This window comes from Rhinolophus hipposideros, assembly GCF_964194185.1.
Source record: "Rhinolophus hipposideros genome assembly, chromosome: 7".
Taxonomy (NCBI): domain Eukaryota; kingdom Metazoa; phylum Chordata; class Mammalia; order Chiroptera; family Rhinolophidae; genus Rhinolophus; species Rhinolophus hipposideros.
Genome location: NC_138053.1, coordinates 21863970 through 21984583, shown reverse-complemented (window position 1 = coordinate 21984583; position 120614 = coordinate 21863970). Strand labels below are relative to the sequence as shown.

The 120614-nt window shown below is 39.4% G+C and overlaps 1 protein-coding gene across 4 annotated transcripts; it reads right to left on the bottom strand.

Annotated features, from left to right (window-relative positions):
- Positions 1 to 5348: 5348 nt before the first annotated feature.
- Positions 5349 to 111990, bottom strand: TMED7 (transmembrane p24 trafficking protein 7). Of its 4 annotated transcripts, XM_081054400.1 has the most exons (6): positions 111886 to 111990; positions 109203 to 109287; positions 99157 to 99255; positions 96709 to 96802; positions 10240 to 10485; positions 5349 to 6799 (listed from the first exon to the last, which is right to left on the bottom strand). In XM_081054400.1, exons 3-6 carry the CDS (start codon positions 99225 to 99227, stop codon positions 6563 to 6565), a joined length of 648 nt encoding a protein of 215 aa, XP_080910526.1. In that variant the 5' UTR covers positions 99228 to 99255; positions 109203 to 109287; positions 111886 to 111990; the 3' UTR covers positions 5349 to 6562. The 4 variants fall into 4 exon arrangements, with proteins under 4 accessions (XP_080910526.1, XP_080910525.1, XP_080910524.1 ...); XM_081054399.1 differs by lacking the exon at positions 109203 to 109287; XM_081054398.1 differs by lacking the exons at positions 109203 to 109287; positions 111886 to 111990 and adding an exon at positions 99653 to 103219.
- Between the last annotated feature and the right edge of the window lie 8624 nt (positions 111991 to 120614).

The window sequence follows — 120614 nt, the reverse complement described above, 5'->3', positions numbered from 1 at the left end:
TTATAGATAAGCCAAGGAGGGGGCAGAACAAAGGAAGGAGAAGTTGGCCAGCCAACTTCAGGAAAAGGCGCTTCCCAGAAGAGAGTCTGCTCCATGGTCGAGTGAATCCCATACATTTCAAAACACCCCTCCCCAGTTACCAAGCCAGGTGTGCACACTGGTCCCGAGTAAACAGAACCCCTGGAACTGGTATGCATAGTAAATGCACAGTAAACGGAGTCATCAAGGCTTGGGGAGAGAAGAGGGACGCAAAGGGAAAAAAACTTTCCAAGTCCCCAGCTAAACCACAAATCAATTACATCAGAGGTCCAAATTTCAAAAATAGAAGATATAGGGTCACCGTTACACTGCCTTTACAACACTACAAACCCAAGAGATTTTCAAGTTTTAAAGTCTGACAATACCAAAACAAACGTGGAACCTTCGAACACTGCTCACTGCTTGTAAAAACACTAATTGATACAATTGCTTTAGAAGTTAGCTATTACCTAGTAAAGATGAAGATACACATGTCCTGTGAGCAAGCAATTCCACGCCTGGATGTATTCTCAAGAGATCATACACATGTGCAATAGGACACATTTACAAGAATATTCATGGTGGATCTGTTCATAACATGCAACCCAAATGTCCTCACAGTAAGAGACATATAATTATGGTACACCCTTATGATGGACTAGTCCACAGGAACAGAAACAAACTATAGCGATAGATAGGCAACATGGATGACGTCGCAAAACAAAGTCACAAAAGAACCCATGTAATTCTATGAAATAGAATACTCCATTAAATTTTACTTATTAAAGTTAATTTTCTCATTTTTTTTTTTAGAATGTTTTTTCAGGAATGTACACATCAGTACTATTCAGTGTGGTCCACAGACCGTACCGAACTGTTACTGACTAATGAGGTAAGCATATCAAATGAGAATAAGCCTGCATAGAAGCAAGCAAGCATTTAGAAAGGCTGACAGTGTTTGTCATTGCCAGAACATTCAAGCACGAGATTTGTATTTACAGAAGTATTGGTTTGTGATGTTTGGAAATTATTTTAAAAAGGAGTTTGAGAACTATTATACACAGCTAGTAAAAATAAAGACAAATATTAAAATTATTTTCATTACAAACAACACAGGTTATCTCTAGTGGGACAATTCGGGGATGTGATCAGAAAGATGCATGGCAACCTCCTGTGGTGTGGGCAAAGCTGTATTTCTTAAAGTGAGCACTGGTTGGACTAGTGTGTGCTTTATAATTTTACTTCTCTTTAAACTGTATGCTTACTACCTTCTTCTGTATTAGGACAGATTTCACAATTTTTAACAATTTAAGAATTATAGACAATACCAATTTTTAATAAACATATACCTATAAAAATAACTGAAATACATCAAAAATGGTGGGATTATGGGCAGATTTTACTCTTTGAATTATTTCTCAAATTCTTTTGCTTCCTTTCCAAGGTAGAAGTGATCACTCGCAATTACCAGTATTAAAAACAGATGATGCCAGACCAGTGTTACTTCTGGTGTATCTCAATTTCTGCAAGGAATGTGATCATTCCTAATGATTATATCTTGTGGGGAAAATGGAGAAATGCAAACTGAAAAACAGCACATTGGATGGCTTAGGGAATACCATCCCTGTATTTTCCTCTAGAAGTTGGAAACCATTGAGCTGGAGAAGTTAGGAGATCACCACCTTTATCAACGTTAACGTGTTTTCCAACCTGTAGCAATGGGGACCAGCTAATAGTACATATCCCTGAAGCAGAGATTACTTCACTCAATTGCTGGCCTAGACAACCATGGACCTCCCCTACGTGTAGACAAAGTTAAACTTTCTGGAATATGTCTTTTGACATATTTTCTTCCTTCTATAGCACCCTATAAATGTGCTTCTGGTCCATTCTGCTTCATTATTTACGTAACATTAGTTGCTCATATAGCTATCCTGTCTTAGCCAACTAAGTTATGTTCCTGGAGGTCAGACTACCTTATTCATTTTTGAAACTTCTTAGCAGACTATCATGTACATTATTATAGACGTTCAAACACTTTCATATTTTTTTGTTTTTTTACACTTTCATATTTGTGTTACGTATTATTTAAGAACCATCTGAGTAGAGGCCAAAGTAAGAACTTTAGAAACTGAAGATCAAGAGACTAGAATTGGACCAATGATTAGAATATAGCTATTTAAGGCACCCATTAGCTCAGTTGGTTAGAGCCCCGTGCTCCTAGCAACAAGGTTACCGGTTTGATCCCCACGTGGGCCACTGTGAACTGCACCCTCCACAACTAGATTGAAACAACTACTTGACTTGGAGCTGATGGGTCCTGGAAAAACATATTTAAAATAAATAAAAATTAAAAAATATATATATATATAAATATATGTGTATCTATTTATGTATATACATATATATGGCTATTTACTAAATGCTTGTGTATGACAGGCAGTGATCCTAAGTGTTTTATGAATATCTCATTATATTCTCATTATAGTAGATACTACCTTAGTTAACAGATGAAGAAACAGACACACAAGTTAGTAAAATCATTTGAGTGAAATCACACAACCATGATTTGAACTTGACACTAAAGCACTGAGCTGCTATTGAGCTACACGGAAATCGAGATGGCTAAGCCTTCAGAGATCTTTCACTGGTGTTTGTAAGGCAACACTGCCTGATGGCTGAGAAACAGGGCTCTGGGGCCTGACTGCCATGGTTCATATTAGACTCTGCTAATTACTACCATGTTTCCCCGAAAATGAGACCTAGCCGGACCATCAGCTCTAAAGCCTCTTTTGGAGAAAAATTAATATATGACTTAATTTTTCTCCAAAAGAGGCTTTAGAGCTGATCGGGTCTTATATATTAATTTTTGCGGGAAAACATGGTATGATATGGACAGGTTTCCAAACCTGTCTAGCCTCTGTTTCCTCATCTGTAAAACGAGAGTATCCTTAGTTCATAGGATTATTGCAAAGATTAACTGTATCGATACAAGTAAAATATTCAGCACAGCACCTGGCACAGGTTAAACATTCACTGAAGTTAACCTGTACTTACTGTTATTTTTCTATTTTGTAGAATTGTTCCAGGAATCAGAATGTCCCCTATGACATTATAAAGGGAAAGAAAAAAATTGAGGCAACTTTGGCATTATACACCTAAGGTTAATGTACTTAAAAATTAAGAGCTTTTTAGAGAACTGAAGGCTTAACTGCCTTTTACCCAAACTTTCAGTAAGAAATGCAAAAAGGTTAAAAATGAGGCAGTTTAGAGATGGATACAGGTTTCCCCTATCTGAAAGTACAGCATTCCTTTTATAAGTCAAAATAGGGTAAAGCATAGAAGCTATTACCACTAATTTATATGGAAATTTTTAAAGTGTTCCCAGATCCAACAAATAACCTACCAAATAATACATAAAAACTGAAACAACACTAACATTTAGTAAAAGCAGTGCCACCCGCCCTGTGCAGGCTTCTTCTAATGGCTCCCTGCAAAACAAATGCTGAATGTTATTTTCGTTTTTCACCTTTTCTCCTAAAGGAAAATTGTCTTCAGATTTCTTTCAGTTAGTGAAAACAGGTACATTTAATGTAGAACTTTTGTGAAAGTAAATTGGCATAAAGTGAACTTTCAAAAAGTGGGGGATACCTGTATTTCTCTAATTTCCTTTCCTGGCCAATCCCTAACATGTTTCAATGAAATACCAAATAAATAATCACTCTCTCGCTACAAAAATGTACTCCAAGCTGCAAGCTGATGATAAGCCTTAAAAATATTGAAATCCTAATAGAAAACAAGTCAGTTTGTGGAAAGTTATTTTTATTCTACAAGATTGGTGCAATCCTACACAACCAACATCTGTTTAGAGAATTTTATTTTTCTTTTCAAAAGTAAATGAAAAACCCCTTTGAGTTATTTATATATTATTTAATTTTTGAAAACAATAGTCATAGGGTCTCCTCTGTCCTATTTAATTATCAACATTACACATTTACAAACTGAAGCAAAAATAGATAGTACAGATTTAAATGAAATCTTTCAAAGAATAAAATTGCTTTTCAGTTCACTGTATTTTCAAAGTTGATTATCACCAAGCCAGAATGAAAGTTATGAACCACAAACCACGTTTAATTTAAAAAAGAATGTTAGATTATCTTATAATGTATCTTCACACAGTTGAAATTTTAGTATAAACCTGTATATTAAGTCCCTTTCCATTATTTATTCTACTTTAAAAATATATACAGCTAATGATGTTTAACTATGTATTCTGAGCCATATGTCCAAACATAAATATTTGGGAAATTCAAACTGTCACGACAACTTAGGGGAGGATTAAAGAAAAAAGATGAGCTACAAATTATATAGTAGGAGGAAGGGAAAAAAGTTTCCTTAAACATTTATATCTGGATAGATATGTGTTTTCTAATTTATATATACATACCCAGTTGAGTATTGACAGCCATCAAATGTTAACCAGTTACATACAGAGTAGACTAAGCCTGTACTATTTTCTACAAGAGGTAATAGTGGTGATTTCAAACATTTTAATGTATCTCAATAGTTTCATCAAAAGTTATTTGTAGTAATAGTCTAATATTATGATATTTTGATAGGCACAGATAAAATAAGTGCATTATCTATTCCAAACTCGGCACACTGATGATACCTGGCTCTGCTTAATGGTCTAAGTATCTGAACATAACAGAGCAGATAGGTATCCAGAAAGGACATGTAACATACCCATGCTTATGAATCACGTTAACATTAGTGTTGAAAATTTTCAAATCTAAATATAGAGGGACACTTATAAAGCTGCAGGACAATTCCAACATAAGAATCCAACGAGATAAACATGCAAAATCTTAAACTTCAATTCTTAATCCTTGTTTAGGATTATCTATTTGTTCTTCCAAAATTTTAGAATTAAAGGGTTGAAAACATGTTTTACCCCTTGCTACACTGTAGCATTTGAAACTAGCCAGCATGACAACTTGAATTCCTTTTGCTCTTACATGCAGTAGCATATGTATGCATTTTAAGACAGCTTTGAATTAACTTCTAGTCAGTAGAATTGCTATCCAATCAGTAGTCCATGGTACCACATTTCAAAGTTTTTATGAGTCTTGTTCAGCACTTACCACTTCTGGATGGGGGAGGAATGGCAAAGCAGTTGCAAAATTTTTTTTAAAACAGCGGAAAAGCTTCAAACACCCATACAATTTTGTATCATCTTGTATTCTATTCTAGAATACTTGGAACAAAATCTTACTTCAATCAGCTCAATCTATGCAAGTTATAAAATACAAACACAGTCTAAAACCCTATAGTGTACAGAATATGCACTATTTAATATTCATTAAACGCAGTACAATCAATGAAGATTATCAAATAAAAAAACACAGCACTCTAAATTTTTAAATCATCGTAAGGGATGTCAACCAGAGATTGTACAAATTACATATGCAAGAGAAAAAAAACAAGAAAGGAAAAAACAAAGAAACTAACTTCTCAGTGCATCACACCCATCACTATAAAATGTATGGCACTTTTATGACACTAATATTACAACTGTCAATTTAAGTTGGGAATGACTGAAAGACATAAAAGCCACATAAAAGCAAGAACCAGCCAATTAAAATGTTAAAATGAAACAGATAACCTTTTTTCTTTGTAAAAGCGCTGAAAATGGTAACACACTAAAAATTTTCCTATTTGCCTTCCTCTATAAGACATTCTAGTGTCTTAAATTATATTTTAATTATTCTATCTGTTATGATAATCTGACTTTTAAGGCTTTTATGTTATTGAAACATACTATTTTCTGTGTGGTTAAGAAAATGGTTTTTTTGTTTGTTTTTTGTTTTTGGTTAAGAATGTCTTTATGAAAAACAACAACATATCTGGTTGTAAATCATAGAATAACCCCCCAAAACAAAAATCTGACATTTTTCAAGCTAGTGAAAAATAAATTATACCATGATGTATCAACTTAAAACTATATCAACATTAACAAACATTTTTATTGTAGATTTTTTTTCCCCCCATAAAAATTAAACAGTGCAGAATAGGGCTTGGGCTATAGTTAATCACATTTGCTTTTCTGAAAAACAAAACCTTATTTACTACAAATAATTCAAAGGCAATTTTCTTCCTCCACAACACATGTAGACATTAAATCAAAGGTTTGAAAAATATCCACTACCTCTAAGAAAAGTACTTTTAAATGACTAAAAGGAATCAAAATACCAAAGTCTAGTGTGCGAAGAGTAGATATAAACAACCAAGAAAAGAGTGGATCATTGGTGTTGAATATTTAACATGAATAGCCCAAAATAAGTTCCAAAGTTTTTATACCTTTACAAATAGAAAAAGGTGTCCTTTCCACAGTTTGGGGATATGCCTTGTACACCCCCCCACCCCAACAAGTATATGAGTAAGGGTTTTTAAATGTTGCCAATATTCAGTTCTTCAGTACCTAAAATTAATTAGAGGACAGCAATATTACAGTGGCAACGATGCATCAATTCTCAAAACGTAGTTATGATCCAACACGAGTTGTGGTGGTTCTTTTATCTGAGAAAAAGCTTTTTAGAAGAAACACTTGCCCTATGCTAACCACCAGAAGAATGAGGGCTTCTCCTACTGACCAATAGGCCACTCTTGTATTTAGATCTTCTGCTCGGCTTCGGCCTTGAGCTTCTCTCAAACGGAAATGAGTCTGATAGTCGATGACAGACTTCAGAGCTTCATGAATTGAAACACAGGCAGATTCCATCTAAAGAGAAATATTTCCAGTTAGTATGTTTAATTCTTTCTGTACAATTCATCTAGCATATTCATCTTTTCTTTCAATTTGATCTTAACGCCTCATTTGGTAAATATTCTGTTCAACCGGCTCGCATTCATTCACTCATTTATGCCAGTGGTCGTGGCAATGCAACCCTTCTACTCATTCCTGATAGAACAACTGGTTAAGGCTCGAGATCCCGTGAAGCAGTTGCTTGCCCCAAAACGGAATGTCACAGCTGTGGTATCTGTAAGGTGAGATAGATGGAACACTAAGCTAACAGTAACAAATACTTATCAGTTAAGGTCGGTGGCTATAGAATTTCAAACCCAGACTTCTCAAAGAGGAAGGATTAGAGGAAGAGAATGGCAGATTAGGAAATGTGACCAATAAGAATAAAAATCAAAGTCCAAATATATATAAAAATAAACCAAATATGGCATAAAAATAGGTTGAATTAGTCAAAAGTATGTTAACTATTTAAAAAAGTGTTGAATCTGAAAATGATAGGTCAGAATAGGAATGTTTCTTTCTTTCTTTCTTTTTTTTTTAGTTATCAATTTTCTAAGTAAGTCTTTACCTCATGCCAGTCAACTAAACCAATATATATATATATTCTCTATGGAACATAAGTTTCAGTTCACTGTGTAATCATTTTATAAGCCTTCATTTGATGATATATATTACACACATATTTTTATATATTAATTATATCATCTGACTTGGGAAAGTTTAAATGTCTATATATTTTTTTTTTGTATACCAGAGCTTAATATTTTTCTACTGCTGAAAACTTAATCCTGGTGATGAAATACATGCTTTATTATTATGCTTACTTAGCATCACATACTACATATTAAGAATTTTAAAAACAATCTGAATTTGTCTTAATCTTAATTAAAGAATACAGACATTAGGAAATAATTCAAACATTTAATGGACCAAAGTAAATATAAAAGGAAACATTCTAAAAATATTCCATTAAAGGTGCTTTTAAAAAGAATGAGCAATTATAAGATCTTCAAATTGAATTTACCTTTAAAATACTCAAATGTTTTTGATGTTCTTTTATTTAGGCCCCAAGTAATGAATGATTAGCAAAACTGTGCTAAAATAAATGACTTCTAATTTGTGATAAGAGGCTAGAGAGGTGCTTCTAGCATTTCTTTGCTTTCTATGTGTTCCCAAAATGACATATGGTCTAAGGAGTCTTCTGGAAAGTATGCGTAACAGCAAGGATTGGACACAAATTCAGAATGTTTAAGGATTCCTTGAAGTCTCACCACAGAGTATGAATTAACTGCTGGATTAGAGGAAATCACAGAAATTAAGGTACTACTTGCATGAATTCAATACAATTTTTGAGATGGTGTTTCCTTTTTCTTTTTTTGTATTTTTAAAGTAGAAATGTTCATATATATTCAAAGTATATAGAATAGTACAGTGAAACTCCATGTCAATAATTGACACATGGCTATTCTTGTTCCAGCTATATTCTCCACCTATTTTCCTTCCCACCCCTCAATTATTTTAAAGCAAATCCCAGGTATTTTATCATTTCAACTATACTTTTATATTTATTTCTGAAAGATAAACACTTTAAAAAAGCCCCAATAGCATTACAACACATTAAATAATTAAAAATAGTTTCTTAAAGATCTCAAATATTAAGTTAGTGTTCAAATTTCTCTAAACGTCTCAGAAGTTGTTTACAAATCAGAATCCAAACAAGGTCAACATAATCATTTGGCTGATAGGTCTTTTATAAGTCTTCTTTTTATCTTTAGGTTCTTTTCCTTTTTTCCCTTCCCATCTATTTGTTGAAGAAATTGGGGCCTCTAGCCTATGGCATTTCCCACTTCCTGGATTTTGCTGATTATTATTCCCATGGTGTTCCTCTATCTTATGTATTTCTTATAAACTGATAGTTGGAGCTAGAGATTTGATGGGATTCAAATCTAATGTTCTGAGTGGGAAGACCTGATAGGCAATGCCATGTACTTCATTCATACATTCATACCTATTATCAGAAGACACATGATGTCTCATTCTCTATTTGTGACGGATTAGACTTAGAGTGACAGATACCAGTCTGATCTATCCATTATAAAGCTTCCCATCAGCCTTTCACCTAACAGTTTCAGCAGTGATCACTGGTGATCACTGCCTACTTTAGATCCATTATTTTATTAGTGGTTAAAAAATTTAGTAAAACTCTTATCATTTATTTTGCCTTTATCAGCTGGTAACTTTTTCAACTTCAAAGTATGAACAGCTGCTTTATAGGTATCCCTGTTGAATGAGAGACTTACTAGCTTTTTGATAGTAGAAAAATAAAAGATAAAAAATGAAGTATGAGTAAAGGAGGTTAATTAGTAATAAATACTTCATAGCCACTCATTCTTACTTGGCCACTCATCTCTCTACTTAGGTTTTAAGAGCAAGTTACCTTCATGTACAAATTAAAATTCATGAAGGTTAAATTATAAACAATGGACCCAAAGAGAAATATTTTTACAAAGCAAAATGCCATTCACACAGGATGCTAAAATAAAGAGAACATTTCTAGAAATAAGAGCATTTGAATACATCTTGTTAAAGCCCACAATAAGTTTATGAATTAAGGCTCTTACACGTTTTTAAAACTACCTCTATCATCACATGACTGGCTAAAAGACTAACTGGAACCTAGGAACAATGAAATACCAGTTTAAGGTTTTAAATAATTCCTTTGAATACCTAATTGAGTATATTTTAGATATAATATAAGCTCATATTGTATTTGAACTGGAACTAAAACAGCCCTTCTCATCATCTGAGCAGTATCTGTTTATTGACCTTAAATTTCTTTCATTATCTTTCTCCCATTAAGTTCTTCTTCAAAATAAAACTCAATTTATCTTCTATTTTTGTTAGATGACTTACCATTAATCTTTTAATATTTTATCTTAAGTTACAACAAAAGTTATTGTACCAGCACCTTGAGTAACATAAATACTGGCATAAAATCATCTTGTGATATATTTACATATAATTTAAAGCATCAGTTTACTTCCAGTTACACTAATCTGCAAAGTTATGGTAGCAACATTCCTCTATGAAATCACATAAATGTTTCAGAATGCTGGAGCACTGTTTAGCCTTCCTAAATTTCCTTTGCCACCGATGTTTCGAATTAAGTGATCCTATTTTAATGCTTCTTTATTATCTCTACACTTAAAAGTTTATAAAATCCTTTAACACCGGTCTTCACTAAGAAGTCTGAGGTTCTCTGTAAAATATCCCATCTACTGAAAGAATTAAGATAGGTCTTAAAGATTGTGTTAAAGTCTCAAAATTCTGTGTTCATCAATGAGTTCATGAATATTAAATTATGCTTTTTTCCCTCTTCACACACACCAACATTGTATTACTGACTTTTTATTTACCTGGGTAAGAGCACTGACGCGGTTCTCACTAGGAAACAAAGGTGGGTCTTCTCCAACTTGAAAATCAAAATATACAGTTTTATGTGTGAAAGTAGAAAATTCATTGCTGAAGCAAAATTTGTAGGTCCCATTTTTGGAAGCTGTGAACGTAAAACTATCATACTGCTTCTTCATCTCTTTGTATAACACGTTACCATCAGGATCTTCTAATCGACAATCTACATCATAGTGACCGCCAGTAATCACCTAGAAAGAGAAAAAAAAATGAAGAGATCACCGTGACTAACAAATTTAGAAATTTACCAGATTCTCTGTTAAAATGGCAATAAAATGATAGGCTAAGGACTTTTACTATTACATACAATTTTACATTTTTTGATTTCCACCAGTGGGTGAAACTTGGGAGGCAGATTTTAGTTCAACTAAAGCGTTGTAAAAAACGAACAAATTTCCTCATGACATGGGAAAGGGAACTACCATAGCAAACTAGCCAGACAAGTATTCTAGTTAATGTAGGTCTCTTACATCACTTAATTCTCCCAACACTATAAGACGGGTTTCCTCATCCTCTATCTGACAAACTTAGAAACTGAGTTAAGATAAGCAACCCACCCAACATTACTTGTCTGTAAGAGGCACAGGCAGAATTTGAACTCCAAAGTCATACTCTTTTCCCTCAGTGTTCCATAGTATTTCCCTTCCCCAATTTTCTCCCCTCGTTTCCTGTATCATCCAAGCACACTCATGGATAGTTCAGAGAATTTGGTAAAGTAGGTCAGTCCTTAGCATAACACCCAGCACACTTCTACCATAGAACTAAATTCATTTTACTGCCAAATTACAAATGGGTTGTGCTTCAATTCTTTATAGGTCAGTTATATGTAATTTGATACACATTTTGTTTCGAACTACACTATGATATCAATTGACTAGAATTGTGGTCTGTTCTACGAGTATTATCATCACTTACAACTTGTTTCCCAGAGAAACATAAATGATTAAACTATATGTTTATACATTAGTGATTAAAGCCAAAAGAAACCCAGAAAAACAAAACCCAGAACACAAAAACAAACAAAAAAATCTTTTATCTGGAAAGCTTGTATTTATGGGCAAGCATATTGAAAGGAAAGCCACGGGTAGATGAAATGTTTCTGAAGAGGATTTTGGAGATATTTACAAGGGCTGATGCTTAATTAGTCACAATTTGGGCCACACGGGTTGTACAAATGAAGAGAGGACGGAGACATTTTTTCCTGAAGTAGCTGGACAAGCCTAAGAGAAAAAAGGGAAAAAGGATTAAAGAGGAGAAAGACCTCCTTATATAAGAAAACAGAGTGGGAAGAAAGAGGGAGAGGAGCCTGGAGAAGAAACACAGGCTGTGTGTATCCACCTGAGAAAAAAGCAAGGAGGAAGAGACACTGGGTTTGAGGGTTCCCAACGATGATGAAATGGAGTGGTACCAGCCTGTATTTTCAAGCGTGAACACTCTGGGTTAGCATAACGTTGGCATTCTAGATCTGGAGAACAGAGAGATCCAAACTTTGGACATCAAAGAAGGATGGGTTGCTAATGTGACCTTTTGTTACTTAAGAGACATAATGAATAACTGAACTATGATACAAGATCATTTTGATAGTTACATGAAATATAATTATGCATTTAGTAAATTATAAAATATGTAAATATTAATATACAGATAAAATGTTTTGACATAAAAAGTGTCTTATCAAGTGAACTTTTACCCTTCCTTACAAAAGCCAACAACCTTTCTTCCAGGTGAAAATAATGACTTCATTTTTATATACCCAATTATTCGTATTGACCGTTGTACTCTGAACAATTAAATACGTTAGGTTGGTGCAAAAGTTATTGCGGTTTTTGCAATTATTTTTAACCTTTTAAACCGCCATGAGTTTTGCACCAACCTAATACATACAAACTGAATAGCATCACAAATGATCATCCCGCCACTTTCCTTCTGTCAAACTTCAAAACAAGTAATCTCATTTCAAATAATAGTTCCCCCTTTACAACCTAAGTCATGTAAGATAGAAACTGGAAATCATCGCAAATTAAGTGTCCCTACCTGTCCAGTTAATCACAGAAATTTCTTGATGTTATTGCCTTTCTCAAATTCATCCCATCTCCTCCATTCCTAATCCACAATCCAGGCAAGACTATTGCCACAACTTTCTAAAAGGTCTTCCCCCAACTCAATCTCTCCTCCCTCTAACCAAGATTTTCTCAACCTGGTTAAATAATCTTGGGTTGGTTAATTCTTTCTTGGAGGGGACTGTGTTGCCCTGTGCATTCTAACACATTTAGCAGCATCTCTGGTCTCTATCCACTAGAAGCCAGTAGTACCCCCAACCCCCACATCTCCAGGACTGGGATGGGGGCAACCTCCCTATCCTTCCCCGTTCCCCTTAAAACCTTTTTAAAATCTTTTGCTTAAAACCTTTTTTAAAAAGGTTTTTATTTAAAAAATATAGCTAATATACAACTTTATATTAGTTTCAGGTGTACACCATAGTTGTTAAACATTTATAGACCTAAAGAAGTGATTACCATAAGTCCAGCAACCATCTGACACCGCACCGAGCTGTCATATTATTGACTCCATTCCCCATGCTGTACATTACATCCCCATGACTGATTTGTTTTATACCCAGAAATTTTGACCACTTATTACCCTTCACCTTAATTTTGCAATTACAGTTTACCCTCAATATTATTTCATATTAATTTCACGTGTATAGCACAGTGGTTAGACATTTGTATAATTTAAGAAGTGATCCCCTTCTCTAGTCTAGTACCCACCTGTCATTATACAGTTATTACCATATTATTGACTACATTCCCTATGCTTTACATTCCCATGACTATTTTGTAACTACTAATTTGTACTTCGTAATCCCTACACCTTTTTCACCCTGCCCCCCAACTCCTCTCCCATCAATTACCCCATTAAATTTAGTACCCATCTGACACCATACATAGTTATTACATTACTGACTATACTCCATATGCTTTATATCTGCACTAACAGTGGCAAGTTAAACAGAGTTTGTTTGCTAAAGAATCACAGGGCCCAAAATGTCAATGCTTACAAATCTAGTTTATTACAGAAAAAAGAGTACAATATAAATGTCACAGCCAAAAGCTGCCTCACAGCAAGAGGTCAGGAGAGGTTAGGTGTTGGTTCCTTTGTCCTCCCTCTGGAGGGCTGTGGCCAGAGATATACTCTCTCAGATCAGGAATTGCCAAGTGTACTAAAGGAATACCTTGGAACCACTGAACCCAAAAGAGTCTTGGCTGAGTTTTTTATATTTTGCTGGTCACATAAGCATATTCCTGTTATGTAACAAGTCTTCATACCAAGACTCGGGGGGTGGAGGTGAGGAGGGTCTCACAGAGACCAGGTGCAAATCATCAATCTCACTGTTATCAATAAACAATGCCAGACAAACTTGTCCAAACCGCCTCTAAAGCCCTGGGACCCAGTTACAGAGTAACACTATTACTCAGTGCCAGCTCAGGCTAATTTCAGGCCTGCTGGAATTGAAATTATTCTTACAAACATAACATATCTGCCTAGGATGATCTCCTCCCCCCCCCACCTTGTAGAAAAGTAACTGTTGTTTATCCTTCTAGACTCAAATCAAACATCAGCCCCTCAGCTAAAATTCCACTAATGATTCTTCTCCCTGAGCCAGCACTATACAGAGAAAGACCAAAGTTATGCCACTTCAAAAATGTGCCTTTTAGGACATTGATTTTAAGCTGGTTATTAAGAAACAAGACTCAGAAAGAGTCTGCTACCTTCCCCTTTCCCGCCTAAAGAGATTCAGATAGAAAATCCTGCTTCAGGAAGGGAACCTTAGCATAATCATCCTGGCATATTTACTTTAGCACATGAAAGAGAAAGAAAGCTAGGAAAGCTTATTTGCTGGCCTCTTTCCCATTGTTTCTGGATTGCTTAGCAGGAATTTGCCGTGCAAGTCCTGTAAATTGTGTGTGTCCTGTAAATTGCCTGGCTACTGCCACGTGTCTTCTGTAAATTGCCTGGCTACCTGAGAATTTCCTATTTCCCCTTCAAAATCCCAGTCCCTACCTTCTCCTTTACCCAGCACGGCATATAAGCCTCAATTGCCCAATGTGAGTCTCGTATCCATGACACCCTGGCATTTACATCCGTAATAGACTTTGTACATTTTCTCCTGTTAGTTTGTCTCTGTTAATTTGATTATTCGCCTATCTGAAAGAACTTAGAAAGTGGGGGGAAAGTTATTTTTTCATGCCCCCACAATATATAGCGTGTGCTTACCTAACATTATGTCTATGTAAGCTTCTGAGGTTGAAGTCAGTCTTATCTTTGGGAAACAGAATAACAAAACAGTTAAGCCTTTAACCTGGATCTGCATACTGATTCTGCTGCTTGCGTCTTGTGTTTTATGACCTTGTGTCATAACCTATGGAAGCATCAGTTTCTTCCTTAGTAAAAAAGCAATAAGAACTATACCTATTCCATATCGAGGTGTCCTGAGAATACACCTGAAATGCTTGGCATACTGTCTGCCATATAACACGTGTTAATTTTTTAGCCCCTAAGAGTAGTAATGGTAGTATTCTCAACACCAGGCAACAGTGTCTGCACATGTAAGAATTCAAGAAATGGTTATTAAATTCAAACAAAATTTTCACTGACATTTGATACTACAATTCCTATCTTCTTTTTGTCAGCTGGTCTTAATCCATGAAGTTAAGCAAGCCTAAGGGTCAGCCTTAACCTTCCCTCCCTCCCTCGCTATAGTCAAATCATGACCAAGTCCTGTTGATTTTGCCTACTAAATTCTCTCCAATCCTTTCACTTTTCTCCTTCCCCACAGCTAACACCCTAGTCTAGGCTTGGACCACTACAAGAGCCGCCTAAGCAGTCCGTAACACCGTCTCTATCTGCACAAGTTAATATCCATGTAGCTACCAGTAATATTTGGATCATTTCAGCGCACTGCGTACAACTCTCTGTTGGCTTCCCATACTATTAGGAAAAACTACAATCCTTAACACGGCCAGCAAAGCACTACAGGGTCTGCCCTGGCCCCCCCGTCCGGATCCTTATTCCCAAACACAAAGGACCTCTCTGTGGTCTTCAAATTCCCCGTCACTCTTACCACAGGGACCTTGCAAAAGCTATTTTCTCTTCTCCCTTACCAAAGTATCTACAACTCATAAAGGAAGCCTTCACCGATTCCGGACTAGATCGTATATCCCCTATTTTCTGCTCGTAAAGCACAATTCGGATGAAGGGGCAGGTGCTACTGAAGAAGGGAACCAAGCATGATGGCAGTGATCCTACCTGTTTTGATCCCTTTCTTCATTACCAGTACCTATCAACAACTGCTCAAATGACAAGTGGATCTACCAAAAAGAGAAACGGAGTAAAGATTTTTCTAACCAACTTAACCTTCTGTCCAACAAAGTTTCTTTCTTTTTTTTTTTTAGAATACAGAATCCCAAGGAGGAGAAGGGGCCTCTCATTTGTCGCAGCAGCTCTTTCTGCAACACCTTCGGCAGAGGGTCACCCGGCCTCCAATGATGCTCTTCCAATGACAAAGGACCACTTGAACCAACAGTCCTAGTATCCACGGGAAAACTGACAAGCCAGGGAGTTAGACACTGGCAGGACTTCCAACTTAATTAAAGTGGAGGTGTGGGTTAGGGAGGGAGGGGCTGAGCCCGGGCACCATAAAACAGGACGCATACGCAAGTTGCGACTTTTAGCTAAGACAGTTCCACGGCCTCCAAATGCAGAGCATCCGAGAACGCACAGGAGGAGGAGGGCGGCTACAGGAAGCATCTCTGGCAGTCAGGCATCTTGACATTTGGTCTTAAAGGCCTTTTGCCCCAGGCTGAGAAGATGAAAGCCAAACGACGTGGCTCCGCTACCTAACGTGATTCCCGCATCGGCGCACACACGGAGAAACAAGGCCGGCAGGTGAGGCGCCGGCAGGTCGGAGCCCGTGGAGTACCTGGAACTCCAGCGTGCACTTGGTTCCTTGCGTGATGTCCTCGTAGAAACACTGCTTGGCATTGTCGGGCAGCTCGAAGGTGATCTCAGAGGCTCCCGCAGGCGCCGGCACCAGCAGCAGCAGTGCGAGCAGCCTGCAGCCCCAACGGCCCGCGGCGACCGCCCAGCGCTGCGCGGACCCCGGCCGCGGCATCCCCAGGCGGCGGCGGCGGCGGCCTCCACGGAGCTGAGGGGAGACGCGGGGTCAGGTCTGCGCGGCTCGCCGTGCGCGGCAGGCCTCAGCCCCGGCCGCTCCGCGAAGACGCACGGCACAGGCGCTCCGAACCTCGGAGAGACTCCGGGTGAGGAGCGAAGCGCTGGGGGCGGCTGAGGGGCGCTGAGGGACCAGGACCCACGGCCGGGGACGACCTGGCAAGCAGAGATTAAGACCGGCAGAGAGCAAGCGGAAAAGGCCTGAGGTGGCCGGAAGTGAAGGCGAGTGCGTGGGGAAAGGGGCGGGGCCTGCGGGACTAGCTCCAGCGACCCGGATGTGCTCTGCCTCGGCGGAGGGGAGAGGCGCTTGCAGTGTGTACGTGGAAGCTCGCGAGGAGGCGGATCAGCCTACGCCGCAGCCTGGGACGAGGGGCGGGGCGGAGCCACAAGAAGGGGTGTGGCCGGCGGGTGCCCTCGCAGGGCGTCTGGTGTCACGAGGTACCAGCTCTGAGAATAAGATGCACAGATTTGTGGTTTTTTGAGAGCGGTGTGCTGGGGAGTGTTGAAGAGCTGATTTTGCCCACCGATGGTAGAGTGCTTTGCTATTTGCAGAGAGTTTTATCATAAGTAATATCAAATTTGGGGCAAAGCAGCTTAGCCAGGAGCTCAAATTCTTAAACCACCAGACTGCAGGAGTTCTAACTCCCACTCTGCTACTTACTGGCTGTGTGACATCGGGCCAGTTGCTTAACCTCTCTGTTCAGGCTTTGCATCAGTAAAATGAGGACAATAGTACCTAACACAGAGGATTATTACAAGGCTTCAATATTTGGAAAAAGTACCCGGAAGAGTGGTTATCACTAGATAGGCTTTTGTTAAATAAAAATAAACATGCACTGTGCTAAGCACATTAAATTTATTGTGTTTTGGATCCTTCAAACAACCCTATAAAGTTGGTCTTATGCCTGTTTTACTGATAAGGAAATAGAGAATCGAAAAAATTGAATAACTTGCCTATGGTCCCACCACTGGTTTATGTTGGCGTGCTTAAAAAAATAATAGTGGGTAATTATACGTTTTCTCGTGCATATAAACACGATTGCGGTATCATACCGCTTTTTACAAGTGACCATGGTGAGGCTCATGAACTTTAAGATGGTCAGCAGAGAGGGTAGGTAGGGATTTTTATGAGAAGGAAATAGAGGCAGGTGGGTAGGAACCAGGCAGGGAAGTGAGGGAGGCAATGTGAGGAGGATGGTAGGGAGAAGGGATGCGGGGATGAGGAAGTGGAGTGTGGGGGTGGGGTAGCGGGGTGGAGGGGTGTTGATGAGCAGGGAACTTCTTTTGGCCTACACTGCCTAAAGCCTCTGCAGGGGGAAAGGAGCCCCAAGGAGGTGAAATTTGGGGAAGATTGTACCTTCCTGAGAGCTGGGCCAAAAAAGAAGCATTATTTCTTCTATGAATGGAAAGAAGGCTGAATTTCAAAGTACAAAATGTGGGTTTAATTTTCTAACTGTTGTGAGAGATATAAATGATAAATGTCTAACTATTATATTGTTTTGTGCACCTGAAACTAATTAAAAAAATTTTTTCTAACTGTTGAATTTGGGCAAGTAACATTGCTCTTCTAAACTTCAGTTTCTTTATACATAAAATAGTAATACAAACAAACAACGAATGAATGAATGAGATTAAAACCACAGTGCAATACATTGCATACCACCCGATCGGCAACAATTTTAAAGTGCAACAATACCAGATATTGGTGAGCACATAGAACAACAGGATCCCTTATATGCTGGTGGTAGAAATGCAAGTTGGTACAATAGCTTTGGAAAACAACGAAGCATAATCTAATAAAGTAGAATAGATAAATTCCACTTTGCATATACTGTATGCACTTTAGAGATGTGGTTCTCAAAATGTGCTCCAAAGACCGCTGGGAGCCTCTGACTCCCTTTCAGAGGGCCTGAGATTATCTATGTGAGGTTGAATTTTCATCATATATCTCAACCGAAACAACATATAATGTAAAAACATCTGAGTGTAAAAACATCTGAGCACCCAGCTTCTTGTATGAGCCTAAATATTAAAGAGACTCCCACAAATATAGAACAATGTTACTCTTGTCACTAAATGTTTATTTGGAAAGTATAGCCACTTAAAAAAAAGTGTTATGTTCACATGTATAGTGGGTTGAATTATGTCCCCCCAAAAACATGCGCAAGTCATAACTCCCAGTGCCTGTCAATGTGACCTTCCGTGGAAATAGGATTTTTGCAGATATAATTAAGAATCACAAGATGACATCATCCTGGATTTAGGTTGGGCCCTAAATCCAATCACTGCTGTTCTTATAAGAGAAAGGCGAGAGAGATTTGAGGCACACAAACAGATACACAGGGAGAATGCTGTGTGAAGACAAAGATTGCACTATTCATCCACAGGCCGAGGAATGCCAGGATTGCCCAGAGCCACCAGCAGCTAGGAGAATGTCGTGGAACAGATTCTTCCTCAGAGCCTCCAGAAGGAATCAACCTTGGCAACACTTTGATTTCAGACTTCTGGCCTCCGCAACTATGACAGAATAAACTTCTGTTGTTTTCAGCCACCACGTTTGTGGTAATTGGTTATGGTAGCCTCAGGAAATGAATACATGTAATGGGTTTATTATTGTTATTGTAAATGAATTATTCAATAAATATTTTAAGTGTCTATAAATTTTTAATCAAAATTATTTGGTAATTTATCTGATTTTAAAGATTCTAGGATCAAAAATTTGAGAACCATTGCTTTAGAGAAACTCATGCACAAGTACACCAGGATACGTATGCAAGAATATTTAAAGCCAAATCATAATAGTCCCAAATTGGAAATACCTGAAATATCCATAAATTTTGGTATATACAGAATAGAAAGGCTGACAACAGACAAAACCAAATGATACTGTTTTCCCTAATACATGGTGAAGCAATCCAAAGCAGGAAGGAAATAATTTTCTCAAAAGTCAGGATAGTGGAGAAGGATGGGATAATAGGTGAGAAGCGACACAGGGCTGTGGGCTGGTGGGGAGGGATGGTTTCTTCGGGCTGGCATTGCTCTTTTTCTTGACCTAGGGCTCGTTACATTTATTTCCACTTTATAATTACTTGTTAAACGTACGTATATTTGATGTACTTTTCTGTGTGTATGTTATATTTCACAATAAAAGAAGGAAAAATTAATATGCTAGGTGCATCAGCTAGCCATCATTGTGGGGAAAAAACAGCTCAACACTTGTGGCTGACGTAATATGTATTTATTACTGCTTGGGAGACTATAGGTTAGCTGGGTCTGCTCTTATGCAGGCTCACTCATTTGTGGTCACTTGGGGTTTGGGGGGCAGCTTTGCTGATCTCAGCTGGGCTTGCTCATATTTTGGTGGCGTAGCTGATTATGGGCTGCTCTAGAATGGCCTTGGCTAGGATAACTGGACTCTCCTCCATGTAGTAGTATCTCACCCTCCAACAGGTTAGCCTGGGCTAATACACACAGTGGTAACGGAGTTCCAAGGGAGAGAACGTGCAAGGCTTCTTGAGGCCCAGACTCAAAACTGGGCCCTGTCACTTCTGCCTCATTCTATTAACCAAAGCAAATTACAAGGCCAACCCAGATTCAAGGGACAGAGTGGAATTGCAAAGACAGTGTCAGTCAAGGCTCCATTAGAGAAGCAGAACCACTAGAAGGAAAAACAACAAGAACTATATATATGTATATATATTTATATCTGTGTGTATATAAATACATATCTCTATGTAAAATATTGAATATAAACATTTTTATATTTATATAAATGTAATCATATATGTGTATATACATTTATGCATATATATGTAAATAAAGAGTCGACTATAGGAATTTGACATTACTAATTGTGGTAGCTTGTTAAACAGACTATGGAAGGCTGTTGTTTTTTCCTCTGGTGCCGGAGCCTGAAGTTTGCAAATAAAGCAATCAAAAAGAAAAAGTGGATGTGAAGTTGAAGAAGGGGAAGAAACCAGATCTGCGAGGATGGGCCACAGCCCACGCCACTTGCTCACTGCCTGCAAGCCTCCAACTTCAATGATGGGTGGTCTGCAAGAAAAGCAAGTGTTCTTCAGGGATTTAAATATGCACCTGGCCCAGAAATAGAGAAGCTTCAGGTGTAGGAAGGAATATTGTTGCTGCTTCACCACTTTTGTCTCTAGTGGACCACTAACCCCCAACTATGAGGATTCTAGGAAAGACTAATTACAGCTGAACTAAGTTAAAACAGTGCAAATCTCCCATACACACTTTGTAAGTTGGATAGCAATGTAAGCAGTAGAATTAAAGGGTGACTTCAATTCTAGTATTTTTAGAGGTAGTCTATATTCTAGTATTTTAAATAGGAAAAATACTCAATCCATTCCATATGCATACAAAAATCCAACCAATTTTCCTAAATATCAGTAACAAACTCTTCAACTTCTGTAATAATCCTTACATGTGTCTGCATGATATAAGCATTCAAAATACTAATCATCCAGTTGTTTAACACTTAATGGGCTCATCTATAGTATGTTTGTATGCAGCTCTCAAGGATATTATATAGTATCAGATATGAATCATGTTTTCCTTCTACACTGCAATGAACATGCACGGTAATTAAAATAAACAAGGACATATTATGTTAAAGATGTATAATAACACTCAGGAAACTAAAATTTTATAAAAATGAGACATTAAAAAGTAGTTACTTTCTAATTGCCCCAGTGAGGTTTGGTGGTGTGAGGGAAGGGGGATGTGGTCTTTGTAGAGGTTTGATGATGAGTAAAATTTGAGAAAGCATGAGCTACCGTGTTTCCCAAAAAATAAGAGCTAGCCGGACAATCAGCTCTAATGCATCTTTTGGAACAAAAATTAATATAAGACCCAGTATTATATTATATTATATTATATTATATTATATTATATTACATTATATTATATTATATTACATTACATTACATTACATTATATTATATACCCAGTCTTGTAGTAAAATAAGACTGAGTCTTATATTAATTTTTGCTCCAAAAGACGCGTTAGAGCTGATTATCTGGGTAGGTCTTACTTTCGGGGAAACACGAGTGAAGGAGTTAAGTGACACAGTACATGTCAGAGATGTGTCCAGGTGTAAATTCAAGGAATAGCTAGACAGTCTTCTCAACTTGGCAATGGAGACACAGTCAATGACTGAGAAGCCGCACCTGAAGCAATAGGACAAAAACCAAAACAGCCAATAAAACAGTTCCTCAAAATGGATAGCACTCCCTTATCTTGCAGTTTATAAAGCTCCCAATAATAATGTACATGGAAATGCATTTTTGAAGGTGATACTTTCTCTCATGTCATAATCATAGTCATTTACAATACCAATCATTTCCTATGGATGATCTAAAATATCTTTTAAGCATTTGGCATTGAGTGTTCAGAAGTGCTCTTTTTCCTCTTTCTCTTCTTCTGACCAACAATGAGCATTAAGTTGAACAAGTTTCTCTCCAAGTTCTTCAAAATTTTCCCTATGTAAATAGGGAATACATATATGTATATATGTATTTATATACCTCTAACTTTAGCAACATCTGCAATTTTTTGCTTTGAGGTGATCACTTCCCCCAAACATTGTCAGTCAACAACTAATTGGCAGCATCAATTTTCTAGAAAACATTTGTATTTAATGTTTTAGTCTACTTGGGCTGCTATAACAAAATACCACAGACTGGGTAGTTTATAAACAATAGAAATTTATTTCTCACCGTTCTGGAGGTTGGGAAGACCAAGATGAAGGCTCCAGCATGGTTGCCTTCTGGGGAAGGCCCTTTTCCTGGTTCACAGCCAGTGCCTTCTCACTGTCTTCACATGGTGGAAGGGGTTAGGGAGCTCTGTGAGGTCTCTTATAAGAGCATTAATCCCGTTCATGAGGGCTATACCCACTTCCCACAATACCTTCACTTATGGAGGTTAGGCTTTCAACATATGAATTTTCGTTGTGGTGGTGATGGTGGTACGGTGATACAAACACTCATAGCACTTAATAATGTGAAGGCGATATCTTTAATGTAAAACCCGTGTAAACAAGGACAGCAAAGACCCATCCTATCTGGGAAAGGTCTGAGCTAGGTCTGCAGTGCTCTGCATCTTCTCTTCCAGATGTGTAAACTAACCTACATATTTTTGGCTGGTATGTAGATTCCTTACAGCAGGTTTTTGACTTAGAGAGAATTTGGAGTAAAATTGTTTGTAATCTTCAGATGGTGAGAATTTAGAAAGTAAGGGACACCTGTATTTTTGCCTGGCTCCCACAATTGCTCCTTAGTAAAGATTTATCTGATATCTCTGATATTTGAGAGAAAGGCAAATGGGCATATTAATTCCTTATTCTTCACAGTTCCTTAATTTGAAGAGACAGACACAGAGATATGCACAACGGATACATATTCAGAGTTTTGTGAATACCCAAATCTGTGAGTACTTCTACACCATATAATTTTTTCACAGTAGGCAATAAATTTGAAATTTAACAACTGATGTGACATCTTCAGAATCTTGCTGAGAGTGACTGCCTACTTGACAGTGAAAAAGAAACCCTCATGTTGGCCAATCATGCAAATTCCATTTGTGTCTCAAGGAAAGACAGATTGTCAGATGTCCCTAGTCTTCACAAGGCTCTCACCAATGGCTGAAATGGAAAACATGGAGTCTGTTGAAGCCAGGAATCCACTCCACTGTATTGTCAGCTCATCAGAAAGTGCTGTAGTCAGATCCTGTTGTCCCCCTCTCCAAAGAAATTTCTCAATTTCTCAATGTTCGAGCATAACATTAAGGGCAATATTTTACATATACGTTTGAAAAATGTTTTTGTGGTTTACAAAATGGAAGACGAAGACAATAATAAAAACATCACCTTCCTTCAGAACGTCAATTTTGCATTCTCCAAAATTCAGGAAGCAATGGAGAAAGAAGCTTCACCAGTAAATGAGCAGGTGGCCCTGTAAACACACTGCAGGCTTTCAGATTCCCGGTCACTCATCGACCCCACCTACACCATTGCTGACCACTAGGTGGCGATGCTCCCCTTCTAATATTTCTGCTTAGGCACAAGCATCCAAGTATTCCTTTTTCATCCGGCATTTACAGCAACACAGCTGAAATATTTAACCAAAACTTTGCTAAAGGCACTAGAATAACAAAAGTGAGGTGAGAGTTAAAAGTGGTTAGTGAACGGATCACAAAGCTTCTGGAAAGTCATGTTTATATATTCGGACTTCTTCCCAGGATAGTGCAGAACCATTGAGAAATATTAAACATGGGAAATCCTAATTAGAGTTGTATTGTAAAAAGAGCATTCTGGCTACTATGTAAAGACTATATTAGAGAGGTGAGAATATTGAAACAAGGAGACCAATTGAAAGACTGTTACAGTAATCCAGATAAAAGATGCTGGTAACCAGAAATGAAAATAGTGTGTCTGGTGATGGCTGACTGGCACCTATTGGGATCACTGTCAGATGGGAGAAGATATGAATCAGTCCAGTAGGAGTTCACAAGACACTGGCCAGGAGTGAATGAATAGAATATAGGTGATGCTGTGGGAGAAAAATGACGAATGGGAGAGAGAAAGAGACAGGGGGGTGAAAAAGTTGTGAAAATGTTTCCCTAATGGGAGCCAAGTTACTTAGGCACTCAGAGACATCTTAGTGATACAAAAGAAACTGAAGTAGCCTGGCAGCAGAGAGCAGACAGAGTCATTTCTTGGGTAACTGTAGGGTGGCATTCTATGAATGAGCACCTCTGTTTTCTGGGCTAGGTGTTTAAAATACCAAGAAGTCAAGCATCTTTATTTTCTTATAATTTCCTCCTTTAAAAAAATCACATCACAAGACAGAGAACTGTCTTCTCTTTACTCTATTATTTTGCACAAAATAGGTGGTAAATAAATATTGGTTAAAGGGATGGATGGATGAAGAATAAGAATGATAAATGTTTGAATATAGAGCACTGTTCAGAACTCAGCTCTTTCCTTTTATGTTGTTACATATATCAATCTTATTTTAACCATTTGAAAATATTAGAATTATATAGCATGCCACTTTCAAACAATTATATTTATTAGGTTACCTTTAATCAGCTACGATTATCATTATTATTTATAGGGATATCTCTGTTGGAAACAAAATTTCACTGACAAATGCAAACAGTTCTAGATGGGTGATCAGGGTAAGAAGCATTTGGAAGCAAACAATTCCAGATGGGTGGTCAGGGTAGGAAGCAATTTGGTATTAATTCATTTGCATTGAACTTAATTGGCAAATACACAATGTCCTATATATCATATTATATAATCAGGTAGCAAAAACTAATAACAAAAAAAATGTCTTTTAGCTTAACATTGACATTTGGAAAATAACCAATGGTCTTGCTGAATGAGGCAGACCCTGCAGTATCATTAAGAAGAGCCTAGATAGAATATCCTTTGAAAAGATCACCCTCTATGATCCTAAAAACTATAAATTATTCTGAATTATACTATTATGTAAAACACATTAAACAAAAAGGAATGCTGATCTGTCTCTGAGCAATAGTCTCATTTGATTTTTGTCACATCTATTCCGCTAGAAACCTGGGAATCATCCTTGATTTCTCTGTTCTCCTCAGTATTGTTTTGATTTAGTATTTTGATAGTGAGAAGGAACTCTGAAAACTTCAATCTGGTGCTTCTTCCCATAATTTTCCTTACTCCAGGGGTCAGGAGACAGCCTGAAAATATTATCAGTTGTTGTTGCTACTCCAACCTATAGTCAGGAGCTGAGAAAATAACTATGGAAAGGATCTTGAGCCCACCTGGGCTTAGGGTGAGGAAGACTTGGATCAAAATCCCATTTATTACTTGGCCCCTGCTCTGATTGATGAATCCTAGTGATATCTGGAGTCCCCAAGAATTATGTCAGCTCACTAGTATCCAACAATCCTGAAAGAATTATTTTTCCAAGTGCATAATTTCTAAGATAAATGGCCAAGGTCCACAGGAAGAAGGCTAGCAGTATGATCACGGAAAAGGTCTTTCTCAAGGATAGCCACCATCTTATTCAAAGCATTCTAGGGTTGGGAACTGACTCAGGTCTGGAAGTACAAGACTGTGACGCTCTAGCGTGGAGGTTCAGGTGAGATTTCTCCCCGCCTTCACCTACTTGGAGTCTGTGACTTGTGTAAATGAAGTAGGACCGTACTTAGTACATTGTTTATCAATTTTATTCCTGTGGACTCCATGAATTAATCATAACCAGAAATCTCTGCATATTGCACCCGACTCTAGGTCTGATTAACAAACCCCTTTGCCACCTATTAAAATGATCAGAATCATTCTTTAGGGCACAGTTTTTAGGGACCCTCCTGACCCCACTGAGCTCAGAAAGCCCATTTTATTCAGCTTTTCCTATCAGCCTTCCTAATTTACTAAGGACTGCTTGTAAAGCATGTTTTCGTGGTGATGGAGCTCTCCTTACCAATCTAGTTATCACGGCAAGAGTGAGAGTCTTTAGGGAGACAGTGGTGGTGAGAGAGTGGGGAGGGATTCTTATAATATTGAATCCAGCATGAATGTCTTCTGAAGTCTTTGAATTCATTACTCAACCTCGTGCAAAGGAATTTGTCCCTTTTTAAATATCATTTAACCAGTCAGTCAATCTTTGCAGGCTTGTATTTGCTGGTCCAGCCAACACACACTTTTACAATCACAGTTGATTTCCTGAGCCTGCCCAAAGAATGACACCACCTGCATCTAAATATGAGCTATCTTAAAATATTCCCTCTTCAACCACGCACCTTCAAAATCCATTTCCATTAATAGTCTCTAATTTTTTTACAACACAAATTAGTAAATTCCTGCAATTCCATATGATGTGATTCTCATTTTCCCTACTCTGGTTCTGTACTTCACTCTATTTGAGGTTGGAATTCTGGTTACCGGCCAAGCCACAAAACTTAGGGTGTGATTGTTAGCTTTCTTCTCCAAGGGAGGCGAGCTTCACCAGCAAAGGTGAGCAGTGGCAAGTATTTCCGAAGATTTGGTGGTGGAGGTTCTGGAATCTCCAGTTCCTAACCCTGTTCTGACAGCTACTCCTCTAATTGCCAGGCTCCTAGTTTTTCATGATCCTTGTGCTAGAAGACATTGTGAAGTCGTAAGTCAACTACCATTACAATACAGCAGCCCAGGAATTAACCTCTAGGTGTGGTTTGCAGTGACTTCAGGCTCCGCCAATCACTGGAAAGGTTTAGAGTTTTGTATGTGTTTTGAGGGGAAAAAAAATTAAGATTTGAATGTGACTTTCTTTCATGTTATCATCTGTTGGCTTCAAGAATAATTCTCCTGTTTGGTACCCCAAAGATTTGCCCCAGGTGAACACAGACTGGAGATTAGCTGTCTTACCACTGCATACCAAGAGCTGCTAAGATCACAACTTGGAATCTGAAATTTTGTCACTACCAAATTTTGTTTGATTTTTTAGAGAATATGTATGAAATACACTGTAATAATCATTTGCATTGGCAGGGGGCTTGTGATTAAAAACAAATGAATAAAATGCTATGTTATTGTGCATTGTGATATTTATGCTGATTATATGTGAGCTTTTGGACTTGTCTCCAAAGGTCCTGACAGAATGATGACAGGCCACTTGTTCTGGGAATATATAGCACATCAGATATCGTGATAACATGTGCTCAGAAATTCATCTGATAATTGCCTTTAGTTAAAAAAAAAAAAACCTCTGATAACCAGTGACTCAGCTTGTTAAATTTCTGTGACTTGTGTGGTATAGAATCTGATTCCCATCAAGAAAAGGCACAGAAAGGTTATGTATGTTATATAATTATCTTCAGAAGACAAATATGATTAGACAATTGCGCACTACCTTTCCTGAAGCGATAAAAGAAAATTCTGTTTGTTGGTCATGCTCAGATGGCAATCATTAGCTATCTACCCAATATATAAATTTTTCACCATGCTGCTGACTAAGAAGAAAAATATTCATCGGTAATTTGACAAATGTTATATACAATATTGAGTGTTCATATTTCATGTTTTATGTATTTATTTAATTCAATTGGAGAACAAGGTAAACTTTTATCTTGAGGTTATATTATTTGTGATTATTATTAATATAATGGGTTACACTATTAACCCATACCTGATTCCTCACTTACTGGATACATGTGAAGGAGTAATCTTGTGAGTGGGTGAATTCACTGAGCTTTCCTAATGCTAAACCAAAATAAGTTTTTAAATGGCTCTTAAAATATGGCAGAAATACAGTTTCTGAATTAGGCTCTACCCTACATATGTATATATTTGGTTTGAAAATTCACTTCAGAAATAGAACATGGGGGGAAAAAGGAAAAAGACAAGACAGCGTGTCAAAGGTACAGATGATAGTGAAAAGTCTAAGGTTCAGATCCTTATCTTCCATGAGCTTTCTTACTATACAGGAATAAAAGATAATGTGTTATTTTTTGTATAACTCTGGTCTAGTTAATGGTAGTGTTGTCTATATATGGTGCTATATAATACTGTGTTTTCCCTAAGCCCACACATAATGATACTTTATACTTACTTATAAGGAAACCATGCAGCTTAGCTCAGGAGACAGAAATCAATTCAACCAGAAAGCTCTTTTTGAGGAACTGTGGCCAGGCTGCAAAAGATTTTTTTGGGTTTCTCCTTTGCTATTGTTATTGCCCACAGCATATTCTTTTGAATAATCTGACATGGAGAAATTTTAGATTTAAGGAGGGAAATGATTTTAAGAAATAACCAAATAGCTTTGGAATGTGAATAATTTAGCTAGGTATTGCTTTTTTTTTTTTTTTTTTTTTTTTTGAGGAAGCAAGGGAAAATTAAAGGCAATTATAAAATAATGAAGCATATTTTCTTGCACATCTATGGTAAATTTATTTAAAAATAATTACACTAGACAGCATATATCTGTATGCTCCTGTGTGTCAGAAGAATTGCATCAGATAGGACATATATGTACGTTCCCATGCACATCCACTAAAAATTCATATTTATATAACATAACCAAGTTGTTCCTAAAACAGGACATGTAACTAATTTCAATTAGACTACAGGTTTTACATGATTGATTTATATAAAATATGTTCATTGTGTCCATATCAACTCTGGGGATTGATAAAAATCAAAGCGAAACAAAATACCGGGAGAAAGCACAAATGATGTAAACGTCCATAATTGGTATGGCTGTACCATAATGGTAACTTTAATTGCATCAAGGTAGTAAAGATGTGAAAGGAGCTGGCACCAATCAGCTCTCAATACACAATACATGAGCTCCATCAGTGGATACAGCTGACTTACAGCACCTACTGTGTACTAGACACTATCTGTTGCTTTACACACATTATATTGCTTCTTTCCCAGGACAGTCCTTGTAGTACGTGGTAATTGCTATTACTTGTTTACTTTTAACAAAGGGAGGTTTTAAGAGGTTAAATAAGTTAACTAAGATCACACAGCTTATTAGTGGCAAGGCCAGTTTTTAAAAATGTGTTTGTCCGACACCGGGTTCTACATTCTTAATCCTTGAAGTCTTTTTAAAATGTTTTCATAAAAAGTAAACAAAAAGGTGAAACGGATGTGCTCTGCTTACATTGAAACCATTACACCGAAAGTCTTTCCCCTACCTGGTCCTTACTAACTTATACACACACATACCTACCTAATCCTGCTGAATGAATCCCTTCTCTATTTCCTTTTATATACAATGGCTTATATATATATATATATAATATATATATATAATATATATATATACACACACACACACACACACACACACACACTACCGTTTGTGTTCCTTTATGTCCCTTCTTCACTATTGCCCTTCCATCAGATTCTGTCTCAGACCAGCTATTCCCACCCCTTTCAGCTGAATCCCACCCTTACTTCTTTATCAAAGGCAAAGATTTTGGTGGGAGGGGGGGAAGAGGAAGAGAACCCCCACACCCTAGTCCCCTCCTTCTCCCCAGCTCCAGGCCACACATTCATTTAGCTATGTCTGAGGCTCTGGTTTTCCCAGCAGCCTTCTTGCCTTATTCTAAAAGCCCTTCTCCAGCCCATAGGCAGAGATGCCCAGAGTAATTTCAGTCTAGTTTTTCTCTGAATTGTACCTCACCCTGTTCCTTTGGTCCTCTGAGGCCATCTCTTTTCTTTTCTTGATAAGTTTAGGAGGAGGAAACACAAAGACAGGGGTGCAGGAGGAAAACTTTGCTGCATTTATATGGTTTCCAGATTATTCCCAGATAGAAATGAGCTTTGGTAAAAGGTTATTCAGGAAGTGGGACTGCTCATCAGATATGATCCACTCTGGATGCCCAAGTCTTGGCCATATTAGGCAGGTGAGGTCCATGACTAGGCCATATTCCACTGTGCGCTGGAGAGAGGGTGTAAGGGCGAGGTTCTTTAACTCCAAATTTCATTAAAATACCAACAGGATTTATGAGAAATGACGGAATCCACAGTACGACATAAAAACTAATTTAACCATAATTATATATAATAAACAGATACTATGTGATATTCCTGACATTAATTTCTAATTCCTTTATCCATAAAATATTCCTTTAAATATACCCCTGGCTAGGAATGGCTAAGAGAATAGTCTATGTTCTGCTCTAGTCTAAACATCTCTTCTCTAATACGTTGATCTAATTCTGCTTATCTATTTTTTTTTTTTTTTTTTTATGATACCTGGTTCTTCCTGTCCTATGCTGGGATGTCACGCCTCTGGGTCAGGAACCTTGTTACTAATCAGGAAACTGTCTATATCTGCAATTGCTTAAAGTTCATATTTTTAAAGAACAGAGTCATTATCACAGAAATACCAATGTTTGTCTTCAATACCCTCATGATGATGCCTGGAACTAAGTAATTTTTGCTCCAGGAACAGCGTCAGGCAACTAACAGTGGCCTAATGAAATGATTGGGCGTGTGGGGGTGGGGAGAGGCAATTTAGTAGAATGACACAGGGGTAGTTTATGGTCCCTAAGAGCAGGAAACATAAGTAGGCTTTTTCAGTAGGGACTGGAACCGGGAAGTAGAAAGTTATGAACGAAAGCTATTCTGTCCACATTCCCATGACCTCTTGTTTCTGCTTCTCTCTGAGCAAACGTTCTATTCTCTTTCTTCCAGACTGGCTCTTTCTGCTTCTCCCAGCACATGGGAGAATATGGCCACCCTACAAGCCCAAGTCATACATCCCTACCAAATCATGCATTCAGGGAAGATTTAGTGTCTCTGTATTCCAAATCCATATTTGCAGGAAAGTGAACAGATGGATCAGTGGGAATCAGGTTTACACTCTTGGTCCAATGAACCCAGGGCATGTGCCAACATGGGAGCCTGATTTCTGAGGAGAGAGGAAGGGTTCTTTAAAGAGGGGCCTTGAGATGGGGTGGGGGGCGAACAATGGCTTCTCTCTGGGACAAATGGCTTCTGATGGCATGGTGGTAATGAGAGTCCTCCTATCACTTCTTTCTGACTCTGTCCTTTGTGCTTCTGTACTCTTTGTCAGGACAAAGAAGTTTCTGACCAAAGCCTAAGCTGCAATTTGAGCAGCCATAGCTTAATAATGGATTCCAGGACACGTCCCTGGTGTCACTGCTAAAACTCACTGATAGTTTAACCATGGTCTCTCCTTTTTCTTTAGAGACAAAGACTAGAAGCAAAACGCAGATACTCAAACATCTTTCTTTGTGAGTCAGGAATGAAGCAAACAGCATGTTACATGTTACAGCTTGATGCTTGTTGCCAAATTGCCCTTCAGAAAACTCATCCCAAGTTTACATGCTCACCAAGACACCACAAGAGGGCCCATTTCTCTACATTCTTACTAATACTTGGTATTACCAACTTTTTACTCTGCTAGTTTTATAGGCAAAAGGCAAATTCTCATTTCATTTGTGCCTCTTTACTCAATAGTGAGGTGGAACATACTTACTATTTATGTATGTTCTGTTATGACCTGCATGTGTTTGTTTTTTCAAGACTAGTTGGCTTGGTCTGCTTGGACCGAGGAAGAATGCATCATAGACCATCAGTGTTAGCACTGAGGGTCTATTATAAGCAAGACTCTGGATCTGCCTCTGAGCTTCCCCAGAATAGTTGGGAAAGAAACCACTCTCCAATAAAAGGGGACTTACAATGCCAGCCTCTTGAATGCTAAGGGTCAAAAGTATAACACAGCCATTTTTCACTTAGCCATCACAGAACCCATTTCAGTGCCAAGTGTTTCTCTAGGCACTGGAGGTAGAAGGACCAATCCAACATAGCCACCATCCTGAAGGCACTCACAGTCTCATAGAAAACAGGCAAGTAGAATAGTGTGAGAAGAACTATGCTAGTAAAGGCATAGAGAGGGTGCTGTGACAGCAAATTCATAATTTTTAATAAAATAATAATTTTTATCTTTGCTAATTTATGTAACTTTTGTGTGTAATGATAATACATAAGAAAATATTATACAAACGGGCAACTAAAAATATATCTTATATAGTCTTGTCATATTAATTTTGTTTATATTTGGGTTTGGGTTTGAAGGTCCCTGGTAAGTGATTAGAGGGAGGGAGAAGAATACTCATAGATTTGAGATATTTATATCCCTCGCTGCTTCCCTTCAGGGTTGACATGGGCTGAGGGCAGCATCTGTTGCTCAACGGTCTTATTTTCTGTCAGGTGACTCTCTAAACTAGGTTCCAGCCACTGCTCCCTTTCTTTGCCTCTTCAAGTATGAAACTCTACTGTTTATAGCCCCAGAATATTGCAGTATTCTTTGTGATTTTTGTCCTACACTGCCTGCACTTTTAGAAATAGTCCTTTTGTAAAACTCTCTTCAAATTACCCAATTTGAGTATGCCATCTTTTTCCTGCTGAGACTCTGATAGGCACAGTAATAGGTGCTGTAACTAGCTCCAGAAAAACAAACCAGAATCGTTAAAACGGAATCAGATAGAACTGGGTTGTGCAGTATTTGAAGAGTATGGAGGAAATGTGGCTATGGATAATCCTTCACATACAGTAGTATCACGATTACTGAAACTCTCACTGATGATGACACGGAAGGGCAAGGTATTGGGAAAGCAATAGCTGTGGACCTTGATTGCCATGACAACAATAAGGATTTGAGGGATTATTATATCTTCTGGGTAATTCTGATGTCCCTAACAGGCAGAAGTAGAAAATGGGAGAAATGAAATAACCAGATGAGAACTCAGGTGGACAATCAGAAAACCTTGATAGCAGCTTTAAAAGAGTATCTTATTTCCTATAGTTGCAACGAAGATGTGGCTCAGAAAACTAAGCCTAGGGTTTGACTATAAAGATTGCAGAACCAATTAAATGCACAAGCCCATGAGGTCTGTTACATTAAAATAGGAACACTTATGGGACAATGAGTGGGACTTTGACCATTGAGTCATAGGATAGAGACACACTTTACAGCAAGGAAAGTATGACAGTGAGTTCATACCACTGTAATTCACTGGTCTTGCCATGTATTCAATTTCCAAGAAGCAAATGCATCACTAGCAGAGTAGAATAGAATAGCCTTCTGAAGACACAATTTTGGCATCAGCTCAAATAAAGCACTCTCAAGGTTAGGGCACTATTCTACAGGATAGGGTATATGCTTTAAACAAGCAGTCAATGTTTGGTGTATCTTTCTCCACAGTTAGAATGCATGGTCTGGGAACCAAGCAACATGTAAATTTGCAAAAATTTGTCATATACTAGGCCACAAAGCAGGACTTAATAAATTTCTAAGAATTGATTCATACAATTGTTCTCTAAAAAGAATGCAGCAAAATTAGAAACTAATAATAAAAAATAGCAGAAACGTACATATATTTTGGAATTTTTAAAAGCACATTATAAAAAAAATTCATGGGTGCCATAAGGCAAGAAGAAGAAATAAAAGGCATAGAGTTTGGAAAGGAATAGTAACATCATCATTATTTGCATAACATGAATGTATATGTAGAAAATCCAAACTATCTCTCTCACCTCCCTCCAAAAAGCTATTTAAATTCATAGGTCAGTTTAGTATGGTTACTAGATTTGAGATCAATAAGCAAAAATCGATTTTATTTCTATGTATTAGCAATGAATATCAGAATACAAAAATGTTTAAATACCATTTTTGATAACTAAAATAATCATATATCCAGAAATAAACTCTGCAAAAAATAAAACATCAATGCGAAATTTACAGCCAACCTAAATAAAGTGATCCAAGATTCCATGTAATCCCAATAAAAATCCCAGCAGGTATTTTGATTGTGGAAACTGACAAGCTGATTTAATAATTCATATGGTAATGCAAAGACTCTAGAATGACCAAATCAATTTTGCAGAAGAAAAAAGTTTGAGAACTTCGACTATCAGATGTTAAGACTTATCATAAAGCTATACTAAATAAAACAATGTGATACAGGAACAAAGATAATCAATTACACCAGTGGAACAAACTAGAGTCCTGAACAGGTAGATTCACAGAAAAATATCAACGCAATTCACTTGGGGGTGGGGGGAGGAGAATTATCTCTTCAATATTTTTTTCAATAAATGGTGCTAGATCACTTGGATATACATATGGGAAAGAAAATGAACTTTGACTCCTAAATAATGCCCTACACAGAAATTATTATTAAATGTAAAAGGTAAGACAATGAAGCTTTTAGAGGAAAATATAAGAGAACAGCTTCTTGACTTTGGGGTTGGCAAAGATGTCTTAAACAGGACCCAATAAGCACTACCATTAAAAGAAAAGATTAGAGTTCATCGGGCTATAAATTTTAATTCGTCAAAAGAGATCATTTAGAGAGTGAAAAGGCAAGTCTCAGAGAAGAAATTCACAATGTATGTATCTGATAAAGGACTCACATCCAGAGTATATAAAGAACTCTTACAATTCAATGATAAGAAGACAACCCAATTTAGAAATAGGCAAAATGTTTGAATGAACAGTTTATAAAAGAAGATACGTGAATAGCCAGCAAGCATATGAAAAAGATGTTAAACATACACAAGTCAGCAGGGAAATGCAGACTAAAATAACTTTATGGTACTACACACACAACCAGAATAACAAAAATTTTCTTAAAAAAAGAACAATACCAAATACTGATGGGATGTTGAATAACAAGAATTCACACATCACTGGTGGGAGTGTAATTTGGTACAAACCACAATGAAAAACTGGAAGTATCGAATAAAGCCAAATATGTGTCTACCCTATGGCCCATCAACTCATATATCCAGGGGAAATTAGGACATATGTCCATCAAAAGACATTTACAAGAACATCCATAGTAGTTTTATTTATAATAGCCCAAATATGCATCAAGAGTAGAATGGACAAATAAACGTATTCATTGACAGTAATGGAGAGAAAGAAGGAAAAAAACTGTTGCTACAACATGAATAAATTTCACAGTCATAAAATAGGATACATAATTCTATTAGGTAATGTTGCAAAGGGGGTAAAACTAACCTATGATATTAAAGTCAAAGCAGTTACCTCTAGAGAAGTATTTATTGGGACGGGGCAGAGGGCGCTGGAATGCTGGAAATATTTTACATCTTGATCTGGGTGGTAGCTATACACGAGTATATATATGTAAAATTCATTGGGTTGTTCAGTTAAATTTGTGTACTTTACTCTATGTATAATACAGCCCCATAACACTTTTTTAAAAAGTCATGGGATAAAGAAGAAATGATAATGAAATTAAAATACTTAGAGATGAAGGACACAGAAAGCACTACCCATCAAAATTTGTGGAATACTTCCAATGCAAAACTTAGAGGGTAACTTATAGCCTTAATTGCATATATTAGAAAACAAGAAAGATGAAAAAATAATGAGCTATTCAACTAAAAAATTGCCAGAAAAATAATCATAGAGAAATTCTAAAGAAAACTGAAGGAAGGAAGTTGAAGGCAGAAATTAATATAACAGAAAACAAAAATAGTAGCAGTGGGGAGAAGAAATTCATAGAGAGAAAGTAATAAACAGAAGCCATGAGACAGTAGAAGTCATTAGAGAGAAGAAAATGAATAGCAGAAATGAGTTAGTAGTTACAGAAATTATTGTGAAATGGATTATAAACTTAAACGCAAAAGGTAAAAAACAATGAAGCTTTTAGAGGAAAATATAAGAGAATATAAGGAGAATATAAGAGTACCAAAATGGACCAGCCCTACAAAAGGGAGCATACAATAACCTACTCTATGCCCTTATGATATGGCAATTTCTGGAGTGGCTTCTTTGTTCCAGAGTTGCAGTCAGACTACTGGACCTACAGCTCCAGTAGTATCCGGAACTGTGCTTCATTTCTCCATGAAGACTGTTTCCTGCTCTCCCTTACTTCCACATGAATCCTTGCAATAAAATCGTATCACTAGAGGTAAATTGAACTTGTCTCTAATTCAACCTGTTGTGTTTACCTGACCAATATCATTTTCCTCTTCTTTTGCTAACAGCATACCATTTAGCCTTTTGAAAACCATTCTTTACATATTCAGATTACATATGATTTTGTTGCCTGAGATGCTGATGCAATCCTGCAGTTCTATATTGGGTCCACGATCAAGCCATGGTTAAGTACAACCTTATATGCGGTTGGTAGAGAGATAGGACACCTGCCCAGCCAGGCCAATCAGTGTGATTTTTATGACTTTTCCTAAAATCTTTGGGAAGAAGGCAATCTCTTTCTTTGAGGTTACCAGCCTGGTTGAATTAAGCCTGAAGTTGCTGATGACCATCTTTCCAACTCAATGGGAAGAATGCCTTGCCTGAGAATGAAACCACCATTCAGGAAAGCAGAGTTTTTGTTTCTTTGTTTGTCTTGTTCCTTTGTTGCTTTCAGTTTTATATCCCACATATCAGTTTAGTGGTTATCAGAGGGTAAGGGGAGTGGGGGTTGGTAAACGAGGGTAAATGGGATCAAATATGTGGTGATAGAAGAACTGACTCTGGGTGGTGAACACAGAATGTGATATACAGATGATGTATTACAGAATTGAACCTATATATACTTGAAATCTATGAAACTTTACTAACCATTGTCACCCCAATAAACTTTAATTTAAAAAAAAGAAAGAAAGTAGAGCAGAGATGGAGAGTGAGAGACGGTGTAAGAGAGATGGCTAACGACATTGTTGGATGTCCTAAACCCAGCAGTGGCTGAACTCATCATAATCAATTATTTTTTTCCTCAAAATAATTTGTTATCGATTTCTGCACGTATAACCCAAATTTTCCTAATAGCAACAGTTGACCAAAACAAAAACCTATATCAAATACTTTTTCTTTCAATATTACTGCCTTCAGCAACCCCAGGATCTACACATAGATTTTCCCTTAATGTTACACTTATTTTTCCCTTTCAAATTATTGCTTAAAACATGGTTTCTATAGTACATGCATCAACACGTACAAAATTTTTGCTGATTGCATGAGTTTTTATTGGCAATTTTGGAAGATTCAGCCAATGGTTTAAGTTTAAATTTGGGAGACGAGTAAAATAATTGGGCAAAGCCCATGTACATTCAGTAATTGTAATACAAAAATAGCTTTCCTGAAAAATTGTTCTTCTCTCTTCCTTGGAGACTCGTAGGCACAGGCTGCTAAAATGAGATTCACAATTACTCGTACAATCAAAATGCTCAGAAGGATCAGGGCTCTTTGAAAATGTGTTGAGCACTTATGATTTTTTTAAATACTTGGAATTCAACCCTTGTGAGTGTTAGCCTCCATTTCCCACAGAATACATGAGTAAAGGAAACAGAAATCTAAGCAACACCAACAGAGCCAGCAAAATAAGTGCTGAGCTAATTTCCATGTGACCCCATGATCCGCTCCCAGGACGAGTCCTGGGCTAACACTGTCACTGTGTGTGCCCTCTCTTCATGAATGTGCTCTCTTCCAGAGAAAGGCCCACATTCCTCCACCATAACGCTGAAAGGATTCTCTGGTGATTTCAGAGGACATACCATGGCACTAAGAAAGCTTGCCATTTTCATTGCTATTCTTTTCAATTCCTGTTTTAATAGAATGAATTTCGACAGCCGATCTTTCTTCTTAATTAATGCTAATCCGTGGTTAATCGGACAGAACTTTAGAAATTGCAGATGACTGAATTATTTTTCCCTCAAAATTAGACTCTTAACTAATGAAATATATAGCTTCCTGAGGAGGTTATTCAAACAAAAATCCTGCAGTCCCCAGCACACAAATTCTCTCACAATGGCTTTGAGAGGTCTTGTGTACAGACATTCCCGCTCTGACTAGCCTAAGCAACATGCATTCTATTTTAAGAGATGCTGAAAAAAGACCACTTTTCAGCAAACAAGCAATAAGAGTATTTCTTTTGGCTTGTTGTCTTGCTCATTGTATTTCTAAACACTGATAGTATAACATTAATGTGAGGCAATACGCTGAATCAGATTTACAAATATTTAATTATTGGAATAAATTAATAAATTCAGATAAGACTACATCTAAAAGTTCTCCAAAGAAGTACAAAACAAGAAACATATCTGCTCCTACCAGGAATATCTAGGACTTAATACTTGCAAGTAACTTTTGCTAAAACTATGTTTTTTTCTTTTATTAATACTCATATATTTTTGGTGTCTAGCATAAATTTATCTTGAATAAGTGAATAAATGAATGGGTGACTTCTAGTTCATTATAGAAATTTTCTTTCTTTTTAAATCATACCTTGGCATTTAAAACAAACTTTTGGTCATTTGTACAATTTTAACAACTTGGGAGTCAAACAGTTTGCAGTTAAAGCTTTGCTACTTGAGGACAAAAGTAGAAACCTTTGTTTAATTACTTGTCCAAATGTTCTCCTTTTAAGAAATTGTTCCTTCTTTCCATTTTGTCCCACAAACCTAAAGACTGGTGACTGAAAAGAAAAATAACAAAATTCATCTTCTTTCTTAGGATTGGCCAGTAATTGCATGACCTGAAAGAACTTTCCCTGTTCACTGGTTGGTGGAATTTTTATGGATGAGTAAACAGTTCTTTGTACGATGCCAATCAGCAAAATCAAGTCACATGCAGAGTGTCAAATTAAGGAGCAAGACTCCATTTCCCCAAAAGGACAATTTGTATTGAAGAAACAGAGCCAAAGTTTTCAGAGCTTTTACATTGCTCTACACATAATGTCCAAGTAGTATCCTCTCCCCTGTAGTTGATCTCATTTATTCCACCGTAAATTTCTAATATAGAAAGAAAACTTTTTTCAAGCACTTTTAAGTTTGTTCAACCTTCTGTCTCTTTTGCATAATGATTGCCTTTTAGAGTGATGATAATGCCTGTGGGGTGTGTGTGGGTGTGAGTGTGTGTGTGTGTGTGCGCGCACATGGTTTTTCAATGAAGGTATTTGTTTGCTTGGTTTTAGAGCAGCATTCCTTGGTTTAATTCAGTAACTTCCAACATCTATCACTACAAGATTTTCCAAGAGCTCAACTTTTGCAAGCAGGCAGTTGACCCACTATCTTTTTTGCCTTTATTAAAAAACAAATAAACAAAACCCTGGACACACCATCCTGTCAGGTTTTACAGTTATGTCTTGATCTTTTTTGAGCATCAAACACTGATAGTGACCAACATTTCTTTCTCTTTGCTGCTGTGCCGCTAACGCCACATTTCCTTTTGCCCATCCTCAGTTGAGGATCAACTCTGATTCCTCTACAGAATGAGTGGTTTTGGGTATTTATGCCACGTAAATTACAACTTCATTCTAAGAGTTAAAATTCCTTTTATGAAATATTCAAGTGTTTTCTTCTCCACCACAACTTTGTTACTGCCATATTCTGGCCTCCTGGTCACTTTTGCATGACATCCGTGTACTTAGCTCAATCTTCCGCTTCATTTTTCGTTGGCCATATCCTGAAACATCTGACTGTTCATTGCCAATCAAGTATCCTATTTTCTGAGCTTCTTACCCTTCTCAATGCCAGTGGTTTTCATCCACAGTCCATAAAAACAATTCCCATGGGCCATACTCTGGACCATGTCATAATTTATAGCTAATCTTCGACTGATATCCTAAACATTAGTACTGTATGTACCCTTTGTCAGCAATCTCTTCTTCTTCAAGCTCACTCTTTTGTTTCCAGTACATCTAATCTTATCCATGTCCAGTTAATTGAGCCACTTAATTGTCTTCCAATTTTCCACCTCACCTTAGATGACATTTTTGGTCCATTACTGCATATGCTGACGTCATTTCCTTCTATTTTACTGCACTCATAATACCACAGCCCAGGATCCATGCCATACTTTTCTGAACCGCTACTACCCATTAGTGGCTGCATATGGTGGGCAGAATTGTTCAACATTATAGATTAAAAACACTGGGAACCAATGGTCTCCAAGCACAATGCTAAGCTCTCTCCTACTGCTGGCCTCAGTCAATAGATGACTCTGTTCCTGACTTTATTGAGAAAATCCCAAGTCATTGTAAAATCATGACCTCAGCTGACCACCCCTTTGCCACCTACAAATGCATCTTAACTGTACTCCCTGTTTCCTTTCATGCTATCTCAGTCAAAGAGGCATCCTGTCTCCTGAAAAGAGGTAATCTCTCCACAGTTTTCCATCTTGTCCCATCACCCATCTCTTTCCCTAACTTGCCTGCTCCACGAGGTCTCCACTAACTCTCCCTTAACAATTACTGAGTAAACACTTAGTTCTCGCTTTGCACTGCATTCCCATCACCTTCTCCTGGATACAGCACTGCTTTTCTTGAGAGAGGCTTCTGCCTGCCTCACCACCCCCAAACCCCCTTGCCAACCCAACCTCACCAGGTAGCTCAGCATCACATGTCGTGTTTCCCACATAATCCTATATGCCAGTCACAGCTGAGTCTCAACAGAAAGTTGTAAGTTCAGCATTGGGACTTGGTTGAAGGTGAGATCCCAGAGACCTGAGTATTCATTCAGAGGTGCCATGTCTTCAGAGAAGTACTAAAGCTCTTCTCTCTGAGAGGATGGTATGAATGAGCTTGTTGTTCTAAATGAGGAAGAGAAGAAAACCAAACAGAGAGAGAATAGGAAAACCAAGAGAAGCAAACAAGATGGAGACCAGCTGACACTAGGTGAGGATTTTTGGTGAAACTCTAAAGTGGAGGGAGAGGCGGCAGGCAGAAGAGGCGAGAAGGGGGTAAAGGGAGAGGGAGGTGAAGAATATTTTTAAAATGGGAAACCTATTTCTTTATTTCACCAGTGTTGCTCTCATTTCACTTCTCCATCTTCCCACACATCTTCATAAAGCATTTTTCTGAAGAGATTTTTTTGTTGAAGTTGGGATTTAAAGAGGAGACTGAGTTTCACGTCTGCATTGCTGTGATGCAGCACAAAGACTTGGTACATGGAAGAAAGAATCAAAAGAAGGAAATGATGAGATCATGGAATGTGCCCACCTGCATCCCAGCCCTGAAACTTATAGAAATTATGAGATGAGCTTTGGACTTCCATGTGAGTGGGCTTCAAGTCCACTTTACCGTTTTTGTTTTTTTTTTCTGAAAGGACAGGAAGAAGGCCCTGCTGACACTGGGTTATATGTTATAGGCCCAAGTATATAAATGGCATTCCATGCACAGTTGCAAAGCAGTGGTTCTTAAAATAAAATTTGTCAAACACTGATGGAATTTGAGACTTCTCTTTGTGCAAGTCCTTTTTTTTCATTGTTATGAGTGACTAATGTACAACATAAACTTATTTCACTCAATGAATACTAAATTTAGCCAGTTAATCAAGTTTACTGAATGAAGACTCTAATACAAGACATTTGGCTGCCACTGAGTGCTATAAAACGCCGATTGCATCTGATTCAGAGTACAATTTCCATAACTCTCAGACTGAACTGTATTATCTGCAACATCCGCCTGACATGAGTGGGCCACAGTTTCAATTGCTGCTGTTCTTGAAATAATAAACATAAATTAACGAGGTTTACTTTGGTGGATCATTTTGTTTTTATGTAATTGTAATTTTTTTCTGTAATTGCTGTGATGTTACCTTTTGTACTTTAATTTGGGCCCTCTCTAACATTTTTTTTTTTTTTGAAATGCAGTCAATGCTGGTTTGTCCCAAGCTTTTTCTTTTTTTTTCTTCTTAAAATGTTTATTAAAATATAGCTAACATACAATATTAGTTTCAGGTGTACACCATAGGTATTCAACATTTATATACTTAAAGAAGTCATACCATGGTAAGTCTAATAACCATCTGACACTGTACATTATCGCAATATTTTACTGACTATGATCCTCATGCTATAAATTACATATCTGTAACTTATTTATTCTATCGCTGGAAATTTGAACCTCTTATTTCCCTTCACTTTTCTCCCCCTTTAAAAAACTTTTTCAATTACATTTGGCAGTCAATATCATTTTATATCCGTTTCAGGAGTACAGCATAGTGGTGGGACATTTGTACAACTTACAGAGTGATCCCCCTAATTAGTCTAGTACCCACCTGGCACTATACATAGTTATTGCAATATTATTGACTATATTCTCTATGTTGTTCTTTACATTCCCATGACTATTTTATAACTACCAATTTGTATTTCCCAATCCCTTCATTTTTTTCACCCAGTCCCCAACGCTCCCCCCCACCATCTGGCAACCATCAGTTTGTTCTCTGTATCTATGAGTTTGTCTGTTTTATTCATTTTGTTCTTTAGCTTCTACATATAAGCAAAATCATATGGTATTTGCTTTTTGTGTTTTTGCTAGTTTGTTTGTTTGTTTTTTTACTTATTTCACTTAGCATAATACCCTCGATACCCATAATACCCAACCATCCATGTTGTCGCAAATAATAAGATTTTATTCTTTTTTATGGTAGAGTACTATTCCATTGTATAAATGTACCACCTCTTCTTCATCCAGTCATCTATTGATGGGCACTTAGATTGCTTCCTTATCTTGGCTATTGTAAATAATGCTGCAATGAACATAGGGGTGCATATATCTTTTCAAATTAGTGTTTTGGATTTCTTTGGTTAAATGCCCAGAAGTGGAATGGCTGAGCAATAGTTTTGTTTTGTTTTGAGGAAGCTCCATACTGTTTTGCATAGTAGCTCCACCAATTTGCAATCCCACCAACAGTACATAAGTGTTCCCTTATCTCCACATTATTGCCAACACTTGCTGTTTGTGATTTATTGATGATAGCCATTCTGACAGATGTAAGGTGAGATCTCATTTTTGTTTTACTTTGCATTTCTCTGATCATTAGTGACATCAAGCATCTCTTCATATGTCTATTGTTAGTTTTTTTTGGTGTTACGTTGCATAAGTTCTTTACAAATTTTGGATATTAACCCCTTATCAGATATATCATTGGTGAATATCTTCTCCCATTCAATAGGTTGTCTTTTCACTCTCTAAGTCTTCGTTACGACCAAGTTTCTTTTCCAGTGGGAGATTGGAACAGCTTGTCTAGGTAGGCCACAGTGCCTTCTGTTCTATGTTGGCAGAGGTTCGAGCAATTTTAAAACTACTAAGCTTAGGGTCTTTCGGTAATGACTTTGTAAGTAGTTTTTCATTCTGTGCTTCAAAGAGACTGGTGCTAGGGGATAGGAAAGTTGTGCTCACTTGCATTTTGGCAGCCCCATTCTGATGAATACTTTTACTTGTGTTTCTCTAGGGTCAGTAGTCATGTCTCCTCTTTTATTTCGAATTTTAGTAACTTGTGTCTTTTCTATTCTTTTCTTGATCAGTCTAGCTAAAGATTTACCAATTTTTGCTAAACTTTTCAAAGAACCAACTTTCACTTTGTTGATTTTCTCTATTGTTTTTCTATCCTTTATTTCATTAATTTTCTCTCCAATCTTCATTATTTCCTTCCTTCTGCTTGCTTTAGGTTTAGTTTTCTCTTAAGTATCTTAAAGTGGAAGGTTAGGCTATTGATGTTAAAATGTTACTTTTTCTTTAAATATAGGGATTCATACCTACAAAGTATTAAGTACTACTTTAGTGGCATCTTATAAGTTTTTGTATGTTGTGTCTTCATTTTCATTCATTTCAAAGTAGTTTTAAGTTTCCCTTGGCGACTTCTTTGACCCATTGGTTGTTTAGGTATATGTTGTTTAATTTCCATGTATTTGTGAATTTCCCCAATTTTTTTTCTGTTATTGATTTCTAATTTCATTCCACTGTAGCTAGAGAACATATTTTGTATGATCAATCCTTTTATATTTATTAAAGCCTGTTTTATGGCTTAGCATGGTTTATACTAAAGAATGTTCCATTTTACTTGAGGAGAATGTATAGTCTGCTACTGTTGGGTGGAGTATTTATCTAGTATTATTTTCTTACTCCAGTACAGCTTTACTTCCACCTGTGCTCCACTTTAAAAGTGCTTTTTAAAAAGACTTTTCTTTTAGAACAATTGTAAGTTCATAGCAAAATTAAGAGGAATGTACAAAGATTTCCCATATTACCCTCACACATGCATAGCCTCCCATTGTCAACATTCCCCCACCATAGTGGTACATTTGTTATAATTGGTGAACCTACACTGACACGTCATTATCACCCAAAGTCCATAGTTTACAATAAAGTTCACTCTTGGTGTTGTACACTATAAGGGTTTGGACAAATGTATAATGACATGTATCTGTCAGTATGGTATCATACAGCCTATTTTCACTGCCCTAAAAATTCTCTGTGCTCCACTTATGCATTGCTTCCTGCTCTCCACAACCCTTGACAACCATTGTTCTTTTTAGTGTCTCCATAGTTTGGAAAAGTTTGCCTTTTCCAAAACACCATGTAGTTTGAATCCGTGTGTTGCCTTTTAAAATTGGCTTCTTTCACTTAACTAATATGCATTTAAGCTTCTTCCATGTTTTTGTCATGGCATGAGCTTTTCAAGCTGATTGCTTTTTAGTGCTGAATAATATTTCATTGTATGGATACCAAAGTTTATTTATCTATTCACCAACTGAAGGATAACTTGGTTGTTTCCAAATTTTGGCAATTATTAATAAAAACTCCTATAAATATCCATGTGCAGGTTTCTGCAGGGACGTAAGTTTTCAGTTCCTTTGGGAAATACCAAGGACCATAATTGGAGGTATGGTAAGAGTATGTTTAGTTTTGTAAGAAACTGGCAAACTGTTTTCCAAAGTGGCTGTACCAATTTGCATTTGTACCAGCAACAAAAGAGAGTTCCTATTGCTCCACATCCTTGTCAGCACTTGGTGTTGACAGTGTTGTAAATATTGGTCATTCTAACAGGTATGTCGTGGAATCTCACTATCATTTTAATGTGCATTTCAATGATGATATATTATATGGAGAATCTATTTGTATGCTTTTTTACCATCTGTATATCTTCTTTGGTAAGATGTCTGTTGAGGTCTTTGGCCCATTTTTTGATCGAGTTCTTTGTTTTCTTATTGTTGAGTTTTTAGAGTTCTTGTATATTTTGGATAACAGTCCTTTATAAGGTGTGTCTTTTGCAAATATTTTCTCCCGGTATGTGGCTTATCTTCTCATACTCTTGACACTGTCTTTCATGAAGCATAAGTTTTAATTATAATGAAATTCAGCTTATCAATTATTTATTTTAAGGATCATGCCTTTTGTTCTTTCCATGCCCAAGGTCATCTCCAAGCCCATCTCTATGCCATCTAAGTTTTCTCCTATAGTTTCTTCTAGGAGTTTCATAGGTTTGTGTTTTAACATTTAGGTCTATGATCCATTTTGAGTTAATTTTTGTGAAGGGTATAGAACTGTGTCTAGATTTTTTTTTTTTGTATATGGATGTCCAGTTGCTCTAGCATCATTTGTTGAAAATACTATATTTCCTCCATTGTATTAACACCTCCAGAGTAAGACATAGAATATATAGTTCATCAGTTCTAATAGTACACTCAGAAATCTCATAATTTCTATTTGCCTTTATAAATAATTTAAGTTAAAGTTGTTTGGGCTTGAAATATCCAGACTGGGTTCCTATGGCAGGAATATCCCTCCATAAGTAGTTAAGAGTGTATGTTTTAGAGTCAAACCTGACTCTACAATTTTCCAGTTTTGTGACCTTGGGTAAATGATTAATGTTTTTGAATCTTAGTTTCCTCATCTTTAAATGGCATCAATATTTTTCTTGTAGGGCTGCTTTGAAGATGAATTAAGGTGCTTTTTGTAAAGTGCTTTTCACATTAGTAAATACTCAGTAAATGAGAACTATTGCTATCATTGATACTAGGAGAATGGTTCTTTATAAAAAGAATATCACAAAAACTGTTTAAATGTTTTCTTCCCCTAGAAACTATAATAATTGAGAATTCCAGAGTAATCTAATATTACATTTGAGCCTTAATCCGTGGAAACCACAAATGTTCCAGACAACTCTGGCTGGGGAACAACATTCTTTTGGAAGACATGAGACACTGTGTGGAAATCAAGGGTGGTGTACGTGCACAAAATATTTTGGTGACACTCTGGATACAAAATGAAGGTAGGAGATGGGTGTGACGCAAGGCAAGAGCCCAGGATTTCTGAAGTTTATTTCTGGTGTACATATCATTCTGTTATTTTGCCTCCAATCTCCCTACCTCAGTCCTCCCTTTTTCCACTGCTTTGTCACTCTGACGTTGTTACAGTATGGTTTCCTATGAAGAAGAGGTAACTGTAACTGCAGTAGAAGTACTCCACTTTCCACTCTCAATTAGGTTAAGAATATGGATCAACCATGAAATTTATTCATACACTAAGGAGTTGGAATCTATTTAAAAGAGTCTTTGTATTTAAGAAAAGTCATGTATACCAATTAATTAATTAAATGAGAACTGAATGGGGCAGGGTTGTTCTAGACACTGGAGATGAATTGGTGAAAAAGATGGACAAAGAAAGTTCATGAAGCTTCTATGAGTTAATGTTATGAAATCATTGAAGTTGTTACACATAGTTTTTTGAAAATTGTTATTATTGAAATTGTCAAACATACAAAAGCAGGGAGAAACTAATATTCTTATCACTCGGTTCAACAATTTATTAACACATGGCCAAACTTGTTTAATCTGTACTTCCCATACTTGAAGAGTTTTTGAAAGGCACTTTGATTTTAGCTTATCTGACCAACCACCTTTTCTGATTTAGGATTTAAAAAAATCAGAACACAGTTCTTAATTCTTCCAACTGTGGCATCTTGAGAATAGCTTTTCATTCTTCTCAGCAGTTCAGGGCTTAGTCATCCAATCCTGTACTGAGAGCCACGAGAAAATTGTATTGGCCTTATTCTCTGTTGCCTTGCCCCAGCTACGTGATGAATTTGGGGAATGACATTAAACTTGGTAACCCTACAATTTGATACCTTAGACCTCAGGTAATTCCCTTCTCCATGCAGTTCATTCTAAAACTCATCATATCAATTACGCACTCTACCCACCACAGTGAGCACGACCACAGCACAGATGTGAAGTATTTCACTCCCTCTGGACCTTGACTCTGCTTTCCTCTCTAGCAGTTTGGTATTTTACTATTTCATTTGCTCCCAGTCTTCCCTGAACACAGCGTGCCATCTCAATGGCTGTACTGGCTTCAGGTCTTGACATGGCCTCCTTTGTGCAAGACAGCTGCACCTGTGCCTCTCGGCACCTGTGACGTAGATGTCATCCTGGCTCTCTAACACCCAGCCCACACTCATTTCTTTTCTCTAGGTAAGAAGTATTTTAAGGTAAAAGAGGTTTAGTGTGAGAATGACAATTCTCTTAAGGGTAAAATTACCCTGTTGGATGAAATAGAATGAAGAGGAAAAAATTATGCAAAACAGACATATTTTGATGTCAGCGTTTTAAAGAATAAAAGAGTAAGAGAGAAGCCTACTAGGAAATATACCAGAACACTAACAAGATTGGTCCAACGATTTGGGATATTATTTCTAATCACTTCTTTACTAAGTTATGTAATTTCCCACGTTTTCTAAAAATTAACATATTATTTCAACAGTCAGAAAAAAAGTCAAAACACTAAAAAGCTCTCCAAAGCCATAGCATTAAAAATTGTAAACAAGATTAATATCATGTCATTTTATAAGGTGTATTGACCAGAGGCTTTTTCAAAAATCTGTCATAATAGACTTCTCACTGTGAAATGGCATGGTTCTAAAAAACTGGATATAAAACACTTTGGGAATATGATTGTGCATGTGTTTGTTTTTTCCCGATTTTAGAGATAATACATGTCTACCTTAGAAAATTTAGAAAACACAGAACAGCATCAGAAAAGACCCTCACCCCTAGTAAACATACTGTGGCAACCATGGAGCTGTGCCTCTCTCCACCTGATGCAAGAAGTGCAATGATCCGATAGACTCCAGGGGCCACCCTTGGGGATCTTAGCAGGATTCACCCGAGGCCACGCCCTCTCCCCTTTCAGCCAATGGTTGAGATGGGCGGGGGTGGGGGAGGTGCCAGACCCAGGCCATCTCTGCTTGAGGCAAGACTCCCCTACCGAGGAAATACTCATTTACAGTTTTGCCCCAGGGTTCTGTTAAGTTCTCTGCCTTCCCTCGTAACATAGTCTAAAGTGATCTGGACTTTCAGATCATCCCACAGAACATTACACTGATTGGTTACCTCCATGATATCATGCTGAATGGACAGGTCAAGCAAGAGACCACTAATATGTCTAGAGGCCTTGGTAAGACAACTGCCCTCCACAGAGTGGGAGACCAGCCCGAGGAGACTCAGAAACCCACCACTTGGGACCTTTTTCAGAGGTTCAGTGGTCGGAGCTTTGCCGAGACATCCTCTCCAAAGTAAAAGACCAATTTCTGAATCTTGCATTCCCTGCTTCAAAGATGGAAACATAACACTTGGTGGGCCATTTTGGATTCTGATGGCAACACATTGCACATCTAGGAATACTTCTCTTGCCCATATACCAAGCGATAGGGAAGGCTGACAATTCTTGAGTGGTGCCCAGAGCAGGAATGAGCTCTGTAGCAAATCTAGGCTGCAGTACAAGCAGCTCTGCTGATGTCAGAGATGGAAAAAGTTGCAGTGTGGTGAGCCTCAGTGAAAGAATCACGCTGAAAGCCCTTGGGGTTCTGGACCAAGGCCATGCCACTTGCAGTGGAGAATTACATACCTTTTGAGAAATAGCTCTTAGCATATTACCAGGCCCTGTAAGAGCTGGAATGCCTGACTATTGAGCACCAAGTGACCAATACAAAGTGGGTTTTGTTAGACCCACCAAGTCACAAAGTGGAATAGGCCTAGCAGCAGTCCACAGAAAGATGGAAATGGAATGTCTGGGATTAAAGCCAAGTAGGACCAGAGGGCATGAGTAACCTGAATATGCAAGTAGCCCAGAATCCTATGTCACCACCGTGGTTACATACCAGTGACACTCCTTCAGCTCACACTTGTGGCCACCTACGCAGGAATCTCATACAACCAGATGAAGGAGGAAAAAGCCAGGTTTTTGTATGAGTTGGCTTAGTATATGAACGAAGGCTGAAAGTGAACAGCAGCTGTATTACAGCCACATCCAGGGTTGGCCCTGAAAGACAGTGGGGAGAAAAATCTCAATGGGCAGAGCTGGGAACAGTACATCCGGTCATTGACTTTGTGTGGAAGAAAAAGTATCCCACGGTGAAAAAATATATGGATTCCTAGGCAGGTGCCAATGTCCAGTCAATTGGACAGGGGCCTGGAAGGAAAAAACAACAACAACAAAAAAACCCTGGAAGATTAGAGACAAGGAGATCTTGGGTAATAGCATTTGAATGGAGTGGGCATGAAGTATGAAGATTTTTAAAATCACATATTAATGTCCATCAGAAACCACCCATGGAAGACATACTCAACAACCAAGTAGACACAAGGACTTGGCCACTTGACATTAGCCAGCTTGCAGCACGGACCGTCCCAGAACTGGCACACTGTGTACACGAATGGAGATACCACAGTGGCAGAGCAGAGGCCATGCGTGAACTCAACAGCACATACGAGTATGTTCATTACCAAGGCTGATTTAGCTACTGCCACCTTTGAGGGTCCGACCTGCCAGCAACAGAGACCATGCTGAGTCCCCTAAATGGCACTATTCTTTGAGGAGACCAATCTATCATTTTAAGCAAGTAAACTGCGCTCGGCTCCTTCCATGCTGGAAGAGCCAGTGGTTCATCTTCACAGGGAACGACAACTATTTGGAGTATCAGTTTGTTTTCCTTGCCCGCAGAATCTCAGTCGACATCACTATCTGGGGACTTACACAATGCCTGATTCATGGCCATAAAATCCCACACAACACAGCATTCAACCAGAAGTCCATTTCACAGCAAAGGAGATGTGGGAGTGGGCCCATGACCATGAGATCCACTCATTATACCACATACAGCGCTTCAACAGCAGCGGCCTTCCACTGATGGCCTTCCAAAGGAGCAAGAACTGTCTTGGAGACAGTACAAAAATGGGGTGCCTTTCTTTGGGATGCAGCATAGACCCTAAATCAGAGAACTTTATATGGTGATGTGTCCCCTCCAGGAAACATACAAGTGTGTGAGACCCAAGGAGTGGAAGCAGGCGAGGCCTCACTCGCCATCATTCCCAGTGATGCACTGAGAATCGTTGTGCTTCCTGGGCAATTCCGGGCTCACAGAGCTCCAGGTCCTGGTAACCAAAGGGGCACACTGTCGCCAAGGAAAACAGCAAGGGTCTCACTGAACTACATGCTATGACTACTGCCAGGGCTCTTTGGACTCTTTGTACCCATGGACCAGCAGGTGAGGAGGAGACTCACCATCATGGCAAGGATAATTGACTCCGACCAGCTGGAGCATGAGATAGGACAGCTCATCTCAGGCTCAGACGTGAGATCAGGGCAGAATTCATATGCAACCCATACAATCTGCTTCCGTTCTTCTTGGTATCCTTTGCCCAGCTGAAATAGTGAATGGCCATGTGCAGCAATCGTAGCTTGAAATGAGTACAGTTACCAAGGGTTCAGACCCTGCAGGAATGAGAGTTTGTGTCACAGCACCAGGTAACTCATCAAGACTTTTCCCCAGGAAGAGAGGCCCATGGTTCCTCGAATATAGGGAGCAAAGGATCTACGCAGCGCAAGGGGTGGACTGGGGCAGTCATGAGGATGCATGCTCAGACCTCCTTCAAGAGAACCTGCTGCAATGAGTGTAGTTAACTGTCCAAGCTGGGGCCACAGTCTCCCCAGGCTATACCCGCCAGTGACAGAGCGTGGTGGGGGTACTAGAGATGGTTCATTTCTGCCTCATGTAGGACTCTTCTAATGGGTAAATTCTGCTGTAAGGTTGACTGACTTTCTTAGAGCTATACTGCAGTCTGAGACTCTTCTACCCAATCTTCCCTCTCTCCTTTCACAGGTGTCAGACCTGCACTGCCGTCTGAAGTCTCTCCCTGCATACTCCAACCTCCCCCGCACCCCAACTGTTATCCCTCATAGGCATTTCCCCCAATACAGCTCTTGAATTTATAAATCCATCTGGCATCTGCTTCCCAAAGGACCTGACCTGACTTATTAATGTACAACAATAAACATTATCAGCACCGTGAAGTACTTGTTTTGAATCATAAAGTATTTATTTATTTGGGACCACACTGTCTCTACTGAATTTATGCCCATGTATAAGCAGTTCTACAAGCTGTTCAGGCTTGGGCACAAAAAAGCACCCTAATTCCAGTGGTATCTCCTATGTCGCTGAGGTATCAGTTTCTACATTTGCTTTAGTTCTCTTGCCAGTGCCACGTATTTAATATTTCAAGGTAGATATTTTCATACTTCTAATATTTGGGTCTTTATTACCACAATATCTGAATTATTGGGCCAGAGTCTACATCTAATATGGTAAATTTCTGTAAAGTTGATCTTACATTAAGTAATGCAGAACTGGGAATAGTAAAGTAAGCAGCTATAATCACGAGCGTGTGACAGTTTACATTCAGACCTGGGTAATGATGCTAAAAAGACAAGATTCTTCTTTCACCTCTTAAAAGTGATCAAGTTATTAACTTGGGGCCCAAGGCTGGGAAGCATCTCAGGAACAAAGGTAGAATCTGGGAAGGAACAAGGGTGGACAAGAGTCAGAGATGTGTGTGGGGGCCAGGTGTGGAAGTGGGAATTGCCTGTAGGATGAAGATATCTATTGTGCACCTTATTTGGTCATTTAAAGTAACGCTGAATGTTTAACAGGTTGTTGTTGTTGTTGTTTTAATTGCAAAGCTTTGCACACATACACACAGAGGTGGGATTGCCACAATTTTTAGATGAAACACATTTAACTGTGCATGATCAAATGTCGGCTTGAATGGGCCAAGGGTTTCAATGAACATAAAAGGTTATATTAATAACAGATTTGTAGAATTACTGATAGATTTTACTTCTGTTGATCATTTCAAAATTTTTTTCAGTCAATGCAATAAGACCACAATTATAATTTTGGCCCTCTCCTAATTTTTTGTAATCCCCAAATTCTTTTCTCAGTGGGGGGGTTGATCTAGGTAGACAATGGGCTGTCTTAATCTGAGCAGGATTGAATGAGGTCAAAAATATTCGGGAATATTGATCCATAAAACTATCAAATACGCCTTTATAAGTATTTTATCACTGTCCCTTGAACAGACTTGTATTCCCCTCTTAGCCTACATGCTTTTGGCTCTAGGAACTTTAGTGTTCACTTATCAGAGGTCTGGGCTTAGCCCTGCACTTTCTTTGAGTTATTTATTCTCACAGCCATTTCCCCAGGGCACAGTCCCTACCACTTTTTCTGGATTGCAATGAGAACAGGTGGCCACCATCTGAAGCATCAAGAACCACAGTTCTTTAACCTCCATTTCCCTCCTCTAGACTCTGAGGACAGATGCTGTCTTCTACTCTTTGTCATTAGGGACATTTCTTTCAGGTGAAAATCCTATCCAGTTAGATGATACAGTTACTAATACATAACAACAAAACAAAGCCAATCTAAGTACAAAATTGCATTTACAATTTAATCTGAGCTAGGTTAAAAAAAAAGAAATGTAGAGAGAAAGTTCTGAGAGGAAACACACCAAAATATAAACAAATGTTCCTCTTAGGTGATAGGATTGTGGGTAATATTTTTACTGCCTCTTAGCAGCATTATGTACTTTCCAAATTTCCTACAATAGCCATGTACCTTTGATCAGAAGGGGAAAAAATGGTGTAGAATGCTAGGGAACAACACAAAATGTGTTATCAATTATTGTAAACCAGAGAAAGTTGCAGTGGCAGAGAATGTGCACAGTTTAGAATGAAGACCCTTGCAGCTAGGTGTGGTCCTGTGACTACAACGTGGGGAAGAATGGAAGGCAGAAGCTGATCAGCTTGGTTCATCTTCCCACTATTCCTGGGCAATCACCATCTTGGCTGTGTCAGGGTCTTCCTGCCCCACCATCTGCCACCTCTGGACTTGGAGCATTTCAAGAGCCCCACACCGTTTGCAGCAGTCCTCTTTTGCATAGATATGAGCTGTGGCTCCTTCTGCCTTTCGTCTTTCAGGAATTTTGTATTCTCTGGTCCACTAAGAATATTACTTTTGTTCTAGCTTGAGTGTAGTATTTTTAAAAAAATATCTGTTATGTTTCGGAATTTAGGGAATAAGACTTCTTTGCTTTACATAATTATGTGAATAGTTCCTTCTCTTGATCACCTAATATTTTAATTCGAATCCACCAATACTGTCTCTGGGTTGGCTTAGGAAGCTTAGTTGGACTGTGGACTCCCTGAAATTATAAAGCAAAATATTGTATTTTGTAAACACATGCATTTTCCTAGAGCATGGTCCAGTAATTCATACTTCCAAAGAAAGCCATGAACAAAAAAAAAAAAAAAGTTTAATGACTGCAGAAAAAAAAAGCAATAAGATAATAATTTCAGAATTTTAGATCTGGTCTGGAATTTTAGATTTCCTTTTAATTTTTAAAAAAATCTATTGAGGTGACAATTGTTAGTAAAATTACATAGGTTTCAGGTGTACAATTCTGTATTACATCATCTATAAATCCCACTGTGTGTTCACCACCCAGAGTCAGTTCTGATTTCCTTTTAATTTTCATTTTAAGATCTGAGCACCTTTAATCTAAAGAGGAAGAAAAAAAAAAGAATCTGCTATAGCCTCAACTGATTTTCACATAGGTTTGGAGCTGCTTTATGGGAAAAGCAATCTGTATCATCACTTGTGGTGAAAACTAGAGAGAGGAAAGGAAGTTAAGAACTGAGTCAGTGAAGGTCCAATGCAACAGCAGCACTCCTGGAATCCCACAGCATGCACTCAGCCCAGACAGTAGCAAGCAGCTGGGTACCAGCTGCTTTGTATTTTCAATCTGTTGTTTCCTTTAACAATGATTTCTTAAGAGAGGTCACTTTGCAGGAGTGATTGCAATTGCAAGTAAAGAAAACAGATGAGAGAAAAAGAATTTATTTTCTTCTCCAAATAAGGCATAGAGGTTAAACTTGTGAGAGGACAAAATAAAACAGTCTCAGCATGTAGATGAACAGTATCTATTTTTAAAATTGCACTTGGGATTTTGTAAACACAATTAATGTGAGGGCAAGTAGCATGTGGCTTTCTGGAATCCTAGGAACAGAATGTGAATGGCGATAAGTGAGGATGATGGGACACAGTTGGATGGTGGGAGAAATTCACTTTGCTAATCTCTAGAACAATTAAGAAAATGTCTGGAATTCATAAGTAACAGCGAAAGGAAAGCATGAATGGCCAGAAAGCTGTTGTTCCTGTGCCTGGCTTTTAGCAGAGTCTGAGGTATTTGCTTGGGTTATTTGAGAAATTCTTGTGGTGCTTGTAATTAGACAATGTCTCATGGAGCTCTGCTTGCCCTCCCTCTAGTGATTTCTTGATGCGAGCTGTAGAGAGGAGTTGTTAAATGAATTGTCCTTCACATCATCTCTGCGGTGTTTAGAAGTATGAGTACTCTGTCAAGAAGTGCGCTGCAGAAGACACCAAATCCCCAACCTCTCTTCTCCCCTGGAGGCACTGAGATTAATCACCAGGCCCTATGTACCTCCCTGACACCTCCCAGAGCCTTAGAGGTTCCAGTCTTCGGTGGCATGACTGCGGGCTCTTGGTTTGGGGCTGAGTAGGCCTAAAAGGGCTTTGTCACCCCAAGGACTTTGCCTCTCCACCCTTCCCATTCATCCAGGGTTCTGCCGACAAGTTGCTCGGCCTCTTAGCAGCCTCAGAAGCAGAATTCAGAGAAACGAACAGAGCTTCGGCCATGTGTGGAGAAAGTCAGCCCAGCACATAGCTGGAGAATACTAAGCATGCCTGTATGCATTCTAGAAGTCACCCACCTGGCCTGCCGCTGAGCGCTCCCTCTTCTTGTGGTTCTGCACTTGGCATCAGCTTTGAAGGCAGAGGCGAAGTGAGCCCCTGAAAACACATCCTTCCGACTCCAGAAGTATAGGCTGGGATAGTGAGAAAAGGGAGCCTGGGCTGGTGTTCTAAGGGCCATCCTTATGATGGCCTCACTGACCAGTGGGTCTCAATCCTGGCTGTACATTACTGTCACCTGGACAGCTTAAACATCCAACAAAAAGCTATGCCTAGATCCAACCCCGAGACTCAGATTTAATCATTCTGGGATAAGGTGATGATTCTAGTCTGCAGCCAGGCCTGACAGCCTCTGATTTGGACCTAGGATCACGATCAGATTGTATGGTTATAGAAACGAATTCATTGAGGTCATATCAGTCCCTGTTCTCCCATTGGTGCTTGGGGAAAACAACAAAGTAAAACTGTTTGGGGAGATAGCTGGGGAAGTGGAAAGGATGCCTCATCCTCTAGAAGCAGTAAGAGTCCAGGCAGGAATTGACTTGTATATTCAAATGTTTCAACATGTTACAGTTGCTTTTCTTTGTTAATTGAAAGTTTTACTGAGATAATTGTGGTTCAGACGCAGTTGAAAGAAATAATACAGACAGATGACACATATCCTTTGTCCAGTTTTTCTCCATGAGAACATCTTCCAAAACTACATAGTACAGTACCCCAAGCAGAATATGACATTGATCCAGTCCACAGCTCTTATTCCGATTTCCCTAGTTTCACTTGTACTGTGTATTCAGTTGTATTAAGTTTTCTCACGGGTAAATTCATGTGTCCACAACCATAGTAAGATACAAAACAGTTCCATCACCACCAGGACCCCTGTGGTGCCCCTTTATCACCACACCCAACCTTCCCCATCCCTCACCCCAGGTAACTACTAATCTATTCTCCATTTCTAAAATTTTGTCATTTCAAAAACGCTCCATAAACGGAGTCATACAGTATGTAATCTGTTGGGATTGGCTTTTTTCACTCTGCATAATTCCCTGGAGAGTCAAGTTGTGTGAATCAGTCGTAATCCACAGAATGTTTGCATCACAGTTTAACTATTCACCTATCGAAGAATCTCCGAACTCTTTCCAGTTTTTAGCTATTATGAATAAAGCCACGATGAAACTTCATTTTTGTGTGAACATAAGTTTTCATTTCTTTGGAATAAATACCCACAAGTATAATTGCTGGATCATAAGGGTAATTTTATAAGACATTGCCAAACTATTTTTCAGTGTGGTTATACCATTTTATATTTCCATCATCAATGGGGCCCAGTTTTTCCATGTCCTTGTCAGATTTTGGTGTTTTCACGATCCTTTATTTTAGCCATTCTGATTGGTGTGTAATTACACTTCATTGTGGTTTTAATTTTAAATTTTCTTGTATCTAATGACATTGAACATCTTTTCATGTGCTATTTGCCATCTGGATATCCTCCCCAGTGAAATGTCTGTTATATCTTTTTCTCATTTTCTAATTGGATTGGTTGTTCTTTTTACTGTTTTGTTTTGAGAGTTCTTTATGTATTCTAGATACTAGTGCTTTGTTGAATTCATGTCATTTTAACATGTTATTCATGAAATACATGATTACATTTTCACTGTAAAAATAATACAATAGAATCATATTTAGCATTAAAACATGGATGTCCCCCTGACATACCACTATCTAATCCCACTTGTGCCCCATAAAAAGGGGTAACCGTTTTTAACCATTTAGTTCAGTCTTGTTTTAAGCTGCACGTACACAACAAAATGGGTGTGATCTCTATACAGTTTTCTGCAACTTGCTTTTTTTTACTTAACATTTTGACATGACAGAAAATACATAATTTATGTTACTTTTTCTCTAATCATTCAGCTTTTCAAGTTTTCTGTAATCCAGAAGGAAACACAACAATAATAACAACACCTCATGTCTCCAGGAATCTAAAAGTTGAGGACATTGATTTCTTGAGTGAAATCTTAAGGGGGAAAAAATGGAGACCATGTGCATGAGGATGCTATTCCAGGTAATGTGAAGAAAAAGTCTTGCACCACCTGTGTAGGACCAAGAGACTCAATTTCCTCTCCTGGTGCTGCCATGATTAAGTGGGAAGTTCCTTGCCTATCAGGACTCCTGTTTTATCCTGAGTAAAATCACAAAACTGGACGCAAAGCTTTCTCAGTACCCCAACAGCTTTACCATCCTGTCAGTCAATTCTCCAGAGGAGTGAGGAACAGAATCTTGGTCTAACAGGATATTGATGCTTACGCAGGTAAGGGTGGAATCCATCAGCTCCTTCTCTTCTCTACTTGCCTACAGTAGAAGCCAACTACAGGACAGGCAAAAAAATCAGCCCTTTCTTCTCACTGCCTGGGAAACATATTTCCCAGTGAAAAGAGGAGAATCGTGTTATCTGTAAAATAAGTGAGACTTGGGGAAAGAAGATTTCTTGTTCTCTGAGCTGCTCTACTATTTTAAGATATAATGCAATGTAGCAATGGTGACTGGTTTACTGATTTGTTTTCCCAAAAGAGGGAAAAGAACTTTCATCATCATTACCCCCATTAGTGAGATGTAATAGAGTCTATGTGTGTGGGGGGGTAAATCTTATTATAAAAGCTGTCATCCTCAGTAGCCTAGATTAACTACACACACACACACCTTATGTGATATATTTATTCACTTAACAAATATTACTAAATATCTCTGATGTTAGGAACCCTGCCAGGCAGTGAGGTACAATAATGGCCATACATAGAGTATCCTAAAATCTTCAGCATCAGAAAATGGTCCAAACACTGAGCCCTCTTGCTCTTGTGGCTTATTAAAGCCTTCTAGAAACTTCTACCAAGGAAGATAATCTGAGGACAAAGTGGACTCATAATAAAAAAGCAGAGTACCTACCTAAGAGGGCACTAGCAAAAGTGTCCAGTGTTTCAAAGCTGCTTTCCTGGGCTTACAGGGTGTTTTAGTCACAGTGGTAAGTGTGGTAAACCCGTGTAACGGAGACAAAAACATCAAGCAGCCCAAGACTGAGAGCTGGACACTCTGGGTCTCATTCCAGTTCTTCCTCGTTTAGTCTAACATTTTGTCACATGGCAATTGAAGATCACAAATTCCTTAATGGCTTGATCCGACCTTGACTGAGAACATTTGGTGTCACTGATGTAATGAGAAGAGCCCACAAACATCTGCCACTTTCACAAACGATTTTAAAGACAGGGTGTGAGACAAGAGTTGCTGATATCCTATGAAAATGTAAAAAGTGCTCATTTTTTTAAATGTTGATTGGCTATTAACAAATTCTTCACTATTAGATGCCACGTTTGAACGGCGTTATAAAATGAAAATACATTGTGTTGAGATGGCTTGGTATCTCCTCCCTCTCTGAAGTGTGTCACATTAACCTCTCAGGGAAAGTTACCGTTAACCATTGCATCTGTTTTTAAGAAAAAGCAAACTGCTACAGAACGAAAGCCAGATGCTGAACTGCATACTGACTTGTTCGGATTGCTCAATATACAATTGCTTGTACTACTGAAGCCCTCAGTATTTACTTGTGCTCCCTGTCTGCCCTCTGGCTATAGGCCTGAATTTATCTGTGTTGGATGTTTTGTGTCTTAGATAATTCCCATTCTAAATCTTTAAGAAGTCAGAAGTTATTCAGTATCTGGCTATTCTGAGAAGCTGATAGAGAAGTGTTGCTCTGGAAAGCAATAGGACTTTTTTAGGGAAGCAATTAGGTCAGAGAATTTATTTGCTGAAGGGGGTTTGAGGTTATAGATATGTAAAAATGGTATGTCTTTAAAAGGGAGGGGGGAAAGATCTTTAAAACATCTGTTAACTTTTACTGAGATTCAAGCTCATTTGGAATGTTCTGGATACAGAAAAAGTATATTAATGCCACCACCATTTACATTTCCACAATGTGGAATAATTTCGTATTTTTAATTCAATGTCAGAAAAATGCTTGAACGTTTTTCCTTATTGGTTTCCAGGGCTTACTGATTTCAAATCCTCCTCTTATATTAGCTAGCTCTAATTCCAGAGCTTCTAACAGGTATTTGACATGAGAATTTCTATTTTTTAAAAAAACTTGCAGAATGTAAAGAAATCAAGGGGACAAGGATCCAGAATAATAGGGGCAATGATTATTAATGATCATCCCTAAGAATTAGTTGCAAAAAGAAACAGACGATTTGTTGCTCTTGTTTGCTAGAAAGTAATTCAACATCATTATTAACTATCCAATTTGTACTTCAAACACCCTTTCCTCATTTTCATTTGTTAAAATTTATTTGTTCTTCAAGGCCTGATTCAAACGCCACCTTCTTTCCTGAATTGTTTCTTCTTCTCCTGTGGCAAATAAATGATTTTGTGTTGTGTACGTAGAGTTAAAAATAAAAATTTCACCTGCTACAAAGTAAGTCCCATGAGACCTCAGTACTACAGACTCAGTGCTTAGAATAGTTGCTCAAAAATTATCACTTTATGAGGGGTTTAAATGTCTAACTATTATGTTGCTTTGTACACCTGAAACTAAAAAAAAATAAATTAAAAACATAAGTTGTGTCCCCATTTGCTGGTCTTTCTCATCAAACTAATACAGGTACACTTTCTCTGGAGTTGGCCCACATACTGCTGAGTCATTAATTCCTGCTCAGCCAATTCAGAAAAATTTCCAAACTGCAGTGGATGTACCCTAGCTATGCTCAGAATGGTCCACTGGAGCAGAGGTATGTGATGGTTAATTTTATGTGTCAGCATGGTTAGGCTATGTTGCCCAGATGTTTGGTCAAACACCAGTTTTATATGTTGCTGTGAGGCATTTTTTAGATGTGATTAATATTTAAATCAGTAGACTAATGATCACAAAAATCTTTAGTGCCACATAGTTTCACCTGGTGGCAGAAGCAAGTTTATTCAAAGAGTCATCACACTGAAAGATAAGATCAAAAGGCAAAGGCTTATAGATGATGTAATACAGAATTGTACACCGGAAATCTATGTAATTTTACTAACAATTGTCACCCCAATAAATTAAAAAAGAAAGGCAAAGTCTACAAATCTTTTGACCTCTTCTGTGAGGACAAATTAGCTGGCAGTAGCATGTTACCTAGAAATATTTTCAAAAAGATGGACACACAGTCTGTTGTTTCAAGGTAAAAGTGGTAGTTTAACATTGAGTGAGAAAGTGAAAGCTCAATCATGCTACAGAAAGAGCATCTTGGAAGCAAATGTTTAAAAATAATCTTTGTTACTGAAAGTAACTTAAAAGTTACCTTAAAGCCTACATATGTATACATTTAAAAAGTTGGAAATAAAATGTTAAAATGTAGTACCTTTCAATTACTTCCCAAGTACAACGGGCTGTTTAATAGCCCATTTCAATAGCAACAAAACATTGGCATAATTACAGTATGAAATTTAAAAAATGAGTTTTATGATTTTGAGAGCATTTCTTCCATTTAGGTCAAAGTACTTTAGAAAAATTTTTTCTCTGCTATGACAGGTATTAAAATTAAGTCTCCAAATAAACTGAACCTCGTATTGCTGCATCACAATATATTGAACAAAGATTCAAAAAAAGAAGCCTATTTAATTACATTACTCTTATTTAAAATGTGATTCATAATAATGATGATGAGTTTAGTGATAGCAAAGATGATAGAAATACAATAATATACATTTAAAAGTGATGGGCGTTAAGTTATAGACCTAGTTGTTTACACCCTTAAAATTTTATGAAGAGTGCTGAGAAAATAAAGACAACTAATTACAAAACTACAAATTACCTGTGAATCAGAGGTAATCAATGATAGTAGCTCCACATCCTCACAAGAACTATCCTATTGTGACTATTTATTTATTTACTTAGTCTACTTATTTGAAGGATTATGTAGGGTTATGAAAGAAAGCTATGAGGTGGCAGAGGAGAGCTGTTGGGAAAAATCAGTATTGCATTAAACAAAGAGCTCTTGCCATATCAAAACCACTTTGTGATCATGTGCAATTCTGAGCTATTTTATTTTATTTTTATTCAATTTACTTAAACTAAAAACAAGTTCACCCATTTTTCCTCCCCACCCCATTTCTTGCAATCAGAAATCTGTTCTCTGTATCTATCAGCTTGGAGTGAGCTTGGTTTGTGTGTGCGTGTGTGTGTTTGTGTGTGAGTGTGTGTTTCAGGACTCCACATATGAGAGACATCATCCAGTATTTGTCTTTCTCTGTCTGACTTATTTTGCTTAGCATAATGCCCTCAAGGTTTGTCCATGTTGTTGCAAATGGCAAGATTCCATTCTTTTTTATGACTGAATAATATTCCACACCACAATTTCTTTATCCATTCATCCATCAGTGGATACTTGGGTTGTTTCCATATGTTGGCTATTATAAATAACACTGCAATGAGCATAGGAGTGCATATATCTTTTCAAGTTAGTGTTTCCATTTTATTTGGGTATATACCCAGTGGTGGAATTGCTGGATCATATAACTCTACTTTTAATTTTTTGAGCAAACTCCATGTTGTTTTCCATAGTGGCTGCACCAATTTACATTCTCACCAACACTACACAAGTATTCCCTTTTCTCTACATCCTCACCAACACCGGTTATTTCTTGTCTTTTTAATAATAGCCATTTTAATAAGTGGGAGGTGAGATATCTTTGTGGTTTTGATTTGCATTTCTCTGATGTTTAATGATGTTGAGCATCTTTTCACATATCTGTTGGCAATATGTATGTCTTCTTTGGAAAAATATTCAGCTCTTTTGCCCATTTTTAAATCCTCCTCCCCTTTTTTTGCTATTGAGTTGTATGACATCTTTATTTACTTTTGGATGTTATCCTCTTATGAGATATATGATTTGTAATTCTTTTTTGCCATTTAGTAGGTTGGTTTTTAACTTTGTTGGTTTCCTTTTCTGTGCAGAAGCTTTTTAGTTTAATGTAGTCCTCCCACTTGTTTATTTTTGCTTTCGTTGCCTTTACTTTTGGTGGCAGATTTAAAAAATCTTAAGATTTAAAAAATATTAAGACCTATGTCAAGGAGCTTACTGCCTATCATTTTCCTCTATGGGTTTTATGGTTTCACCCATAAAGGTCTTACATTCAAGTTTTCAATCCATTTTGAGCTAATTTTTGTGTATGGTATAAGATAGTGGTCCAAATCCATTCTTTTGCATATGGCTGTGCAACTTTCCCAACACCATTTATTTAAGAGACTGTCCTTTCCCCACTGTATGTTTTTGGATCCTTTGTCATAAATTAATTGAACTTATATTAATGGACTTACTTCTGGGCTCTCTATTCTGTGCCATTGATCTATGTGTCTGTTTTTGTGTCAATACTACAATACTATACTGTTTTGATTACTATAGTTTTTTAATATAGTTTGAAATCAGGGAGTTCTTATGACTCCATTTATTATGCTGAACCAGTGGTTTAATTTTCCATAGTGAATGAATTCACAATGCTACGAGGGATTTCTTTGGAGAGAGGTATCAGTAATATGTATAGATGTTAAGCATCCGCTTAGCTAATTGTAAAGGAGGAGAATTTCCACACAAAATCCTAGAAAAAAGATTTCTTTCATCAGATTAACTCTAGCTTATATGGGAGAACTCAGAAAAAGTAGGGCAGGATTCCAAAGTATTAAACCTGGCTAGATGCTAATGTGTCATTAAAATGAGGAAGTTCTTTTTGAAAAAATTAGAAAGCTAACAATGTAGGAATTCTCCAGTTGTAATATCCAATGTTCTTCCCCCAAAGAGGCTCCCAGAGACAGCCGGATAGAATAGTTATTCTCTGCCACAAAGCATTTCTGACATATTCACACATAATAAATCGTCATGCAAAGTCTTTTTGAGTATGTTCATATTTCCTGTTGGGCCTAATTCTTGAGGCTAATGAGTTCCATATATTAACTATAGGTTTTGTGCTTATATTTTAAAGAATGAACTCTTACTTTGACAAAATGACCACTATGTATAGCGAAATAAAGTATGAACTTTGAAGTCAGATCAACTCAGATCGAAATTGCAGCTTCACCATTTACCTGCCATGTAATCAAGGACATGTTACCTAACCACTGTGAACCTAGGCACCCTCATTGTGATAAAACTCCTAACCTCATTGATTTGTATTTTTTTGGTTGAGTGAGATAATAGATGCATAATTCAGCTCACAAATAAAATGGCCTTCTCACTTTAACTAAAATTTTAACCCCAAACAAGGTCTATCCTTTTGTGCTTCTTTATGGTTTTTTTCTGTTACATTTATCATTTATTTATTTTATTGTCCATCTCTTTGACTAGATTGAGTGTAAAATGATGCAGCTACTTTCAAAACAGTTTAGCACTTCCACAAATAGTTAAGCATAGCTATCTTATGATGTAGTAGTTCCATTCATATACCCAAGAGAAATCAAACCATGTGTCCACACAAAAACTTGTACACAAATATTCATTGCCCATTATTCATAATAGACCCAAAGTGGAAACACCTAAATGTCCATCAATTGATGCAATGGAATATTATTCAGCAATAAAAAGGAATGAAATATAGATACATGCTAAACTCTGAAACACTGATAGCACCAAATGCTAGTGAGTATGTAGAGCAACAGGAACTCACATTCCTTGCTGGTGGGAATGCAGAATGGCATAGCAACTTTGGAAAAGAGTTTGGCAGTTTCTTATAAAACTAAACATACCCTTACTACACCATTCAGTAATCATGCTCCTTGGTATTTACCCAAAGGAGCTGAAAACTTATGTCCACACAAAAACCTGCACAGGGATGTTAATAATAGCTTTATTTACGACTGCCAGAACTTCAAAGCAACACAAATGTCCTCCAGGAGGTGATGGACAAATAAACTTTGGTACATTCAGACAACAGAATATTATTCAGCACCTAAAGGAAATGAGCTATCAAGCCACAAAAAAGAAATGGAGGAACCAGAAATACATACTATTAAGTGAAAGAAACCAATCTGAAAATGCTGCATACTATATGATTCCAATTATATGACGTTCTGGGAAAAGCAAAACTATGGAGACAGTAAAAAGATCAGTGGTTGCTAGGCTTGAGGTAGGGAAAGGGATGAATAGGCAGAGCATAGAGGATTTTTAGGGCAGTGAAAAATACTCTCTATGATACTATAATGATAGATACATGTCATTATACATTTATCCAACCGTATAGAATGTCTAACACCACAAGAAAACCCTAATGTAAACTATGGGCTTCGGGGAATAATGATGTGTCAGTGTAGGTTCATCAATTGTAACAAATGTACCACTTTGATGGGAGATGTTAAGAGGGGGGGCTGTGCATGTGTGGGTGTAGGGGATACACGGAAAATCTCTGCACCTTCCTTTCCATTTTGCTGTGAACCTAAAACTGCTCTAAAAAAATATAGTTGTTTATTTAATTATGCTAAGTGAAATAAGCCAACCACAAGAGACCACATATTATATGATTCCAGTTATATGAAATGTCCAGAACGGGCAAATCCCAGAGAGATAAAGCAGGTTAGTGGTTGCTTAGGTCCTGGGGGGGGGGGGTGGGGGGATGAACAGTGATGTGGGTACCTAAAGGGTTTGAGGTTTCTTTTTGAGATGAGGAACAGCAACATCGTCTCTGATGGATGCACACATCTGTGAAGATACTACAAACCACTGAATGATACACTTTCATTGCTGAACTGTATGGTGTGGGAACTCTACCTCAATAAAGCTGTTAAAGAAAGCTATAATGTCCTCTTGCTCATTTTATTACAATGAAATATAAAGTTAACGTGTACATTCTCTTTTCTATATGGGTGGGGGTTTGGTTACCACTGAAAAATTCTATTTAATTACACTCTCTAAATTTCTTGAAAGTTTAATGGGTCAGATACGTTGTTTTTTTCCAAAAATATTTCAGGTCACAAAACTATAAACATGTGTTTGACTAAATTAAATTGTAAGAATTACTGTCTCTTAAAGGGATGGTGCTTGTAAACATCAGACAATACTGAAAATCATTGATTTAACTATTTCATGTTCTAAAATATTTAAAATACAATTTTTCTAAATTTTAATGCCAACAGCAATTAGGTTACTCTATGGTGTTCCAAATTAAATATAATTTCCAAGATCCTTAGAGTTGGACTAATATTAATTTATAAATAAACTCTGGTTTCTGAAATCTTTGGTTATCTGAACACTTTCTAAGAGACTAAAAGTTGTAAAGCTAGAATAACAAAAGCAATGCAAAATAAATAATACATATTTGGTCTTTGTAAAGCTCCAATTATGATGATAAATTTGATGTAGTACATTCATAGTCTTATATAAATTAATGACACAGTTAATATAGCTGAAAGCTAAAATTTAAATTTTCATCTCATTTATATGTATTTATGTATGTTTAAACTTACATATAAAGTTATATTAAAATTGTGAAACTGAAAACTTTATGAATAATAAAGAGGAAGAACTAACAATTCAGAGGGAAATGGTCTTTGAATATTCAGTCTCCTCTTTAAAAAAGCAAAGAAAAAAACAAAACCCAAGTCTTATTTGGTGACTTTTTACAGAGAATAGAACTTTCTTATTTCATACAGAGAGAACTTCTAGAGAGGCTCTGGGTGGTGAACACACAATGCAACATATAGAGGATGTATTATAGAAATGTACACTTGAAACCTATATAATTTTACTAACCAATGTCACCCTAATAAATTTAATTTAAAAAAGATGTGGTATGGGGGTGGCAGCATGGCTCAATTGGTTAGGTCATGAACTCTGAACAATAGGGTTTCTGGTTCGATTCCCACATGGGCCAGTGGGGTGTACCCTCCACAACTAGATTGAAGACAACCAGCTGAGCTCCCAGAGGGGTCGCCGGATGGCTCAGTTGGTTAGAGCACGAGCTTTCAACAACAAGGTTGCCCGGTTCAATTCTCACATGGGATGGTGGGCTGCGCCCCCTGCAACTAGATTGAAGGACAATGCTTTGACTTGGAGCTGATGGGCCCTGGAGAAACACACTATACACCCCAATAACCCCAGAAAATACCCCAGAAAAGATGTGGTACATATATACAGTGGACTATTACTTGGCCATAAGAAAAGATGAGATACTGCGATTTGCGGTAAAATGGATGGATCTTGAGATTATCATGCTAAGCAAAATGTCACACAGAAAAAGGTGAGAACCATGACTTCACTTGTATGTGGGATATAAAACTGAAAGCAACAAACAAACAAGACAAACAAACAAAATATTATGGATACAGACAACAGTTAAGTGGTTACCAGAGGGTAATGGGGGGAGGAGGGCTGGTAGAAGAGGGTAAGGGGGGTGAAATATATGGTGTTGGAAGGAGAACTGACTCTGGATGGTGAACACAATGCAATATATAGATAATGTATTATAGAAATGTACACTAGAAACCTATATAATTTTACTAATAAATGTCGCTCCAATAAATTTAATAAAAAATTGAAAAAATGAATAAAAAAATCAGCACAAAACTGCAAAGATTTAGGAGCCTCTCTAGTCCATTGGTCTGTGTCTGTTTTTCTGCCAATACCATATTATTCTGATTATTGTCGTTTTGTAGTATAAGTTGAAGTCAGGGAGAGCGATACCTCCAGCATTGTTTTTTTTTTTCTTAGGGATGCTTTGATTATTTGGGGTCTTTTGTGATTCCATATAAATCTGATGATTTTTTTGTTCTATTTCTTTAAAAAAAAATGCCATTAGGATTTTGATGGGGATTGCATTAAATCTGTATATTGCTTTGGGTAACACAGTTTTTTGACAAAAATCTCTTATTTCTGAAAAAGTTAAAATTTCTATTAATTGTTACTGCTATGATTATTTTAAATATTATTTCTGATTATTTGTGTAACTAAGACTTTAATCAGTTTTGTTTTTAGACACCTATGATGTATGTTTATACAATAATACTATAAAATGTTTCTTCAGCAATTATTTTTGATATTGATTTCCCCAAATCTAGGCCCAAATATTGTATAATGAAAATGTTAAGATGTTACTTTTGCCTAAACTATATTTAGGGTCTCCTAGGAGGTTCTAGAACATGACAAAGATTTGTTTCAGGAGTTTATGAGAATACTACAAATGATTAAGGATATGTGTCATGTGTAAACATGTGAATTGCGTAGAGCTATAATATATTTTTAATAACTACACAATTGTGAGAGCTGTACTGTTATCAATCTCACAGTATGGGGGAAAAACCCTATCAAATCATAGACACTCAATCTTATCTAGATTAATTATATGCAGGTAAATGCTATGAATGTAAATATATTCGTATTTTCAGGATGCTTACAAATCACATATATTAATCACACATATTAATCACAGAGAATTCCACTTTTCTTCATTCTGTTAATTCTGGCTAATGTAATGTATTAACCACAGCCATTCAATTTTGTCATTGATAGGTGGTTTCTGCTTTCCCTTTACACTTCCATAAAGGCTCCTGCTACAAACCACAGATCTGAGATTCTGGACAAAACTTCAAAAGGTCTTCAGGAAAGAACTGTTGGCTATTCGATTCCACAAGAATATATACTCATGGATCTGAACTTGCCCCCAAAAGTTGCCATTCTTATTACAAAGAGACACCAGTCAGAGTTCACCAAGACTGACTTAGAACTTCCAAAACTTCCATCCAGAAGTGGTTCACCTCACAAAAGTGAACTCTTAAACTAAGATTAACCAAACAAGAATTAATTAATTACCTAGGGCTAAAAGAACTGATTTGATTATGATTAATGTTTTATTTATAATGAGCATATTAAAATTTAGTATTTTCTTCCTAATAGCATTATTAATGGTCTCAGGAACCATTTCCTAGAGATGCCATGGCTAATGATTGGTGAGATAACTTCCAAAGCGATTATTCTTTGAGCTAATGTGAAAAGTAAATCAGTGAACTTTAAGTGCTTCTCTGCAGGTGATATTTTGCTATCCAGGATGTAATTACATCACCAGAAATGTGATCTGTGCTTTTGATTGTTTATATTCTACTACATTAGTGATGTATGGATATAGGTGATATTTTAAACATTAACAATGTATTAATTTCATCTGTCTTCTAAAATATATCTAAAAATAGTAACCACTGTTATTAGGAATGTGTGCTGCTTTTTCCAACAGGGATGGCTATCTTAGCATTTATTAGTGTACTCTGTTCATCTTTGTTCTGCTTTTTTTAACAGGGAACTATGATAGTTAATTTCATGTGTTAATGTGGGTATGTTAAAGTACCCATTTAATCAAACAGCAAACTAGGTGTTGCTGTGAAAATATTTTGCACATGTGGTTAATATCTACAATCATTTGACTTTAAGTAGATTACTCTTGATAATATGGTGGGCCTCATTCAATTAGTTGCCTTAAGAGCAAAATCTGAGATTTCCCAGAAGGAAGAAATTCTGTCTCAAGATTGCAGCATCAGCTCCTGTCTGAGTTTCAAGCATGCCTGGCTGACTTACAAATTTGGACTTTCCAGCCCTCCAAATCATGTGAATCAATTTCTTGGAATAAATTTATATCTATCTATCTTTCTATCTGTCTACCTATCATCTATCTATCTATCTATCTATCTATCTATCTATCTATCTATCTATCTATCTATCTATCTATCATCTATCTACCTACTTACCTACCTACCTACCTACCTATATACCTATCTATCTTTCCTATAGATTTTATTTCTCTAGAGAACCCGGACTGATACAGGAATGTATTTGCCTAGAAGTTGGCTAAAGTTAGGAGTACTCTCTGTGCCTATAGAAAAGAAGCACTCTATGGAAAGCTGACCAAAGCCACTTAAAGATCAAATCCATTAACTTGAACGCATAGGACCACCATGTTTTACAGTAAGGACCCAAAGTGGCAAGCCCAGACCAAGGCTTTTTTTTTTTTTTAAGAAAGCATTTTATATATATAATTATACTATATATATATATATATATATATACATTATACATATATAATACAAACATATATAATTTCATTGAATTATATATATTTGTTTCAAGGTCAGAAGGTAAGAATTCAAAATGCCAAGCATTATCCCGGTGGAGCTCTCTTTGCCACAGTTGTTCAGTTTAATGGCTGACCAGATACTTTTTCCAGTGCCAAATCAAGCAGTCTGATGTGCCACCTGCTAAGGAGTGGACCTTATTGTCTATATCTGGCATCTTCATATTACTGAATGTTCCAGTGAAAGAAACATTCCAAAATCAGCAAGGCAGAATTGGAAAAAATGCATTTCTTTTAAAGTCATAACCACACATGACCACAATACAGTTTTGCTTTCTTTTGGAGACCACATCTATTTCTGCTCTAACCACCAACAGCAGTAAAATGCTATTTCCTCTGTTCTTAGTGAAAGAAGCGTTTTCAATTTTATATTCCTGTATATTTAAAGCCTTCATGTAAAAGTTTTATTTAGAAACTTTTCTCATAACACTGTTGTAAAATTAATTCCATAAAATATATAGGAAAGGGGGGCAACAGGACTTTGAATGACTTTTCCAGGAACAGTTTCAAAAACTAACAAAGGATTTCTATTTCTCAAATTATTTCTCCCTGTACCCAGTAGAACAAGACTGCATTTCTAGCCTGTTGTTATTTTGTTTCTGCTGTTATCTATATTTAAAATATTTAAGTTCACACAGTACAGAAAAGCTTCTGAGACAATTATTATCACCATTTGCTATGTGCCTTCCATCTATTCATTTCCCAAGTCTGTATGAAAAATTTGAAACAAAATCAGAAGAATGTGTTCCCTGCATTACTATCCCCTAGAATTTTGGTTCTGCTCTTTTGAACATCAATTACTACAGAAGATACTCTATGTAGTACATACTTTATCCTTCCCAGGGTATACAAATGCTAAATTAAACATTCTATATATTATCATAAAAGATCACCAAACGAAACTGTTACATGACTAAAAGCAAGTTGCCCAATAATATTTATAGTTGTATAATGTGTGTATTGCTATGTGTATCTATTTAAGCAGGCAAAAATATGGAAGGATACAGAATAGTTATCAAAGGAGAGTACTAAGATGTGGGGTTGAAGGTAAAAGGAGATTTCTTTTTAAATTCCATATCAAAAGCAACTGGGGAATAACAAATTAATACTCTTCAAAAGAGTCAAGGTCATGAAAGATACGGAAAGACCAAAGTACTGTTACACATTAAAAGAGACTAAGGAGAAATGACAACTAAACGTCACATAGTATCCTAGATTGGATCCGGGAACACAAAAAAGACATTAGTGGAGATAAGGTGAAATCTAAATAAAAAAAGAACCTTCCTGGGATTCTTTGCATGTGAGAGAAAATATAGGTAATCTTTCTTTGGAACCTGAACTATAGGGTACTAAACTTGATGAAATAAATCGAGTACTTTCTTTTTCCCCAGTTACTGCTAAGTACAATAATGCATCCATATTCCCAGTGGCATATGAAGATCAGAGAATTATAAAGTATACATCACATATAAATGCTTTGTCAACAGTGATTCCTTCTCGGCAAGAGAGTGGAAGTGGGAAGGTAAAATAAACTTTTTTTCCCCACATTTATATTTTATATACTTCAATGATGTTTGGAAAATTTTCAGAGACAATGGATCAGTATATTGCCTGAATAATTAAAACTCCATGAGGGTCAGAGACCTTGATCACTACAGTTTCTAGAATTCTATAGGAAGCCTAGAAATGTTTCCCACAAAAGAACAACAGCCTCCATTCATTAATGGAGGCTGGTTGATGCACAGAAATCTTTTCCTTGAATTTGTTAAAATTTAGAGTTCATGAAAACAAGCTCAGAGGGAAGGGAGACATTAAAGTCAGTTGTGCTTTAGACAGATTTTTTCAACCTGTGGTCAATTGACCTCCAAGCAATCCTATGGATAGAATTCAGGAAGTCCATGGACTTGGAAGGGAATAATTGTGTATTTATTTTTACTAACCTCTATCTGAAATCTAGAATTTCCTTCAATTAAGAACATAGACAGAAAACCACAGTAATAGACAATTGTGTATTTATCGCTAATGGAAATGACAGATCTATTCATACCCATTACAGTTGTAGATATCACAAAATCCTGCTTCTGCTCAGCACTGCTTCAGAATTATAGTAGGTAGTAGGCCTACCACTAGATCGTAGTTAATGTACTATTAAAAAAGCACATGTTACCATATCATAAATTTCACTTGTTGTTTAGGTAACCACATTTATAAAGTTGTTTTTATTTGTAGCCCTACACATGATGTTTTCAATGCATTTAAAACATTATCCTACGGGTTGTAAAGTACAGCATAGAGAATATAGTCAATAATATTGCAACAACTATGTATAGTGCCAGGTGGGTACTAGACTAATCGGGGGACCACTGCATAAATTATATAAATATCTAACCACTATGCTGCACATCTGAAACTAATATAAAATAATACTGAATACCAACTGTAACTAAAAAAATAAATAAGTAATTTAAAAACGAAACAAAACATTATTCTAAGAAACAGTCTGTAGGCATCACCAGATTTCCAGAGAGGTTCATGGCACAAAATAAGTTAAGAATCCCTGCTTTAGAGCAAAACAAAACTAAGTAATCATTTAAAAATAAAAGCAATAATGGTCTTTTACTCTGGTTAAAAGAAGAGAGATTTACAGATATGTAAAAGTCCATATGTCAAAATAGTCATTTTCATTTTGCAGAGACCTAGCACAAATGAAATAACATCACAGTTGTCTGGAGATAACCATCTTCCTGTAGCTGCAGCAAGACCTTTCCTTTAGAAAGAGGAGCTAAGCAAAAACCAGTTTCTACAACAAAGAAGATATTTTTCTTTTCAATCAAGCACACAGTATTTGATCAAGTCCTGATTTATGAACCTTAACAAGAGGAACCAGGATCCATACAGCCAATCAAAGCGATGTGACAGGTACAAGTACTCAATTTAGGAGTTCAAGATTATGGCCTGGAATCACTGTACTGAGGTTTATGGCCATTTCATTTCTCAACTCTAAGATCTTTAGAAGGACAACACCCGACGACTGAGAGAATTTGGTGAGGGGACATTAACAGAGGTTGGGAATGGGGAGAGGCTGCAATACCATGTGAGGCCGCAGTGTCCACAGAGCATATTGTATAACCCCCGTGCTTGTCCCTCAGTGTGACACATGTTCTGTCCTCATGCCCAGTTGTGAGTTGCGTAAGTAGAGATATCAGTGCTTCACTTTTTGGGGTTTTTTTCTTTCTTTCTTTTTCTTTTCTTTTTTCTTTTTTTTTACCTTACCTTTGCTTTGTGTTCGCTTTGTTTTCCCGTCATAAACAAGATGCTGTTTATAACAGCAAGGGCATCGGGCCCCTTTGTCTGACTTATGGACGAGGGAAACACCACTCACTCTCCCCTCGTCTCCTTAACTTCTCAGTGGTCTGAGTTTGTGGCAAGTTGCAGGATGTGCCAAGTTACCATAGGAGGGCAGGGAAGTCCCACTTGAGAACAAATATGGGAGGAACCAGGGTAGAACACGATCAGGGCTCAGATATTCAAAAGTATGGCACCAACTGGCAGACAGATATACTATATGTTTTTGAGGTTTGTCTGCTTCTGACCATCCTGGCTCCATGAGCCATATTTATCAATAAATAAGGAGTGATCCACCAAAGACACTCAAAGTGTGACCTGTGGACAGGAAACATCATCTGGGAGCCTGTTAGAAATTCAGATTCTTGGGCCCCAAACCAGAACCTACTGAATCAGAATCTCTGAAGGTGGGGGCCCAGAAATCTGTGTTTTCAGAAGCCTTCCAGATGATTTTTTAGGTACACCAAGGTTTGAGAAGCTCTAGTCTCAGCAAGCCTCTGCAGTCTGCTCTTCTGAGGAAGGAGGATGTCACTGTAGCACTGGGCAGCAGCAGTGTGACGTGCTGTTTATTAAGTGATCAAAGTGCCGCCATGAATTGCACCAACGCCATGATCTCATTGGACACAGATCAAGGGGGAAAAATCCATTCGGTCCTTGTTTTTAATTTGCCCATGCGACATCCACACCAATGATTGTACAAAACATGACACACCCCTACTGTGACTAATTGTTTTGAAATTGCAGGCAAGAAGTGAGGTTGAGTAATTCGGAGAATTAAGGCAGAACAATTTGTTTGGCAAGTCAGGAAACTTTTCCTGGTCTGTCCACTGACTTTGTATAAATATGTTGAGAACTGGAACTGCAACTCCCACTTTTATTACCAGCAACTAGCTTAGTGCCCGGTTCACTGTAGCTGCTCAATGAATGCTTGGAAAATGAATAAATGAGTGAATAATGAATGAATGAAATGAAATGAAGCTTTTGTCTTTACCTCCCTGTATTAGTTTTATATTGTTACTAAAACAAATTAGCACTAACTTAGGGGTTTAAACAATAAAAACTTATAGACTCTTAGAGTTCTCCATGTCAGAAGTCCAGCCTGGGTCTCACTGGGCTAAAGTCAAAATATCTTTTGACTTTATGCAGGGCTGCATTTCTTTCTAATGACTCTAGGGGACCATTTACTTCCTTAATCACACAGGTTGATGGAAGAATTCAGTTCTGTATGGTTGTAGAAGTCCCCATTTCTTTGCTGGCTGTCGGCTGAGGGCCTTACCAAGGTCCTAGAGGTTGCCTGCCTTCTTTGGACCATGGCCTCTTCCTCCATTTCCAAAGCCAGCAATAGGGGGTTGAGTACGTCTCAGGCACTGACTCTCTCCTATTTCTTATTCAGCCACTTCTCTCTGATGGACACTTCTGCCTTCCTCTTCTGCTTTTAAGGGCCTATGGCTAGATGGATCTTTCTCGGATAAAGCAGGATAATTTCCTTATCTCAAGGTTCATAAACTTCATTACATGTGCAAGTCCCTTTTGCCATATAAGGTAACCTACTTACAAATTAAAAACCAGGACATGTACAATTGTGGGGCCGTTATTCTGCCTTCTATACTCTGTTAGCCAAAGTGTATTAAAAGCATCTGAATCCCAGGAATTTGGGGAGGAACAGGCATATTGTCCTTGTAGAATGCATTAGCACAAGGCATCAACACCCCAAATTGGGCCTTTGCAAGGTGATAAGTTTAGAGAAATTTGTAGCTTTGTACCATGACCACTTTTAAAACGCTTCCTCCATCTGCCATACAATGCTAAATGGCACCCAAGCTCTCAACTTTTCCTCCTCTTTCCTTTTCCTGCCTCCTAATCAAAACATAATAGGAATAGTTAATAAGTATTCCTACTACATGTTTGTTGTTTACTACATGTTTGTTGAGTATTTTCACACAAACCATTACATTAAATTATCATATGATCTCTATTAAGTAATTATATTCTCATTTTAGAGGAATGGGAAGATTAGAAAGTTTAAATATCCATCAAATATATGGTGATGGAAGGAGAACTCACTCTGGGTGGTGAACACACAATGGGATTTATAGATGATGTAATACAGAATTGTACACCTGAAATCTATGTAATTTCACTAAGAATTGTCACCCCAATAAATTTTAAAAAAAAGAAAGTTTAAATTGCCTATTCAGGATAGTAGAGTTCAGATTCTCTCACAAGTCCCTCTTTTTAATCATTACAAACCTTACGTCCTATGACACCCCATTTTCACATTTCCCACACTCCAAGCAATGAACAATAAACCTAATATGTTCACTAGCTGATATGCCAAGAAGTGTGTATTAGTCAGTGTTCTTCAGAGAAACAGAATCAACAGGATATATAGATAGACAGATAGATAAGAGGAGATTTATTATAAGAGTTAGCTCATGCAATTAGGGAGGTGGGGAAGCCCCATGATTTGCAGTCTGCAAATTATAGAACCAGGAAAGCCAGTGGTGTAATTCAGTCTGAGTCCAAATGCCCGAGATTTGGGGCGGGGATGATATAAATGCCAGAAAGAGTCTGAAGGGCCACACTCTGGGAGAACCAGGAACAATGATATTTAAGGGCAGGAGAAGATGGATGTCCCAGCTCAAGCAAAAAGAAAAAAATGTTCCCTTCCTCCACCATTTTGTTCCACTGAGGCCTTCAGTGGATTGGATGATACCCACTTACATCAACAAGGGCACTCTTCTTTCCTCGGTGTATCAATTCCAATGCTTATCTCTTCCTGAGATGCCTTTACAGACACACCCAGAAATGTTTTGCCAGCTACCTGGGCATCACTTAGCCCAGTCAAACTGTCACATAAAATTAACCATCACCAGGTCTTTGATAACAAAGATGCTTTGATTTTCACAGATCTCAAGCTGTAAAGAACAACATCAATGGTGAAAATCAAAGCATCTTGTGATAGGCCAGAGGAAAAATTGAAACATCTGGTTTCATTTGGTATACAAAATGTATAAAGCCTGGCAGAGTAGGAGTTTAAGAGAAGAGCATTTGAGAATTCCTTTTTTTGTCCTTTCTATGCCAGAAAAACAAAGTCCTCGTTGTAGGGATTAATTAGGAAGAAGATCTAGGGGAGATCTCAGGAAACTGGTGATTGCTATAGACACAATATTTGAACAAAGTCCTTCATTTCTAGATAGAAATTCTGTTCCTACCAGAATTGTATCCAAACTGGTCAAAGTCTTCCCTCAATTCGCAGACGTGCAAATACGAAGAAGAACTATTGAGTAATGGAGTTATTTTGCCCCTCTTTTGAATTGTGTTGGTCTAGTTTTATTCATCAGCATTCAGTGACTCATTTTTTAAATACAGATGGGATATTCTCTTATTTGCAGACACCATGCTAGGTACAGAGGTAAAAAGAAAGAATACAAAGTTCAACCCCAGAGAGAGAAACACTCACCAGTAACCAATTATAATATGACAATTATTATATAATCACAAAGGTACAATCTCATTTTTATCCTTATCCTGGAGGATACCTGAATCAGGAAACCCCAAGGAAACATGGATTTGATTCTGGATGGCTTGTTGGTTTAGAGGTCAAGGCTTGTCCCTAAAAGATTCATTTTTAACAACTGTCCCATGCAGGGCAGGGTAGCCCACTCCCCCTTTGCTCTGTCCTGTTCCATACTCAAAAAGGAACTGTGTTCCTGGAAAACCAGACTGTAGCTCCAGCACTCTGTTTCTGCCTATCTCTGAAGATGGGTTTCACCTTAGATTTCCCACTAGCTTTCCTGAGAGAAGAGCAATTAAATGCAACTTACCTGCAACTTACATTTTTACTGAAGCTATGGTATAAATAAATATTTATTGTGCCCTGTATTTACCATGTTTACAATTTATCATGGATAATAATCCATGGCTAGGATGAGTGTATGTGGTTTTTGTTGTTATCGCTGTTATTGCTTGAGCAGGACTAACCCTGTGAAAATGATAATGTAGGTGAAGATTGTTTTAACCCATCTCCTCTCTTTCAGCACTGACTCCAAAGATACCAAGAAGGCATAAATGCTATTGGATCCATCTTACATAACTCCCACCTCCAGACTTCACCCACCTAGAATGCTTTTCCAGTATGCATTATGTGCTTCTGAAATTTTTATTGCTGATTTCAATTCCCCACTCCATAAAACTTCCTGTCCTGTTCATCTCTCGGTTCAAAATTTAGCTATCAGATAAATAAGGAAGCAGCTACGGGGCAGCGTCTCTGACTTACACACAGACCTGTATTCCCAAAATCTAGGGCACTTTGCCTGGCGATAATGATAAATAACAATACTACAAACCATATCAATAATAATAGCATAATAATAGCATACATTTATATAGCATTTACAATGTTGCTAAGCAATTATTTATACTTGTATATATTAACTTATTTCCTCTTACAACAACTGTAGGAGACATGTACTATTATTATATTCATTTTACAGATGAGGAAATTAAATCTGTTTGTTGAGCTAAGGCATGAAAAAATGGAAAGTTATCACATATAATTAAATGGACTACCTTGAGACAATTCCTCCAACAGTGGGAATCGGGGGTCTGGAAAAGTACTTGGAAGTGGGGAGGACTGGAGTGGGAGATGACAAGTCTTTCACATCTCTTCAGCAACACAGTGTTGAACTTAAACAGTTTTTCAGGGATCTTTCCTTGTCTGTGATCTTGCTTCAGACAACTCTACACCATCATTTTTCTGATTTTAAGGATTCCCAGGAGTCAGGGAGGTTGTAAACACTTTTGTCCAGGTCAGGGAAGTTTTGTGGAGAAGTCTGCTATCCAAGGATCCTAAGAAATGTATTGGAGATGAACAGAGAAAGCCAGCCTAACCAGCCACACGAGCCCGCGGGATAATGCTGAGACATCTCTCGTCCACGGGGTCTCTGCATTAGTTTTCTCTGCTACATCAAAATTACCAGTCTCAGCAGCTGAAAGCACCCATGTATTATCTCCCAGTTTCTGTGGATCAGGAGTCTAGGAATGGCTTATCTTGATCTCACAAAGCTGCAGTCCCCGAATGTCACCCAGAGACTTGACTGGGAAAGACTCCACTTCCAAGTTCACTCATGGTGCTGGCAGAATCCAGTTCCTTGCAACTGTAGGTTTGAGTGCTCTGGCTGCTTGCTGGTTGATAGCTGGTGGCTGCCCTCAACTCCTTGCCACATAAGACTCCCAGCATAGCTCCCTACTTCTTCAAAGTCATTGAGAGACTTTCCAGAGTGAGTATGCAAGCAAGATGAACTCTTATACATCCTATCGCAATCAGCAAAGTGACATGCCCTGACCTTTGCCAGAAGTCACGGGTCTGGCCCATCTTCAAGCAGAGGATGTGTACCAGAAGATGGAATTGTCAGGGGCCACCTAAGAGTCTATCTGCCAGTTTCTCAGGACCCTCTTGAAGGCGAGGCAGAGTGTTATGTGCACTGCATTCACCTAGCACGTGAGTGGATGAGATCAGGGGCCCTTTCAGACTTGTTCATAGAGGTATCTAGAGTCTGAAACAGTGCCTCCTCCAGTTATGGTTTCCGGGCAGGAATTCCTATCCATCCTCAGGAATTTTTTTCGCTTTCCCGTTCCAGAATCCCGAGATAGAAACTGTTTTCTGTTATCCATGATGAATCGTTTCCACAAAGTGACGGCCAATACTACCAACCACCTGGGCTCAAGGAGCCGATTTTCCGACCAACTTTACTCCAGATTCGGGAACAGAAAAGCAAAAAAAATTTGCGAGAACAGGCAGGAGTTCCTGCCTGGAAACCCTACACCTCAATAAACCTCTGTCAATGAATGAATGAATGAATGAATGAATGAATGAATGAATGACTTCTGGTATCATGCTTGCGGTAAAGAAAGGGAATATACACGATGGGTAGGAAATAGGCTAGAAATCATGCTTTCCACTAATCTGATGTGTGAACGATACCTCTTTACTATTTACTCCTAGTTAACCAGTCCATTATCTACTACGGAAGGCCATTGGCAAAGACAGTTTTTAAAAAATTGGGCCAACAGCAAAGGGAGGAGGAAAAAGCCCCTCTGTCAGGGCACCTTTCCTGGGAGACAGAAATGAAATGTGCTCCCAGGAAGGATCAGCCTCCAGACTCCAGAGTCTTTCTGGTTGGCTCTGCTTTTCATAGAGCAACATTGCAAGAGCCACACATTAACAAGGGTGCTACGCCCTTCTCTTTTATAGTACTTGTAAATTACACACCCTCAGGCATAATTCTGAGTCTCAATCTCCAGGTAGCAACACTGGACCCAAAGAGAAAACAAATGGAAAGACAGACCAACTCAAATGAGAAGAGAAAGTTTTAGCAGTAAAGTGGCCAAGATCCAGCCAAAGATCAAAGCCACATATTGCTTGGAACCATTGAGTCCTTGACTGTTCTTTCTAGAGCAAATCCTGATGCGGCCTATCGGCATTGTACTAAATTTGATCCTGGTGGTGAGGCCATGGGCATGGAAATATGTACAAGCAGGGACACGAGGACAAGAGCACAGGAGATATTCAAGATGTGACTTTTGCCATTTACTTGAAAACATGTAGAAACAGAACAGAGCTTGGCTGACAAATGGCCACACCCCAGACAAGTTCAATGTTTAATGAAACATTGGTTGCTGGTGTATCCATGTGACAGTGTGTGCGTACAGGGAAAGGGATGGGAATCAGGGAGGACATGTCCAGCTTCCCTTTCAATAAATCTTGTAGTTATGAAAGCGAGGAATAAGGAACTTGTTAAGAGGAAAACGAAACATTGGGCTTTCCCAGCATGCAAAACCAAGGTTTGTGAGAAGAAGTACAGTAATCAGAACTTGGAAACTGCCTTTAAACTCCCCTTCAGGAAATTTTCTAAACTCCAACAGCACAGAAACTTTCAAACAGGACAAAGTGTCTATTCACATGCTGAGCCTTGACGAAAATTTATGAATCAGAACATATTATATAACTAAGAGGTAGGCCCTGAACTCAGGCCAGGAAAACCCCCAAGAGGGGGGCATTTTCTCCCAAGAAGAAACAGAGGCCCCAGAAAACAAAAAAACAGTGAGTAATCACCATTGCCTTTCTACCCATGACTCTGAGCTGGGGTTTTGAACATGGGATTCTCGTCTTCTGTGTCACAGGCAGGTCACACTAACTTACAAGAAACTCTAGGGACTTGAGGGACCCACTCTTTAACTGGAGGTGTGTGGGCTTTGTTTGTCTTCCTCCTTTTCCTCTTCTACCTGTCTCATGGTTGATGATGAGACACGTTATTTACCTCTAACTTTCACCCATTAGTCCTGGGTGAACTGGTAGAATGAAAGGCCTCTCATGTATAAAGTTGTATAATCCTGGCTTTCTCAAACACACCAGACATTGAGAGTGTTGATGAGTGACCAACTGATCAGCCCTACCCCCTTCATTCGGATGGGAAGTATTGAATCTATATAGTCTGCTGTAAGAGTAGGTTAGCATGAGAACTGCCATCTTAAGGGCCAGGAAGCCATTTTCTGAATGGCCCCTGGCTTGAAACACAACCTAATTGTAAATACCAGGATGTGGGCGGTTGCATCACGGGGACCAGATGTCCTGTTTGAAAAGAGCTTATCTTGTCAGACCACCAGGATGTGATGCAAGCCAACGATACATATACTCTTTGAAGATATGGAAAATTACTGTTAGCTGGATGCTTTGAAAATGCTATATAAACCCTTGGCTTTGAGTGCTCGGGGTCCTTGTTGAAACCCGCTGCGTCGGGCAGATACTTGGACCCCAGCTAGCTGGAAGTAAACCTCGCTGTGTGACTTGCATTATTGCATGTGTCCTCTGTCCAATTGAGGGGTGGTCGACTCCAGACCATAACATTTGGGGGCTCGTCCGGGATTTAAGACCCCCCTCAAGGGAACAGACGACCCCTGATATCGAGGTTTACACAGGAACTGCGGTAGGAGGTTTGGCCACCTCCGAGAGGGGAGAACTGAAACCGGTCCTCGACCGGAGAGACTGAAACAGGTCTCTGCCCAGTCCCAATTGAGAATTCTCACGGGAAGGAAGGAGCGGGTTACGACCCTGGAGGTTCCATTACTGGAAGTCATGGGAGACGTCCCCGATGAGAAGGTGGCCCAATGACGTCCGCAGTGGACGTCGTTTGGACGGCCATTTGGACAGGCCCTGGGTAAGGATCCTGAGTGTGGTGTGACTGGTGTGATTGAAACGGCGCCTGTGAATGTGGTGTGGTTGACCGGCAGGTGGGTGTTGAAAAGTTCCGTGCGAAGTTGTGTATTTGCTGGCACTGTGTCTCTTGTCGTTTCCTGGATTCTCTTTGTGATAATTATGGGACAGGCTCAGGTAACACCTAAGACCCTGCTCCTGAACCACTTTCCTGAAATCCGTGCCAAGGCTCATAATTATGGCGTGGAAGTGAAGAAAGGTAAGTTTGATACCTTCTGCTCTGCAGAATGGCCCACTTTTAATGTGGGCTAGCCCCCCCAGGGGACATTTTCCCTAGACATCATTAAAAAGGTCCGAGATATTATTAATCGGCCCGGCTTACAGGGCCATCCGGACCAATATCCCTATATTTTGATGTGGCAAGCCTTGGTAGAGAGCCCTCCCTCCTGGCTGAAACCCTTTATCCCTGAAAGGCCGGAGGATCCCCCTAAGGTCCTGACTTTTTCTGGACCCTCGAGCCAACCGGCGGTGCCTACGGCCGGCCCAAAACCCCCGGAGAAGTCGACCCAAAGACCCACCCTGCAGGAAGTGTCAAACATATATCCATCCCTGATAGACCTAGATTTTGAAGAGACCCCCCTCCTTACGCGCCTGTGGCGCCACTCCAGCCTGAGGCGGCCGCCCCTCCCAAGCTTCCTCACTCGACCGCCTCCCCATCGGCTCCCCCGACTCCCCCTGCCCCATCCCAGGGACCAGTGAGGGGATTGAGGCCTCGTAGACACTGGGAGGAGACCCCAGAGGAGGAACCGTCCTCCTCCACCTCCGCTGGGGTGCCTATTCTCCCCGTGCGAGCACTGGGAGGGACTGGTCCAGATGGGGAGCGAGCCTACCAGTATTGGCCCTTTTCAAGCAGTGATCTGTACAACTGGAAGGCCCAAAACCCTCCTTTCTCTGAGGACCCGAGGGGTCTGACTGACCTGTTTGAGTCTGTCATGCACACACACGGTCCCACTTGGGATGATTGCCAGCAGCTTCTTAAGACCTTATTCACCACAGAGGAGTGCGAGCGGATCCTCACCGAGGCCAGAAAGAATGTTCCCGGCAACAACAGACAACCAACAACCTTGCCGAACCTGATCAATGAGCGCTTTCCCTTGAATAGACCGGATTGGGACTTTGGGGAAGCAGAAAGTAGGGAGCGTCTCCAAGTCTACCGCCAGACTCTTATGACAGGTCTCCGAGCGGCAGCACGCCGCCCCACCAATTTGGCCAAGGTAAAAGCTGTGATGCAAGGGGAAAATGAAAGCCCAGCTGTGTTTTTTAAACGCCTCTATGATGCTTATAGACAGTACACCCCGTTGGACCCCCTGGCAGAGGAGAATCAGTCAGCCGTGATTATGTCCTTTATAAACCAAGCTGCCCCAGATATTAGGAAGAAATTGTATAAGCAGGAGGGACTGGGAGAGATGACCATTCGGGATTTGATGAAAGTAGCGGAGAGAGTCTTCAACACTCGAGAGACTCTTGAAGAAAGGGAGGACCGAATCAGAAAAGAAAATCAGGAGTTACAGGAAAGAATTAGGAAAGAAGACAGAGAGCATCAGAGTAGGGAAAACAGGAGGCAGCAGAAGGAGATGGCCAAGATCTTGCTGGCAGGCGTGCAGGGCACAGCCAGGGCAGGACCGAGTCCAGCCGGACGAGCCCGACCTCGGAGACCACGGCCCAGACTGGATAGGGGACAGTGTGCAAACTGCAAAGAATATGGACATTGGAAGAGGGAGTGCCCCAAGCACCAGGGCCAGACCAGGCAGGACGCTCGGGTTCTGCTGGCAGGAATGGACAGTGACTAGGGGGGACAGGACTCGCATCCCCTCCCTGAGTCTTGGGTAACTGTGTATGTGGAGGGGAAGCCAGTAGGATTCATGGTGGACACAGGAGCCCAGTACTCAGTTTTGAACAAGCCTACGGAGCCCTTATCTCAGAAAACCACTTTGGTGCAGGGAGCGACTGGGTCCAGGCTTATCGGTGGACCAGCAGGCGCCAGGTGGACTTAGGCCGCCACCAAGTGACCCACTCCTTCCTGGTTATCCCTGAGTGCCCCGCCCCCTTGTTGGGGCGCAATCTCCTGACTAAGATCAGCGCCCAGATCCACTTTGAGCTGGATGGCATCAAGGTAATGGATGGCCAGGGACAGCCCCTCCATGTTTTGACCCTGTCTCCTGCGGATGAACATCGCCTGTTCACCCTGAAGGACAACCCCTACAACCCTCCCTCTGCATAATGGCCTCGTGACATGGATTATTGGCTTAGAACATACCCTCAGGCATGGGCAGAGATGGCGGGTGTGGGTCGGGCGGCCCGCCGAACACCGGTGGTGGTCGAAGTCAAAGCCTCGGCCCAGCCTATCCGGGTCCGCCAGTACCTCATGTCCACCAAGGCACAGAAAGGGAGTGCCCCACACATTAACCGCCTACTGGAAGCTGGGATACTGAAACCCTGCCACTCTGCCTGGAACACCCCACTTCTCCCCGTTAAGAAACCAGGGGGGAAAGATTATAGGCCAGTCCAGGACTTGAGGGAAGTGAATAAGAGGGTCGAAGACATCCACCTGACGGTCCCCAACCCTTATACCTTGCTAAGTCGCTTGCCCCCTTCACATGTTTGGTATATCACCCTAGACCTGAAGGATGCCTTTTTTAGCATAGCCCTGGCACCCAGCAGCCAACACATTTTTGCCTTCGAATGGCATGATGGCAATACGGGAACCCCCGGGCAGTTGACCTGGACTAGACTACCACAAGGCTTCAAAAACTCTCCTACTGTTTAATGAAGCCCTGAATCAGGACTTGGACTCGTTCCGCCGGAGCCATGATTCAGTTCTGCTCCTGCAGTATGTAGATGATTTGCTCCTGGCGGCCCCCTCTAAGCCGAGTGCCAACGGGCACTGGAGACCTCCTCCGGGAGCTGGGGCGGCTGAGCTAGCGGGCCAGTGCAAAGAAGGCTCACATATGCAGGCAAACGGTCACCTACCTGGGATATAAACTGAAAAGAGGAACCACATGGCTGACAGGGGCCATGAAAGCGACTATTCTTAGACTTCCAGTCCCGACCTCAGCCCGAGAGGTCCGCCAGTTTTTAGGGATGGCAGGCTACTGCCGGCTGTGGAGTCTGGGGTATGCTGAGCCAGCGAAGCCTCTCTACGAGGCAGCCAAGGATAAGGCCCCTGGGCCTGGGGGCCGGACCTACAGAAGGCCTTTGACGAACTCAAGGCTGCTCTCTTGAGAGCGCCAGCCCTGGCATTGCCAGACCCCCTGAAGCCCTTCACTCTTTGTTGATGAGAGGAGGGGGATAGCGAAAGGGGTGCTGATGCAGTGCCTCGGGTCATGGAAATGTCCAGTTGCCTATTTCTCCAAGAGGCTAGATCCAGTTGCAGCAGGATGGACCCCGTGCCTATGGATCATCGCAGCAGTAGCCCTAATGGTAAAGGATGCGGATAAACTCACCTTTGGGCAACATCTGAAGGTGGTGACCCCCCAGGCGATCGAGGGGGTCCTGAAGTATCCCCCTGGTAGGTGGATGACCAATGCCCACCTAACCCATTACCAAGGACTCCTGCTAGATGCGCCCCGGATCATCTTCGCCGAACCTACTGCTCTGAATCCAGCCACCCTGCTGCCGACCCGGATCTGGAAGCCCCCCCTGCATAATTGCCAGGAGATCATGGCAGAAGTCACCCAGGTGCGCCCCGACCTCCAGGATGCCGCCCTTCCTAACAGTGAGTTGGTATGGTACACTGATGGAAGCAGCTTCATTACGGACGGGGTGCGGAGGGCGGGCGCGGCGGTGGTAGACCAGAGTGGGCGCATCATTTGGAGTGCCCCGCTTCCCCCGGGGACCTCCTCCCAGAAGGCCGAACTGATCGCACTGGTGGAGGCGCTAGAACTGGCGGAGGGGAGACGAGTAACTGTCTATACGGATAGCCGCTACGCTTTCGGCACTGTCCATGTGCACGGCGCTATCTACCGGGAGAGAGGCTTTGTTATAGCAGAAGGAAAGGTTCTGCGCAATCTCCCAGAGGTACAGAGACTACTGGCGGCCTCAGAGACATCAATCCTGCTTACAGGTCCACGGCACCCAATTTAGCCCTTAGCTATGGATTCTATGTCTGCTCGGGACATTCTAAGGGCCAACAATGTAAGGGAGGGTCCAATATTCTTTCTGTAAAAATAGGACTGTGTCACCTCTAATAACGGGGATTGGAAATGGTCGGTATCACGACCTGACTCCCTCAAATTTGCCTTTGTTAATCAGGGGGAGCCTACCTGGGTGACCGTTCTCTCTTTCTAGGTCCCTATTCCCCTAAAAATTCAGACAGGATCCAAGTTAGGTTCACTGACAAGGGAAAGCAGGAAGAGGTTCAAAGTTGGATTCGAGGAAAAGTGTGGGGAGTGGTGTTTTACAAATATGGGGGACATGTGGGATCCACTATTACTGTCAAGTTGAAGGTTGAGATGCCACTGGCAAGCAGTGCTCCGGTAGGTCCAAACAAGGTACTGGCCCCTCCCGTCCCTACCAAGAACCCAGGTACATCAGGGGATAAAGACACCGCAGAAGGGACCGCAGAAGGGACCGCGGGACCCCAGATAAAGACCTCTGTAACCCCTTCGACACCCGCTACGCAGGCCACCGAAGACTCTCTGCGGAAAGTGGTGCGCGCTGTATATGTAACCCTTAACGCCACCAGTCCTAATCTCACAACTTCCTGTTGGCTGTGCTATGGTGTGAAGCCCCCATTCTATGAGGCAATAGGATTAAATGCCACCTACAACGCCTCCAACGGTGAGAACCCCTCTCAGTGTTCATGGGGGCACCGTAAAATTGGCTTAACTCTGCAACTAGTGAGTGGTAATGGGACCTGTCTAGGGAAGGTGCCCCAGGCTAGACAAAGTTTATTGCTTTCATAGACAGCACCCCTAGTTAGGAAAGTGGCACCAAGTGGTTAATCCCCAGAACTGATGGATGGTGGATATGTTCAAAGACTGGCCTCACCCCGTGCCTATCAACCGCGGTCTTTAATGCCTCTAATGAATTCTGTGTTCTAGTAACTATGCTGCCCCGCATCCTCTACCACCCCGGGGAGAGCATGTATTCACATTGGAATGGAGACACAAGTGAGAGACGTAAGAGAGAGCCCATCGCTGCACTAACCATTGCTACCCTGCTCAGCTTAGGAGTAGCCGGGGCTGGGACCGGCATAGCCTCCCTGGCTACTCAACAATCAGGAATGACCTCCCTAAGGGCGGCCATAGATAAGGATATAGAAAGAATAGAAACCTCTATTAGTCATTTAGAGCAATCACTCACCTCCCTATCCGAGGTAGTACTCCAGAATAGAAGAGGGCTTGATTTGTTGTTCCTCCAACAAGGGGGAATGTGTGTCGCGTTAGGAGAGGAGTGTTGCTTTTATGCTGACCATACTTGTGCAGTGAAGGAATCCATAGCAAAGGTGAGAGAGGAAACGGGAGAGGGAAGCTCAGGAGAACTGGTTTGAGGCTTGGTTTAATAGGTCCCCCTGGTTCACCACCCTAGTTTCTACCTTGGTTGGCCCGTTTGTCTTGCTTGTGCTTATTTTAACCTTTGGCCCTTGCATTTTAAACAAGCTTATTAATGTTATGAAAGATCATGTTAATACCGTCCAGCTCATGGTCCTAAGACAACAGTATGAGAGATTACCTGCCCCTGAGGACCTCTACGATCGGCCCGCACATGAGCAAGATTCCTCATTATGAACAACAAAAAGGGGTGGAATGTAAGAGTAGGTTAGCATGAGAACTGCCATCTTAAGGGCCAGGAAGCCAATTTCTGAACGGCCCCTGGCTTGAAACACAACCTAATCGTAAATACCAGGATGTGGGCAGTTGCATCACGTGGAACCAGATGTCCTGTTTGAAAAGAGCTTATCTTGTCAGACCACCAGGATGTGGTGCAAGCCAGCTTATCTTGTCAAACCACCAGGATGTGGTGCAAACCAACGATACATATACTCTTTGAAGCTATGGAAAATTACTGTTAACTGGATGCTTTGAAAATGCTATATAAACCCTTGGCTTTGAGTGCTCGGGGTCCTTTTTGAAACCCGCTGCGTGGGGCAGATACTCGGACCCCAGCTAGCTGGAAGTAAACCTCGCTGTGTGACTTGCATTATTGCGTGTGTCCTCTGTCCAATTGAGGGGTGGTCGACTCCAGACCATAACATCTGCCAGGGCTGCTAAAACAAAGTACCACAGACTGGGTGGCTGAAATAACAGTAATGTATTCCCTCATAATACTGGCAGCTAGAAGTCCAAGGTCAAGGTGTTGGCAAGATTGGTTGCTTCCAAGGCCTCTCTCCCTGTATTCCTATGATCTTTCCTCTGTGTATGTTTGTGTCCTGATCTCTTCTTCTTATAAAATACAAGTCATATTGGATTAGGATCCACCCTAACGACCTCATTTTATTTATTATTATTTTTAAATTAAATTTATTGGGGTGATGTTTGTTAGTAAAATTATATAGGTTTCAAGGGTAAAATTCTATAATATGTCATCTCTATATTGCATTGTGTGAACTGACCACCCAAAGTCAGTTCCCCTTCCATCACCATATATTTCACACACTTTACCCTCTTCTACCACCTCCCCTCCCCCCTTACCCTCTGGTAACCACTAAACTGTTATCTGTATCTATGAGTTTCTGTTTCTTTGTTTGTCTTGTTCCTTTGTTGCTTTCAGTTTTATATCCCACGTATGAGTAAAGTCATGTGGTTCTCGACTTTCTGTCCAACTTATTTCGCTTAGCATGATAATCTCAAGATCCATCCATGTTTTTGTAAATGGCAGTATTTCATCTTTTCTTATGGCTGAGTAATATTTCATTGTATATGTGTACCACATCTTCTTTATCCAGATAAAGTGTCCTTCTTTATCTGTCAAAGGACACTTTGGTTGTTCCCATGTCTTGGCCACCATGAACATAGGGGTACATATATCTTTACTAATAAATATTTTTAGATTTTTTGGGGTAAATACACAGAAGAGGGATTGGTGGATCGTATGGTAATTCTATTCTTAATTTTTTGAGGAACCTCCATACTGTTTTCCATAGTGGCTGCACCAATTTACATTACCACCAACCATGTATGAGGGTTCATTTTTCTCCACAGCCTCTTCAACACTTGTGATTACTTGTCTTGTCGATGGTAGCCATTCTAACAGGTATGAGGCAATATCTCATTGTGGTTTTGATTTGCATTTCTCTAATAGCTAGTGAAGTTGAGTGATTTTTTTGATATATCTGTTGGTCATTTGTATGTAATGACCTCATTTTAACTCAATTACCTCTTTAGAGACCGTATCTCCAAGTAGAGTCATATTCTGAAGAAGGGGGGGGGAGGGTGTTATTCAGCCCATAACAGACTCCAAGGAGGTGGAGACCAGTATGAGAGTTTTGAAAAGGATCTTCCTTTCCTATTTCTCCCATCAGTTGTAGAACACCTCTCCTAGCTCTGTAGATGGACCCGGAGGCCAGGAGTGATTTCTTTGAGAATCCACTGTTGGGTTTGAGATTTGACCTCAGGGTCCCTTGTGGACACTCAGGCAATAGTCAGAGGGAGCCTCCAGCAGTCTCTCCTTTCTTCTATGACAAAGCTGCACTTTCTAAGTGGATATTGTACTAAGACCCAGTACAGCTGCATCTTTAAGGTGTATCTATCATTTCACTCAGAAACACAAAATCTTCACAAATTTTATCTCAGCTTTCTAAAATGTGACACACATGCCATCAGCGATACCTGAGACACATGAACAGGGTATTAAGTTACATCGAATCAAATTGTGAAAAAGTTATTCCCTTTTGATCTTTTTTTAGTTCTTTTGATTACATGGAAAAGAAACTGTCAAGTTGGGGTTAATATATCTTTAGCACCTAACACTAATGGTTCTTTTTAACAAAGTGAGCAGACCTTAGGTCAGAGACTTTAGCAAGCAAAAACATCCAGCTGGAATTTAGTAACATTGTTTAGTCTCCGTTGTATTTACTCTTATCTTAAATTCCATCACCAGAGGGGGTGATAACAGTGCCCATCTACCTTTTACAATTAATCTATATTAAAAAGTGAGTTAATTTAAAGAAACCATTACGAGAACAATAGCACAAGTGATATTTGAATATGGCAAAAATTGTACAGGCAAGTTGCAAATGATTGAACTTTGGGAAAGTCTGCTTTATATCATTCTTCCAGCAACTTAATAAGGTAGGTTTTATTCACCACATTTTAATGAAATAGAAACTGAGACTCAAAGAGCTTGTTGTTCATAATCCCCCATCTAGTTATCTGCAGAGCCAGAGTTCACATCCAATATGTTTGATTGCAAAGCTTATGCTCTTAACTACTAAATGACATCACTTGCTCAACAGGCCCACAAGAGCTTTTTGAGTAAAAGAAGGTAAGTGCTTAAAAGTAAACACCTCGAGTATGGGACCTGTGACTAAGGAGGTCTTGGGGCTTGACTGGTATGTGAACAATCATTTCTTTACTCAGTCAATAAATTTGTATGGAGTATCTGCTATCTGCCAGCCAGATTTTTTTCTGGAAGTAACCAGAGACATTAGTTCCCAGACCAGAAAAATAAAAATCAAACAAAGCAAAAGAAAACACAAAACAAGGAGGTTTCTTTTTTCCATGGAGATCATGAAGTGGCTTGAGAATGATATAACTCCCAAAGGATCACCAGGATTGTCTGCAGCAAAATGCATTGACCCTTCTACTCTGGGCCAGAAAGTAAATATTAATGGTCTCCTCTATAAAAGAACATTGCGCCATAATTATTTTAAGGCATGGGACTTTAAAGAAAAGGGTAGGAGGTTCTCTCGTATCCAATCTCTGCTAGTATGAGTTTCTTAGTGTTGGCAATAGTCCCCAGTAATTTTGCCAGAAAAGTCATTGCAGTCTTTTAAAGACTTTGTCTAGGAGGATTGCCAAGACAGAAAATTCAAACTGCGACAGGAACCAAATCCAACTCACTCATGCTCTCACTCTCCCCACACACATACTACTATCTATAATAAAAAGAAGTGTTCTAAGGCCTTAAACCACTGGTTGGCAACTGACCATATGAGGACCAACAATTCCATAATTTCTATAGTACCAGAAGAGCAGCAGGGACAAGGGAATCAAAGGCTTCTCTGCAGCCTCCATCTCTTCGGTGGGACCCCCATCGGTAGCCACAACCACAAGGATACAGAAGTCCAGCATGAGTTAACTCCCTATTGCCGTCCCCCGCCCACCCTCCTACTGGCAAATCTTTGAGACCTTCTCCATCTTCAGTTAGATTAGAGAAACAGCAGTAGAGTTTGCTCCTGAACACAAACCCTTTCAGTTGGGTCAATTTGGGGATTTCCCTCTATGTCTTTCTTCTTTATGAAGGGATCCCAACCTTTTTGGGAGCACCTGAAAACTTCTGATTAAAAATTCCCTGAGAGTCAAGTCTCCACCCTGCAGTACCTTGGTACTGACTGCCTCTCTCCAGAGGCAGTATTTCCTTTATGCGTAAGCAGACGTGATTATTTGGGTTATTATCAGACTGTACTGTCTACTCCATCAGTAGACCCAGACAATTTGAGCATGAGAAGCTCTTTTCAGTATCCTCCAAAAAAATGGTGGGGACCACCACATGACCACATCTGTTCCCTTAATACTGGTTGAGATGATGCGTAATGACAAAAAATATGACATAAGGAGTTCTTCTAAATGATTTTGGCATTTATTAATCCCAAAGCAACTATAAGCTTGGTGCAAAAATAATTGCGGTTTTTGCAGTTATAAAATAAATCTTTTAAACCACAATTACTTTTGCACCAACCTAATACACATGATTTTAAAATATAGCATATATGTCTGAGGCAGATTACTTATTCAGTCTGATGAGTAGATTCTCAGAAAAAGGCTTCCCAAGAAATCTCCATTCTATAGGTTGAAAAACATTACATTATATTATGAGCTCCTTGAGGGAAAAGCTACGTTTTGTTCTGTTTTACATTCCTAATCCAGTGCCTAGCCCATAGCAGGTACACAATAAGAAATCGATATTTGGGAGGAGTTTTGATTTAGCTAACACTCGTGACATTCACAGAGCATTATTATACGCAAAACACTGTTCTAAGTGTTGTACATGTATTAGCTCATGTAATCATCGAACAACCTGGGGGGGGGGCAGATGTTATTACCATCCCTATTTTACAGGTCACAAAACTGAGGTTCAGAGATCTTCGATAACTTACTCAAGGTCGCACAGCAAAGAATTTTAAAAGCTAGAATACAAACTAAGATTTTATTGTTGTTCATGTCTTTAAAAGTAACTTTGTGGAGTCCACCGCTATAGGTGTTCAGTGGGGCTTGGGCAGTGCTGACAGACCATTAATAGGATGTGACTTGGGCAACTCCACTGCATACGAGGAGGCATGAGTACACTTCATGAAGAGGTAATAATCTCCGCATCTCTAGGCTACTAAGGAAACAGTTACACAAACATGCATCACACCCTGTCAGTCCCAACCTGATGTATTTCATACAGTAAGCTCTCACCTGGTTTTTAAAGAGAATGAAAGGTTGCATGAATGAATGATGAAGTGAATGAATGCCCCTTTTTGGAGGAAGGCTTTAAATGACATCAATTACTTTTCTGGCTGTAAGGTTTGTGGTTACATTGTAAGCCCTTCCCTGAAAGAAAAATTATGTCAATGCTTTACTCCTAGTGGTTGAAGAATTAGAACCCATCAGTAAAAGAGACAAAAACATGAAGCAGAGAAAGGCGAGAGGCAGTGGCCGGCCCAGCAAGGCCAGTCTGACTCTCCCGTGTGCCCTCAGCCCTGAGTACACCAGAGAGCAGTGCTGTGGGAGATGCAGAGAGAAACGGGGCAGCATTCTGCTCTTGAGGAGCTCACGATGGATTAGACAAAGTGAAACATTAACAAACACCACACAAGGCAAAATGTGACCTGTGTTTATAAAACAATAACAGAGAAAGATTTGAACCAAGTGTTCTGGGAGCACAGAGAGGGGCCAGATGACTTCCAATGAGGGGAAGCAGGAAATGCCAACCTCTGAACAAACAGTATTTTGATTAATAGAGATTAGAGTAGACAGACTTTCTACATAAGTGAAACTTTCTGGAGATGTGGCATGGGAACGTGGGAGGAGGAGAACTGGCAGTTCGTTCTGGTTGACTGAAGAGTAGCTGCACACTGGCCAACTCTGGACTAATCTTTATTTAGCTAGTATACTATTGTCGTTTTTTCTTCTTCTTCTTTTTTTTTTTTTTTTGTAAAATACAAAGGTTGTACTTGAATGCCCTGAGGGAAGACATGCATGGGCTTTTTATCCTCCTCCACTGTCTGACTTACCAGCCCATTCACATATTCCTGTTACCTGCTGTCTCTGCAGGGTTTCAGATGGCTGAATAGGCAGGAGTTCTCAGCCAGGAATTAAGGCAGGAAAGGAGTGTGTGTGTACAGGGAGGTTGAATTTGATGGGAAAAATCACGCACCTTTATTTTTACTAACTCCTAACTGAAATCTAGCATTTTCTTCCATTTTAAATGTGGTCCAAAAACATCACAATAGTATGAGCAGTATGTGTGACTGTCACCAGTAAAACTCACAGATTATTTTATTTCATATTGCAGTTGTTGCAGATATCTTAAACTATTAATTCTACCCTTCAACACTTTGCAAGTATGGTAGTTATGAGACTTATGCCGGCTCTTGTTATTTAATGAGTTAATAAAGAAGTATATCTACACTACTACATCACAGATTTTATAAGTATTTTGATATAATTTCCATGTAATTGGTTTTCTTTGTACTCCTATGTGTTTTATTTTATGTGTTTAAAAACATTGTTCGGAGAAAGAGTCAGTAGTTTTCACCAGACCACCAAAGAGTCCATGATAAAAATAAAAACTTTTGCTGAAGGTAGCTTGGGACCATACAGTAGAGAGTTTTAAATATCTTCTTTAGCAGTGTGAATTGAATCTTAAAGGCAAATGGACACCACTGAAGTTTTCTTTCTTTGGTTTTTAAATGTCAGTTATTACTTTTTAATTAATCTAATTGGAGTGTAATTATTTTAATCATGTTATTGTGGTATAATGAAATTCAGGCATAATTATAATTAAGTGCACCCTTTTTAAGTGTACAGTTCAGTGAGTTTTGACAAATGTATATACATATGTAACTACCACCTCAATCAAAATATAGCTTGGGTAGTAGAAAGGAAAATTCTGAAATTGTACTTCCTGCTCTCCCACCCTCACAGGAGCCCCACTCTGGTCTCACAAGTGCAACAGCACTTCACTGAGTGACCCCAAACCTAAGCTGTAAGGGGGGAGAACAGTCCCCAAAGCACCCAGGTATACAAAGTGATGGCATATTGAAAATCAGGGACTTCGGTATAGATGGGATACATACATGAGCAGTCTAATGTGAGTCTTCAAATATCTACCTATGTAATAATTTATGTCACCACTAGCAAGATCAAAACTTTTTATTGGTTAAGAAAGGGCCAGCGTCTGATCATCCATTCTTGTGTTGCTAGCACGTGATCCTGCTAACTATATGGGCACATGCATTGATGACACCTGATATTAGCTACAACTTAAGCTATATCTTGTTAAAACTTCTGAAAACTACAGACATTCATTTAAAAAAAAGACTTTTTTTTTTTTTTTTTTTTGTCACCCTCTGGGACTGTGAGAAATCAGCCCAGTTTGGTTTGTCAGGTCCTACAAATATTTTTACCAAGAGGGCATAAAACAAACAAAAAGAAGTCACAAAACTATGTGCATTAGTTGTTACTTTAGCTGCGTTGGAGTGGGTCTCGGTCACCCTAAAATAAATTAACCTTTCCCTTTAAAGACAGAGAAGCTAGGAAAAAATCATTCACTTTAGAACAGCTCTCCAAATCTTAAGGAATTTTGATGTTATCACTGAAACCCTCCAAACATATTTTTAGGGTATGAAATAAAACTGAAAAGAGGTCATTTTCTAGAAGGGTATATGTGGAAATCTTCCTTGACTATTATTATGCAACTCTCTGTCACATGCTTCCTTGTATTATTCAGGTTGAAATTACACTAAAATAGTAGTGTAATATTAGCAAAATATTAGTGTAGAAAATTACACTAAATATTAATAAATACAGTTGTTTCAATATAACTTTTCTGCAAGAAAGTTTATAAGCCTATCATCGCATAACAATGATGACAACAGAGATAAGTGATATAATGACAAATGATTCTTTTTTCCAATGTAGAAGATGAGCCTTCTAGCACTTATGTTAATAATGAGAGCTCTCATTTACTGAATGCTGGTTGTGGTGCAAAATTTCATAAGACACTTAATTTGCATATATGTTTTCATTTAATCCACCAAACAATTCCCAAAGCAGTATTAATACGCACTTTTGTACAGATGAGGAACTGAGATCCACTGAGAGCCGTAAGTGGCAGATCTGACTCTGTCTTCCAAGATTGCATTCCTTCCACTTAGTTGCCTTATTCAACAATGTATTCCTAGTTATCTCACATATTAGAGTATGTTCATTGTGCTTCAATATCTCATTTTACAACATCTGGATTGAAAGGTAGGAACTAAGAGTGATGAATTCTTTTTTACAAGGGAAAATCTCATCTTTTGTAACTGGTGAGAGGTAAATTCTCAAAAAGGGGATACACCCCATACCAAGCTCCCCAGGACAAGTTGGCTGCATTCTTCCTTCCAAGACCTTTACTCTGATCTCCTTCATGTCCTACCATAAACTGAATATTTCTGTCCCCCGAAACCTCATATATTGAAACACCAATCCCCAATGTGATGGTATTTGGAGATGGGGGCTTTGGGAGGTAATTAGATCACAAGGGTGGTCCCCTCTGACAGGATTAGTGCCCTTTTAAAAAGAACTTGCATCTTCTCTGTTCTCTCTGCCATGTGAGGATACAACTAGTAGATCACTACCTGCAAACCAGAAAGAAAGCCCTCCCCAGACATCAGATCTGCATTACCTTCATCCGGGACTTCCCAGCCTCCAGAACTATGAGAAATAAATGTTTGTTGTTTAAACCACTCTGTCGATGGTCTTCTGTTACAGCAGCCTGAACTAAGAAACTTCTTTAACTCCCAGTTACTGGACAGCCATACAAATGCACCTAACATTGTACCCAGTCATTTTTTGTTTTCACTCTTATTAGCTAGTCTTCATAAAAGCAAGTTTTCTAGATAATTTAACAATTGCAGAGACTGGTCATAGGACGACTGCAGGGTCAGCTTTAGCTCTGAATAACCAGCACATTGAATAACCACATTCATGAGATGTGATCAAAAGGACACTTGAGCTTTGTCTCCCATTGTATCTTTAAAATTTATTTAGTTTCCAAACTCACGGATACAGAGATAGTTGCCAGAAGGGAGAAGGGCCAGAAGGGAGAAGGGCCAGAAGGGCTGGGAGATGGGTGAAAAAGGGGAACGGATTAAGAAGGACAAATTGCCAGTTATAAATATAGTCTTGGAGATAAAAAGTACAGCATAGGGAATATAGTCAATAATGCTGTAATTACTATGTGGTGTCAGATGGATACTACATTTGTACCCAGGGTGATCAATTCATAAGATATGTAAATGTCTAATAACTGTTGTACACCTGAAACTAATACAGCATTGTATGTCACCTATAACTGAAAAATAAATTAAACAAAATTTTTAATTGGTTTTGTTTCCCCTTCCCTTGAATGAAGTCCAGCATGTTCCATGCCTTTTTTATTCACTCTTAGGTGACTTTATGTCACAAAACAGTCTCCATTCAATAATGAGAATGCCCAGTCCCATATAATATGTAGAACTCTTTCTTTGATTTAATGTTAAATCTTTTTCCTCTCCTAGTCAGGGTAGGTTTCAAGGAAGAGTGGTGGTGCCTTTTCTCTCTTTTTCAAACTGCTAAGCAAGGCTCCTTGACCGCCGGCTTGGAGAGAAGTGGGAAAAGGAGCACAGAAATTTCTTTCTTGACTAGTATAATTCTAAAGAACTTCATGCTATCTGGCATGACAGATTCTTAAAGCTGATTTTCCCACAAGGACTACTGTGGATTCTTTAGAAGTTCCCTTGATAGGTCCCTCCCACTGCAACTCTGCTTGAGAAACCAGTTCTCCAACAGTTCCTTTAATAATTTGCATTTCATTCTGCCTCATTACCTTCTTTGGTACCTGATAGCTATGGTTACTCAGAGTCTCAGAGCAAATTTCCTATTTAACAAGCTATAATATTTGCCATTACATTAATTCTACATATTATGGCTCGCGGTTCTTTGGTATGTATGAGTACATGACATTCCTTTCAAGGCAGTAAAACTATATATGAAAAATGTTGGCTGACCCTTCTTACAGTACATGAAAATTCTCTTATATTTATTACTTTGTATTCAAAGTATTGTTTTGACTGAAATTTGAAAATGGGTTATAATATCTCTTCCACAGACATTAATTCTTTTTTCATTTCACCCCCCCCCCCCCACGTTTCAGCAGTTTTCAATAAATAGGCACTCTCAACTCTGGTCACCCCGTGTCTAGACTTGAAATCAAATGTATCTCTCCTTCCTGATGGAAAATTTTCATGTCATTTCATCACATTTTACGCTTTTCTGTGTAAAAATGCAGAAGAGAGCATAAACTCAAATTCCCAATCCCCAAAGATTTGCGTTCTAACTCAAGATCACGGCATCATTCTTCGTCAATATCATCTGTACTGTTGATGGACATATTAGAAATTTGTTGGAGTTATAAATGTTTAAATAACAGTAGCATGTTCATTTTTAAACACTAATCTCTTCCCCTCTCTCTCACCCCACCCTCAGAATGATATCAGAAACCACCACTGCAGTTGCACCAGCACTGCAAAATTTAGGGAGGCACTCAACTTCCATGATCATGCAAGCTCGGTGCCTACTTAAATTTTGTACCCCAGGTGCCTCACTCAGCTTACTGTCGTCCTGTCTATGTGTATGAGACCAGCATTTATTCGATAATACTCTCGAGTACCTGTGTGGGCCAATCACTGTTTTTGGTCCTGGACATCCAGAAGAGGAGCAACTGGATAAAAGTTTCTGTCCTCTGTACTGAGCAGCAACAAGTGCTATGAGAAAGAGAAAGCAGAGAAAGGGAATCAGAAAGTGCCAGGTAGGGTAGGGTAGGGGGTGTCATTTAAAATAACGTGGTCAGAGAAATCTTTACTGAGAAGATGACATTTGAGCAAAGAATTGAAGGAGGTGAAATGTTTATGACCATTTGATAAAGTGTTCAAAATATTTTATAAATTTGCTGCCAATAGATTATAATGAATAGATTTCACATATATACTGGCTTCATTTGACAAAGGCAAAGCTCTGGTAGCATGGAGCCACACTCCTATATAACAACAACCACATGCTGCTGAGAGGGGCTGCCACTTGAAACCAAGCCAGCGCCTTTGTCTTGGGCAAGAGTTCTCTGGTTCTCCAAGTCCCCACCCGCCTGTCTTGCGCAATTTCATCTCCTGTCTGTCCCCTGTAAGCACTTGATCTTGCAAACTCTGGCTAGAAGCCTTAAGAAAGACCTCAAATGCTGCGACCCACCCTCCATGCAGTGATTCCGAGGCTTGGTCATTATTGCAATGAGATGGTCTGCTCGCAGACCACAATGACATCACAGTGAGACAAGGAAACCCTGGACTCTGGATTCCAGAGAGGAATGGTGTTTACTTAGCTGCTTGAAGCTTGGGGACATAGATACCATTGGGCTGTTCTCTTGCTCAGGGACTGACATTACCAGAACTTTGTTAAAACCCTGCTATCCTACTCTACACATGCTTTAAATTTAACAACCTATAACATTTCAACTAGTCTTTAGTCTTTTCTTGGAGCAAAAGAAAAAATAAATTCTGGGGTGTACAAGGCATGATTTTCTGTCTCAGCAGAATTTCAACACAACAAGCAGTCGCAGGCCTTTGAAACCCCACCTATCTGCTGGCACATATCAAGGACAGGAATTTTCCACTTGGGTAAGATACCCATACTTATGTTCATTGAAAGTACCCTGAGGAAGAGATCTGTGGTGGCAGATCACATCACAGGGACTTTTGAGTGACAAAGCGTGATTCCCAACGCAGCCAGGAGAGGAAAGATGCATTGCCATAGCAACATCACTTATACTTTCCATGCTTTAGTGGCATTTTATTTCTGCAACTATCTGCCTAAATTATAAGACATTTCTAAACCGAAGCAAAGAAGGTGAGAATGAGTTCAGATTTCTTAACTTCAACTTTGTGAAAAACTCAATGGTGAAACTGCATGAAACCAGTTTTGTTGCAAAATGAAAACAGCTGGGAGAGCTGTGACTTTAAAGCAGATATGGCATTAAGTGTTTGACAAACAGTGGAAGATTCTGGATGTATTTCAATCAACTCACTATATTTGCACTGGATTAAAAAGCCTCAAACCCTGCCTAGTGCACAGAGTACATTACATCACTGCTGTATTTCACAATCACTTGAAAAATAAAGAAAGAAAAAGAAGGGGAGGTGGGAGAATGTTTTCAATCTTAACTCCAAGTGGGGTATTAGAAAATTTAACTTTCGTGTTAGTAAAAATGAAAACCATGGATAAAAACGATTAGAACTATTTTTAAAACAAGTTTGTAAATAACTACTGTGCTATTCATATAACGTGAATACTAAACTGACATAAATTGAAAGAAAACATTTTAGGGTGAACCTAAGAAAATGTGTGAAACAGGAGAAATTTCTCTTTGGTGTGCGAAATCTCTCTTTTCTGTACTTTTCCTTTACCTCTAACAGGTTTTCCTCTGTAGGGACCTGGCCCACAGGCAGTCAAGGTCCCCCAGCTTCTTGTGCATGAGAGCAGACCTGCAGGGCCTGCCAGATGATTCCTCCCAGAATGCTCTTTGTTTTGCTGTACCTCTATAACTTCAATTCTTCTCTGCGTGGGAGCAGGTCATTACCTCTCCGGCCTGCCACCGGAAGCTCTACCAGGTCTGTAAGTCTCAATTAACCTATGTCTCACACTCAGCCACCTGGTGTGTTCTTTGGGCTTGTGGTTTCTCAGGCACAAATCTTGGAACAACTCTGGACTCAGTGCCAACATCTTCCCTACTGCTCACCACATAGTTCCCATAATCGTACTCTTTCCCACACTTACGCCTGCTTCCCTGTATCAAAATATGGGGCAATGGAAGGTACAGGAAGCACTTTTAAAATCTTTTTCTAAAAAGCTCTGATCCAAAAGATTGCTTGTGATTTTAAGGGCACGAGGGAAGGAAGGTCCAGGCAAGAAAGGCCTTACAAATTCTTATGACAAAGAATTTGCTTCTCTTCTCGAGAAAATTTTTCAAAGGATGCCAATCATTTTTACCATGAAAGGTTTCTGTGGTTTTCTTTTGGAAATCATTAAACAACAGCATCTGGCCTACAGGTTGTTCTATTAACTCTCATACCTTCTTGCTCCATTCATTGCTTCAGTAGAGTTGCTTTGCAAATGTTTTCTTGTGGTATCCTGAATAAGCATATGCTGTCACTATGTAGCAGACCTGGACCTAGCAAAGGGAAAAAGAAAAAAAAACCCTATTTTAATTTCTTCATTAAAAAATCTTACGTTCTTCTTTAGCCTGTGTCCCTTTTCATTCTTTTTGTTTTGCCTATAAAACAAGTTAGCAAATAATCACCTAACCCACACACATAGCTTGGATACTAAATTCGTATCAATTGCAGGAAAACTTAACTTTAGTAGGGTCCTTCCACTTTTAGGATATTACATGTGCAAGAGATGTTATTTAAAAATAGTACTTAAGATACAATAAAGCCATTTAACAAGAAATTTTTTTTTTTAAAGATTGAGGAAATAACATTGCGTAAGAGTGTCTTTCTAGCGCCCCAGAAATCACAGCCACGGCACTGGATAATTCTGCTCTTGCTGTGGTTCACCCTGCTCACCTGTTTTCCTTCCGTGAGTCACTTCGAAGATGCAGCCATGTCTTCGGATGATCCAAAATTAGATGATCCAGGCCAGCCCCTGCCCTCAAGGTTGTGTATTACATAAGAAAACAACCACTTTCTGTGGCCGTCCTCCGTCTCCACTCCTCACATCTTCCTTCCTTCCTGCACAGGCAGAAGCTACGCTCTTCCAACTCCTGCTTGCATCCACTTCTTTTTTTCTTCCACCCTCTCTTCTCCTTTTGAACATCTTCCCCTCCTCCAGTCCCTTTCTTTCTGACTAAAAACCTGTGCATGTATCCCCCAAACCCTCGTTACACAGTGCTCTCACCTTAAGGTACTACTGTCACCTTTGTTTCCATACCAATCCCTCTGAACAAGTACTCTGCAGCCTCTCAAACATGATTGTGCATGTGAATCAGCTGCAGGCCAGTGTTCGAATGCAGATTGATTCAGTAGGGGCTCGAGAATCTGCCTCTTCAATGAGCACCCAGATGCCGGCCATGCTAGAAGACTCTCAGTCAGTACCTCTACTCCTGAGCCACTCATCACCAGCTGATGTTCATTTCTTCCACCTCAGTGAAACTGAAATGGTTTCGAAACATCACCGCTGATCTTCTCATCCTCAAATCCAATGGCTCTTGCTTTTGTCCTCATCTTCTTTCATCTGTCCACAGTATCATTTTTCTCCAGTGGTCACCTACCACCCTTTCCTTGAAATTTTCTTTTTTTGGACTTGCTGACACCACACTCTTTTGGATCTTCTTCCACAGGAAACTCCAGTTTCCTTTGATTGAAGCTCTTCTCTTGCCACCAGAAGGAAACTAATTACCACCCAGGTGATGATTGTCAAATTCAGTATTTACTCTTTGGCTTATCGTTTTCTCTGTCCCTTTTCCTAGGAATTATTTTGTGGATTCAATGTGTATTGTTGAAATGTGTATGTCCAAAGGGACCTTTTTCTCAATTTATCTTCTAACCTCCAACTAGTCATTAGTTATTTCCACCTGGACAAGCTGCTCACACCTCAAACTTAAGTTTGAAACAAAGCTCAAGACCTAACTAGTTTCTAGGCCCGACTTTTCTATTTCTATAAATGTCACACAAGCTCTCAGCCTGAATCATCCTTAGTTTCTCCCATTCCTTCAGATTCCATCACTAAATTTAAGCCAGAAGGACAGGAGCCACTTAGGATCCAGTCCTGAGTGAGGTGAGAGAACTGTGAGATTTGCTGGCCATATTTCCAGCTACAATTTAGTGACACTTTTATGTTCTGATGACTTCTAGATACTCGAATGCCTCAGCTAACCTACTAGTGATATAGGAATATTTTTCTGTGAGTGCTGGGATCATGTCTCATGAAATCGAAGAATGCAAACACTGACCATGGAGAGGCAAGGACTTGTAAAAGAGGATAGTTTATTAAAAGTAAAGGGTTACAGCTCCCGAGCGGGAGGGGTTCTCAAATGGGATGCTCCCAGACTGAGGCAAAAGCTCTTACTTTTATACCTTCCCTTGCCTGTTTGGAGAAGGGGAGCTGGTGCCTTCTGATGGAATTCGGCTATCAGGTTTGTCCTCTTTGCACATCCTGAAGGGATTAACGAAATAGCATTCCTATCTATCAGATCTGTTCTGTTTGTTTGTCTGGCCAAAAGGGATTTATGAGATAATTTATTAACCTCAAGGCACATTCTTATATCTTTATCCTGGAGTGAAGGAGCCATTCCAGAACCTGGAGTTTCAGGATATGGCTGCCTTTTGTTGATTCTACCAGGGACCTCCCTGCCTACCTACTAACAACATGCTAACTAACCTGTCTCACTAGTTTAAACTCCTGCCTATTCTTTACCACCCCCTTTTCTTCTTTCTCTTTTAATCTTCATTTGCCTCCACGTCTCCTATTTCCTTTTCATTACTTTCTTATCTCCTTTCTTTGTTTTTCTCCTTTTTTCACTAGTAATCAATCATAATTTTAAAAAAATTATCACATTCTCTTTGCCTCTGGCTGTGGGCATTCATTTATTTAACAATGTCTATCCAATCCTATCCATCTCTCATCTCCCTATCTAGCTCACATTCTATTTCATCACCATACTCATTCTTGTCATCCTTCTTAATCTTAAAACAGTTCCAGGAGAACAAAGACCATTCTTCTGTTATTCATTATTTTATCTTGTATCCCCTAGTGTCTGGCACTGAGTAGGTGCTCAGTAAATGATTGTTAAAGGCAGGAAGGAAAGGGAGAGGGAAGAGAGAATATAATCCCCATTTTGCAGATAAGTAACTAAGGCTCTAAGAGGTTAAGCAACTTGCCTACAGTCATATAGTTAATTGGTGATGGAGTCAGGTTTCTACGCCCATTCTACCAAAGGCTAAAGCCTGGTTAAGAATACTGCCTTTCTGTGTCCCCAGCTCTGCACTAGGTGCCCTAGGAGAAGACAAATATGTATAAGACAAAGGTTCTGCCCTGCAGGAGTATATAATTTAGTGGGGGAGCTAAATACACAAATAACTGTAATATAAAGCAGGGTATAATCGTGAGTTCACATTTTCTGAAAAGATTTGTTCAGTACCTAGATTCTGGGTACATAATTTTAGTGTGTGGCAGAATAAAACAAGTTAGTCAACAATGTTCAGACAGAAGGTTCTCCTTTTCCCTGGAGCCTTGTGGTTGACATTACTAAGGTCCTTAGTAATGTAATTACTAAGAATAAGACAACATTATTCTTAGTAATGGTTGACATTACTAAAAACAAGAGTCTTGAAATCCAAGCAAAGACGACTCTTCCTCACATGTGAGATCCAGAGGCCCAGGTTAATGGAGATTACAGGATAGTTCCAGCCTGAAATCTGATCCAAGGTGCTTAGGAGAAACTCTTAATTGCTGGCCGGCAGGAACAGAAACAGTATTATTAAAAGGTGATGCCTGTTATTGTCTTTTATAAGTTGGTACAAAAGGAAAAAAACCTGTATGGCTTGGAAGAAACAGAAAGTGAATTATTTTTTTTCCCCCAAGCCCAGTGTAGATAAGCAATGTAAGTTTCTCTTGTAATTTTCATTTTCAAATGGTTTATCACAAAACTGGTCTTCAGAATTCAAAAAATAGGGGACAGCCCGGTGGCTCAGGTGTTTGGAGCTCCGTGCTCCTAACTCCAAAGGCTGCCAGTTCGATTCCCACATGGGCCAGTGGGCTCTCAACCACAAGGTTGCCAGTTCAATTCCTCGACTCCCGCAAGGGATGGTGGGCAGCGCCCCCTGCAACTAAGATTGAACACGGCACCTTGAGCTGAGCTGCTGCTGAGCTCCCGAATGGCTCAGTTGGTTGGAACACTTCCTCTCAACCACAAGGTTGCCGGCTGGACTCCCGCAAGGGATGGTGGGCTGCGCCCCCTGCAACTAGCAATGGCAACTGGACCTGGAGCTGAGCTGTGCCCTCCACAACTAAGACTGGAAGGACAACAACTTGAAGCTGAACGGCACCCTCCACAACTAAGATTGAAAGGACAACTTGACTTTGAAAAAAAGGCCTGGAAGTACACACTGTTCCCCAATAAAGTCCTGTTCTCCTTCCCCAATAAAATTTAAAAAAATATGCATGACCTGGCTGCTTAATGAACAGACGATATGGGTAGCATGCTCAGAATTATTCAAGGCTCCTAAGGTATAATAAAAATAGCAAGTAAGTATGATAGTTGGATTAGTGTGTAGTGCAGCTCCTGAAATGCAAAACTTTAATACGACAAAGGTAACATTGGCCATGGACAGGTAGGTTCCAGTGTTTCTTACATTTCTCAGTCGCCACAAGTCTAGGGACAAAATAGATTGTCTGAATTAGACATTTCAAATCAGAGGGAATGATGACATTGGGACAACTGGTTAGCTATTTGCAAAAAAAAATAAGGTTAAATCATTGACTCAACCTTCTACAAAAGAAATGTATCACGTATGTTTAAAATTTTAAGTAAAATATTAAACTATAACGGTACTAGAAAAATGTGGAATACGTAATTTTATACCCTTAGGGTAAATAAAGGTCATTGTAGTGTGACACTAAAGGCAGAAGCATGAAGCACAAGATTACATGTCAGTATGTTCAGAAAGGAAAAACAGAAAAACTTTATATTGCCAAAAATTGCAAAAGAACAATGTCAAAATTCAAGTAAAAAACTGGAAGAACATATTTAAAACACATGTGATAAAAAATTTATATTTCTACAGTTGTTCAATTCAAAAAGGAGGAAATACATCCTTGCTATAATCACATAAGTAAAATAATTTATTTTAAAAACCTACAATTTCTCAGCTAACAGACTGCAACAAATGTAGGAGAATCATCGTATTCAGTGACAACAAGCATACAGGAAAATGAGCTAGCTGTCCCACAGGATCAGTGGGAGAATACTGGCTATCTTTTTTGTGAAGGACATTTGTTAATTTGTACCACAAAACCTTCAAAATGGACGTGCTCTATGACCCAGCCATCCTCCTTCTAGAAATTTATCCTAGAAAATTATAAATCAATATATTTGCAAACCGTTTACTGTGGCATTCTTTTTAATAGTGAAAAACTGAAATACTCTATGTGTTCAATCGTGGAAGATTTAAATGTATTATGCTCCAATCCTATAGTAGGATATCATGCTGTTATTAAAAAAATCAGGATCTGGATACGTTTTTGTTGACACAGAAAGTTATTTAGGATTCACTGTTAAGTGAAAAAAAACCACACTCCACAACGACTTGTATCACAATTTCTTTTTTTAAAAAAGCATACCACTAAATTATTGTCTGTGTCTATGGTGGTGAACACACAATGGGATTTATAGACGATGTAATACAGAATTGTACACCTGAAATCTATGTAAATTTACTAACAATTGTCACCCCAATAAAATTAATTAAAAAAAAAGCATACCACACAATGTAACAATCTATATAATCACTTCTTTTTAAATTATATAGCTATATATATATATATATACATATAAATATGTATTAATATATATTAATATTGGGTTGAAATGGCTTTGCATCTGGTAAGACTTGGGTTACATTAACACCAACTCCGAGGCTTTGAGGGTTCAACACCGTCCCCTAAGGTTTGCTTCTTCCTTCATGCGTCCATCTGCCTCTGCACTTCAAGGCTGTTGTGTGCTGGTCTGGTTTCACCTCATAAAACTCAGATGTAAAACTTAGTGCTTTCACAATAAATCCATTCCCAGTAAGACTTTTGTGAGTGTTTGCTGACTTTATCTAAGTGATCACAAGATTTCCATCTCAATAGTTCTTCAGCCTTTCTCTTGCCCAATTCTGGGAAGCTTTGGTGCCATCCAACATCTGGCCTCAAGAGAAAGGTAATAGAACACAATTTTCTTTTTATCATTAGAGACGGGTGTGTATATATATATTATACATGTGTATGTACATGTACATGGATATGTGTTTTATATATAACAATGTATGTATGTATATGTGTGTATGTATATGTATAAAATATCCCCTAGCTCCCTGGATATTTAAAGATCTAGGAAGCTATTATTTGAATGTTAACAATGACTATCTTTATATAGTGGAAGTTCAAATGACTTTTATATTCATCTTCAAACTTTTGGGGATTTTTCTAAAATTTTTACAAGTATGTACTATTATAATAAGAGAAAAAAATAAAATTATTTCAATTTTAAAGGATAGAGGCATAGTGGTGATGGCAAGGCAGTATTTCTCTGGATCTGTCCACACCTGCTCTACAGAAGCCCAGTGCCTTAAAATTTACCCCAAATTATTCGAGGAGACTACAGGGATTATCTCACCCTGAAACTAGCCATCTTGGCTACCACATTAGTTTCCCATTTGCTGCCTCCCCTTTAGTGACATCCCTGCCAATACCCCAAAGGGCATCTGTCCTCACATGGCCCTCAAAGATCCCTGCATTACTGCTGGTGGATGCCTGCCAGCATCTCAGCCAAGGGACCAAGGTCTCATAAGGCCACCATATCCCATCTTTGCCCCAATTGACCTTCTTCTATTGACTTTTTCTTTTGCAACTGCTGTGGAGGACACTGCTACTTTCCAGAACCAGTAATGACCTCTTTTCCCCTTTTTCTACCTTTGATAGAAAGGAAAGATAAAAAATAAACAGGGCTTAATGTCCAAACCAATCCTTCAGTTTTTCCTCCTCCTCAGGTCAAAGAGAACAAAGGCTCCCTGTATTCCTGCCTTCCTGGAAATCTTATTGCAAGGCCCTGTCAGGAGGCTGCCTGGAACAGCGAAGAGATCTGCTGGACCACCCACACTGAAATGACAACAGACTGTCGGACTCAGTTTGCTTTTTTGGTGGAATGGTGGCGGACCAGACAGAAGTCCCCCCAAGTAAGCACCCCAGGACTTATGCCGACTGTCCTGCCAGTTCTAGTCCATCAGAGAAGACATGCCAGTGTGCCCTCTCAGCACTCCTACAACCCAGCCCTACTATGGAAGGGTCAACCCCTTACAGTCAACCATGCAGCAGATCCCTAGGCGAAGGAGCTCTACCAAGACCAGAAATTATGGCCTCCTATCATGGTCTCCCCATGTTTTCACACCCTCAGGATGGTCAGTACCCAAAATCTGGGTCTACCTCACTTCAGGACCCACAACACTAATAGCAAGATTTATAATCCCTGGAAAAGGAACTTGCAACACCCTGAAATTTACTCATTGACCACACCTCACAGGTAAAGTCTACAAATGCAGCCTCTATTTGAAATGAGATTTGAGATGAGATGAAGCAGTTCCACTCCTGAACCCATAGCATACTTTTCTAAAATTATTTCACCAATTAGGATAAAAGTTAATATTCACTCAGAAGGTTAGGGACTAGGGATTTAGCCTGAAGAGTTGTATATGATTTGGGAAAAGAAAGAAATTTGGCCAAAAGTAACGTGGCAGAATTCCATTTGAAAAAGCAAATTAGACCAAGGTAAGTTAGTCAATGTAAATTTGGACTAAATTAATATCCCCAATCACAAATGACAACTTAAATTTATGTGAATCATTATGGAACCAGCTGATAGTGGAATCCACATATCCACTTTGGTTATAGAACTCAGTTATTTTGAAATATATGAACCCTGAAGGTACATCAATAGGGTTAAAAGATTATGACTGGAAGACAGAGTAGACGTATTTCTTGCTATTCCTTCCTCTAGAAATAGCCAAATCCCTGTATATAAAACACACATAAGAACACTGTGAAAGGTCAGAGAAGAAGACAGACCAGCTAGGGACCTTGGAACCTTAGAAACAACATAGCAACAAATACTGCATTTTCTTTTGCCTTATATATTCTGGACTGAGTGATGGAGAAGCCTGGAACCCAGAAATACAAACAGGCACAGACAAGAAAAACCCAAGAAAAGCCTGTTCTCTAGCCAAAGGGTCAAGAAAGAGTCATTCTAGCAAGACAAAATTTTTGACAATAACCACCCAACTCTAGCCAACACTATGGGGAAAATTATAGCTCCAGCCCCACTCCTGTCAACGAAGGCCAAATAGGGAGCCTAGACTTCTACCCTCACTCAGCTATAATGGGGTGTCCCTCTTGGGGTGTCAAAAGAGGCTGAATTGGGAACCTAGACCTCTAACCCCACCTGGCAGTATCAGGGCAGCATTCCTCTTCCCCTGCTGCTGCGATATCAGAGGTGGCCTGCCAAAACAGATTTAAATAAGATCCAGTCTTATAACATAGTGCCCTAAATGTCCAGGTACAATTAAAAAAAACCCCACCACTCTTAATTACAAAAACCAGGAAAATAACAACTTGAATGAGAAAGGGCAATAAACAGATGCTAATACTAAGATGACACAAATGTTGTTACAAGGATTTTAAAAGAGCTCTCATAAAATTGCTCCAATGAAATTTATGAAAACACTTGGGGAAAAAAGGAAAAGAAAAAGTCTCAGAAAGAAAAAAAGAGAAAAACTATATAAAGAGCCAAAAGGAATTTTTAGAGCTGAAATATACAATAACCCAAACAAAACCCTCAAATAACGGACTCAGTAGCACAAGAAAAAAGAAGAAAGAGGAAAGAATCAGTGAACTTGAAGATAAAACAATAGAAATTACCTAATATGACCTACAGAGTGAAAATAGACTGAAAAAAATGAACTGAGCCTCAGGGATCTATGAGAGCATAACAACTTCTAACATTCATGTCACTGTAGTCCTGGAAGGAGAGGAGAAAGAAGGTGAAAACAAAAAAATGCATTCAAAGAAATAATGGTTGGAAAATTTTCCAAATTTGGCAAGAAACATAAACCTATACATTCAGGAAGTGACGTGAATTCCAAGTAGGATAAATCTAAAGAAATCTCCACCAAGACATCATAATCAAACTTCTAAAAACGACAGACAAGGGACAATCTTGAAAATAACTGGTGAGAAACAACATCTCATCAATAAGAGAAAAACGATTTGACTGATACTAGATTTGTCATCAGAAATTATGGAGGCCAGAAGAAAGTGGCTAATATTTTCAAGTGCTAAAAGAACTAAAAGATAAAAGCTAAAAGATAAAACAAAACAAAACAAAACAAAACAACTGTCAACCCAGAATCTTGTACTCAGCAAAATTATCCTTCAGAAATGAAGGGGAAATTAAGCCCCTTCAGAGAATTTGTCACCAGCAGAACTACCCTTAAAATACGGCTACAGGAAGTCCTTGAAACAGAAAGGAAATAATTGAAGAAGGAATCTCAGAACACCAGGAAGGGAAAAAAAGAACAACAGAAAGAGTAAAACAATGGATAAATACAATAGACTCTCCTCTTGAGTTTCTAAACTGACCATAAAAGCAAAAATTATAACATTATTTGATATGGCTTTTTATGTTTATAGAGTAAATAGTTGACAATTATATTATAAATGAGAGTAATGGGAATTAAAGGGAAATAAGGTTTCTATACTTCACTTGAACTGATAAAATGTTGACACCCATAAATTGTGTTAATTTATGTGTGTGTAATGTAATAACTAGAACAACTATAAGAAATATCAAAAATGATAGATATATCAAAACGAAATTCCAAAAATGTTCAAGTAACCTACAGAAATATAGGAAAAAGAAAACAGAGAAATGAAAACACACAGGGATAAAACAATATACAAAACCCAAAATGGCTTTCTTAAGCCCTAAAATAGCAATACATTTTTTATTATAAAATGATTATGGATGGACTGGGTGCTATCCCTTATTCCTCAGAATCCTATTATTTTGTTCTGTACACCTCCAACTCTTGAAATGACGACTTGCATTCTCAGATTCAAATAGAACAGTTAAAGTCACATTTCCCCCCATAGTTTTCCATTGCTTTGACTAATTATATGCTTGAAAATGTATGTTCTTCAAAGCCACAAAACTTTGAAACTACATAAGTAGTCAGTCAGTTACAATTAAGTAGTCAGTTACATAGCTTTAGTTACAATTAACTAAAGCTATGATATAGTATTCCCACAAACCAAGGCTTTCCAAATATTTCAGAATTAAATTAAGCCTCTTATTTCCTACCATACCTCTGCTCCTTAACCAAATGTGAGGACAATGTTGTAATGTCACCAGGAAGAGGTACTCCAGTTGGCTGTATGGCACCTACATACACTGTGGTTGGAAATGAGATGAAAGAATCTGGTAAGTCCATCTGGGGTATAAAAGACATCCCTGAGGTTTGTGAGCTAATTCTTGGAAACTCCGTTTGCATAAAAAATATTATATCCATCTTGAGGATTAAACAAGTTTTATAAATGTGAACATGTCTCATATAGAGCAAAATGAACAATAGGTACTTAATATTACTTTTCCTCCTTCGATCTCAGTTTTCTGTTGGACAGACAAATCTACAAATCTTTAGAACGAAGCTCTACTCTACATATTCATATTTTCTTAAATTTTTTTTTGTGAACCCAAATATAATCCTGATATATAGCTCACTTGGAGAAGACATTAGTACAATGTTTAATCATGCTGCTGCTATCAATAGCATCTGTAGGGTGACCACATAATCTATTGTCTTATCTGGAATATTTTTGAGGATGAAAGAGGACACTATTAAATACATGTCATTCCAGGACATTAGGACTGCATGGCTACATCAGGACGTGTAGCCACAGATCAGAGATTCAGCTATGACCCAAGAGCTGAAACACAATGGCATCAGCGCAGCCAAAATGAAAACCCCAAAATGAGGACTGCCCATTTCATTCGAGGTCACACATTGGATTTATGGGAAAACTCCAGTGGTTCTCAGCAGACCCCATTTACTTTAATTGTATACCTAGGTTATCAAAATTTCTTTTCTCGTTTCTAATTCTTAAGGATGTTGATTACAAGACATGACATCTGATAGACAGGGAGGCAGTACAGCCATGAACAGGAGACATAGGATACGCAAGAGTACAGCAGTTTATGAGTGGGGGCAAACAGTTACACAGCTCAGCAGGCATTATTATAGATTAACACCAGCAGACATGTTCAACATGTTGACCCTGAGTCATTAAGGAAAGGTTGATTCGTGTTCAGATTATATTGTTTAAGGCATTAGTGAACAGTGAACTGCATTTCTACCCAAAACTTTTTTGAAATTGTGTTTTTCAGTGAACAAATGTTTAACCATTTGAAATTCAGCCAACTGGAAAATGTAGTGGGGCCTTAGCTTGAACCCCAGCTGGGCCTGGCCTAGGAGTCGGGCTATGTGATCATGATAAAAAGGCCCATGGAGAAAATGATGGAGGTCCTTGAGAAGGGAGTGACCTAAGGAGAAGGCAGTGCTTCCAAGAGAAGGTATTCAAAGAGTGTGACTGAATGAGTGAAGGGCATTTCTGAGAAACTGTGGTTCTTATTGCCATCTGGTCCACCTTCCTCCATTCCTCTTTTCCTCCTCTCCGCTGCTACCCTATTAGCAGGTCGGTGAGAGTTGTGTCCTAGAGAGTTTTGTACTAATAAACATCCATTAGGCAGTAGCCCAAAGCACTGTGTGTCAACAATACATGAGACACCCAGGGACTTGGAAACGTCTAGAAATCTCCCAATAGTGGGTAGAAGCCAGAGCCAGTGAAATCGTGTGCTACCTTCTGGGTGCCTCAGACTAAAGGGGCCTGGATCTCAGATTCATTTGGGGATCTGAATAGCTGAGATATTTACTGGGCATTGTTAAATGGATCCTACTTCCCCTATGCTACTGTTTTTCACATGAGTAACACTTGAAGATTTTACACATAAACTTTTTTTCTGATGATAAAAGAAATAGATCTACACATGCCTGATATAAAAATAAAATCACAGTATTAATTGTGAAGAAAAATATGAAGAACTGTCTTGGGTACCTAAAAAAATTGTGAAGAAAAAAGATAAATATATATTACATATACATGTATATTTGTGTCTACATATGTATGAATGTATGTGTGCATACATGTATGTATAATGTATATTCTTTAAGTAAAATGAGAAAATATAGGAGGATAAAATTAGATCAAATAGCTGAAAGAAACAAAATCATAGATACAATAAGACCTGGAAAACTGGTTACAGGGTTTGGAATCTGTAACTGAAGTTTGTCATATATTAATTTGTGTGATTGTATGTACATATTCAGGTTTTTGCATTTCACTATAATGGAAATTATTTGGTGAATGATATCTTTGGAGAATGAGACTCTAACAAAATTGTTATAATGTAGGTGACTTTTGCTTAAATCACTATACTGGGACCTTAGACAAATTTATTTTTCTACACAGCTGATTTATCTTTCTTCACAATCTTTCTTGAATAAATTATTCAAATATTTCCTTAGATAAATTAGCTCTCACTCAAATATTTAAAATGACTGTGTGGTGTATGTGTGGACACACTTGGACACACACTGGTTCTGAGATTAATTTTAGATGTAAGAGACTGATTTAGAATGTGACTCATTATTTTGAATAATTATGAGATAATTTTAAATAAAATGTTTACCATTAAAAATAGTAATGCACAATATTGGGATTTGAGGAAAGTCCAAACATAACACCCTTCTTTTTGAGTTCTGAAATAACATTTAAAAAAACAACAGATGTGAGCTCCAAATCTCACCTTTATTACTGATAAAGTGAATGCTGGAGAAGGGAGCTTATATCTGTGGACAAGCAAGCTTCCTAATATTGGAACCAGAATTAGACAATCCGTCTCCCAACAGCACCAGAAAGGCCCATCCTTTACCTGTGGAAGAAGAAGGTGCATGCTCTCTTTTGGGCGGCTCAGTTTCAGAAGGAAGGGAAAATGAAGAGGCAATGCTATCCATGCCCATTTTCTCCTTCCAAACTCACAGGTCTGATAAGTGAGGGAGTGGAAAAAGTGTTATCTAAGGAATGTTCTTCACATGGAAGGAAACATCAGGCATGTTTCGCAAACATATTCTCTAGTTTAGTGTTTATTAACCATTAATACCGGGGTGCAGCCACCCTTTGGGGGAAAATAATAACACTCTGCCAGTACAGTCCCATGATTCCCTATCATGAGTGCTTCCCAAACCACTGTCCTCCCCTTTGCATAGCATTCTGGAAGCACTAATGAGCAGTTTTGATTTTGCTTCCAGAAGGCTCATAAATGCATCAGAACAATGCATTAGGTAGATTAAGGTCCTTTCTACCCAATTACAAAAGTTAACTGACTACTAATTCTGTTTCCCATCACAAATCCTGAGCAGTTTGTTAGAAGTTTGTAATGACAGCAAATGACATTAAAATAGTCCAACACAAAATGGTCAACATAGAAATATGAATACTTTACATTCTTTTCTATTAACAGTTCTCAAAGAGCAACTGAGGTCCATAAACTAAGCCTTGCTTACAAAGTAAGTCTAAAGCCATTACAGTCCAGAGAAAAGTCCAGAATCAATTTCCTTTACCTTTCAGTATTAAAGTACAAAGACGTTAATGTTCAAAATTTATCCTTCCTAATTTCTTACTATCTTGTTCAGTTTTTAGATAGCGTTTCTCCATCTTGGGTAAAGTCGTGCTTCTTTCAGCAGCTATCACTTAGGCTGCCTCATATAATAATTAATGTCCAAGAAGTGGTATTGCGTAATACGAACTCTTTCACAAACCACCCTTGAAAAAAGTCCAGAGTTAATTATTAGTAGAACATACAAGATTATCAAAGCACTGGCCCCACAGCGACCAAATTTAGAAATTGACTCAACCCTCAGTCCCTAGGGTAGTCAGCCCAGAACAAAATTATATTCCCAGAATTCAGACTTAGTCTAAACCAAAAATAGTTAGCAAAAGCCACTGCAGAGATTTAATGGCATTGAGAGGAGGAGGATACCTTCTTGGTTTGAGCTGTGTGTGGGGGCCAGAGTTTATGCCATTGTCCAGAAGCCACGACTGTCAACTTTGAATCAATGGGGAAATATCTCTTGGGAAGAGATTATTTTTGGAACTATGAATTTTCTAGATTAGGAGAGAAATCCACCTATGCATACCATCTCTTCTCAGAGAAGGGAATTTAAAGATATTGCTGCTTAAAGAAAAGAATAAGTGAATGAACTAATCAGAAACAGTTTCAGAGACATAGAGGAAAAACTGAGGGTTGCTAGATGGGCAGGTGGGTGGGGATAAGGGGGAAGGTGAGGGGATTAGAAAACAGTCAGTAACCACAAGATGGCCACGGGGTTTTGAAAATTAATTTGGGGAATGTAATCAATAATGTTGTAAAGATTTTGTAGGGTATCCGATGGACACATGTCCCATTTGGGAGACCACCTCAGGGATGATGTAGATGCCTGATCACTGCACTGTACACCTGAAGCTGAACAATAATGAATGCCAACTATAATTTTACGTATATATGTATATGTGTGTGTGTGTGTGTGTGTGTGTGTCTGTACTTACAAGAAGTGGAGTACAGCATTAGGAATAGAGACAGTGGAAATGTAATGGCTCTGTGTGATGTCAGAGGGATAGTGGATGGGGAGGGGGGGTTCACACAGTGTGAGGGATATAAATGATAAACGTCTAAGTATTACTTTGTCTTGTGCACCTGAAACTAATAAAAAAAATGTTAAAAAAAATATTGCTGCTTGAATAAAATCTCTAAATTTGACCTGGTGGTATCCCAGTCTTATTTGAGGTATTTTCTTTCCTATCCAGTATTTTTTAAATCTTCTAATTTCCCTTTTCCCTTTGAACTCCATGTTTCTGGTGTTAAAAGATATTTTTGAAAATAGCAAAATCATTACTCACATAGATATATAAAATAAACATGTGTTAGAGATTTTATTTAACTCATTGACTAAATGGAAGAGTCAGGCAACTGGTTCAAAGGAAAAGTCAAAGAACTGCAAATTTTTGTGGAGTAAGGAATGTGGAAATGAATGTGCCAATAGATACAAAACTGGCTTTTGTGCAGGATAGTGATGTATGGGTTGTCCCTCCACAGAAGGAATCATTTTCATGTCTATAAAGAATTATTTTGCATTGCTATCAGTTATTTTCAACTTACAAAGTTATACAATAGCTCCCATAGAATCAGAATCAGATAACTATAAAGGGTGTGTGCTAGTCTAGATGCAACCTAGTTACATAGTTTTCCACTGGAGCACACATTCTCCCTCACTAGCACCCCAATATTGAATTGAATGTAGGCCCCAGGTAGTTACACAGCATTCACATCCTTATGTGAGGAGGCGTTTTCTGTCTTTGCCCATAGAGGCTATTTTTACTACCTCTTGTTTCTGGTTCACAAGTCCTAAGAACCCTGCCTTCTAATCTGAGCCATATTAAGATCACATACATGGTGTGGAGTGATTCTTGGCTCTGGGCACAAACTCTGTGAATCCAAGGTTAGCTTCTTCACAGTTCACTCCTTGGTCCTGGATGCAGATTGGAATTGAGGCAGATCAGCTACTGCTTCCTACCAAGGTCTGGCACTCATAATTGAAATCCTCTGTAATACACACACACACACACACACACACACACACACACACACACACACACTCAGCTAATTGTGTCGGAAGCCATAGAAATCCCCAGGCCTTGCCTAGGCAGAACTTCCTGGTCACAAAACCCAGAGCCCGCGCGCGCCAAACCCAGAGCCCGCGCGCGCCAAACCCAGAGCCTGCCCATTTCCTTGTACCTCATATGGCATCGCCCTGTCCTAGCCTATCAGCCCGCGACAAGTACCTCGCCACCCTATGACATAGCATATCCCACCCCCATCTGACATAGCTATATATATAACCCGCCATCGTAATAAAATTTTGAGGCTTGATCAGATCCCTGTCTTGCCTCCATTCTTCGCGTCTCCTGTCTCCCCTTTTTTTTTCATCCTCAACAGGTTTCTTCCCCTCGTCCCACGTTGCATTGTCCTGCCGGTCGGGACATTTTGGCGCCCAACGTGGGGCCCGAGGTACGAAGATTCTATGAGGACACCTACTCTGGAAACCGCCGCGGCCCCCCCCTCCCTGAGCCTCCACGGGCTGGCTTCTTTCGAGCCCACGCAGTTTTCACTCGTGGGACAAGACTCGAGGGCCTCCCCGGCGCGAGTGTGGCTTGTTTCGAGCCCGTAAGGGACAAGACTCGACAGCCCCCTCGGCAGTAAAAAGGCTCGTTTGGAGTTCACGAGGTATTCACCCGTAAGAAAAGACTCCAAGTTTGCCCGACGTTGGAGTAGCCGCCCAGCGAAGGACGAGAGATTGGTGAGTAGGTGATTGACATGGGACAGGAGTTGAGTTCACATGAACTCTTCCTTAAGGGTATTAAGGAATCTCTCAAGATGCGGAGAGTTAAGGCTAGAAAAAAAGATTTACGTGAGTTTTTCAGTTTTGTCTCTGATATCTGCCCCTGGTTCCCCCAAGAAGGAACGATTGATCAAAAATATTGGAAGAGAGTTGGAGACTGTTTTAATGATTACTATCGGGTTTTTGGACCCAACAAGGTCCCTGTATCGGCATTCTCATATTGGAATCTGATTAATGATATCCTAAAAATACATTCCTCAGACCCAGATGTTAGAGAGATCTTACAGACAGGGGAAACAGTCCTAAAAGAGAGTTCCCGCCCCCCTTCTGTCTGCCAATCTGTTTCAATAGACATGCCAGAGGAACCTAAAAAACAAGCTGATAATCAGGAAGCCTCTGCCTTAGAGAATCACCCATTAAAAGACCCCCCTAAAATCTACCCTTCCCTTTTGGCCTTTAATAATCAGGACCAGCTCTCCCCAAGAGACCAGATAGATTTAGAGGAACAAGCTGCCCGCTATAATAAAAAAGAAGATCCCTGGGGCCTCGCCGCGCCAACCTTGCGCGCCCCTTCACAAAAAATACATACCCCTCCCCCTTATGTCCCCCCTCAGGAACTCCCAACATTCTATGACCCAGTCTTAAACCCAAACCCACCCCTATTCCCTCAAGACACCCTAGTTCAAAACACCCCATCCTTAACCGATCCCATTAGGCAGGCAAAAATATCTTTAACCCAAGAAATTTCTTCTCTTAGAGAGACACTCCAACAAAAACGCGAACATATGCAACTCCTAAAGGAGCTGCATGCCCTTGAAAAAGAACTTAAAACCTTAATGCCTAACCAAAGCCCTGAAAAACCTCAAAAAGGCCCAATACTTAATAAAAAGACCCTAATGACCTTTCCAGTTACCCGCAGCCAAAACCGTGGCCCACCCTCTCAAGAGGATACAATGGAAGAGACTGACAATGAACCCCCCGACTCTCATAATCCCCCCTCGGCCGATGAGGCCTCTGACACAGAAGACCCAGAAGATAACACTCCCAACTCCAATGATCCCACTGGCCAAAAATATCACCGGCTAGGCATCAAACATATTAAAGATTTAAAAGGTGCAGTAAGCTCTTATGGCCCGACAGCGCCCTACACCTTGGCAATTCTTGAAGGTCTCAGTGACCGTTGGCTCACACCCAATGATTGGTTTAAATTAGCTCGTGCCACCCTTTCTGGGGGGGACCACGTCCTCTGGCACACAGAGTTCAAAGAAAACTGCCGAGAGATAGCACAGCGCAATAGTGAAAATAGAACAACAAGATCATGGACTCGGGATAAATTACTAGGAGAAAAACCCTATCATACCAATGAAATCCAGGCAACTTTTCCCCCGGGGCTGTTAGCTCAAATTCAGAACGCTGGTCTCAAGGCGTGGCGCCGCCTACCTCCAAGAGGCTCCGCTACCACCTCCCTGGCAAAGATTCGTCAGGGCCCCGAGGAGCCATATTGTGAGTTTATCAGCAGACTCACCGACGCCGCCGAACGGTTGGTCGGAGAAGGCGAGAACGACAGCGCCTTTGTTAAACATTTAGCCTATGAAAATGCTAACCCCACAAGGACAGGTAGATTTAGCATACTTAGCATCCACTGATTGCGGTAATAAAGTAGCCTACCTCGCCTATAATCCTAATATAAAGGGGGGATTCGGACTAGGAATAGATGAAACACAATGGACCTGTACCAATAAGCCCCGCATTATTCCCCCCATTGCAGGACTACCACCGCCCTGCCCCAGCGAATGCAGCTATTTTGATCAAATGCATTCTTCCTGCTACACAACCACCCAAATTTGTACTGGCTCAGACAACCAAACTTATCTCACAGCCATGTTATTGAGACGTAGGTCCGCCACATTCGGAGGCGATTGGGACTCCACCTCCCTCTCTGACAATAACAAATATAGTCAGGCGGGCTGCAGTGGTACAATTGGAAATAAAGTCTGTTGGCCAACTAAAATGCCTGTCCACATTTCAGATGGCGGAGGGCCAAATGACATATTAAAAGAGACTCTTGTCACTGAGCACATTCAAAAAATACTCCACCACCTATTCCCCCCTTTAACTTACCACCCCTTGGCTCTCCCAAAATCCCGGGATATGGATTTAGACACACAAACCAACAACATTCTCGAATCCACCTTCTGGGCCTTAAATCATTCCAACCCTTCTCTTGCCCAGGACTGCTGGCTTTGCATGACTATGGGAACTCCCATACCTACTGCAATCCCCTCCAATATCACAGTAAACACACAAATCTCTAACTGTTCCCGTCTCTCCCTTCCTCTTAGAGTTCAACCTGTAGGATTTAATACCTCCCCCTGCTATCAGGGACGATTTCAAAACAACACTTTTGATGTAGATCTAGGGTTTGTCACTTTTACTAACTGTTCTGACATCATTCAAGTTAATGGAACCTTGTGTTCTAGCCCTGGACAAGTTTTCATATGTGGGAACAGCCTCGCTTACACCACGTTACCCACCAACTGGACTGGACTTTGTGTCTCAGCTAGTCTCCTCCCTGATATCTCTATTATCCCAGGAGACACACCTGTCCCTCTCCCCAGCCTAGAATTTGCCACCGGGCGCCACAAGCGTGCTATTACAGCCATTCCCTTACTCGTAGGGCTAGGAATTACTGCTGGAATAGCCTCGGGTACCGCGGGAGTAGGTGTTGCAGTCCAGTCCTACAATAAACTATCACGCCAGCTGATAGATGATGTCCAAACACTTTCTGGGACCATCAATGATCTCCAAGATCAGATTGACTCTTTAGCTGAAGTAGTCTTACAAAACCGTCGAGGCCTAGATCTTCTCACTGCAGAACAGGGAGGTATCTGCTTAGCTTTACAGGAACGCTGCTGCTTCTATGCTAACAAGTCTGGGATCGTCCGAGACAAGATCAAAAAACTACAAGAGGACCTAGTAAAAAGACGCAAAGAACTCTTCGAAAACCCACTCTGGACGGGTCTCAACGGACTTCTCCCCTACCTGCTCCCCACCCTTGGCCCCCTCCTATGCATCCTTCTCTTAATAGCCTTCGGGCCATGGGCTTTTAGGCGCATTACTGACCTCATTAAAAACCAAATCGATGCTGTTTTGGCCAAACCAATCCAAATCCATTATCAGCGGCTAGCAACAGGGGACGGCCTCGAAGAAGGCTATCTTGGCTTCCTCCCCACGGGGACGACATAATACTAAGGGTATGTCTACTCCCCCCACGAGTTGGGGAGGGGTATGGGCACCGAGGTGAGTGCAAAGCAAAGCATTTGCAAGGAAAGGGCTCGACTCACAACGGTCGGCTCCCTTTAACTTTCCTGAGAACATACCTGGTTTGCATAGAGGTTGGTATCAAAAAATCTCTACCTCTCCTCCACAAAAGATACCCAAAACCATCCAATAACGAGCTCCGCTCGTTGGAGGAACCAGGCCTCTGTTCCCTCACTCGGTCAAGGCCCACCTCCTTAAAACAAACAAAAAGGGAGGAGATGTCGGAAGCCATAGAAATCCCCAGGCCTTGCCTAGGCAGAACTTCCTGGTCACAAAACCCAGAGCCCGCGCGCGCCAAACCCAGAGCCCGCGCGCGCCAAACCCAGAGCCTGCCCATTTCCTTGTACCTCATATGGCATCGCCCTGTCCTAGCCTATCAGCCCGCGACAAGTACCTCGCCACCCTATGACATAGCATATCCCACCCCCATCTGACATAGCTATATATATAACCCGCCATCGTAATAAAATTTTGAGGCTTGATCAGATCCCTGTCTTGCCTCCATTCTTCGCGTCTCCTGTCTCCCCTTTTTTTTTCATCCTCAACAGGTTTCTTCCCCTCGTCCCACGTTGCATTGTCCTGCCGGTCGGGACATAATTGCATTATAAAAGCAGCAAAAAAAATGCTGCTTTAAAAGTATGTCCAAAACATCTCTTTTCCCCAAAACTGGATGACTGCCTTAGCTCCTTCAGCCATGAATCCCTCTGAGGCCCACTGGTATTGCAAGAAGCCCAGGAGGCCAGGGCATGCATGCCTATGTAATCCAAGGACAAGCTGCAGCCTGCACATTGAAGGCACCACGTGAGGACAGGACATTTCCTAAGGACAGCAAGCCAGTGTCTGCTCACTCACCAGCCCCATCATGGCTATCTGCTGAGGCCAACCGTGGACGCCATACATTTGCTAGGTCCTTCTCCAGAAAAGACCGCCACTGGCCTGTGAATTGAGCCTCATAAGCAAGCAGCAGTAACCAGCAAGTTCAAAATACCCCATAGCCCAAGGGAAAGATTGTATAGCTGTTAATTGTATAGCTGTTCAGGCAGACTGCATCAAACCACCATAGTCAAAAATTTGTGTGACCAGGCCCCACCTAAAGCTCAATCTAAGACTGCCATTTTGTTCCAAATTACTTCTGTTCCTTATCTGTTTCTCCAGATTTGCTGCAAATGCCCCAATGCCCAGCACTCCCCTGGCTTCAACTTATGCCCAGCATTCTGCAGTCCCAAGAGGAACAGGCAAAGAAGGGGTGTGTCTCTGCAGCCTAGCTTCGGCCATGCTCTTCAGTTAGGGAGGCACTCCTCTGAAGGGGAGGATAAGAGAGAAGAAGAGAGAGGCTAGAGGCATCAAGGCTAAATGCTGTACATTCACATCCTTCACAGGAAATAGAGTGGGAAATAACTACTCACCCAACACAAAGTAATTGTCTTAGGATGCATTTCTGTTTCATGTATCACCAAGATAGCAAAAAGGGCTGTCCATTAAGCCACATCTAATGAAGCCAAGACACATCCCAATTAGAAAGAAGTTACATATTAGAAAAAAAAAAAGTGAGTCTTAGAGTTAGTTAGTAGTAACAGTGCTAATAGCTAAAATTTGGGGGTAGTTACTATATGCCAGGTACTGTAAGCAATTTACTTGAATTATCTCATTTAATCCCCACAAGAGCCTCATAAAGGCAGGTATTATTAGATTGGTGCAAAAGTAATTGTGGGTTAAAAGATTAAAAATAATTGCAAAAACCACAATTACTTTTGCACCAACCTACGTATTAATATTACGTTCCCCATTTTATATAAGGAAATGGAAGTAGAGTGAGATTAGTTCTTGCCCAAGGCTACATAGGTATTAGTGTGAGTTTTGTAGCTCATTACAGCTGCATCATTGT

Excerpts from the sequence above, each read along its gene's own strand:
- TMED7 (XM_081054397.1), bottom strand. The coding sequence starts at position 16,466 with ATGCCGCGGCCGGGGTCCGCGCAGCGCTGGGCGGTCGCCGCGGGCCGT. Across the intron at positions 10,486-16,274 it reads AGTGCACGCTGGAGTTCCAG|GTGATTACTGGCGGTCACTA; the intron begins GTACTCCACGGG and ends TTCTCTTTCTAG. Across the intron at positions 6,800-10,239 it reads GCGTCAGTGCTCTTACCCAG|ATGGAATCTGCCTGTGTTTC; the intron begins GTAAATAAAAAG and ends ATTTCTCTTTAG.